General features: G+C 40.0%; 1 protein-coding gene and 1 long non-coding RNA gene across 5 annotated transcripts; both read left to right on the top strand.

The window, feature by feature from the left end:
* The first annotated feature begins 23,674 nt into the window (after nucleotides 1-23,674).
* On the top strand, nucleotides 23,675-29,647 carry LOC309701697. The gene is made up of 3 exons (XR_014275218.1): nucleotides 23,675-23,744; nucleotides 23,876-25,598; nucleotides 27,912-29,647. It is a non-coding gene; the product is annotated as an uncharacterized lncRNA (long non-coding RNA).
* Nucleotides 29,648-86,464: 56,817 nt separating this feature from the next.
* On the top strand, nucleotides 86,465-142,476 carry LOC309701682 (endophilin-A1-like). 4 transcript variants are annotated; one of them, XR_014275216.1, is made up of 10 exons: nucleotides 86,465-86,766; nucleotides 134,351-134,419; nucleotides 135,495-135,567; nucleotides 135,677-135,820; nucleotides 135,989-136,122; nucleotides 136,249-136,407; nucleotides 136,862-136,965; nucleotides 137,058-137,188; nucleotides 138,680-140,283; nucleotides 140,362-142,476. XR_014275216.1 is itself a non-coding variant. In XM_082525834.1 (9 exons), the coding sequence occupies exons 1-9, from the start codon at nucleotides 86,722-86,724 to the stop codon at nucleotides 138,874-138,876; spliced, it is 1,056 nt and encodes a 351-aa protein (XP_082381960.1). In that variant the 5' UTR covers nucleotides 86,465-86,721; the 3' UTR covers nucleotides 138,877-142,476. The 4 variants fall into 4 exon arrangements, 2 of the variants coding, with proteins under 2 accessions (XP_082381960.1, XP_082381961.1); XR_014275217.1 differs by having other exon boundaries at nucleotides 138,680-140,300; XM_082525834.1 differs by having other exon boundaries at nucleotides 138,680-142,476.
* Nucleotides 142,477-143,389: the final 913 nt, after the last annotated feature.

Below are 143,389 nucleotides of genomic sequence, written 5' to 3'. Positions count from 1 at the left end.
CAACATCAATTTAGAGTAAACTTGTTTTGTTTTGGATAAATAAATATTGAAATATCTTTTGAATTAGTTAAATGTCAGAATAAAGAGAGACAGAGCTGTCTATTTATTATCACTTTCATCAAATTTAGGAGTACATGTATACTAAGTTTATTGTTAATTAATAAGAAAACTCCAGACGATTCCATTCTGAGCTGAAGAAGCTTCTGATAGGTTAGTAGAGTCCATGTGAGTAAATTGGTGGCACAGCTGTGGATGCATATAAGGCAAAACACAGAGCCTGTTTATTTGACATGGGAAAATCAAGAGACGTCAACCAAAACACCAGGAAAAGAATTGTGGAGCTCCATAAGTGTGGCTCAATTGTGAATACAATTTGGTGCCATTTATAATTAAGAAATACAGATAGTTTCTTTCTTTACTCTTAAAGTTAACAAATATGTTTTTTTATATTCATCAACCTAAAAAAATAAACATTTAGTCTGATTTGATGTTACAATTAAAAAGTGTTTGTGTTTTTATCTGAATATATATCTGTATATTTGATGATGTTGGTGTTTGGCTTGATTGTCAGCACAAAGAGGGAAAGAGAGGAACAGAGAGGGAGATGGAGAATGAGGACAGAACAGAGATGGAACAAGAGCAGGTGAGACACATGTTAGTCAAATGGTCGTTTGCCAAAAGTATCACTGTATCATAGGTACTCATGTATCTCGTACCTAGTGTTTCTTTTTAGGTTTGTTATTTTTCAAATTCTATATTTATTAAGTTATGCTGGCTTGTTTGCACAACAAGGCTAAATAATTATATAAACTTTTCTCAAACTAAATAGTGGACTTTGGTAGAATTAAAAAATAAGTGTAGTGCAGGTCTATGATGATTTTTAGTGCTGCTATCATCTAGTTCTGATTCTGGTTCTGTCTTGGTTAAATCCCAAGTAGTCCTGATTTTGAACTGTTGTAGTCCTGTTTTAATTCCAGATCAGTTCTGGGTCTGGTTGATTTGGGCTTTAGTCCTCGTGTCTTGATACAGCCCTGATTTTGTTCTGCATTGCTGCTTAATTAAAAAAGTAGTTTAAGGTGTCCTGCATATGTGATATATATTTTTCCCTATATGAAGTCATTCTTTCAATCTTACAGTCATTTGAACCCCCCTCCCACATGCATACTACCCTTTAGGGCCAAGCCCCGGGTGTATCAAATGTCTCCCTCCGCCTCTGATTGAGCCTCATTCTCTTTGCTTTCTCACAAGAGGACGTCATCCCATTTTAAAGTGTGGGATCATGCAAAGTCCATCATTAGCTTGAGTGATACCGATCATTTAACCACATTCAGTAATACACTTGCCCATAGACTTACACAATGCTGGCTTGATACCAGTGAAGAGCAGTGTGTGCATTTGGATCTGAAATAAAAGGACATTAAAATGAATGCTACAACTGGTAACTGCATGCTATTTTTTTTTTTTTTTTGTGGTCATTAGCAGCGCATCTACATTTCACAACAGTTTTTGCTTCAGTTCGTACCAGTACACCTCACGCAGGTCACCATGTGAAGCATAGACAGTATTTTTTCATGTATTTGTGTGAGACATTGACTACTTGGGTAGATATATTTGTACTTTCTAAAGTTTTTTGTAATGCTAAATTGTTTCAAATTAAATAGTATTTAAAATGTGTCCAATATTATTATTAATAATAGTATTAATTTTAAGATTATGTGTCAAAAAACAAATAAGACATTAAATCAACTTGTTTTCTGATAAAACTAATTGGTGTGATATTTGATATTCATATATCATATATCATAGCATCATCAGTACACTGTAAATTTTAATTGCTCCAGCAAAAATAGGTAGGTGTAGGTGCATTTTAATGAAATGTTGTTTCCTATCTAACTTTTCCCCCCCTCTTCTTCTCCACACAAGCCTCAAACAACACTTTAAGCAGCGTGTCAGATAACTCTTCTTCCTCTGCCTTTGACTGCGTTATGTCAAGCACTGGGATTTCCATAATTATTGCTTTTCTCATCACCAAGATATTTGTTACCCTTTGTCTCTCCATCCTCATCCTCTATGTGGCTTACCAACGATGGCAGCGGGAGTCTTTGGCAACAACAAGTCACTCTGATATTTTTACCTATAATGTGACTGCCTCTGAACTAATATTTGTGTTGGGGGCTGCTGCTTTCTTATGTGGCATATACACTAATAGCCCAGTGTTGCTTCAGTTTGGGATGTATTCAGTTTCTACAGTCTTCCCAGGAGAGATATTCTTTAACATTGTGACATGCATGGAGCGCTATCTTGCTGTTGTTCACCCCATCACCTATATGGGGCTGAGACATTCGGGTGGGGTCAGGATCAGAAACATCTGCATTGGGTGTGTGTGGTTAATGTGCTTTACTTGGATTGGAGTAACAGCTCTATATTACCCTGATGTTCCCTATATTCTATACTTCTCTGTGATGGCGGCCACATTAATTATCATCTCTTTTTGTAGCCTCTCTGTTCTCTGTGTTCTGATTCGTCCAGGTCCAGGAGAAATGGGAGCAAACATGGAGAAGATTGATCATTCAAAACAGAAAGCTTTCTACACCATCACAGCAATAATGATAGTGCTGTTGGTGTCTTTTCTAGGAATGCTTGTTACAGTTGGTCTGACTAACTCAAATCTGTTACATAACACAGACAGGTGTGTCATTTTCTTGTCTTATAACTGGTACAATTTGCCCATGAGTCTGATTTTACCTCTATTATTTCTACACAGAGCAGGAAAACTATCCTGTAGCTGTTTCAGCAAGAATTAAAAATAAACAAAATAGGCAATCACAAAAACAATAATAGGTGGAATTTAAGCAGAAGTGTTTGATTTGTGAAAAGTGTGATTTTCCTGTGTCAGTTTGTGTTGCTCTTTCTAAATACTGTGTTAAGTAGCAGGATTCAATTTGAGTCAAACTTTGTGCACCAACCTAATTCATAGTGATGTGTCGGTCGCGAACGAAATGGCTCTTAGAGCCAGATCTTTGATGTGAACAACGCGAGCCGGCTCCTTATCGCGAGTCGTGGGGGTTTTTTTTCTTTCTCTCTCTCTCTCTCAACCTCTCTCTCACACTTTTTTTCCGCTTCACTCCGCATGCGAGCCTTGTGCTTTGCGCTGGGCAGAGGGGGGAGGGGCGGTAGTTACACTCGCAGTAGCACAGGAAAAGAGCGGGAGGGAGAGAGAGAGAAAGAGAGCCAGGGACAACAACGTCACATTAGAAAGGTATAGTAATCATCCACAACTATTTTCAGTTGCAGATGATAACGGATTCAGAAACCTTATTCATGCAGGTCTATATGACAGAGAATATGCATCTTCTTTTTCTTTTCATATTTTAATTAATATTTTATTGTGTTGTGGTTTGCAGTGTTTTGTGTTGTTTCATTTTAAATTTGTTTAAAAGGAAAAAGCTGAAAATTGAAATAGTTAAAAGTTTAACTGTGACTAGTTGGTTTTTGTATTATATGATTTATTTATTACATTTTATGTGGAGTGAATAAATAAAAGTATACTTACGATGTGTCTGTGAACATTCTCAGTTATCCAGGTCATCGTAGTCAAAGGAGCTTGCAAAGAAAAGCGTCTGGACTTCTTTAAGTTGTTTCACCTCTCATCCGAGAAGCTTCTTCAGTTCTAAGGTCAAATGTTCTAAGGATACTCCCACTAGGTTTAAATCTGGGACTCTCCACCATTTGACCTTAGAACTGAAGAAGCTTCTCGGATGAGAGGTGAAACGTCTTCAAGCAACTTAAAGAAGTCCAGACGCTTTTCTTTGCAAGCTCCTTTGACTATACTTACGATGGCCCCAAGAGACAAAGCATGTACCAACTCCAAAACATGTACAAACTCCGAAACACATAAAAATTCAGAAGCACGTAAAAACTCCAAAACACGTACAAAAGACAATAGAAGTGCTCCAGGATGCTAGGGGCAGTGTTGAGCTTTTGTTCATAGAGGCTACACAAGCCAGCAAGTACCAACGACCGGATTTGGTGTGTGGTAGTAACAGGTAAATGAAAATTTTTTTTAATTATTTGAATATATATGAGTGCTTGTGTATAAATACACAAACAATACACATATGCTTTCAATTGTGTAATTTAAGTGACCTAGGTAGCTCTGTTTTGGAAGTTCAGTAAACGCAAGAAATGTGTTTTGGAGTTTGTATGTGCTTTGTCTCTAGGGGCCACTGTACATATTTATATATAAACATCTATAAATAACACCACTTTTTTTTACATTAGTAATTACTTTTGTGCATAATTTATATTGTTGTTAATAATAAATTAATTAAAGCTACAAAACAACCCGAAGAGCCGGTTTGGAGCCGAAAGAGGCGGCTCTTTTTAGTGAGCCGAGCCGAAAGAGTCGGTTCTGTAAAAAGAGCCGGAAATCCCATCACTACTAATTCAATTAAAATATGGACCTCACTGAAATTAAATGAAATAATAGCAGGTATAGAAAAAAAAAATAACTGTAACGCCTGCAGTGTGAAATAATTGCATGAAACTGAAGTGTTCACTAAACCTTCTGACAAAAAAATAAATGTATTAAATTACATTAAGTTAAATTAAATATCAATTGCATATGACTTTTAATTTGTATGATTTTTGTTACATTTGGCATTTTTGTGCAGTTTATCACTCACGGCAGTACTGCCTGTGTCTGATGTATACAACAGGTTTTTCAGGAAAAAAGTCACAATGGTGATCTCAAAACTTGATGTATCACACATGATGCACTTGGCTTTAAGGTGAAGTTATACGTTAAATAAAGAATAGCACATCTGTTAAATTAAAGGACAAGTTTTTAACTTTCAGATTTAAATATAAATTCAGAGTTACTGTGTGCACAGAAAAACAATCAGAAAAACAATCAGAAAATCTCATAAAAATCATTACTGAATTAATCTCTTTTTGTGGTCAGTTTATGTTTATTTGAATAAAAACATTGTCTTTAAGCTTGTATGAAACCTTTCAGGTGCATTTGATCTATTATCTATTTTGCATGTCTTGTCATCACAGCCTATTCTGTATTATAATTGTGTTGCATTAAAACTTGAAAAGTAAACTTATAACATGTGTGCCTTTTCATGAACTTCTTCTGTCAAATGCATAAATGCAGACTTTTAATCCAACATCCATGCTGTATATATACTAAATCTGTATATATGATCATAAATGTGAGAAAGAAATGTCCAAAACGATAATATCGTGTCTTTAATATATATGTGTTTTGTATCCTATTGATGGTATAAGACGTACTGTATTCCTAGCAACAAAAATACCATCTCTATGGCAACTGTATGCAGCCCCTCAGTTGTTTTTAATGTCAGGTTTTTGATTAGCAGTAGCACTGCAGGTTGAAGTTGAAGTAGTGGCCATTTGATTCACAGTAACTTTCATTTGCTTAAACAAACGAAACCATCACACCTGGCTGGGAACGAACGTGGAGAAAATTTGTTTAATTCAGAGAACACTTGATTTTACACGTTCACAGTCAGCAAAGAGCACACATTATGGAAACGTAGTCAAATTCTCTAAATGCTTGGTTTAAGTCAATATGAACAAACACCAGGCTTTATTTAGAGGTCATTTAGAGGGGATTCTGTCAAACAGCAAGTCTGTTTATATAGTTAAGAACTGGCATTCCAGTAAAGATGACTGTTCATGCTCATTATGAAATGTACATTATGTAAACTGCCATGTTTTCATTCAAATTTTCCAGTCTTTGGTATTTAAATTATTAGGTGAATGTTGGAGTCAAGCTTATTTAACAACAGCATTAAAAATAGGAATTTTTTGCTTTTTCTAAAAGATGCATTCAAAAGAAAATGTATCCTACTTAAGTTTGTTTTAAGTAAAGTTCACATTTTAGCTACATTTGATGTTTTTAGTCTTTCAGATGAATCTCATGTGTTTAATCATCCTATAAATGAAGATGTATTTATAAGTATGTACTTCGGTTAAAAGGAAATCATCTTTTTTTCTTGGTCAAAGAAATAATGGAAATATAAATGTAATTAATATAGTGAATGAGAAATGCAGTTTGAGTAATGAAAAGGTTTGTTCTAATGTCAGGATTTTTTGTGAGTGGACATGATCCAGCTTTGACCTTGTCAGATTAATGTTTGTGTGTGGCTGCAGGAATCATGCCAACCCATCATACAAAATTCCAGGTCCACAAAGCACATGTAGACTGGTTGGGCAAACTCCCATGCACGCTCAAGTATCCTTGAGAGGATGAAGAGCTCGTCCAGTGTTTCACAACCAGGGCCAAAACCACATTGTTCCTCCTCTATCCAAGGTTTGACTAATGAACGGACTCTCCTTTCCAGCACCCTGGCATAGACTTCCTAGGGAGACTGAGGAGTGTGATTCCCCTATAGCTGGAATTCTTAAAAATTCTTAAAGATGGGAACCACCACCCCGGTCTCCTAATCCAGAGGGACTACCCCTGATCAACACTCAACATTGTAGAGGCGTGTCCACCAAGACAGCCCTAAAACATCCAGAGCCTTGAGGAACTCGGGGCAGACCTCATCCACCTCAGGGGCTCTGCCACCAAAGAGTTGTTTATCTGCCTCAGTGACTTCACCCCTAGTTACCGGGGTCCCGCCCTGGAGCCAGGCCCGGGGAGGGTGCCCGAGGGCGAGGGTCTGGTGGACGGGCCTTAGTCCATGTGACCTGGGTCCAATGGACTTTAAGGTTTTTAAAGTTTTTGTTACATTGCTCACAAAAATTTGTACTGTTATTAAGAAATGATCAGACAAAAGAGGGCTTTCAGAAAATGTAAAAGATCAAGAGCAGGGGTTCTTAACCTTTTTACCTCAGGTCCGACTTTTCCACTACAAAGTGGCCCGGGGCCCATTCAGATATTAACACTGCGTTGAATATATTGATGTTGCATTTGGTTTGATTTATATTTAATAGGTAAATCAAGTCTAGTTAATTTCAACGGCTAAAACCTTGTCAAATAAGCATGATGATGAAATGATACAATGTAACAATCCCAAACTCATTTATTTATTATGTGTACTTGAACCTGGACATAAAACAAAATGCCAAACAGGTTAACAATTCATGAAAAAAATCAAACTGCAAGTAGAAATTCAAAGGCTCAAGTCAGAGTTAATAACAAAAAAATAATTAATAATTCAATTTTACTACAGCAAAAGAAAAATAGAAATCGGATAAATAATGTGGTGTTAAAATAAATACATTGAAAATAATTTTCCAATTAAATGAATAAACTGTAATAAAATTTCAATAAAGCGCAAATTAACATACAGCAGAATATGAAAGTTGCAGCAGTAAACCTTTTTTCATTGGCAGAACCAAAAGTTACTCTTTATATTGGAGACAAATGAACAACAACAATCACAACATTCAAATTTTTTTGCAAGCTGCAACTCCCTTTTTATGTTCACCTCCCAATGAGACACTTGAGCAGGGGTGCCCAATCCCGGTCCTCGAGAGCTACCGTCCTGCAGCTTTTAGATGCATCCTTGTTCCCACACACCCGAATCAAATGAATGGCTTGTTATCAGGCCTTTGCCAAACACGATGGCATGCTGAAGAGGTAATCAAACCATTTGATTCAGCTGTGTTGGAGTAGGGATGCATCTAAAAGCTGCAGGATAGTAGCTCTCGAGGACTGGGATTGGGCAGCCCTGCACTTGAGCCTGTCTCTGAGACACAAACATTTCGAGTCTGGGTGGAATGGAGGAAAGGCTCACTCTCAGAGTAGCTTTCAGTGTTGCTCTGAGTCTGTTTTGGGCTTTGGTCTTGGTTGTGGCCACAATAGAAAATCCTGATTCACACGGATATGTGGTGAACGGGAGCAGGAGTTTCACAGTTCTTAGTGCCAGACATGGGTACTCCTTTGAGAAAGGAATCCAGAAGGAGCTCAGGTCCAGTTTCCCCCACTGCAACATTAAAGTGCTGTCAGTGGAAACTTCTAGTAGCTGGGATTCCAGATGTGAGGGCAAAGCAACATCATTTTCAGTAGGATGCACGGAAAATGTGTCCAAATTCCACATATGTCCTTCTCTGGGAAACTCAGGGTTTTTAAAAAAGCATTTTAAAAATCAGTTTATTAAATTGGAATTCACACAAGAATTTACAAATGCAGAATTTATTCTACAACTGAGAATGAGAATGGTTAGGCTGGTGTAGAAAATTGCTGCAACACCGCCCCCCTCAGCCTGTGTTTCGAAGTTTCTGGTAGTTAGAATGACTCGGTGTTGTTCATTCATTTAAACTAACATAATCATCCTGTTGCAACCAGGTTTCTGCAAGGAAGAGTAAGTTGATTTGTTGATCAATTATTAAGTCATGCACTAATAGGTGCAGATGTGGATACTGTATTGTTCTTTCTTTGTGATTTTTCATATTTAAGTTTTTGTTTTTTTTTAGTTTGTTTTTTCTCTCTGTAGAAGCGGACACAGTCTCTAAGGGGATGGGGTTTTGGGGGGATAGCAAGGAGAGAAAAGCTGCAGAGAGGCATGTAGGACTGCAACTCTGCTTCATGGTCCCAAAAATGTCGCTCCTCGTCCGATTGGGAAGGGGACCAGAGAAAAAGACAGTGTGGACAACACACTGGATAATGAACAATGTACACAATCAAAAACAACCTGCCAGTCCAGCAGCCAACAGATGCCGTCACATTTTACAGTGTGGGATCATGCAAAGTCCATCACTTGTTTGACTGATGCCCATCTTTATACCACATTCAGTAATACATTTGCACATCCTTACATACTGTTGGCTGGATGTCAGTGAAGAGCAACGTGTGTGTTTGGATTAAAACAATACTAAAAAGGAGAACAACAAATAGTAAGATGGGATTATTATTTTTATTATTTTTTTATTGCTATGTGCATTTTCAATGGTCATTAAAAGATGTCAGTGCCAGGTCTCTCTTGGAAATGAGATTTTTAATCTCAATGAGATTTTTACCTGGATAAATAAAGGATTAATAAATGTCAGGGACACCTCTATATTTCATGTGGGTTTTTGCTTCAGTTAGCACCAGTTACACCTCAGGCAGGTCACCATTTAAAGCATAGACAGTATTTTTGGTGTATTTATCTGAGACATTGTTTACTTTGGTAAATTTCTTTAATTAGATGTCCCGACTAACGGTTTTCCTTTTTTGTCTCCACACAAGCCCCAAACACCCCATTAAGCAACATGTCAGATAACTCGTCTTCCTCTGCCTTTGACTGCGTTACCTCAAGTATTGGGATTTCGATGAACACTTCTTTTCTCGTCACCAAGATATTTGTTGTACTTTTTCTCTCTGTACTCATTCTCTACGTGGCTTACCAACGATGGCAGCAGCAGTCCTTGGCAGCAACAACTCACTCTGACATTTTCACCTATCATATGACTGCTATTGAATTGATATATGTATTAGGGGTCATTGCTTACTTATGTGGCATATACACCAGTAACTCAGTATTACTTCAAATGGGGATCCATTCACTTTCTATTGTCTACCCTGCAGAGATATTCTTTAACACTGTGACATGTGTGGAGCGCTACCTGGCTGTTGTTCACCCCATCACCTATATGGGGCTGAGACAGTCGGTTGGGGTCAGGATCAGAAACATCTGCACTGGATGTGTGTGGTTGATGTGCTTTGGTTGTCTTGGAGCAGCAGTTTTGTGTTACCCTAATGTTCCCTATGTTCTATATTTCTGTCTGATGATGGCATCGTTAATTATCATGTCTTTTTGTAGCCTCTCTGTTCTCTGTGTTCTGATTCGTCCAGGTCCAGGAGAAATGGGAGCAAAAATATCGAAGGTTGATCATTCAAAACAGAAAGCTTTCTACACCATCACAGCAATAATGATAGTACTGTTGGTGTGTTTTCTAGGAATGCTTGTTATATTTGGTCTGTATAATTCAAATCTGTTACGTAACACAGAGAGATGTTTCCTTTTATTGTCTGTTGATTGGTTCACTCTGCCCATCAGTCTGATTTTACCTCTATTGTTTCTACACAGAGCAGGAAAAGTGCCTTGCAGCTTCAATAACGTCTAATAATGGTAAAAAGCAGGGAGCAGGGATAGCTCAGTAGGTAAAGTGGTTGCCCCATTAGAGAATGGCCGGCTGTTTGAATCCACCAAACGGCTACCCTGAGGTAACCTTGACCAAAGGAACCATTTCTACACACTGCTCCTGGATTGGTAGCTGTCCACTGAATGAATGGGTTAAATGCAGAGGACTACAAATATTCTCACGTGTGGAACTATAAGGGCTTTAAAATATATACATAAAAGAGTAATGACAAAGCTGGAGGTTCTTAGCTCTATGCTTTCCTTTTCATTTAAATTATCCCATTTCATTTCCACACATAAGATGAAAGATATATATAGACAAAAACTAGGTCAGAGGGTGACAGTTTGCCCTGGCAACAGACTTTAGAAAGGGGAAGTAAAGAAAGGGGAAGTTTAGTGCAGAGCTGCACAGGAAACCAGACACAAAAAAAGAGGAACTAAGTAAACTGTGTGTCGGTGTGACGTAGTGCAGAAATATATATATGGATTTAGCTGCAGAGAATTCAGACCTGAGCTTGTGTGTTCGTGTGGCGGGTCTCCATTTCCGGAAATGTAAAAATAAAGATTCTTTTTTGAGCTTGACCACTCTGAGTCCAGTCTTTCACTGTCGCCAAACAAATTCAAAAGAATGGAATTTAATACTGTGTATAATTAAAAATCAGTGTGCAAGTGTGAGTTTTAATATGTATCATTTTTGCTTCAGCCTGAATTTTTGTGCAATTTATTGCTTACAGTAGAACAGCACGTGAGATTTTTAGGGTAAAAAAAACAGTCACACTGATGATTTGGAAGTCTCAAAAACATCAAACATGAGACACTTGGTGTTACAGAGTGACGTTATGAACTAAATAAAAAATAAAATGTCTGGTTTATTAAAGAAAACATTTTTTGTTTTCAGATTTTAAGATAATCAGTGTTATTGTGGACACCAAATACAACCTTCAAATAACCTCATAAAAGTTCTATTATCACGTATCTCACAACTTGACTCAACAGATCACTACATCATGATTTCATTCATCTCTTTTTCTGTTCATTCTTTATTTTATTTGGATAAAACACTGTCTTCAAGTTGGTGTTAAACCTTTTAGTTGCATCTTATCTGAATTATTTTCGATCTCTTGTTATTACAGAAAAATCTTTATTATAATAATTTTGTGTGTTTTGTTACACATGGAAACATAGTCAAATCCTCCAATAGCTTGGTTTGATTCTATCTGCACACCAGTCTTTGTGTAGAGGTCAATCTGCCAAAGAGCAAACTATTTAAACAGCAAGTCTGTTTAGATAGTAAAGAGTAGAGAGTTTGTAACTCTAGTAAAATCACTCTGACAGTTGACTGTTCATATGAAATGTACATTATTTAAACATTTTCATAGAAAACAAAGTTGTTTGTTTGTTTCCTAAACACAATAATAGTCTTGATTATTTATTTATTTTAAAAAGGATTTCTGGTTGTTGTGGATTTAATGGAATATTGTTCCTCTTCTAATTTTTGTATGCACATAATTTGGGTTGGAGTTAAAGACTAAAATTTTATAAAATGCTGATTTGAAAAAGGAACCTACCTAAGTCTTGTGTGTCCTGTGTTGCAATCAGATCAAGATTCCTGTAACCAGAGAGACTTGCAAAAGCACTGTCCCCATATCAAAATACTGTTTACTTCATTTTAAGCATCATAATTCTAAGTATTTTTATTTGCTGTATTCATAGTTTTACAGAAATAAAACTAATTTCATCTGGTCCAGGTTCTCATCAAAAAGTTGAGTGAATTTTATTAAGTCTCTTATAGATAAAGTTCACCTATTGGCAAAATTTGATGATTTTAATTGTTTATTTGGCTTGACCTTGGAGCGTGTTTGTTAATGTCGGATGGGGGGATGGGAGTGAAGATGGCACAAAAGTGTCAGTGATTTCAGGTAATCTTACTTTTAAAATGTATGATTTAATGAAGAAATGGTATCAAGTATATTGTGATCAGCAAGCACAGAGGATTGGAGAGAAAAGGTAACAGAAAGTATAATTTTGAATTAAGAATGAATTATACTACTATTCACCTTATAGTACCATATCACCCCATTAGAGCACTTCGCTCTCGCTCTGCAGGCCTACTTGTTGTTCCTAGAGTATTTAAAAGTAGAATGGGAGGGAGAGCCTTCAGTTTTCAGGCCCCTCTTCTGTGGAACCAGCTCCCAGTTTGGATTCGGGGAGACAGACACTATCTCTACTTTTAAGATTAGGCTTAAAACTTTCCTCTTTGCTAAAGCATATAGTTAGGGCTGGACCAGGTGACCCTGAATCCTCCCTTAGTTATGCTGCAATAGACGTAGGCTGCCGGGGATTCCAATAATGCATTGAGTTTTTCCTTTCCAGTCACCTTTCTCACTCAGTATGTGTTAATAGACCTCTCTGCATTGAATCATATCTGTTATTAACCTCTGTCTCTCTTCTACAGCATGTCTTTATCCTGTCTTCCTTCTCCCACCCCAACCGGTCCTACCAGATGGCCGCCCCTCCCTGAGCCTGGTTCTGTTGGAGGTTTCTTCCTGTTAAAAGGGAGTTTTTCCTTCCCGCTGCCACCAAAGTGCTTGCTCGTAGGGGGTCATATGATTGTTGGGTTTTTCTCCGTATCTACTGTACAATATAAAGCATCTTGAGGCGACTTTTGTTGTGATTTGGCGCTATATAAATAAAATTGAATTGAATAAAAATGAAAAATGCCCAGTATGCCCGATGGCCAATCTAGCTAAGCTGACCTAACCCCACCTACTGGGCACCTGAAACACAAAACACAAAGCCAGTTTAGCAGCCAACAGCTGTCATCACATTTTACAGTGTGGGATCATGCAAAGTCTATCATTAGTTTGAGCGATGCCCATCATTATACCACATTTAGTAATACACTTGCACATAAACTTACACACTGCTGGCTGGTTACCAGTGAAGAGCAGCGTGTGAATGTGGATCTGAAGGAAAAGGACTTAAAATGAGAGCTACAATTGGTAAAGTGGACATCATTAGTATTATTAACTGTATATTTTTTTTTTTCAGTAACTAACATCACCTCTATGTTTCATGTCAGTTTTTTCTTCAGTTAGTACCAGTTATACCTCACACAGGTCACCATACAAAGTATAGAAAGATTTTTTTACTTATTTCTCAGAGACATTAGTTACATTGGTAAATATCTTTGCAGTTTCTAATATTTTTGGTAGTAGTGAGTTGTATCAAAATTTAAAATATTCAAAATATATCTATTAGTATTATTATTACTTTTAAGTTGTATTGTGTCTAAAAATAAATAAGAAATTAATGTTAAATTGCAAAGGTAATTTTTTTTAAAATATATTATATATTTGATATTCATAAGTCAAATATAATGAAGTAAAGTGTCGTTTCCTGACCAACCTTTTTCCCCCTTTTTCTCCACACAAGCGCCAAACAGCACATTAATCAGCATGTCAAATAACTCGTCTTCCTCTGCCTTCGACTGCTTGACATCAAGCACTGGGATTTCGGTCACCATTTATTTTCTCATCATCAAGATATCTGTCATCCTTTTTCTCTCCATCTTCATCCTCTGCGTGGCTTACCAACGATGGCAGCAGCAGTCATTCTTGTCAACAAGTCACTCTGACATTTTCACCTATAATCTGACTGCCATTGAACTGACAAATGTACTGGGGGTCATTGCTTACTTATGTGGCACATACACGAATAACTCAATGTTGCTTCTAATGGGCTCATATTCAGCTTGTTTTGTCTACCCTGCAGAGATATTCTTTAACATTGTGACATGTGTGGAGCGCTACCTGGCAGTTGTTCACCCCATCACCTATATGGGATTGAGACAGTCGGGTGGGGTCAGGATCAGAAACATCTGCATTGTGTGTGTGTGGTTGATGTGCTTTGGATTGCTTGGAGTAACAGCTCTATATTACCCTGATGTTCCCTATGTTCCATATTTCTGTCTGATGATGGCATCGTTAATTATCGTCTCTTTTTGTAGCCTCTCTGTTCTCTGTGTTCTGATTGGTTCAGGTCCAGGAGAAATGGGAGCAAAAAGATCGAAGGTTGATCATTCAAAACAGAAAGCTTTCTACACCATCACAGCAATAATGATAGTACTGGTGGTGTCTTTTCTGGGAATGCTTGTTACAGTTGGTCTGCATAACTCAAATCTGTTCCATAACACAGACAGATGTGTCATTTCATTGTCTGTTGATTGGTTCACTCTGCCCATCAGTCTAATTTTACCTCTATTGTTTCTACACAGAGCAGGAAAGCAGTCCTGCAGCTGTTTCACCAAAAAGTAAAAAAACAACAACAACTATTATTTAAAAACATGGACAATTCAAACAGAACTGAATTTGATTTGTAAAGTGTTTCTCTCAATTGTATGAACTTCAGCATTTTGTGCTGTTCTTCCTAAATGCTGTATTATGTACTGGGATTCAGTTTAAATCAAAAATCTGTTTTACATTGTGCACAAACATTTGTACCAACTGATTTCAATTAAAGTAGGGACATGGTGGAAAATTAAATGAAATAAAAGCAGATTTAGACAAAAAGATTTGGTTTTACAGAGTGAAGTTACAGTTTGTCTTGATTGCTTTGACTTACCTAATCTGGCATCCACTCAGTTTTCAACATCACTATCTCAGCAGAGCAGAAAACACCTCTTGACATATTTTCTCCACCCTTTTGCAAAAACGTTAACATGGATGTCATTCAAGCAGTTCAAACCCCACGGTTTTAGCTATGGTAACCAAACAGAAATGACCTATTTATAACTATTAGAAACTACCTAGATCAGTATGAAATCAGTGAAGCACCTGTTTGACACTCCTTCACACAAATCTTCACTTAGCAATCAGCCTTCAAAGATGCCACATTTTTGTTGTTCTTTACCAGCATGTATGGAGGAGGTCTAAGGCAGATGAGAGTGAGTGTCAAAAGTGGCAATTTCTTCGACTCTAATAAATTTTATTTTGGTTTACATCTATTTTCTCTCATATTTCCAATCTTTCAGTTTTCAGTCACAGTTTTTAAAAAGTCATGCAATCAATAATGTTTACATCAAAGCATTTCTGATTCTGGATCCATCTCATTGCAAGAAGACAAATATGACACCCTCCATATAGAAAGATAATATGAAATGGCACCATGAAGGGTGTGTAATAGGCTAAACTGACAAGCGGTTGTGCACTGATTCACACTGAGTACTGTGTTTGTATTTTGTTGAGCATTGTTAAATGATTGGAAGAGGTTACCGTAATTGTCGGGCTATAAGCCGCTACTTTTTCCACAAGCTTTGAACCCTGCGGCTTTTAGTCAGGTGCGGCTTTTCTATGGATCGTCCCTGATTTTTGTCATATCGTAAGACGATTTGTTTTGTTTGTTCCGCTGTTGTACGGCACTACATTGCCTGGCGGAAGGGCATGTGATCAGACACACAGTATCGGGGTTCAAGAGTGGTATGTTGGTCACATGTCCATCCGCCAGGCAACATAGTGCCGTACAAGTAGCGCGAAAAACAAACTTAAAAGTAGCGCTACGCCTTCAGCGGGAGTCGTGGATGACGAGCGGCAATAAACTTGCGAAAAGCAAGTTATGCCCAACTCCACCGGTGGAATCTGACAGCGTGGAAAAGTGTGAAAACATCATCCATCCACCTGAGCCTAAAAGGTAGTCTGAATCTATTTTTCTGGTGTGCTGTAGGTTATTGTTATGTACTACATTTGTTACTCGTTTATGAAGCACAGCACATGTTTCGTACTTGTAATTACCGCTACTTGTACATATACCTAAAAAGTTGTGCAAATATGTACCCATAACTTGTTTTTCAAAATATTAATAAAAGAGGTGTGTCTCCAAACAGCCATCTCTTTCCTGACAATTCGCTTTGTGCATATTCTCTTACATATGATAAGTCAACATTGAAACACCTGCGGCTTTTAGTCAGGTGCGGCTAATGTATGTACAAAACAGGATTTTCCCCTGATTTTAGCTTGTGCGGCTAATATTCAGGTGCGCTTTGTAGTCCGGGAAATACGGTATACACTTTTTTGAAAGTTGTTGTTTGAAGTCAAAATTGGCTGTTGTTTCACATTTTAAATGATTTTAAATGATGAGCCTTTTACAGAAAAATGTGTCACTCTGACCACGTTTGCCTTGTTTAGGCCAGTGTGTTGAAGTTTGTCATTTTCAGATTTCAATATAAAATCAGCGTAACTGTGTACACAAAACACAACAGGTTCAGTTATCACTTATCTCATAACTTGACTCAACAGATCACTACATCATTATTACTTTCATGTCGTGTGGAGTTGTAGATAGGACCCAAAATGCGGCAGCTCTGGTGCAGGTGAGTATTTATTGAACAAAAGTTGATACAAACAGAGACGGCAAGGGTGAGCATGAAACTAAGAAAACCTAAACTGAGAAACACTAACAGAAACTAACCAGAAACAGATACGCAGGGAGTTACGAGGAAATACACGGAAGACGGACGGAGAGATGCAGCAAGACCGAGGGGAACAACACAGACGAACCAGCAACTACTACGACAGAAGACACGACTAAAATACACTCAGAGAAACAAAGGGAGGTTACACACAGGTGGGGAACACAGCTGGGAGTATTTAACGTGACAAGACCAGGGAAGCAATCTGAAAACACTCATATAAGACGCAGACCTTCACAATAAAACAGGAAACACATACACGTAATGACACAACACACAAACTTAACACAGACTGGGGAACACAGAACATGAAACGTGAAAAAGGAGCGTACAAGAAACCCAAAATAAACAAAACCACAGAATAATAATAACTGAAACATAAACACGGAGTCGCAGACTCCAGACCATGACAATTTCATTCATTTCGTTTTCTTTTCATTCTTTATTTTATTTGGATAAAAACACTCTTTAAGTTGGCATGAAGCCTTTCAGGTGTATCTTATCTGAATTATGTTCCATCTCCTGTCTTTACAGACTATTCTTTATTATAATCATTTTGTTGCATTAAAAGTGGAAAAAAATGTCTCTTGTATACTGTTGATGGTGTGAAACATGCTGCATATCTACAGCAGGAAGAAAAATAATATCTCTATAGCAACTGTATGTAGTCCTTCAGTTGTTTATCGAAGCTTTTGATCGGCAGTAGCACCGTAAATTGAAGTTTGGTGACAATTGGATTGTTAGTAACGCTTCATTTGCCTACAAAAGCACAACCATCACACCTGGCTGGGAAAGCACATGAAGATGATTTGCTTAATTCAGAGAACACTTTTATTTTCATACGTCCAGAGCCGACAGAGAACACACATTATGGAAACATAGTCAAATTCTCCTATTGTTTGGTTTGATTCTGTCTGAACACCATTTATTGTTTTAGAGGTCAATCTGCCAAACAGCAACTCTGTTTAGATCAGTGGTTCTTAACCTGGGTTCGATCGAACCCTAGGGGTTCGGTGAGTCGGTCTCAGGGGTTCGGCAGAGCCTCCACCATGACATGCACGGCTCATTTTGTGCACCAATAAAAACATATCTATGTCTTGAATTTGAATTTATTTTTTTTTTCACTAAAGAGGGGTTCAGTGAATGCGCATCTGAAACTGGTGGGGTTCGGTACCTCCAACAAGGTTAAGAACCACTGGTTTAGATGGTGAAGACTGGAGAGTTTGTCACTTTAGTAAAATCAGTGGCGGTCCTAGCCTGTTTGGCGCCCCGGGCGAACACTCCCTCTGGCGCCCCCCAGCAACTTTGGAGCAACTGTAATCCACATTATTTCCTTAGTAATAAAGTATTCTGATTCTGATTGTTTCAGGCTGACGTGCCATTATCCAATCACACGTCTGCTTACCTCTATCTTTTACTCGTTTCTCCTCCTCTTCTTTTCTATTTTTTCTAAACTGAGGACCTGATGGCTTTGAACTTTTCTTGTCCATCTTCCATTGGTTTTAATTTTGCACTCCAGTATGAACACAAATCCCCCAACTCAAGGATCACCACAACATAACCTAATAGACCTACACCTTAGTTCTTAGATTCACTTTGTCTAAGGTGTATTTCTGGGATTTCACACAACCCAGGATTCAAATCATGAATACATAATGGGCTTGGATTTACAACATTATGAATGAGCCAGAGAATCCCCCCGCCCTCTCCTCCCTGTGCCGCAAGCAGCAGGCGCAAATGGAGGGCGCCCTTACTCCCAGCAAATGGGCGATAGAAAACCGACATTCCCACTATGTGTCGGGGCAGCATGAGTACGAGCAACTTTTTAAAAATTTTTTTTTCCGATGCCCGTGACGCCGCCCCCCACCATGATGCCGCCCCGGGCAACCGCCCGTGTCGCCCATATAAAAAACCGCTACTGAGTAAAATCATTATGAAATGTACATTATGTAAACGTTTTTCTTCATGTTTTCTTTCAAATTTGTGATTCTTTGTTATTTGAATTATGTCAGACAAAAAAAATGTAAGACAGGTACAACTTAAATTAAAATAGGAAAAACTGTAACACTATTAATGGCTATCAGCCATGTGTGTAATCAAACATTTGTTTCTTTGTTAGATTTAAAACATATAAATAAATAAAACCTTGAAGTAAAGAAAAATCATTGCAGAGCGGTCAGGGAATTTGGAGAAGGGGGAAAAGTCAAAAGGAAACACAGAGGAAGAGGAGTGTCATTACCGTATTTTCACGACCATAAGGCGCACTTAAAAGTCTTAGATTTTCTTCAAAAAGTGCGGCGCGCCCTATAGCGCAGTGCGCCCTATGTGTTGTAAGGAGGACGTAGTAGAGAACACCATGAGAACGTTAAAGGGTGAAGTGTGGGCGTTGATCGTATATACCGGGACAATCGCACATACCTGTATAAAAGAACAGGTATGTGCATTATGCAGGACATCGTTGTTTTAACAACCCTGAAAATGGCAAAGAGACACGCTTACGAAGCACAGTTTAAACTGAAGGCCATCAGCTACGCGGAGGAACATGGAAATCGAGCAGCGGCGAGAGAATTTAAGGTTAATGAATCGATGGTTCGCAAGTAGAGGAAGCTGGAAAACAAGCTCCGACAGGTCAAGAATACGCAGCTGAGTTTCCGCGGACATAAGGCGATCATCGAGCAAAGAACGAGCGGGAGAAGCGTTTCGACGGTCACCATTCGGCTAAAAGCAGTTTCACTTTCACTTTTTATGAAACGGTGCCATTTTTCCATCCGGACCAGGACTACGGTAGCGCAGCAACTTCCAGCGGATTATAAGGAAAAGCTGGCCATCTTCCGCTCCTACTGCAGCAAACACATCGGCTACAAACACATCCAGCGATGGATGACCGATGGAGACCACAGTTTCACCAAGAGTGGAAGGCAGCGCCGGGCGAGTTACGCCACAATTTGCCAATGGATTGTAGATGCTTGGGCTAACATGTCCGCTGGCACTGTTGTTCGAGCTTTCGCAAAAGCCGGCATCATTTCCGAGGAGCCGCACGGCACGGAAAGTGACTCTGACAGTGAAGAAAGTGAACCTGGCATGTTTGATGGAGATTTAGCGCAGCTGTTCAATTCAGACACAGAGGATGAGGACTTCGATGGGTTTGATTGATGATAAAAATGTGAGTACCAAACTTTGTTTTGCTCCTGCTTTATTTTTAAATACGCACACTTGTATGCTTGTGTGTTGTTGATGATGACGATTACCGGCAATAGAAATGTGAGTAAGGTACCGAATTCAGGTTTGCTTCCGCTTTATTTTTAAATACGCATACGGTACTTGTATGCGCCCTATGGTCCAGTGCGCCTTATGTGTGTGTTAAATACAGTAAGGGCACACATAACTGAGACTGCGCCTTTTAGCACAGTGCGCCTTATGGTCGTGAAAATACAGTAAGTTATAAAGTGTTCCCCATTAATTTATTTATTTATTTTAAAAGTCATTGTTGTCCAACTCTTTGTTTAGGAAGAAAGATGCAATTTTCCACATTTTTGTAAGTGTAAAGTCAACAACAGTCTTGATTAAAGAAAAAACAAAACAAAAGAGAGGATGTATGGTTGTTGTGGATTTCATGGATTACTGTTTCTCTTGTAATTGTTATTTGTACATAATTTGGGTTGGACCTAAAGACTCAAATTTTATAAAATGCTCATTGAAAAAGGAAGCTACCAAGTAGGTCCTGTGTTGCAATCAGATCCAGATTCCTATAACCAGTTGGATTTACAAAAACCTCTATGTCCATATTAAAATATGATTTACCATAATCCGGCGCACACTGTTGATGAACATGTCTGTTTTCATACATAAGGTGCATCGGATTATAAGGCGCATTAAGCTAAATAAAACAGCCCGATAAGTCAAACTTGTCACAGCCGTGTGGAGGTGAGGTAAGGACCCAAACGCAGGCTCTTATTTTGGTGAGAAAGAGCTTTATTCACGGGGAGGGTAGGATACAACAGGAGCGGAGATGGCATACGCAGAAACTAAGGAAACTAAACTGGGAAAGACTAACAAAACAGACCTGAAACCTGAAGACACAGAGGGAGAAACTCAGGAAGCCGAAACAGGGAGGAAACGCGGGGAGACAACAGAGACGGACCAACAGCAAGCGGGAGAAAACATAGGGTTTATATACTCACAGGGGCAATCAATGGGATACAGGAGGGCAAGACAGCTGGGAGAAATCAGAGCTGACGAGACAGGGGAAACGTAACCTGAACATACTGACAAAAGATACGGACCTTCAAAGTAAAACAGGAAATACAACAGGTATGCACAGACACGAACTTGACACAAGATATGGCAACAGGGAGGGAACACAAAGACGTGGGACCAGGGCAGGCATAGAGACACAGAACAAAAGAAATACAAAGAAACTAAACCTAAGAACGAGAAATTCCCAACAACAATGAACCTAAAATATTCAATACTGTTGAATTATCTCGCAGCTGCTCTATTCCCATGTTGCTGCATATTAATGACTAACCTTGTATTGTGGATGGATTATCTCAGTTGCTCTCCTGACTATGCTAACATAGCTAGCAATCACGTATCATTATATACCAGCTAGTCCAACTTCAGTAACCCTACAAACGTCACTGCTGTTTTCTGTCTTCATTCATGTTGGAAGTCATAGCAGAGCTGTACCTTTGAGTTTTTTCAGAAATCTCTCAGTCAGAACATGCTATATCGTGTTTAGGTGGAAACTAGTGAGCTAACTTACTGCTAACTTCTAACTCCGTTAAATGTAATAAATTCTGTTTTCATGGATGCCTGGATGTTGAAATTAATTGTTACACCTGGTAAAGCAGCTACGCTGATCATATTATTAAAGATGAAAGAATTTAGACAGTTTTAAACTTTCAGTGATGCCGCAGTGTTTGTTTGACTTTGGGACCTGAAGAAGACGGAGTTTAGGACCTAGATTACTGTGAGTCCGTGTCCACGTGGCTCCTGACTATGGTAGCCGTAATGATCCATCAAGCGGTGCGGCTTCGTAGCTTGCCAAAGTCGTACTAAAACATTTTTGACAGATTTTTGAGCGCCATGTACCACATAAAATCGGTTTGAGGTCAGTGAGCAAAACCAGAATTCATACATAAGGTGCACCGGATTATCCAGGGCATAATTGGCCGTTTTTGACTACTTTTGATTTTCCCTTTATATTTCACATTTAAAAGCGGTTTATCTGGCCTTGTTTGGTATCATTAATTTCCTCACAACCTAAAATAGCTGAAATTTGAGTTATTTTTTCACTTTGACATACAATATTAGCACAATTGATCTAAAGTCAGACAAAAAAATTTGAACTCCGAGTAGAAAAAAGTTATATTTTTTACTGTAAAACCATAAACATGTTTAACGAATCATTTTCATAACTTGAAATGTAAATAGAGATTTTACATTTCTAAAAATTATGCACAAGTTTTGCAAACAGCAAAGTTATATGGTACTATTTACCTAAAAATGCAGCCAAGGCATCAGGGGTTTTTATATAACCATTTAAATCTATTTACAGAACAATCAGGTGTTCTGCATCAAATAAGAAGTCACACAAATTATTTGTGCCAGTCCAAAAAATGTAGTTTGTGTTCAGTATAAGACAGAGGAGAACACCACAGGCCTAAACCCTGCAGGTCTGACAGCAGGAGGTGTAGTCCTGTTTTCCAGGTGGAGACAGCGTTTAGACTGCAATCTGCCTTTGGTGGCTTTTTTGGAGCAAATGTGACATTCACTTGTATAACTGACACACAAAACAAAACACTGACTACAAAACACACTAACTATAGCCTCCAAACATGCTAAACATTGCTAATGTCTCACATGTGATAACTCTCTCTCTCTCTTTCTTTCACTCACCCGCTTTCTGTCACGGGCGTCACTCCTAAAACTGCCCCTTAACCAAGTGCCACATGTTGCCATATCGTTTTTTTTTTGATTGGCTGACATGGTAAACTTTAACACCAATAGGGAAGGGGTGTTTTTTCTTTTTCTTTTTTCACTCGCAAGCGGAGAGTGTTTCCTAGCGCTGTCCATAGAAAACGCCGTTTTTTCCGTTCTTCCCGCTGTAAACACCACTTTTGTTCAGGAAAAAACATCACGTGTATTTTTTATCATAACTCTGGTTTTATGTGGCCCATCAACACAATTTAAAAATTCCGAAATCACTGGAGACTATGGGTTGCTGCATCTTGTTGCTGTGTCGTCCTAAACTGGTCCTGTGATTCTGACAGGCCGGCGCGTCTGTCGACCCCAGAGAGTTGAAGGATTTTAAGTGTGCCTTATAGTGTGGAAGATACAGTATTTCCTTTTAAGCGTAATATGTATTTTTATTTGCTGTATTAATATTTTTAGATTAAAAAAAAAGTAATTACACCTGGTCCAAGTTCTCATCCAAAAGTTATGTGAATTTTGGCCTTGAAGTTATTCAACCACAGCTATTTAAAAATATGATTTAGTTACCTTTTAAACTGTTACCTCTTAAAAGAAGTGTTAAAAAGAAAAAAAATGTATAATCTCTAAGTCTCTTATATACCGAAGAGGATTAGGGCCACTGGAAAAAAAATCTGAGAAAAAAGTAAGAATTCTGACTTTAATCTCAGAATTCTGACATTTTTTCTCAGAATTCAGGAAAAGAAAAAAAAAAAGACATGCCCACATTTTTTGTCCACCAGTGGCCCTAATCCTCTTCCGTACTTATAGGTAAAGCTCACCTCTTGGCTAAATTTTATGCTTTTAATCTTGAACTTGGACTGTGTGTGTGTGTGTATGGGGGGGGGGGGTGCAAGTTTAATTCTGAATTAAAAATGAATTATGTAGAAATGGATGTTCTTGTGAAAATGACTTGATGAGAAGTTTGATTGAAGATAAATGGCATAAAATGAATGAAATATCAATTAAAAGATATTCATATGTCACTGACTGTTCATATCTACTGGAACCTTTTATGTTAAGGATCACAAGAAAAAGTAATGATGTAATTTTTTTATATTAAATTTTCTTTCAAATCATCTTTGTTGAAAAGCTAGAAACTAAGATAAACTAATTAACTAGAAAGAGGATAATAAGGTGTGGCTGGACATCTGTGATTAGATGACAACATGAATGGATGGACAACATGGATGTCACAATGGGTGAGGCCAGCTTGTCATGTCTATCCCTATGCCTTAGTCTTTTTTTAATTAAGAAGGATTTGGACGTTCAGTCTTTTCCTGCTGCATTAAAACTTTTCCACTGTTTCCATGTGGTTTGTAATGTTGAGTAGCTTTGGATTTCCACATTCCTGGGGGAAGTTCCAAAGAATGCTGCGCTCCTAATGGATCATTTTCATCACCATGGAACACCAAGATAAGTGCATCTTCAGGCCTAGATGTGCCTGTCTCTTTACATGTTCTCTCCTCCCAAAGACAGAACAAAATCACCATTAGCTCAGAGTAGCTTAAGTATAGGGCTGGGTATCGTCACTGATTTCTAGAATCGATTCAATTCCGATTCACAAGGTCCCGAATCGATTCGATCCACGATTCGATTTAATTCGATTCTATTCAATTTGAATCTGGGAAATTTTGACAGAAATATTATAATTCAGATCAGTACATTTACATATTTTTGTATCTATAAAAAGGAAGCTGACACACGCAAGACTTTATCACAGGTGTAAGCGTCACAGCAGATGCCTTTGTGTCAAAGTAGCTGAGGATAAAACACAGAAAAACATGAAGGTGATTTTCCTGGCCTGGGATTTTATAAAAATATTCTGCAGTACATCAAAAACGAAAGAAAACCATTAATCAACACATGATTGTAATCTGAAGTTACAGCGGTTTTATTAGAGACACGGCTAAGCATTTTGCATAATTTTAAAAAGTTTAAATTTGTTCAGTATTGAACAGCAGAAATTAGGTTTTCTTTTCGGAAGTATATAAAACGAAAAAAAAAAACCGTCGGCCGACAGCGCTGTAAACAACGGTAGTCTTGTGCGTAACAAGTAAGCGAATAATGAAGAAAACTGATTTTTAGATGGGAAACTGTTCTTGAAGTACAGAGAGAGAGAGAGAGAGAGCTGTGCATCTTGGTCGATGCAAAATAGTAAAAGTCAGAGTGAATTCATGACGATGTTTATGTGAAGCATAGTTTGGATCTTCTTTTGCTGCTGGTTCGGTCAATATTGTTTGGAGAGACATCAAACTAACAGCTTTAGAATCAGCGCATAAAGGGCGTGAACACAAAGCGCGGACCCGCCGACAGATCAGAATTAGCAAGCTGTCGGCTTTTAGCCCCGACTGTGAGAAAGGCGACATCTAACTGATTCTGATCCGCGGGTCGCGCTGTGTGTTTAAGTCTTTGTGCAGAATCCGTGTTCCTACTCTCATTTACTGTCTTAGCTGTTTGGTGGTGGTTGAAATTTTGTGAGATTTCACCTGAGATTCTGGTATTTCGGGCAAAATAAATTTATATTAAAAAATCGATTCAGGATTTTAATGAATCGATTTTACGTTATCCAAGCCAGAATCGATTTTAATCGATAAATGGATTATAAAAACCCACCCCTACTTAAGTAGTAGTTGTAGCTGCTGTGAACTTGTGTAGCTGGTAGAAAAGGTCACTCAGGCCTGCTGTCTTTTCAGCAGATTAGGTGGGGAAGACACCCAAAGAGAGGTAGTTGCTGTAGAACTTGTGGAGTCCCCTCACCCACTGACACGCCTCATCCACCTGAACTCTGCATTGCCCACTGGGTAGTGAGTGATGTGTCGGTCGCGAACGAAACGACTCTTAGAGTCGACTCTTTGAAGTGAACGACGCGAGCCGGTGGGTTTTTTTTTCCTTTCTCTTACCCTCTCTCTCGCACTTTTTTCCGCTTCACTCCTCACGCAAGCCTTGTGCTTTGCGCTGGGAAGAGGGGGGAGGGACGGTAGTTACACTGGCAGTAGCACAGGAACAGAGCAGGAGGGAAAGAGAGCCAGGGACAACAACGTCACATTAGAAAGGTATAGTAATCACCCTCAACTATTTTCATTTGCGGATGATAAAGGATTCAGAAAGTTTATTCATGCAGGCCCATATGACAAAGAATGTGCATCTTTTTGTTTTCATATTTGAATTTATATTTAATTGTGTTGTGGTTTGCAGTGTTTTGTGTTGTTTCACTTTAAATTTGTTTAAAAGGAAAAAGCTGAACATTTAATTAGTTAAAAGTTTAAAATGTAAATAATTGGTTTTTGTATTATATGATTTATTTATTACATTTTATGTGGAGTGAATAAATAATAGTATATTTACGGTGGCCCCTAGAGACAAAGCACGTACAAACCCCAAAACACGTACAAACCCCAAAACACGTACAAACTCAGAAGCAAGTACAAACTCCAAAACACGTACAAAACACAACAGAAGTTCTCCAGAATGCTAGGGGTAGTGTTGAGCTTTTGTCACCTAGTGGCTACACAAGCCAGGAAGTACCAATGACCGGATTTGGTGTGTGGTAGTAACAGGTAAATGAACATTTTTTTTAAATTATTTGAATATATATGAGTGCTTGTCTATAAATACACAAACAATACACACATGCTTTCAATTGTGTAATTTAAGTGATCTAGGTAGCTCTGTTTTGGAAGTTCTGTTAACGCTAGAAATGTGTTTTGGAATTTGTACATGCTTCAGAGTTTGTACGTGTTTTGTCTCTAGGGGTCACCGTATATATTTACATATATATATAAATAAAACCTTTTTTTTTTTTTTACATTCCTTTTGTGCATAATTTTATATTGTTAATAATAAATTAATTAAAGCAACAAAACAACCTGAAGAGCCGGGTGGGAGCCAAAAGAGCCGGCTCTTTTTAGTGAGCCAAGCCGAAAGAGCCGGTTCTCTAAAAAGAGACGGAAATCCCATCACTACCACTGGGTAATACCCATAGGATCAGTGATTAGGACTTTTTAAACAGAGAGCCAATCCAGACTTCCTCTATCTGGTCTTTAAGTCCGTCGACATTAGCCATGTCTGGATCTAAACTCTGCTGCAGTTCTCAAATTCAAACGATCACTGCAGCATTACTGACAGTTGAAAAACTGTCTCTGTAATAAAATGATCAGTGTTGTTGCTCTACCAGGTGTAAAACATTTAACATCCAGGCATCCATGAAAACAGAATTCATAAAATTTAACAGAGTTAGAAGTTAGCAGGAAGTTAGCTCGCTAGTTTCCACCTAAACATGATATACCATGTTCTGACTGAGAGATTTCTGAAACAAATTAAGACGTACAGCTCTGTTATCACTTGAGACATAAATGATGACAGAAGAGTAAACAGCAGTGATGTTTGTAGGGTTACTGAAGTTGGACTAGCTGGAATATAATGATGTGCTACATGATCGCTAGCATACTTAGCATAATAAGATAAGATAAAATAAGATAACCTTTATTAGTCCCACACGTGGGAAATTTGTTTTGTCACAGCAGGAAGTGGAGAGTGCAAAAGTCATATAGCAAAAATTAGAATACAGTAAGAATAAATACAGTACACAACTGTACAGAACAGAATAAAATAAACTAAAATACTATATACAGTAGAATAAAATAGAATAAAATATGCAATAGGATAAAAATAGAATACAAATGCTGTATACAACTGAGTAAAAATACAACAATGCCAGAAAAGAGTATTGCACTTAGTGTTATTGCACATGTGTGGATGTGTGTGTTTGATCAGTTGGAGTCTTTGTTGTGGAGTCTGACAGCAGTGGGGAGGAAAGACCTGCGAAATCTCTCAGTCCCACACCGTGGGTGCTGCAGCCTGCCACTGAGGGAGCTGCTCAGTGCTGTTAGAGCTTCCTGCATGGGGTGGGAGATGTTGTCCAACAGGGATGGCAGCTTAGCCACCATTCTCCTGTCACTCACCACCTTCACTGGGTCCAGAGGGCATCCTAGAACAGAGCTGGCCCTTCTGATTAGCCAGAGGGGACAGGGCCTTCTCTATTGTGGCTCCAAAGTTATGGAATCATTTGCCCATGCATGTTAGAGAGGCCCCTTCACTGTCCACTTTTAAATCACGTCTTAAAACCCACTTTTATTCCTTGGCTTTTAACCTCAGTGAGACTTAGTTTTCTCTTTTAATTGAAGTAGTTATTTAATTAATGATTTCACTCTTCTTTTATTTGTTTTTTTTATATTTATATCTCATGTAATTTTATTTTACAGTTCCAGTGTACAGCACTTTGTGTCAGCTGTGGTTGTTTTAAAGTGCTTTATAAATAAAGTTGATGATGATGATGATGATGTTCAGTCTCTTCCTGTCCCCGGCAGAGATGCTGCCACCCCAGCAGACCACACCGTAAAAGATGGCTGAGGCCATCACAGAGTCATAGAAGGTCTTCAGGAGTGGGCCCTCCACTCCAAACAACCTGAGTCTCCGCAGCAGGTACAGCCTGCTCTGCCCTTTCCTGTAGAGGGCTTCTGAATTATGAGTCCAGTCCAGTTTGTTGTTCAGATGAACACCAAGGTACCTGTAGCTGTCCACAGCCTCAATGTCCATACCTTGGATGTTCAGTGGTTGCAGTGGAGGATGTTTGTGCCTGTGGAAGTCTACCACCAGCTCCTTGGTTTTACTGGCGTTGATCTGGAGGTAGGCGTTGATCTGTGGGAGAAGTCTGCAGTGTAGATGGTGAAGAGGAACGGAGCCAGAACCGTTCCCTGTGGGGCCCCCGTACTGCAGACAACCCTGTCTGACACACAGCCCTGAGTTCTCACATACTGTGGTCGGTCGGTGAGGAAGTCCAGAATCCATGTAGTGAGGTGAAGGTCCACTCCTGAGTTCTCAAGCTTGTCCTTCAGGACTGTGGGAAGAATGGTGTTGAAGGCACTGGAGAAATCAAAGAACATGATTCTCACAGTGCTCCCAGCGGTCTATGAATTGTAATTTTAAATGGTTTAAAAGCATACAGAATAGCATATGTATGCAATTATATTTCTCCTTTTTTTTTTTTTATCAAGAAGCAAAGACAAAAAGGACAAAAATAAGAAACACGGCAGGGTTCGGTCCCCACCAATGCCAAAACCAAATCTACGCCCTTGTAGGAATGCTTGTTACAGTTGAGCTAAGTTACTTGTATCTGCTACGTAACACAGACAGGTGTGTCATTTTCTTGTCTGGAAGCTGGTTTACTCTGCCCGACAGTGTGATTTTACCTCTACTGTTTCTACACAGAGCAGGAAAGCAGTCCTGCAGTTGTTTCAGAAAAACTTAAAAAAGAGAAAAAAACATCTGTCATATTTTTCAAAAGCATTCTTCTCCACAGAGTAAACAGAACTCAGTCTCAAAGTTTTTATAAAGATGATTCGCATAAAATAAAATCCTTTTAGCAGTATATGCTGTTCTTTTTAATAGCTATGTTGAGTTGTGGGATTCATTGATTCGTGGGATTTTTAAACAAACTCTAAAATTGTTGTTACATTATTCACAAAGATTAATACCAACCAGATGCTGACAAAAATATCTGGAAACAGCAGATATTGAAGTCCATGGAAAACTGTGATGTAAAAAATAATACAGTAGTAGTAACAAAGCTGGTGGTATTCACTTCTGTGTTTTTCTTTTTCATTTCGATGATCCCATCTAACGTCCACACATAAAAAAAAAATGCTTAATTTATTTTATTCACTTAAAATTACAAAATACAACCAGTATCATGTGATTTGTCAGAGACATGTCACTCCGATACACTGAACGAGTCAGCGCTTTAACTGTGCAAGGCTGAACCATTGTCAGAATTTTGTTTTTTAACTGGGTTCTTATTGAAATATCTAACTAATGGAAAAAGAGGGAATTAAATATCAGTTTGTGAAAATTTGTTTTAATTTGTCATTATTATTTTTGCCACATAGTTGCAGTTTATTGCTCTCAGTAGCACAGCATGTGCCTGAATATGAACAAGGTTTTCAGGAGTCAAAGGAGCTTGCAAAGAAAAGCGTCTGGACTTCTTTAAGTTACTTGAAGACGTTTCACCTCTCATCAGAGAAGCTTCTTCAGTTCTAAGGTCAAATGGTGGAGAGTCCCAGATTTAAACCTAGTGGGAGTGACCCCCCACAGAGGGACAAAAGGACCCCCTGATGATCCTCTAATCGCCTGAGCCAAGGTGTGAAACTGGGTGTGGGTCCCAATCAGCCAGAGTTTCGGGTGTGTTCATTGTGAAACCTGGCCCCACCTTGTCATGCGAATTCCTGAGGTCAGATGGCCCAGGATGTGAGTGGGCGTTAAGGCGTCTGGGAAGGGATCTCAAAACTGGATTATAGATGGCAGAGAGTTGGTGTCGTAAACCCCCGCCTCTGTTCAAAGATGGTCGCTCACAGTGGACATAGATGGCTTCTTTCACTCCTCTTTCAAACCATCTGTCCTCTCTGTCCAAAATGTGAACATTGGCATCCTCGAAAGAGTGTCCTTTATCCTTAAGATGCAGATGGACAGCTGAGTCTTGTCCTGTGGAGGTGGCTCTTCTGTGTTGTGCCATGCGCTTGTGAAGTGGCTGTTTGGTCTCTCCAATGTAGAGGTCTGGGCATTCCTCGCTGCACTGTACAGCATACACCACATTGTTAAGTCTGTGTTTTGGCGTTTTGTCTTTCGGGTGAACCAGTTTTTGTCTGAGCGTGTTGCTGGGTCTGAAATGCACCGGGATGTCATGCTTGGAGAAAACGCTCCTGAGTTTTTCTGATACACCGGCTACATAGGGGATGACAATGTTGTTGCGTCTGTCTTTCTTATCCTCCCTCGCTGGTGTCTGGTCTTCTTTTCTGTGCCTCTTTGCTGACTTTAAGAACGCCCATTTAGGATAGCCGCACGTTTTGAGTGCTTCCTTTACATGCGTGTGTTCCTTCTTTTTTCCTTCAGGGGGTCCTTTTGTCCCTCTGTGGGGGGTTACTCCCACTAGGTTACATCTGGGACTCTCCACCATTTGACCTTAGAACTGAAGAAACTTCTCGAATGAGAGGTGAAACGTCTTCAAGTAACTTAAAGAAGTCCAGACGCTTTTCTTTGCAAACTCCTTTGACTACGATGACCTGGATGACTGAGAACCTTCACAGACAAGATTTTCAGGAAAAAAAATCAGGCTGATGATGTGGAAGCATTGCAAAGTTAAGTGATCAATAAAGAAAGATAAACATATGAATTTTTAGCTTTCAGATTTCAAGATAAAACTATATTTATTCTAAATAAGAACTGGATTTAATGGATTTACCTTACTTACAAAAGATGCAACAATCAGTTAATATCATAAAAGTTCAGTTATCAATAATCTCATAGCTTGACTCAACAGATGAATGTATCATTATTTAATTCATCTCTTTTTTGTTTTCATTTCAGTCTTTATTCTATGTTTATTTGGTTATAAACACGTTCTGTGAAAAATATTCTGTCAAACCTTTCAGTTGTATTTTTTGTGAATTATTTTGAATCTCTTGTTTTTACACAACATTGTGGTTTATGATAATTATTTTCCATTGACCTCTTATGTTAATATGTGTATACACATATGTGGACCTTCAATCCACATACTGTATACATACTGAATCTGTATATATGTATTATAAATGTGAGAAATTAATAGTCTGTCCAAAATTATAATATTGCGTCTTTTATTTGAATGTGGCATCCATCCTGTTAAAGGTGTGAATTATACTGTCATTGTCATGCAAACTGCATTTAAGTGTCACGGTCTGCCAGCCAGACCGTGGGGAGATGGGGAAATAGGACCCAAACGCCGGACTCTACAGTGCAACAGTGTTTATTTACAAGGTGGTGAAGTAAACAAACAACAATAAATTCCCCGTGCGATCCCGACTCCCGTTCCGTGTCTTCTCCCTTATCCCGTGCTCCGTGCTCTGTCTCCGTTCTCCGTGTACTGTCTGTGTGCTGCCTCCTGGTTGCCGCAACGCCTCCTGGGGATACATAAAAGGTAGCCGTGAGTACAAAAACCCTAATGGCAGACCTGCACTAACTTTGCACATAGATTAAAGACTGATGGGAAGTCACTCAACGATCCAGTGTCAAGGAGCTCTCAGCCACACTGTTTTGAAGCTCCTCTGACGAGGCTTGATCGGCGCCAGGTGTGTGTGGATTCCTGGGTGGGACCGGTCAGCTGGCAGGGCCACACCCACCAGGCCTAAAAGAGCCTGCCACGACCGCACCCTCACACACATGCACACACCCATAAACACCTGACAGTACACCAACACGGAAAACAGGACAGCAGACACAACCATAATAACAATAACCACAATAATAATGATAATAACTACAATAGTAGTCCAGACTGCTCACGGACCCCGAATCCCTGGAACTGGGTCCGTGACATTAAGTTTGACACTTTTTCATCCAAATATACCAGTTTTCGTTTCCAAAACATGTAAGACATGTACAACTTAATGTAAAATAGGATACATTGTAACACTATTGGTAATGTCTAGCAGTAGCTGACCCGTTACTCTCACTGTTGTTTAAAAGAATACTTATTGAAAAACTTTTGGAGGATCAAACTAAGTCTTTTGTTTGTTTGCATATTCCAAAAACAGAGAGAGCAGTTAGAGAATCTGAAGTAGGGTTTTAAACCCGGTACTTTGATCCCCATGATAGAACAGAGAAAACCCGACTCAGGAGTGGTCAAAACATTTATAATTCTTTATTCAATCATCTTCCAGAAGAGAGAGCCCTGCACAGCCAAAAGCCTTTTGAACTCCTGACATGAATAATGTCAAAAATTTTCTTCCCTTTAGCATTTGGCATTTTCCCAACAATATAATGTGACATAATCTAAACATTTACTCATCCTAACCTTGGTCCAGTCTTTGTCTCAGTGTCAAGTCAGTCCACACTTTAGTCCCCTTTAGTAATTTTAGTTGTGCAGCTTCTTCAATCAGTGTTTGCCTTTAGTTTCTCTAGTGATGTTGTGGAATAGAGCTCTGGTACAAAAAGGTGGCTGAAAGTAATTTCCCCCACCCGGGCTGAGCCAGGTGCAGAATGGACATTGGCCTACCATGGAATATCACCTCTATGGTGGCGAACGAGTCTGAGTGACTAAGTTAGGGTGACAGTTACCAGTTACCTCAACAACACGAGCTCTCAAACCAGTCTAACGGGGAGAGGATATACTCTGTCCCAGGCTCTTGGTGAGAGGCGGTGGGCTGGGTTAAGTACCTTGGTATCTTATTCCCTTGGCTTGCTCCCTGAACATTGATTTTTTTCCTGGTGATGAAGAGAGTTGGTTCTGTTTAGATTTTTTTTTTATCTTTAACCCACTGGGGTCCAGGGTATAATTGTCCATTTTAATTATATGCTTTAAGGTTCACGTTTGAGAGTTATGCCAGGGAGTCAAGTTCTTCTGATTTGAGGCTTTCAACAGTATCAAAAGTTGTACACGGTGAAGAAGTAAAGATAATAACAACATAATTAACCTTTGTATGAGTTGGGTTCAGGTAGTTGCGCTGCAATGTGTTGGCACGAGGCATTAAGAAAGATAAGAGTGGATGAAATATATCCTTAACTTTCTTAACTCAACTTTCAGAAAGACATCTACTGTGATGAGATCTATTTAACACTGATCTCACAAAGGAAGGTTTTCAGGAAATACTGTTAAATGTTTCATTTGTAAGCCGTTTCATATATCAAATGTCATCATCAGTAAACTGTAAACCTCAACTAGATGAAACATTTATATAGTAACTCCATTAGATTTAGCTTTACGGGGGATGGTGTGATCTCAATCAGGTCCAGGTTCCTGTTCTGCAAACATTTTAAATGTATATTTGTTGCCGGCCGCTAATCAGCCAATAATGTGGTTGTGCATTTATGCATGTAGACATGGCCAAGATAACCTGTTGAAACTCCTGAGCATCAGGATGGAGATGAACACTGATTTAAGGGACTTTGAACATGCCCTGGTTGTTGGTGCCAAACAGGGAGGTCTGAGTTTTCTCAGAAACTGCTGATTTGCTGGGATTTTCCCACACAAACATCTCTAGGTTTTCCTGAGTCTGGTGTGAAAAAGAGAAAATATTGAGTCATTAAATAGTTGGAGCTGAGTTTATGATCAATTGCCCCTATGGTGGAAAAACTGGGCCCAGGTGTTTCCAGTCACTCATTATCCTAGCACACCTGCTGGGTACTTGGAACACAAATTAAACAATCATAAATAATCTGCCAGGCTAGCAGCAAGTAGAGTTAATCACATTGTTCAGTGTGGGATCATGCAAAGTCCATCATTTGTTTGATTGACGCCCATCATGTCACAACATTCAGTAATACACTTACACATAGACTTACACACTGTGGGCTGAACACCAGTGAAGAGCAGCGTGTGAATTTGGATCAAAAGAAAAAAGCGAATTAAAACGAGAGCCATAAATGGTACAGTGGAGACTATCATTATTATCATTGTTATTACTACTATTATTTTCATTGTATGATGTATTTATCTGAGATATTGCTTACTCTGGTAAACATCTTATAAATATCTGCAGTTCACAAAACTTTTGGTATTGTTGAATTGTTTTAAATTTAATGATATTTTTAATGCATTTAAAAATGTATTTGCTAGTTCATTTAGTATTATTTTTCAGTAATTTCACTACAACACTTTAGCCCACCAAAGAAAAAGATCATTTTAATACCCGCAGGAAAGAATTTTATTTGTTTATTATTTTATTTATTTCAAGACTTGTCAAAACATAATCAAGTAAGACATTAAATTAGTCATTATCTGATAACAGCAATCAAATTGTAAAATTACTATTCTTCATGCATCATATCTATTTATTTATCAAATTTCATAGCACCATCAGTATACTGTAAACTCTAATTGGTGCTGCAAAATTAAACATGAAGGTGGATTTTAATTATATGTTGTTAACTAACTAACTTTTTTCCCCATCTCATTTCTCCACACAAGACCCAAGTACCACATTAAGAAGCATGTCAGATAACTCGTCTTCCTCTGCCATTGACTGCTTTACCTCAAGCATTGGAATTTCAATCACCATTTCTTTTTACATCACTAAGATGTTGGTCATCCTTGTTCTCTCCACCTTCATCCTCTACGTGGCTTACCAACGATGGCAGCGGCAGTCCTTCTTGGCAGCAACAAGTCACTCTGACATTTTCACCTATCATGTGACTGTCTTTGAACTGATATATGTATTGGTGGTCAGTACTTACTTACTTGGGAAAGACACTAATAACTCAGTGTTGCTTCTAATGGGGATGTATTCACTTTCTTTTGCCTACCCTGCAGAGATATTCTTTAACACTGTGACATGTGTGGAGCGCTACCTGGCTGTTGTTCATCCCATCACCTATATGGGGCTGAGACAGTCGGGTGGGGTCAAGATCAGAAACATCTGCATTGGGTGTGTGTGGTTGATGTGCTTTGGTTGGCTTGGAGTAACAGCTCTATATTACCCTGATCTTCCTTATGTTCCATATTTATGTATGATTGTGGCCTCATTAATTATCATCTCTTTTTGTAGCCTCTCTGTTCTCTGTGTTCTGATTCGTCCAGGTCCAGGAGAAATGGGAGCAAACAGGGAGAAGATTGATCATTCAAAACAGAAAGCTTTCTACACCATCACAGCAATAATGATAGTGCTGTTGGTGTCTTCTCTGGGAATGCTTGTTGCATTTGGTCAGAATAATTCAAATCTGTTACGTAACACAGACAGGTGTATGCTGTTCTTGGCTGGAAGTTGGTTCACTTTGCCCATCAGTCTGATTTTACCTCTATTGTTTCTACACAGAGCAGGAAAACTGTCCTGCGGCTGTTTTACCAAAAAGTAAAAATAAAGCAAATAAACAAAAATAATAATAATAAAAAGATTAATGATAAGAAGATTAATAATGTTTGTACATGTGTTATATTGTTCACAAGTATTTGTACCAAACTATTTCAGTTAAAGTAGGGACACTATAGAAAACGAAATGAAATAAAAGCAGATAGTCAAAAACATTTGGAAACAGCAGGTACTGAAGTCGGTAGAAAAGAAACATAAAAAAGCACTAAAAACAAATCTGGTGCTACTTATCTCTGTGGATTTCTTTTCATTTAAAGTATCCCATCATTTGTCTACACATTTGATCAGAAATATATTCTTTACACTATTGATCTTTTTACATTGCATAAATATTGTAGTAAAACTTAAAAATAAAAATGTCATTTTGTCTCAGTAACACTTGACCTTGCAAGATTGAATGAGTCAGCACTTTAACTCTGTGATGCCTCGACAGTGAAATAATTGCTATAACGTGTTCTTTAAACCTTCTGAAAATTAAAACTTAATAAATTAAATTGACTTTCAGTTTGCATTTGTATTAAATTATATCATTGTTACATTTATTGCTCACAGTACCACTACATGTGTCTGATTTGACATACTGGTTTTTAGGTAAAAATAAGTCACACTGATGATCTGGGATGCCCAAAAACGTTTATTCCATTCACTGGATGGAACAAAGAAACAGTTCTTGTAAAAAGTGTTCGATCCCTTCCTTTAAGTCACTATCCCAACTTCTGTGTTTGGCTTTATTTACCATATTCTGACCATAAGGTGCAGCAGATTATAATGCACACTGTCGATGAACGGGTCTGTTTTCATACATAAGGCGCACCGGACTATAAGGCGCATTAAGCGAAACAACGAAAAAGTCAGATAAGTCAAACTTTACTCAACTCATTCTTCGTGCTTCCTCCACTTCCCTACCATTGATTCATTAATGTTGAATTCTAAGCTGCAAGAGAATTCAACATTCAACATGGGAATTCACATGTTGTTGCAGTATATTAATGACTAACCTCATATTGTGGATTGATTATCTCAGTTGTTCTCCTGACTGAAGTTTGGTCCATTTACAGCATCCTGCCATGTGAATGCATTTGTCCCTAACCATTGGGAACCCTCTTCATTTTTTGTTAGAAAAATTTTGTTACCAGAGCTGTACATTTTAATTTTTTCTGAAATCTCTCAGTCAGAACATACTATATCATGTTTAGGTGGAAACTAGCAAGCTAACTTCCTGCTAACTTCTAACTCTGTTAAGTTTCATAAATCCTGTTTTCATGGATGCCTGGATGTTAAACTTAATTGTTACACCTGGTAAAGCAGCAACACCAATCATTTTATTAAAGATGAAATAATTTAGACAGTTTTCACCTCTCAGTGATGCTGCAGTGTTCATTTGACTTTGGGACCTGAAATGGATGGTATTCTGGATCCAGATTACTCCGCAAGGTACCTAACTACAGTAGCCGTAATGCTCTGACAATCCATCAAGCGGCTTTCAAAGTTGCTGTACTAGCTTACCAACGTCGTACTGAAGTACATATTCATACATAAGGCCCACTGTTCATCTGAATGTAGCGTTTTCAGTGGTTGAAACATTTTGCCACTCATCCAATTGACTTCATCAGTCTCAGCTGATCAGCTGCCTCATACTTGCGTAATGAAGCTTATGCGTAAGTTCAATAAGAAAGAACTATGGTCTCAAATCTGTCTGCTCCCAGGTGCTGCCTGCTAAATCAGGGCTTCATCACTCCCATTTTCCAATGCTATCAAGCTGTGTGTCATCACTGGTTTAATCCAATCACCTTCTCCTGGTCTTCTCCAGGCCAATCAACATTCATGCCATCCACTTTAAATCTTATAATAGTAATGGATTGCTTTACAATTCCACTATTCATTCACTCTCACATTCACACACTGGTGGAGGCAAGCTACAGTTGTAGCCACAGCTGCCCTGGGGCAGACTGACAGAAGCGAGGCTGCCATATCACGCCATCGGCCCCTCTGGCCAACACAAGTAGGCGGTAAAGTGTAGGGTAAAGTGTCTTGCCCAAGGGCACAACGACCAGGACAGAGAGCAGGGGGATCAAACCGGCAACCTTCTGGTTACAGATGAGCCACGGTCACCCGGTTGCACAGCTGTCATTCTCCTTTGTGCATCGTGTTCATGTCTTTGCCACATTTGTGCTATGTTATGTTGCTATGTTATGTTACATAATCTACGATCTGGGCATCATCACTATCCTGGAAATGCTCGTGAAAGCAGAATTTGCTGGCCCTCCAAGGTTTGGAGGCCTATTTCCACCCACCACGACATCCCCTGCCAGTGGCGGACTCCCTCAGGTGTCGGTGCGTTAGTGGTTCTTTGTGTCTGGGGATGGGCGTCCAGGTACACACCGGCTCACTCCTTGGCGGCCGCTTATCAGGGCCTGGAGCCTGGGGCTCGCTCGGGCCACTTCGGAGGTGGGGTGCCCCCGGCCTCTCGGCCTGGGGCTCGGTCACTCAGGCACAGTTGGCTGCCGGCGGAGCTCACGGGCGCGTCACTGCAACTCCCCCTGGCTTCTGCTCCGCGGCTGCTGAGTGAGCCCTCATCTGGGACTCTCCTCAGCTCTTACTGGGACAGTGGCGCGGCTGCCCCTCTGTTGGTCTTCCTTGGTCTCTTGTGTTCTGGGGGCCTCTGGATGTCTGGAGTTTTGATCTCCTCCATACCTGCTTCATACCCTGGAGGACAGGGCTGTGGCTCCCCACACTCCCTAGCAGATCGTTACATGGAGAAACCTTTGGAATGCAAGCATGCTGATCTACACAGGTATGCACACAGGTGTACACACGGGTATTCACAGACGCGGACTACAGCTTTCTTGGCTGCTGCCTCAAAGCACATTGTGCGCTGTCTATCTTGCGTGCTGCACAATATCGTTTATTATTTAGTATCTATTGATATCTACTGCTAGCTAGTTTATTGTGATGGTGCCGTTTTTTTTTTTTATTATGTTGCTCTTTGTTGTTTGCTTTCTCTTCTGTATTTTTTTCTCCATACAGGTGACCCAGGTGTTTTTGTTTTTTGTTTGTTTTTTTTCTTTCTTCCCCCCCTTCTCACCGTCTCTTCTCCCCTTTGGTTTTCTTTCTCTCCCTCTCTTTCTTTCATTCTTTCTCCCTGTCCTATCCCCCAGTCATGTCTGTCCCTTTTGTAGCAACTGAAAATAAAATAAATTCATAATTATAATAAAGGTCAATCAAATGGACCAATATGGCAAGGCCATGATGATCCACTTGGTAAAATAAATCCGCTTGGCATCTTTCTTGGCCTTAAGACAACAATTCTGATGGCTAAAGATCCAAACGGGACACAAAAAAAAAAAAAAATCCTGTGTAGCATTGCACCCGGCTTCAACCATTCAACAATTCTCGCTTCAGCAATGTAATACTAGCTCTGGCCTTAGTGTTATGAAGTTATTTAACCCTGATGTCCCCCGCGGATGGAGGAAGGTGGTTGGGGTTGCGAAATCCCCCTTGAGGGGATGGGAGAGGGAGGAGGGAATAGGCGGGGGTCTCAAAATCCCCCCCAAAAGAATCGGAGAGGGAGGAGGGAATAGGCGGGAGTCACGAAATCCCCCCTCCCCGAGGGGACAGGAGAGGGAAGAGAGACATGGGCGGAGGGGGTCGAGAAACACCCCAGTGTAAGCACAGCGTGTCGTGCGACAAGATAAGAGCACACTGTCAACCCTTACAATAATCACATGGTTTCTGTAAAAATACATTCAATGGCTGCAGCTCTCCTGCTTCCAGCCGTACACATCAACACCACCAACAACAACACAAGCAGAGCAAAGGTTTTAAGCCAGCGAGGTGTGATTGTAGATGCGGTGCAGGTGAGTACCAGATCAATATTTTGCAGTATTGCACACCACTAGTTCCCTTTGCTGGGAAGACTGGGTCCAGGCTGTGACCACACCTGCTGGGCACCTGAAACACAAAACACACAATCAAAAACAACCTGCCAGTCCAGCTGCCCAATTTAGCTTGTGGGATCATGCAAAGTCCATCATTAGTTTGACTGACGCCCATCATTTAACCACAGTAATACACTTGCAAATAGACTTGCACTTTGCTGGCTGTATACCAATGAAGAGCAATGTGTGAATGTGGATCTAAAGAAAAAGTAAAGTAAAACGAGACATGAATAGTAAGGTGGAGATTATTTAGCTATGTATCACATAATAATATTTGGGGTACCTGTGTTGATGGCAATAAAATGTTTCAAATGTGACTCACTCCTTTAATTAACACAATTATATTTTGACTCATATAGGTCATGCAAATTATAGACTATTTAGTATTGAAATATTTAGAGATATTGATTGCTTTGTTATATATCTTAACGAGTCATCTTTGCAGTTTGTACAGCATTTTCTAATGCTGAATAGTTTCAAGACTAGATATTTATGACATATTTAAAACATTATTTGCAAAAAAAAAATATGGCAACACATGGCACTTGATTGGTTGGTCACATTCAGGTCGTGCGTGGAGGCTCAGTTCACCTTTCACGTCATCGCTTTCACAGGCCGTAGTCGCTGCAACCCCTGGCAATAGAGAAAGGCTGCTCTTCATGGCGATCGTGGCTCAAGAGCTGGGAGTTCGCCTTGTAATCGGAAGGTTACCGCTTCAAGCCCTGGCTTGGACAGTCTCGGTTGTTGTGTCCTTGGGCAAGACACTTCACCCGTTGCCTACTGGTGGTGGTCAGACGGCCCGGTGGCGCCAGTGTCCGGCAGCCTCGCCTCTGTCAGTGCGCCCCAGGGTGGCTGTGGCTACAATGTAGCTTGCCATCACCAGTGTGTGAATGTGTGCGTGAATGGGTGGATGACTGGATGTGTAAAGCGCTTTGGGGTCCTTAGGGACTAGTAAAGCGCTATACAAATACAGGCCAGTTACCATTTCATAGAGGTCTCGCGATCCAGAAGACGTTTTCCCAGAAGACCCTGAGACCCCTGGCCACTTCCGACAGGCTAGCAGGGTGACCGTTTATTTCCATGGCCGGGATTTCCAGTGAAACTTTGTTGTTGCAGCTGCTCTTTGCCTATATTAGGCGCTGATTTTCTATGTGCCTATGGACTCCTAGTCAATGTTGCTAACAGGCATGTTGTTTGCTATGTTGGTCACCGATCCCCTGGTATGGCCTAATTTAGTGTCTTCCAGGGATGCTTTTTAAGCGTTTGCTTTTGGAGTTCCCATCACTGACTGTCAGTTCTCTAACAGGGCAACAAAGCACGAATTTGAACATTATATCCCTACGGTTGGGCCCCCGGTGTTTGTGCAGGTGCGCCTCCTCGACCCCACAAAACTCTCTGTAGCTCGGGAGGAGTGCCTGGGTTTCTCCGCTGCACATGGTGCTCAAATTGGACGGTGGAGATTTTCACTGTTCATATAATGTATCGGAGAATGACCGTTACCCTATTCCCCACATCCACCCATCTTGCCAGGACCTCAAATTTTTCTAGAATTGACTTGATGCACTTGGTGCTCCAAGTTACAACAGACATTCAGCACGTGGCTGGTAAGTCCAACCATAGATCCATAGACACACACAGGCGCCCCTCGAACCCTTCCGTATCCCCAGGAGGGGTTTTGATAATGTGCACGTGGATCTGGTTGGCCCCCTGCTGCAGTCGCAAGGTTTCATGTACCTTTTCACTGTGGTGGATTAGAGTGGATTACGGTGGCTGGAGGTGGTGCCCCGACAGTGGCAGTGGTGGCCAGGGCATTTTCGTCGACATGGGTTTCGTGTTTCGGTCCCCCGGCTGAAGTTAACTCGGACAGGGCCCCGGGTTTGTTTCTGAGCTTTGGTCTGCCATGGCTGATGGCCTTGGGGTCAAATACTGTTAAATGTTCCCTTTGTAGGCCATTAGTCAGAACAAGCTCTAGAGTGTGATTAAAGTGGTCTGTGGGTTTTGAAAGAAGATAACTTAGTCCCATAATACAGGGAGTGCAGATTTATTAGGCAAGTTGTATTTTTGAGGAATAATTTTATTATTGAACAACAACATTATTGAACAACAACCATGTTCTCAATGAACCCAAAAAACTCATTAATATCAAAGCTGAATGTTTTTGGAAGTAATTTTTAGTTTTAGCTATTTTAGGGGGATATCTGTGTGTGCAGGTGACTATTACTGTGCATAATTATTAGGCAACTTAACAAAAAACAAATATATACCCATTTCAATTATTTATTTTTACCAGTGACACCAATATAACATCTCCACATTCACAAATATACATTTCTGACATTCAAAAACAAAACAAAAACAAATCAGCGACCAATATAGCCACCTTTCTTTGCAAGGACACTCAAAAGCCTGCCATCCATGGATTCTGTCAGTGTTTTGATCTGTTCACCATCAACATTGCGTGCAGCAGCAACCACAGCCTCCCAGACACTGTTCAGAGAGGTGTACTGTTTTCCCTCCTTGTAAATCTCACATTTGATGATGGACCACAGGTTCGCAATGGGGTTCAGATCAGGTGAACAAGGTGGCCATGTCATTAGTTTTTCTTCTTTTATACCCTTTCTTGCCAGCCACGCTGTGGAGTACTTGGACGCGTGTGATGGAGCATTGTCCTGCATGAAAATCATGTTTTTCTTTAAGGATGCAGACTTCTTCCTGTACCACTGCTTGAAGAAGGTGTCTTCCAGAAACTGGCAGTAGGACTGGGAGTTGAGCTTGACTCCATCCTCAACCCGAAAAGGCCCCACAAGCTCATCTTTGATGATACCAGCCCAAACCAGTACTCCACCTCCACCTTGCTGGCGTCTGAGTCGGACTGGAGCTCTCTGCCCTTTACCAATCCAGCCACAGGCCCATCCATCTGGCCCATCAAGACTCACTCTCATTTCATCAGTCCATAAAACCTTAGAAAAATCAGTCTTGAGATATTTCTTGGCCCAGTCTTGACGTTTCAGCTTGTGTGTCTTGTTCAGTGGTGGTCGTCTTTCAGCCTTTCTTACCTTGGCCATGTCTCTGAGTATTGCACACCTTGTGCTTTTGGGCACTCCAGTGATGTTGCAGCTCTGAAATATGGCCAAACTGGTGGCAAGTGGCATCTTGGCAGCTGCACGCTTGACTTTTCTCAGTTCATGGCCAGTTATTTGGCGCCTTGGTTTTTCCACACGCTTCTTGCGACCCTGTTGACTATTTTGAATGAAACGCTTGATTGTTCGATGATCATGCTTCAGAAGCTTTGCAATTTTGAGACTGCTGCATCCCTCTGCAAGATATCTCACTATTTTTGACTTTTCTGAGCATGTCAAGTCCTTCTTTTGACCCATTTTGCCAAAGGAAAGGACGTTGCCTAATAATTATGCACACCTGATATAGAGTGTTGATGTCATTAGACCACACCCCTTCTCATTACAGAGATGCACATCACCTAATATGCTTAATTGGTAGTAGGCTTTCAAGCCTATACAGCTTGGAGTAAGACAACATGCATGAAGAGGATGATGTGGACAAAATACTCATTTGCCTAATAATTCTGCACTCCCTGTAGATGCCATGTTGAGGCTGTTTTTAGTATCTACATGGATGTTTAAATCACCCACAATAATTGTTTTATCTGAGCTGATCACTAAATCAGATAAAAAGTCTGAGAAATCAGACAGAAACGCTGTGTAAGGCCCAGGTGGACAATAGATGATAACAAATAAGACTGGTTTCTGAGTTTTACAGCTGGGGTGGACAAGGCTTTCAAATGAATTAAAAGTGTGTCTTGGTCTGTGGTTGATTAATAGGGTGGTGTGGAAAATTGCTGCCACACCGCCCCCTCTGCCTGTGCTTTGAGGTGTCAGATAGTTAGAGTGACTCGGGGGTGTTGATTCATTTAATCTAACATAATCATCTGGCTTCAACCAGGTTTCTGTAAGGTAGAGTAAATCGATTTTTTGATCAGTTCATGTACAAACAGAGAGTTGGAAGAGAGAGACCTAATGTTTAATAATCAACATTTCACTGTTTTACTCTTAAGTGCTATTGAGGATAATTCTTTGTGAATTTTTTTTTTAAATATTTAAGCCTTTTTTTCTGATTTTTAGTTTGTTTTTAGTCTGTTTTGGAGTTGACACAGTCTCCAAGAGGATGGGGTTTTGGGGGGATAAGAGGAGGAGAGGAGCTGCAGAGAGGCGTGAAGACTATGACTCTGCTTCCTGGTCCCAAACATGCCACTCCTGGTCTGATTGGGAATGGGACCAGAGAAAACTACAGTTTGGACAACATACTGTATAATCAACAAAATACACAATCAAAAACAACCTGCCAGTCCAGCAGCCAAAAGTGATCATCACCTTGTTTAGTGTGGTATCATGCAAAGTGCGTCATTTGTTTGACTGATGCCCATCTTTATACCACATTGAATAATGGACTTGCACATCATACTGTTAGCTGGATATCAGCGAAGAGTAGCGTGTGTCTTTGGATTAAAACAAGGTTAAAAGGAGAAAAACAAACAGTAAGATGGGATTATTATTATTATTATTATTATTATTATTGGTGGAGAGAGATCATTAAAAGATGTTCAGTTAGCATCAGTCATACCTCACACAGGTCACCATACAAATATGGTAAAGATTAATATCTTAATGAATCATCTTTGCAGTTTAAAAAGTTTTTGGTGTTACTGAATTGTTTCAAATTTAATGATATTTTAAATTTATGGAAAAAAAAATCCAAGCAAATTCATTGTGTTTTCAGTACATTCACCACAATGCAAAATCCCGCCAAAGAAAAAAAATAATTTTTGTCCAATAGCTGAATGGAAGAATTTATGTATGCATTTATTTATTTATTTAAAGATTTAATGTGCTTAAAAATGTAACTTTTTTTCATTATTTTTATCTGAGAATAGCAATCAACCTATAAAATACCTTCTCTTCCACAATCTTATATATTTGATATTTGTGTATCAAATATCATAGCATCATCAGTTTACTGTAAACTCTAATTGGTGTTACAAATTAAAAATGGTGGATTTTAATTAATTTTATTCTGAATAACTTTTTTTTCCTCTCTTTTTTCTCCACACAAGCCTCAAACATCACATTAAGCAGCATGTCAGATAACTCGTCTTCTTCTGCCTTTGAGTGCTTTACCTCAAGCAATGGGATTTTGATCACCCTTTTTTTTTTCATCACCAAGACTTCTGTTATCCTTGTTCTTTCCATCTTCATTCTCTATGTGGCTTACCAACGATGGCAGCGGCAGTCCTTCTTGGCAGCAACAAGTCACTCTGACATTTTCACCTATCATGTGACTGCCATTGAACTGATATTTGTGTTGGGGGGTGCTGCTTTCTTATGTGGCACATACACTAATAACTCAGTGTTGATTATTATGGGGATGTATTCAGGTACTTTTGTTTATCCTGGTGAGATATTCTTTAACACTGTGACATGTATTGAGCACTACCTGGCTGTTGTTCACCCCATCACCTATATGGGGTTGAAACAGTCGGGTGGGGTCAGGATCAGAAACATCTGCATTGGGTGTGTGTGGCTGCTGTGCTTTGGTTGGCTTGGAGTAACAGCTCTGTATCAGCCTGATGTTCCCTATGTTCCATATTTCTGTATGATTGTGGCCTCATTAATGATCACCTCTTTTTGTAGCCTCTCTGTTCTCTGTGTTCTGATTCGTCCAGGTCCAGGAGAAATGGGAGCAAACAGGGAGAAGATTGATCATTCAAAACAAAAAGCTTTCTACACCATCACAGCAATAATGATAGTGCTGTTGGTGTGTTTTCTAGGAATGCTTGTTACAGTTGGTCAGAATAATTCAAATCTGTTAAATAACACAGACAGGTGTGTCCTGTTCTTGTGTGTTTACTGGTTCACTCTTCCCATCAGTCTGATTTTACCTCTATTGTTTCTACACAGAGCAGGGAAAGCCTTTCCGTGCAGCCTCTTCAACAAAAAGTAAAAATAAATATGACAATATAACAAGAACAATATATATAATAATAATGAAAAAGGTTAATAACAATTTAATTACTGTTAACTGTTAGATTGGTGAAAAATGTGCTTTTTCTGTGTTGATTGAATTAATATCCTTTTAGCAGTCTGTGGTTCTCTTCCTAAATGCTGTGTTATGTACTGGGATTCAATTTGAATCAGACTTTAAAATCAAACTTTGTATCTTTTGTTAGAAAAAAGCAGATACTGAAGTGGGTAGAAAAGAAACATAAAAAAGCACTAATGATAAATCTGCCGCTACTTATCTCTGTGGATTTCTTTTCATTGAAATTATCCTATCATATGTCTACACATAAGATCAAAGATATGTTTTTTACAAGACTGATCTTCTTACATCGCACATAACGTTAATGTAACTCCATTAAATAAAACCACATTCTGTGAAGTGGCCGAATAATTCAAATCTGTTACGTAAAACAGACAGGTGTGTCCTGTTCTTGTGTGTTTACTGGTTCACTCTGCCCATGAGTCTGATTTTACCTTTATTGTTTCTACACAGAGCAGGAAAAGTGTCCTGCAGCCTTTTCAACAAAAAGTACAAATAAATATGACAATATAACAAGAAAAAATATTATAAATGATAATAATGAAAAAGATTAATGACAATTAGAATAAGTATCATCTAAGTACTGTTAACTATTAGATTTGTGAAAAATGTGCTTTTCCTGTGCTGATTGCATTAAGTTCGATCCTTTTAGCAGTTTGTGGTTCTCTTCTTAAATGCTGTCTTATGTACTGAGATTCAGTTTAAATCAGACTTTGAAATCATTCTTTGTATCTGTTGTTTGGAAACAGCAGATACTGAAGTCGGTAGAAAAGAAACATAAAAAAGCACTATTGACAAAGCTGCTGATTCTTATCTCTGTGGATTTCTTTTCATTGAAATTATCCTATCATATGTCCACACATACGATCAAAGATATATTGTTTACATGACTGATCATAAAGTTAATGTACCTTTATCATTAAATAAAACCACATTCTGTGAGGTGTCAGAAACATGTCACTTTGATAGACTGAATGAGTCAGCTCTTTAACTGTGTAACGTTTGAGCCATAAAATAACTGCAATAAACTGAAGGGTTCATTGAACTTTTTGACAGTTAAAAAGAAAGAAATGTGATAAAAATATTTTCATTATTGCAAATTAAAATTAGATTTCCTGGATATATTTACTCAAGCTGCAACAATCAAATGTTCAGTTATTTCTTTTTTCACAATTTGATGCAACACATCAGTACATTTTTATTTCATTCATCTCATTTTGTGTTTTTCATTTCATTCTTTATGTTATGTTTTTTGATGTTTAGTTCCATAAAATATTGTTTTTAAATTTCTATGAAGCTTTTTGGTTACAATTTAGTTTAATTATTTTATTTGATGTCTTGTTTTTAAAGATTGTTCTGTATCATTACAAAGGTGTTGTGTTAAAACTGGTCCTTACTGTAAAAGTTCACTTTTAATGTACAGTGGCTTGCAAACGTATTCAGGCCCCTTGAACTTTTCCACATTTTGTCACATTACAGCCACAAACATGAATCAATTTTATTGGAATTCCACGTGAAAGACCAACACAAAGTGGTGCACACGTGAGAAGTGGAATGAAAATCATCAACAAAAACATTTTTTACAAATAAATAACTGAAAAGTGGGGTGTGCGTAATTATTCAGCCCCCTGAGTCAATACTTTGTAGAACCACCTTTTGCTGCAATTACAGCTGCCAGTCTTTTAGGGTATGTCTCTACCAGCTTTACACATCTACAGACTCAAATTCCTCAGTCAGATTAGATGGACAGCGTTTGTGAACAGCAGTTTTCAGATCTTGCCACAGATTCTCGATTGTATTTAGATCTGGACTTTGACTCGGCCATTCTAACACATGGATATGTTTTGTTTTAAACTGATTTCATTTCTTAACACAGGCTTGCAGGCCTGGAGCAAATATACTCGAGAGGAGAATCGCTGAGGTTTTCTGAGGAATAATATGACTAACCTTTTTCTTTTAATTTCCTGGACGTGGTGTAGCCTTTTCATTGTGTGTGACAAATAAAAATGTATCAAAGAGGGGATTTTAGGTTTAATTTGAAAGAAGGGTCCATGATCAGTGTATGACTTTTTGTGTGCTTGATAACTTAGCTATGGTAAAACTTACGCATAAATCATTGTGTTCATGTTTAAGCTTAACATAAACTGAATCCCGTTTAGAAGATAAAATGCCTGTGTTCAACAAAATTTCTATTTTTGTAAAAGAAAAGACCTTAAAAGTTGAAGAACTGCCATTTCTTCTTATGTTTCACCTACAGATGTTTAAGAAGTTAATGAAACTGAGTGGCATTTATGTTGTGGTTTTCTACAATTAGAGGACAGTGCTGTGTGGTTACTACAAGCAACATTCACACAGATCCACACATACATACAGCACTTTCAGACAATCACTCTTGAAGAGATTTTCCTTGAATTTTCATGACATTTTCCGTGAAATACTCCATGAACCGCGATCATGTCACACGTTCAAATATGAGAGCAGCAGCAGATACTTGGCCAGGCAAAACTTCAGCAAGCTGTTGGGTCTGTTGAGTCTAAATATAACCTTCTCACCTCCACAGGGCCGTGCAGAGACGTTTAAAGGGGCAGGTGCTCAATGTTAAAAAGGGGCACATTGAACCAGGCTGAATAACAACAACACATTTACCAAGATTCTAATATGGGATTGCATCATACTATATCAAGAAAGTTATGCCAGGGAGTCAAGTTGTTCTGATTTGAGGCTTTCTACATTATCAAAAGTTGTACACAGTGAAGAAGTAAAAATATTAACAAGATGATCAACCTTTGTGTGAGTTGGTTTCAGGTAGTTGCGCTGCAATGTGTTGACACGAGGCATTAAGGAAGATAAGAGTGGATGTAATATATCCTTAACTTTCTTAACTTAACTTTCAGAAAGACATCTACTGTGATGAGATCTATTTAACACTGATCTCACAAAGGAAGGTTTTCAGGAAATACTGTTAAATGTTTCATTTGTAAGCCGTTTCATATATCAAATGTCATCATCAGTAAACTGTAAACCTCAACTAGAGGAAACATTTATATAGTAACTCCATTAGATTTAGCTTTACGGGGGATGGTGTGATCTCAATCAGGTCCAGGTTCCTGTTCTGCAAACATTTTAAATGTATATATGCTGCCGACTGCTAATCAGCCAATAATGTGGTTGTGCATTTATGCATGTAGACATGGCCATGATTTTCTCAGAAACTGCAGATTTGATGGGATTTTCCTACAGTAACATCTCTAGGCTTTCCAGAGTCTGGTGTGAATAAGTGAAGATGTTGAATCACTGAATAGTTTGTGCTGAGTTTATGATCAATTGTCCCTATGGTGGAAAAATTGGGCCCAGGTGTTTCCAGTCATTAATAATCCTAGCACACCTGCTGGGTACTAGGAACACAAAATAAACAATCATAAATAACCTGCCAGTCTGGCAGCAAGTAGAGTTAATCACATTGTTCAGTGTGGGATCATGCAAAGTCCATCATTTGTTTGATTGACGCCAATCATATCACCACATTCAGTAATACACTTACATATAGACTTACACACTGCAGGCTGAATACCAGTGAAGAGCAGCGTGTGAATTTGGATCAAAAGGAAAAGCAAATTAAAACGAGAGACATAAATGGTACAGTGGAGACTATCATTATTATCATTATTATTGTTATTAGTGTTGGTATGTTAATTTTCACTGGTCACTAACAGAGGTTGGTCACACCTCTACATTTCATGTAAACTTTACTTCAGTTCACATCTCACACAGGTCACCATACAAAGTAAAGACAGTATTTTTTATGTATGTATCTGAGATATTGCTTACTCTGGTAAATAGCTTAATGAGTCATCTTTGCAGTTTATAACATTTTTGGCATTGTTGAATTGTTAAAATGTAATGATATTTTAAATATATTTAAAATGTATTTGCTAGTTCATTTAGTAGTTATTTTTTCAGTAATTTCACTACAACACTTTAGCCCACCAAAGAAAAAGCAAATTTTAGTAAATATAATGAAATAATTTTACTTATTTATTGTTTTATTTATTTTAAGACTTGACATGTCAAAACATAATCAATTAACACATTAAATTAGTTGTTATCTGATAACAGCAATCAAACTGTAAAATGACTATTCTTCATGCATCATATCTATTTGCTATTCATATATCAAATTTCATAGAAATTGGTGCTGCAAATGTAAACATGGGGGGGATTTTAATTAACTGTTAACTAACTAGCTTTTTTCCCATCTCATTTCTCCACACAAGCCCCAAACGCCACATTAAGAAGCATGTCAGATAACTCATCTTCCTCTGCTTTTGACTGCTTGACCTCAAGCAATGGAATTTCGATGATCATTTCTTTTTTCATCACCAAGATATTTGTTGTTCTTTTTCTCTCCATCTTCATCCTCTACGTGGCTTACCAACAATGGCAGCGACAGTCCTTCTTGGCAGCAACAAGTCACTCTGACATTTTTACCTATCATGTGACTGTCTTTGAACTGATATATGTATTGGCGATCAGTACTTACTTACTTGGGAGATACATTAATAACTCAGTGTTGCTTCTAATGGGGATGTATTCAGCTTCTTTTGTATACCCTGCAGAGATATTCTTTAACACTGTGACATGTGTGGAGCGCTACCTGGCTGTTGTTCACCCCATCACCTATAGGGGGCTGAGACAGTCGGGTGGGGTCAGGATCAGAAACATCTGCATTGGGTGTGTGTGGTTGATGTGCTTTGGTTGGCTTGGAGTAACAGCTCTATATTACCCTGATGTTCCCTATGTTCTATATTTCTGTATGATGGTGTCCTCATTAATCATCATCTCTTTTTGTAGCGTCTCTGTTCTCTGTGTTCTGATTCATCCAGGTCCAGGGGAAATGGGAGCAAACAGGGAGAAGATTGATCATTCAAAACAGAAAGCTTTCTACACCATCACAGCAATAATGATAGTACTGTTGGTGTCTTTTCTAGGAATGCTTGTTACAGTTGGTCAGAATAATTCAAATCTGTTACGTAAAACAGACAGATGTGTCCTGTTCTTGTCTGGAAACTGGTTTACTCTGCCCATCAGTCTGATCTTACCTGTATTGTTTCTCCACAGAGCAGCAAAAGTGTCCTGCAGCAGTTTTACCAAAAAGTAAAAATAAAGCAATTAAACAAAAACAAAAACAAAAAATAATAAAAAAGATTAATAATGTATGTACGTGTGTTATATTGTGCAACAAGTCTTTTTCCACACTATTTCCGTTAAAGTAGGGACAAAAGTATGGAAAATCAAAACGTTTCCAGCAGCACAGATCGTTATGTGCCTCAACTTTCAGTCTTTTACGCATGCTAATCTTCCATTTTTTCTTCTTTGTTTACGTTTAGGGATTAGAGATCTAATCTAGGTTATCATATTAAAATTTGGAAAGCGTCATCAGTAGTGGATCTTGAATTCATTGGTTGTTTCGGCCATTTATCGCTAGACACCCTCTTCCAAGGAGGCCCTGCCAGGGTTGATCAGGCCCCGAAGTGTGTCACTGGTTTATGTTTATTTGTTATTTCTCCTCTTCTTTCTGCTGTTTAGTTTTCTACAGTTTATTTTTCTATCTATTCAGTGCAACTGAGAAATAATACGTACCTCGTTAACATTTATGGAGCCTCACTTCTTCAAAGGCATAGAAAAGGTGATGGAGAGTAAGACAAAAGGGATAGGAGAGAGCAGAGAGGAGAGCCGGAAGGGGGGTGCCCAATCTGGCTTCACACACCTCCCCCCCGGATTGGGCTGTATGAGTTTTAAATTGTATCATTTTTGCTTTTTTGGGGGATGTATCAGCATGTGTCTGATTTGATACACAGGCTTTTAGGTAAAAATAATAAAAAATTACTGATGATCTGGGATGTCTCAAAAAGTTTGCTCCATTCACTGGATGAAAAAAAAACAAAGAAAAAGTTCTTGAATTTACTTATTTAAAATTTGAATTTATTTATTTAAAAGGGACAGTGCAGTTTAACAGTGCAAGACATGAAACTGATACAACGCACATAAGTTTATAGCTACTGCTAATTTTCAACAATTATCCCTTGTTGGGCTTACAAGCTAAATAGGTACATTTTACAATAAAACATACATTTTCATGAAACCAAATTACATCATAAATACAATTAATAGACAATAATTTAAAATAGTGTACAATCCCTTCCTTTAAGACACTACCCCAACTTCTGTTGGGTTTATTGACCATATTCTGACCATAAGGCGCACCAGATTATAATGCACACTGTCAATGAACAGGTCTGTTTTCATACATAAAACGCACTGGATTATAAGGCGCATTAAGCAAAGCAAAACAGTCAGAAAAGTCAAACTTTTCTCAACTGTTTTTAAATGAAATAAAATTAAATACAGATAAGAGGCAAACCCTGGTTATAGTGGGAATCGATTGATAAAATAGTGCAAGATACAGCGCTGATATAAACATCTATGATTGTTGGGAGCAGTTCTGATTGTACAGTCTGACAGCTGCAGGGAGGAAGGACCTGCGGAAACGCTCCTTCATGCATCTAGGATGCAGCAGTCTCTCACTGAAGGAGCTCTGCAGTTCAGCAACATTTACATGCATGGGGTGGGAGACTCTGTCTGTAAGAAACTCCATTCCGGGTTTCTCTGAGGCGTGGGCTTTCATCATCAGAGTTCATCCTTTAACCTATAACAATTAAAATATTCTCAAGTATGATCAACGGTTAATTACGGCACCGGCCGGAGTACCGGGAGCAGTTTGGAAGAACAAAAAGACGCGGAGACTGTTCTAAATTGTCATCCCAAACTAACTCAAAGTTTATTCTTTTGTGCAGCAGTTTTTATAGGCAGACAACAAGTTTCAGTTCAGACCCTGCCCACTGGGTGGGGTGGTGTCCTTCGACAGTTGGAATCCTTTGTTCTACAGATGCACTCTCAAGGCCTATGAATCTTATACAGAGGTCTCCTACATCCTGAGTTCTGACACAAACCAGATGGTCTTTACGTACACATCCTCTGCAAGGGAGTGATAAGTAAAAAGAGTGATTTGTTGGTGTTTTCCTTCCAACCTTAGCATCTACTTTCACACCATAAATCTTGAGTTGACAAGGCAAGAGAAAATAACGGTTAACATAAAGAGCCTTGTTAAGTCACAGAATCTTCAATCTAATATCATCATAAAAGAAGTACCCAGTACATGCTCCCATAATACTAAAATATCTAACACTGTCCATCAGAGATGTTATTTTAGCCAGTGTCCTTCTGTCTCCCACCACCTGCACTGGGTCCAGGGTGCATCCCAGAACAGAGCTGGCCTCATAGCTGGACTGGCCATCGGGCATTTGCCCGGTGGGCCGATAGTCATTTTTCGTTTTTATGGGCCGATGGGTTTTGGTTCTTTCTTTGGTTTTTTCCCGTAACGGTATAAACACTGGAAGGTGGTGGATTGGCCAGATGCTGGGAGATGTGTAAAAATAACTCAATTGTTTGGTGGTGGCTATTGCAGAGCTTCCACAGATTCAGTAACATTAGCAAGTGGTGGAGGCCAGCAGATGCAACAGGTTTACCTTTTAGGTGACATGAATGAGTTGAAGGGAATTTATGAACTGTTTCTGAGAGACAAATAACACCAGGATCCTTTTCTAAGTAGTTGACAGCTGGTAACTGTGCAGGGACGGGTCTAGCAAAGTTTTGCCAGGGGGGCAGGTAGGACATTAACAGGGAAAGGGGGGCACAAAGAAATACTTTCTTATTCTCATTTAAAATGTCTAGCTTTTAACAAATAATTATCTGAATCTTACAACAAACGTTTTCATCTGATGTAAAATGTATAGAAATCCATTATTGTGCATAGTAATTTTTTTAGGGTCCCATCATAATTTCTTCAGAAGTAGCTAAGTACTGTATATGATGCCAGTATTTTCCCACATTTTCTAGATTCTGTACCAGTACTGTGTGTAAAATGCCATCAAAAAGTCAATTAAGTTTTATTCTTTCTCACCTGTCTTTCTGTCTCCTTTCACTTATTAAAGGTTGCCATGTTAGAAAAAATATTTTGCCCTGCCATGCTGCTTATTGATGTGGCAAATGAATGGTTTATGAAAATATATCTAAATCTGTCATCAGTAATCAGTAATGATCATGTCTCACCTCTAGTCTTCTCTGTCTTAATTTCAGGTTTTCACCGTGTGTTGTAGATAGTTTAGGAGGTTAACTTGACCAAGCAGTCTACTTTCGGGCACTGTTTAGAATATCAGAATAGGGAGCATGATGTAGGTTTAAGTTTATTAGACTGATACATATGAACCAACAAGACAGTGCACATCACTGTGACAACAGCGTTTGTTTTCATTCAAAGGATTTATGGTTTTTCCTATAATACCTGGTGGGCCTCTAGTCAAAATGCCCGGGCCAATTTTTTGTCCCAGTTCAGCCCTGGCTGGCCTTCCTAATGAGTTACTTGCCTATAGATTAAATGGTAAATGGCCTGCATTTGTATAGCGCTTTTCTGGTCCATAGGACCCCAAAGCGCTTTACACTACATTCAGTCATTCACCCATTCACACTGGCGATAGCAAGCTACATTGTAGCCACAGCCCTGGGGCGCACTGACAGAGGCGAGGCTGCCAGACACAGGCGCCACCGGACCCTCTGACCACCACCAGTAGGCAAACACGGGGTTAGTATCTTGCCCAAGGATATTTGGCATGCAGCCAGGATGCAGCCTGGGATCGAACCACCGACCTTCTGATTAGTGGCTGACCTGCTCTGCCACCTGAGCTACAGCCACCCCTCAATTCTCATAGCATCACTTATCAAACAGAGAGCTAATCCAGACTTCCTCTATTTGGGTGCTGGTTCCACAGATGGACAGCGCAAAAGTGATAACATCTCCAACAACTAGTTTATTTTGCGTAGTTTCGTTCTTCATCATGTCTGTCTTGCTGAACTATGTAACTATGCAAGGACTTCACAGAAAAAAATCATGACCAGAGTTTATAATTAGTGTTCCCTTTGCTGGGAAGACTGGGTCCAGGTACTTTGAGGTTTCTACAGTCAGTGACCAAACCTGCTGGGCACCTGAAACACAAAACACACAATCAAAAGCAGCCTGGCAGGACAGCTGCCAAAAGAAGTAATCACATTTTAGCTCGTGAGATCATGTAAAGACCATCATTAGTTTGACTGATTCCCATCACTTAACCACAGTAATACACTTGCAAATAGACTTATACACTGCTGGCTGGATACCAGTGAAGAGCAGTGTGTGACTGTGGTCATGCAAGTTATAGACTATTTAGTATTGAAATATTTTGAGATATTGGTTGCTTTGTTATATATCTTAATGAGTCATTTTTGCAGTTTGTACAGTGTTTTGTAATGCTGCATCATTTCAAGATTAGATATTTATGACATATTCAAACATTATTTGAAAAAAAAAATTATTTGGCAACACATGGCATTTGATTGGGTGGTGACTTTTTTTACTCTGATTTTATGTCTTATGTTTGATTTTAGAACAAATCTGTTAATGAAAAATGTCAAAATGAAAAGGAAAACTACAACATATGAGGTTGTGCTGAAAAGAATTAATATAAAATGAATTAGAATTAAGAAATACAGAGTTAAAATCAAAAGTAGTAAAAAGGGGGTTATGATCAAAACAGGCTGTATATAGTAAAGTAAGTAAAGTTTATTTATATTGAGCTTTTCACAGACATAACAATCACAAAGCACTGAACAACAATTACATGACCGTGTTTTCTGTTCTTCCCTGTTTATTTCCTACATGTTTCCTTTCCTGTTTCATTATCTTCAGCCGCGTACTCACCTGTTTCCAATTTCGTCATAATTCAGTCTGTGTATTTAAGTTCCTCAGTTTTACCAGTTCACTGTCGTGTCATTGTCGTTGTTAGGTTGTCATATGTTCAGTTCCGTCAGTCAGCCAGTCAGCCATTTCCTGCTTCAGTTCTGTTCGCTCATTTCGTTCTGCTATAAACACCAGCCTTCACCGATCTGTGAGTCCAGCGTTTAGGTCCTCCTTCCCTCACCCACACTTCAACCCCTGACAAATGCACAGGGATATGTATAAAATGTACAGAGCTATGTATAAAATTTGCAAGGCTATGTACAAAATGTACAGTGAACAAACAAGCTGATGAGTAAGAAAACCAAAAGGATGTTAAACTGTGTTATGGAGTCAGACAGCTGCTGGTAGGAATGACTTGCTGTAGCGCTCCTTCCTAAAATGTGGGTGTAAAAGTCTACTGCTGAATGAGCTGCTCAGGGCTCGTACAGTCTCATGCAGAGTGGGAGGTGTTGTTCATGATGGATGTTAGCTTAGACAACATCCTCTCCTCCCCAACTTGCCCGATGGACTTCAGCGGACAGTCCAGGAAAGAGCTGGCCCTCTTGACCAGTTTGTTGAGTTTCTCAAGAGTCCCTCTCTGCCATTCCACCACTCCAGCAGACCACAGCATAATAAATAGAAGATGCCACCACAGTGTTGTAAAACATCCTTAGGAGTGTCTGGTGAACACCCAGTTATTTGTACTCCTCCACCGTTTCAATGTTTAAACCATGGATGTTCACCGGTGTGGCTTCTTGCTGAAGTTAATCACCAGCTCCTTCGTCTTGCTGGCATTAATGCGAAGATGGTTCTGTTCACACCAACTGACAAAGTCATCGATGACCCCTCTGTATTCCAGTTCATTTCCCTCTGAGACCCGACCCACAATGGCGGTGTGGTGTGAGAACTTCTGGAGATGGCAAGTGTCTGTGTCATAACTGAAGTCTGCAGTGTACAGGGTGAAGAGGAAAGGGGTGAGTACTGTTCCTTCTGGGGCCTCGTGCTACAGACTACCACCTCAGACACACAGTTCTGCAGCCTCACATACTGGGGTCTCCTGGTGAGGTAGTCAATAATCCACAAGGACATCTGATAGTCCACTCGTGCTCCCTGCATCTTCTCCCGTAGCAGCGAGGGTTGTATTGTGTTGAAGGCACTGGAGAAATAAAAAAACATGACTCTCACAGTGCACCTGGCGCTCTCCAGATGAGAGAAGGCCCAATGCAGCAGGTAGATGACAGCGTGATCCACCCCAATGTTCGGCTGGTAGGAAAACTGCAGCGGGTCTAGGTCTCTCCTGACTAGTGGGTGAAGGTGGTGAAGTATGATTCTCTCCATAGTCTTCATCAGGTGTGAAGTCGGGGCAATAGGTCTGAAGTGGTTCTGCTCCTTGGGGTGCATTGTCTTTGGGACTGGGACCACGCAGGAGGTCTTCCGCAGAATGGGGACTCTCTCCAGGCTGAGACTGAGGTTAAAGATGTATGTGATAACCTCACAGAGTTGATCTGCTCAGTCCCTCAAAATTCTGGAGCTGATTCCATCCGGACCCGTGGCCTTCCTGATTTTCATCTTCCTCAGCTGACTTCACACCTGGTCAGTTGTGATGGAGAGGCTGCTGTGTAGGGTGTGGGTGGGTGGCTCCTGATGACTGCCATGGGGGTAGGAGGCAGTAGAGTCGTTGAAGGAAAAAGGGGGCAGGTGTGGTGAATCTAATGTCCCCGTTGCTATGGGGGGTTGCAGAGAGGTGTGAAGAGCTCTGGTGGATGGGGCTTCTGAATCGAACCTGTTAAGAAACTGGCTCAGTCTATTAGGCCAAACCTGGTCGCCAGACTCTGGACCCCCTCTGCTCGTTGTGCTTCGCCAGGTGATTGTGTTCAGTCCTCTCCACACATCTCTGGTGTTGCTCTGCTGGAGCTGCTCCTCCAGCGTCCTCCTGTAGTTGTCCTGACTTCATGCCTTTCCCCTCCTTATCTCTCTCCTTAGCTCATTCTTGACTCTAGTCATTTCCTCTCTGTTTCCAGATCTGAAAGCCCTCCTTTTCTTCTCCAGCAGGGTCCTCAGATCTGGAGTCAGCGATAGCTTGTTGTTGGAGTAACACCGTACTCTCCTTGTCAGTACAGTACATTCACATCTTCTATTTTTAAAGTTTACGACAGCAGATCACTTCTCAACATCGGTAATAAGTTTGCACATGTAACCTTGGACACTGTTAAACCCGACCCATCCTTGCTGACTGAGATACTACGCAGTGCGGACAGCAACAATGGACAGGATGCACACCTGAGGCGAAGAACAAAGAAGCGCCGGGGTAAACATGCTCGTGTTTGGAACAGACTGAGGCAGCAGGCGCACTGCAGGCCAGAAGCATTTCTACTCTCTCCAGCAACTGCTCGCCACATCTGGAATACCTGAGCATTACGTTCCGCCTTTTATTTACCTTCCCTGCGAGTTCACCACGGTAATCGCCAAGGTAGTCTACATCCCACCCCTAAACTACATGATGTTGCTGAATAGCAACGGGGACATTAGGACTCTGGCTCAGCCCTCATTGTAGCAGGAGATTTGAATAAAGCAAAAAAAGTCATGGCAAACTTTATCAGCATGTCACATGTCCGACGAGCTGAACGAGTTCTACGCCCACTTTGAGGTTAGCCAGGCAGCTAATGCTAACAACCGCCTGACAACTGAGGATGGTGACATCATCAGAGAGCACGACATCTGGGCGGCGCTGAGTGAGCACAAGGAAAGCAGCAGGACCAGACGGCATCACCGGCCATCTGCTGCGTTGCTGTACTGACCAGCTAGCAGGTGTGTTCATGAACTTTCAACGAGTCCCTGGCTAAGTCTGTGGTCCCCACAAAAGATCCACCATCATCCCTGTGCCCAAGAACAACAAGCCCTCATGCCTGAATGACTACCGGCCAGTTGCACTGACTTTGGTGCTAATGAAGGTGTCCGAGAGGCTGTTGAAAAACATCATCTCCTCCTCCATCCCAAACACCAAAGATCCACTCCAGTTCACCTACTTACCCAACAGATCCACTGAGGATCTCTTGTCCATGTGGCTAAGAGTGCCCAGCACTCTTAGCCACATGGACAAGAAACAGAGTAACTATGTGAGACAGCTGTTTGCTTATTACAGTTCAGCGTTTAACACATTAGTGCCTAGTAGACTGTTCACAAAGCTGAGGGATCTAGGACTCAACAGCTGTATGTGTGCACGGGTATTGGACTGAACAGACTGTGTGGCCACCCATGGCTCCAATACCATTGTGAAGTTTGCTGACGACACAGTGGTGTTGGACGCCATCTCCAACAATGATGAGGTGGCCTACTTGGATGAAGTGAAGAATCTGACATTGTGCTGCCAGGATAACCACCTCCAGCTGAACATCGGCAAGACAAAGGAGCTGGTGGTGGACTTCAGAAGGAGTAAGCACAGGCACTACAAGCCCATTATCATAAATGGAACTCCAGTGGAGAGGGTGCAGTCCTTCAAGTACATGACGCTGGCTTGGCTTAGTTAACCCTTAGCTTTTGTTTTGTGGCGCTAGTTTGCATTAGTTAACCCTTAGCTTTTGCTCCTGACTTTTTTTTCTTCATGTATTAATTGGTTGCCCATTGGTCTGTTGAACAGCCCTGTCAGTTTTCTGTTTAAAGCATGCAATAAAAACTTTTATTTTACTCAGTTTTCTTGTGGGGGCTTGTGCATGTTACTCCCCTCCTGTCGCCTAGCAGATGGGGTCGTAACACAATCACAACCAGGGAAATTTTGTTGTTGCTGCTAGCTCGGTTGCTATATTAGGTGCTGATTTTCTTTGTGCCCATGGACTCCTAGTCGATGTTGCTAACTTCTTCAAAACTTTTTTCAATACCCTGTTTTACTCGGGCCACCGAGGTCCTGGTATGGGCTAATGTAGTGACTTCCGGTGATGCTTTTCAGCGTTTGCTTTTGGAGTTCCCATCACTGTCTGTCCCTTCTCTAATAGGTCAGTAAAGCATGAGTTTGAACATTATGTGCCTGCGGTCAGGCCCAAAGTGTTCATGCGGGTGCGCCTCCTCGACCCTGCAAAACTCTCCATCGCTTGGGAGGAGTGTGCCGCCATGGAGCGCCTTGGCGTTGTAAGGCACTCGAATAGTGCCTGGCCTTCTCCACTACACACAATGCTCAAATTGGATGGCATGTTTAAATGTCACTGAGAATGATCGTTACCCTATTCCTCACATCAACCTATCTTGCCAGGACCTCAATTTTTTCTAGAATTGACTTGGTGCACTTGGTGCTTCAAGTTAGCTGAAAGAGCATGTACATGTCTTAAATCTAAACTGAGGAGGAGTTTCCTGCAGCTGTTCCTAGATGAACTTATTGAGTCTGCCAGGGCCTATGTGAGTTGCTTAGGCATTGGCTACCAACTAATTATTCATTTACCCATTCTAGGTCAGGATTGGTTCTTCAGGTATAACAAATTTAACTTTGTTTAAAGTATTGTCATCTATACCTGGTAGATGGGATAAAAGGAGAGAATGGCTTGGGAGACATTTCCACTTACAGGAGAAACATTTGGTACACCAACTTGTACAGTAGAAATAAACTCATCTCCACTACAGATAGCAGAGTTTTACATACAAAAACAAATATGAATCAAATAGTCATGTACCTGTGACAAATCTTGTCCCTTCTTTCTGTGCAGCAACCAGAGGTGCAGGGGTTAATGGTTGTTTGCTGTTCTGAGTCCATGCTGATTCCATGCTTCCTGGAATGACTGAAGATGATGTTGAATGTGATGCAAAAAGCATCTGTGCAATGCAAACAAATGAATTTCTTCACCAGGGTTGAGCAGTCCTTGAATCTCCAGCTGGGTGAAGATTGTGTAGAAAGGTTCAAGGACGTTTTTATACACATCCCTCCACATGCGCTCAATGCTGATTTCCATCTATTTGCCAAAGGTGATTTGCTGCTGGTACACTCTACTGAAGACTACTTGCAGTCTTAATAGATAACCGTTGTATCTTGACCCCTTCTGGATTGGCTCGTCTCATTTTTCAATTTCAAATATTTCAAATAACATGTAAGTCAGAAAACACTGTAACACTATTAGTGATGTCTATAAAAAGATGTATGGATCTTGTACTTAGAGCTTTTTCCTGTGCTGCCATGATTAGTGCGCATCTGTGCTCTTTCAGTTCAGCTTTGTCCAGCCACTTGTAGGATTTCTGGGCACTTCCTCTAACTGCCAGTGGTGCTCCCATGATGGCTCCTCCTCGTGCTCCTCTTCTTTCTTGGATTTCTGCTGCCTGTGGTACTCCCTAAGCACACAGTCAGTTGTGGGTATCTTCCTGATGTACCAATGGATATTCGTTGTCTCACTCTAGACCATGGTTCTGACACTTACTATTCTCTGGCCTGCTTCCTTCCGCTTAGTGTACAGCCTCAAGGTGCTGGACTTGGGGTCCTCCATGCATAGTTCAGAAGCGACTGACATCAAGACAAATTGGTAAATGGTAAATAGCCTGTATTTATATAGCACTTTACTAGTCCCTAAGGATCCCAAAGCGCTTTACACAGTCAGTCATCCACCCATTAACACACACATTCACACACTGGTGATGGCAAGCTACATTGTAGCCACAGCCACCCTGGGGCGCACTGACAGACAAGGACGCTCCTGTCTCCTACTTTGGTCAGTTTATTATCTGATTACCAGCAGAGCGTAGGTGTTGATTGCCCGGATCTTGTTCTTCCCATTCAGCTGACTCCTCAGGACTTGCCTTACTCTCTGCAAGTGGGTGCAGCTTTGCTAGTGCCCTTTTTGTGGTTCTTATTTGCCTGTGGGATTCCCAGGTCCTTGTAACTGTCGTCTCTGTCTGCAATGTTGCCTTCTGGCAGTGTGATCTATTCCCTTAGTCAGTCTTGACAATGATGTCACTGAGGGTGATCAGGCCTATGCAGAGCAGCAGTGGGGACAGAGCATCTCCTTGGTAGGTAACTTGATGGTGACTTTTGCTACAGGCTTGAAGTTGGCCTCTAGTTTTGTTCACCACAACATTAGAGTGCAATCAGCTCCTACAGCCAGTAGGCATGAATCATATTAGGGCCTGGTGCTGAAAACTCTTCATACTAGAGACCTTTTCCTGGATGCCACTGTGATGGTTACTGGATCTTGTTCAGGGATGTCTGCTCTTAGACCCACTAGTCACGGTGCTGTTCTCATATTGTTCCCTGGCCAAGGCTGTGAATCTTAGCTTGGCAGTTTCCAAGGCCTCAGGTATGGACAGGATACCTCTTGGGCACCTTTTTCATCAAACCTTCTTGCAACTCCACTAGTTGGTTAACTTTCCTCCGTGCTACCTTGACCATGGCCTCGAGTCTCTGTTTTTGTAGCTAAGATTCTCAACATCTAGTAGACCTTCACAGGATACTTCACATAATCTCAGTAAGTGGCTGTGGAGAGACCAGATTTCAAGCCTTCAGTATGATCCTATCTTTCAGTCCGTTCCTGTTTCTTTCAGGTCAGTTCCTCTCGCACTCAACACTCCTTCTTCTTCCATAATACAATCTTGGGTAAGGGTGATGATGATATCTCCAACCTGACCTGCTTTGTTGTACCTCGTCAATCTCTAGGCATACGAGCATTTCCTTCTTAAAAATGCTGGAACACTAAGCTACTAGTTCCAAGATTCCATTCCACATCCTATTTGTGTAACCTCTTCTGCTGTGGTTATTTGTGTAGTAGCATACAACAGTGGCCTGCTCTCATCTCTTGTTCCAGTAGCCCACTTCTCATCATGGTTCCCTGGTTCCTCAAAACCTGATGTGGACCATGTTAACCCAGGCGACATGTTTGACACCATTCTTTTATTTGCTTTCAAAGCTCTCCATGGCCTAGCCCCATCTTATCTCTCTGAGCTGCTACAGCCTTATACACCCACCCGCTTTCTCAGGTCAGCTGATCAGCTGCTCCTGAATGTACCCAGGACTGGGCGTAAACTTAGAGGAGGCCACTTCTTTACCTGCTTTTAAGTCACTCTTGAAAACCCACCTCTTTACCCTGGCCTTTGACACCACGTGAAATGTTGGTTTTTATTTTTATTTTAGTTGTTCTTAGTTGGCTGTTAGGGCTGTTTTAATTTTATGCATTATGTGTTTTATTTATTTATTTATTTTTGCTGTTTTCTGTTATTCTATTGTTTTTAACTTATTTTTCTGTACAGCACTTTGTTCCTGTGCTGGGTATTTTCTCTACACCAACTAATACTAGTAAGAAACAAGTCGCCTTCACACTTAGTCAAATGAAGCTGAATTCACTCTTACTTGTAAATGCCTGTTTTTCTTCACTGTATTTTCCTTTTTTAGAAATCAAAGAGCAGTTTTGAGAATATCATAAGTCCTTTTTTGTAATAAATCTAATTATACTTTAGGTGCGATGTCTGAGATTAAACTGAGATTAAACAGAATTCATTTAAACAAGTTGACAGCAATCCATAACCCACAGAAAGTTTACATGTTGGGAAACCACATTAAACTTATTTTGTAAGTATTTTTAATCAATGTGTATTAATAAAAATGTAATGCTTGTAATGTAATGTTTAGAGGGGAAAACACAGTTCATCAACAGATAATTAAGTGACTGTTATACTAAAAGATGTTCATCCACAGCAAATTAAGAATATTTGACCCAAATGTGATTAAGACAATTCTAACATTTGTCACATATTCCAGTAGCTCTGATGGAAACTGCTCGGACACAAACAAGTGGCATCAGTCTGCAAGACACAAAGCTGGCCAGAGCAAGTCTTGCAGATGCGAAGACCACAACAGAGCAGGCCACTGGGGAGATGAAGGCTGCCGCTGAGGGGTGGCCATCACCCACTCCCCAATAATGGGGCAGGCTGCCACATTCAGGTGGTAGAACCTAGTAAAGGCCGAATTGGATGACCACGTTGCCTCTGCACAAATGGCAAAGAGAGGCGCCCCTCAACAAGACACATAAAGTGGCCACCCTGCGGATCAAGTGGGCCTGCACTCCAGAGTGGAGGGGAACCTCTGCCGTCAGCCGGAGCCTTGCAGGGCAGGGGTGGAACAGTAATCCTCTTGCCTGGGACAGGAGGTTCAAACCAGAAGCTCCTAGGATATCCTGTCCAGAAGTTGAAGGATTGCTGAAAACCAAGACATGTGGGCCCAGAGAGTGCCCACCAGGATCAGCATCAACTCCTTGGTCTGAACCCAGTGGAGGCTCAGTGTGAATGGATGCTTATGTATACTGCGGGAGTCCAAGAGTGAAACTCAAGACGTGAAAACAGGCCAGCCTCACTTTAGAGGCCAGCAAGCGTTAGCTCACAGAGCTACTTATTAGCCACCACCAGGTCTTGCTGGCCCTGTAAACCTGCATGAGCATGGGCCATACACCAGATGGGAACCGAGCACTGCAGGCTGGAGAACTCTATGTATTATACATAAGCTGTGGGTAGTGACCGGGCTGGCGGGAATGTCTTTAAAAAGTATCAAGATGTCATGACCAAGGGGGGTCAAAATATTACTCACAGACCCATTAATGGGTGAGAAGTCAGACTGACTGCTTCTGGGGAAAGGATGTCCAAAAGACTGAGAAGTATTTCTTCCACTTGTTGAATATTTTCCCAGTTGAGGCCAGACATATCTTCACTGTCTTTAATGTTGACAGAGATACAAACTATATTTTTTTTAACTAAAAATAGAAACCAAAGAAACATTTCACAAAGACTGAATAGAACAATCTGAGTATATCAGAGAATATAGACACAAAACTTTCATTTTGCGAATGTTGTTTTCTGTATTTGGATTTTACCTCTGAACTTAATTTCTCTTTTTGATTTGATTTTAAAATCCATCTTGTATTGTGTTGACTTTTTATGACTTTGGTGTGAAAAAACTTTTTTTCTTTTATTATCAGGAGCCCATACCAGCTGTCCCTGAATATGGAGTTTATCTGTGTATTACCAGGGGGGACAGTCTTATTTATCATCTACAAAAAATCTATTTAACAATTCCTCTGACTTTGAACTGAGGGAACACTTAAATGATAACTGATGCCAAATGATTTCTAGATTTTAAGACTCATTCTGCATCACTCTCCTCTATCATTTATAATGTGCCACGTTTTTCTACTGAGCCTTCTGCAGATGTGCTCATACAATCAATGCAATTGACTTATCTTGAAAACAACTATCTTCAACTGTCTACTGGCAGCAGTCAGACAGTGTCTCTTTTATGCTGAGCAGCAGGCAGCAGAACAGTGTGATGTGTGGCTCCCTCAAGTGGTCAGCTCTGGTTTGAGGCCCAGGTTTGTTAGGCCTGGAGTTTGACACCCCTGCTTTAGCAGTTTGCGCTGTTCTTCTTAAATGCTGTGTCATGTACCAGGGTTTGAATTGATTCAAACTCTGAATTCTGTTTTACATTATTTACAAAAATTGTTACCAACTGATTTCAGTTAAAGTAAGGACACTATGGAAAATGAATAAAAGCAGGTATAGACAAAAAGATTTGGAAACAGCAGGTACTGAAATCGGTGGAAAAGAACAATGAAAAAGCTGGTGCTACTTAGCTCTGTGGATTTCTTCTGATCCCATTTCATATCCACACATAAAATGCAAGATATATTTTTTACACTATTGATCTTTTTACATTACATAAATTCTAATTATTGTAACTGTATCATTAAATAAAAACATATCCTGTGATGTGTCAGAAACATGTCACTTTGATAGATTGAATAAGTCAGCTCTCTAACTCTGTGATACATGAACTGTGAAATAATTGCAATACACTGAAGTGGTCATTGAACTTTTTTTTTTTGCTTGTTTTCTCTTTTTTTTTCTTTCAACAGGTGATCCAGGTGATCCTTTAGTGTCTTCACTCCCTGTCCCTCTTCCCTCTCTTTTTTCTTTCTCCCTTTCCTATCCCCCAGTCATGTCTGTCCTGTATGTAATAACTTAAAATAAATAAATAATAATAACAAAGGTCAATCAAATGGACCAACAACGGCCAGCCACAGCCACCCTGGGGCGCACTGACAGAGGCGAGGCTGCCAGACAAACTCCCAGCTCTTGAGCCACGATCGCCCCGATGGGAGTAGAATGGGAGGGAGAGCCTTCAGTTTTCAGGCCAATCTTCTGTGAAACCAGCTTCTAGTTTGGATTCGGGAGACAGACTCTCTACTTTTAAGATTAGTCTTAAAACTTTCCTATTTGCTAAAGCAAATAGGGCTGGACCAGGTGACCCTGAATCCTCCCTTAGTTGTGCTGCAATAGATGTAGGCTGCTGGGGGATTCCCATGATGCATTGAGTTTTTCCTTTCCAGTCCCCTTTCTCACTCACTATGTGTTTATACACCTCTCTGCATTTCACCATTAGTTATTATTAATTTCTGGCTCTCTTCCACATCATGTCTTTGTCCCCACACCCCAGCTGGTTCTAGCAGATGGCCGCCCCTCCCTGAACCTGGTTCTGCTGGAAGTTTCTTCCCATCAAACAGAAAGTTTTCATATGGTCATATGATTGCTGAGGTTTTCTTTGTGCAATCTATCTTCAAAAAACCGTGTGGCAATCTGTGTGTTCTGTGGCAAACAGATTCCTGTAAGCAGCATGGATTGCAAAAGCTCCTTCCTCATAATAAAATACTGTTTACTTCTTCAAGAACTTAATAAGTGTAATTTGATCAAAAGTAACTGAATATAAAACGAAACACAACAATGGGAAGGACTGAAGAAATGCTGCCATGGTTAGATTTTTTTATCTGGAAGAATCAAAGTACAGACATCAAGACATTTAACAAATGAAAGCATCTGTGTATCACCACTTCTCATTTTGTAATTTCCTGACCTTTTTTTTTTTTATCTTTCAGTTTCACCTCTGATCTCTGATCTTTACCTCACTCACTGTAGTTCTTCTCACACAGTACTGTACATTGCATATTTTATACAGTAGACAAGGTTAAACAAGCCTGTTTTGATTGGGAGAAGATTTATTTTTAATAATGTTATATTAATAATCCACAACATCACTGCTGAATAAAGCTTAACCTTTATCATTTTTGTTATGTTACAGTTACAGATTTTTAAATAAATCACAACTCTGTAGTTTAGGACACATTTGCCTAACAAGTGAATGGTTGATTACAATGAGGAGACACAAATCCCTTTGGGTGTGTGTCAGGAAGTCAATCTAGTGAGAACTGGAAGCACTTTGACTCAATAAGCTGCCATCATCCATTCACAGGCACTTACAAATTCATAAAGGGCTTGTTGCATTTTCATATATGTTTGCATATTTGATGTAATAAATGCACCTATTTTCCACAGATACAGATATAAAATGAGGAAGAAGATACAAAGCATTATGAAAGCTATGCAACAGTTGGACAAGTAAAAGAGAAAATAAACATGTCTACTTTCATTTACAGTTCATAACCCAAACAGCAGCTCATTTAAAACTTCACTGAATCTAGCATTTAAACATTTGTGAGTATCCTGATTTTACTCAGCACAATGACGTCTTCAGTGGGATTATTGCTTTTGCTTCTCACTTATGCAGCCTCAGCAGGTATGTATGTTTACTAGCCAACAATTATGACACCTGCAACACTTCAAATATCTGAATGATGTAGGTTAATTCTAGTGTATTGCATTTCCAATATATTTAATTCATATTCATCGATTATAGATCTTTAAAATATGTGCCAAATGTGCACATGCAATATTTATTGAATAGAAAGCCTTTGACACAAATCCCTTTTTCAAAGTTAAAGTTAGTGTTTAAATGGATGTAGGTCTGTAACCGCAAATATAGTGGATATTTAATCAAAACATTTAGGGCTGTGGATCAACACTTTCATATTTCTCAAAATATTCCAACAGCTCCAGCTGTCAGCACTCCAGCAACAACAAGAAATACAAGTAAGGAAATGTCAATGATGAAAATCTATCTTTTCATTTTTATTGTATTTTGTGTTGTTAGACAAAAGAAAGCAATTAAATGTAACATCCACTTTTTTTTAAATGAATAGACTTAAAATAACATTCTGATAACATCCATCCATGTTTTGCCACTTATCTGTACCAAAGTCACAGGGGCAGCAGTCCAATCAGGGTTCATCAGGGATAGCCTGTAGTCCACCTGCAGAGAGCTCTGATGTAAAACAATATGTGGTCCAGCTGGTCTGTGATAAACTTATGCTGTTGTTGGTCTGTCAGCCAGCCATGGAGAAGAACGAAGTTCTAACATGCAAAGAACTGAAGTGAAACTAAGTTTTTAAAAACAACGAAGTGCTCAGCCAATGTCTTTCATTCTCATGCTGAACTTTTTGATCTTTGATTTTTTTTCATTGTTCTCCTGTTGCTGTGGATTCTGGTTCCCTATTCCCATCCTATCAGCAGACATATATTTGGGATTTTGGAGTGCACAGGAACCCATCTGCGGTGGATGAAAAGCTCTCTCTGCTTGCTGTTCTAACAAGAACATGCAGGCAGAGACATATCTCACGCTCCCTCGCCACAGCCTTCAGGTCTTTCAGGGGAGCATTAAGGCTTTCCCAAGCTGGCCAAGCGAAGTAATTTCTCCAGTTATCCCACACCTAGGCACCCAGAAGACATACTTGTCAGATGCCTGAATTACCTTAAATGGCTGGTATTTGATGCTTTTGCTTCTATTCTGAGCACATCACAAATTACTGAGCTCCACAGCCTTTAAAGCTTAATTATAGATAGATCCAATCCAGAAATCCTTAATCTTTTCATGGCTAAAAATCCTGCCCATCCATTCTTTCCATTCAGAGGTTATGATCAGAATTCAGTAAACATAATGTGATTTGATATGCTTGGGGTTTATGCCACTACCTGAAACAAAATGGCAAAAATTTATAAAAATGCAATCAGGAAATGCTAAGGCAGTGCTTCAAAACCAACATAAAATATAAGAAAATAACATCAAACTGAATTTACCCTTACTTTAATATTTAATGTTTTCATTTTCTGCAATAAATAATACAATTTTAAAAAGCAGCAAATACATCTAACCAAATTGTTATTTCGGATTAGTAGAAGTTCAACAACAGAGAAGATTGTAAAAAGTGTTTGAGTATTAACATTTGTCACAATTTCCCAACAGCCCCAGTGGACACTGATTGGACACCAACAAGTAAGAAACGAGTCAGAGTCAAATGAAAATGAAATTACTCTTACTTGTAAATGTTCAATTTTAATTTATGAACTTACAGTTGTTGTAATTTTATTTTTAGAAAATCAAAGAAGAGCTTTGAGAAGATAAAAAAAATATTTCGTTTTGTGTGATAAATAATTATGCTTTAAGTGTAGTGCCAGCTGAGATTAAAAAGAATTCATTTCTAAAGATAGCAATCCAAAACCCACAGAAAGTTTAAGTAAATATGTCATGAAACCACATTAAAACTTATTTCATGAGTAATTTTATTTAACGTACTCCTGCTTTAATGTTTAGAGGGGAGAAAATGATAAATGAAATGAAAATGAAAAATAATAATTGCATCTAGTCCAGCCAAATCAGATAATTAGGTGAATGTTACACTAAATGTTGTTCAACAACAGCAAATGAAGAATATTTGACCCAAATGTGATTAAGACCATCCTAACCTTTGTCACAATATTCCAACAGCTCTGATGGAAACTACTCGGACACAAACAAGTGCACGTGAGAAAAAATGTCAAATGTGTCAAATTAATTTACTTGAAAATGATTTTGTTCTTTATCTTTAGACAAAAATCAATTAACAGTTTTTAAAGTTTGGGATTTCTTTACTTTTAAAAAATGACTATTATATAATGTTGTATATATTGTATAATGTTGTCTTGAAATGAAATATCCATTTCACAAAAGGGCACATAGACCTGCATTATACAAAGTTTGCTGTGAAACTCGGTTTAAAATATGCTCAGTATACATTGAATTGAACATTTAAACAGAAACTGACCGGAAAGTTTGTGTTTAATTTGATCTGACACAATGAAATATAATGTTTGACATTGTACTTCTGTTACAAAAAAACAAAAACAGAAATAATATACAAATTTATTTGTAATAAGATTACTAAAGTCAGCATTTTGGGCATGTTTTTTTTTTTTATCTGAGTGCATTAATGTCATTAAGTAACCTAAGTAAGACCTAAGTAAAAAGTTGGGGGGGGGTTTTTGTTTGTTTTTTGAACCCGTTCTTGTGTATATTTTAGGTCCTCAACCTGGCATACAGCTTAATGGTGGCATCATCGCTGCCATTGCAATTGGCATTTCTGCTGTTATTGCAACAGTCGTAATAGCCTTTTATGTAATAGCCCGGAAGTGTGGTAAGTTTATTTTTTGCATTTGGGAGTTTGTTTGTTTTTTATTATAGCTCATCTTGTGTACATATCAACTACGTTGTTATTTATGGAAGCCCATTTCGGCCACTAAAAAAAGACAGGATCCATAACTCGAAATTTCAAGTTATTTTCTCAAAATTTCGACTTACTTTTCTCAAAATTTCAGGTTAATAAGTCAAAACTTCGAGAAAATAACTTGAAATTTCAAGTTATGGATCCTTTTTTTTTTCTTTTTTTTAGTGGCAGGAACGGGCTTCCATACTTATTAAACAAACCAAAAAGAAAAAAAAGAAAAGGGAAAAGAGGGAATATACATCAAAGAGACACTTAATTTTTTTATGATTATTATAAGCAGGTAAATTATTTTTTTTAAATTGTCAACTTGTGCTACTTTTATTGCAGTGCGTTCAAAAGAAAATGTATCATTATCTCTGAGTTTGTTTTAAACTAATATTCATCTTTTGGCTTAATTTGATGTTTTTACTCTTTCTGCTATATCTTTCATGTTTACTGTGCTATAAATGATTGTGTTTAAGCTTTCTATTTATCCAAAATAACAAGTGCATATGCTCGCACAGTCACTCGTAAATTCTGTTTGAGGTCACTAACACTGACTGTGTTTGTGTGTGTTTTTATAGGTGCAACAAACAGCGAAATCACAACATTTTGCGACATACTTTGCTCTTGTTTGCGCTGTTGTCTGGCGTGCTTTGAGTTTGTGGTTGTCATAATGGAAGATACTGAGTAAAAGAGTTTGCTCTTTGCTCTTTTAGATATTGAAGATTTTTCCATCATACTGTTTTTATTGAATCTTTCTTTTACATCTGTTGTGCTACACATGTTTATTCTTGCATGTTCTAATCCAACATCATTTCTATTTCTGTCAAAGAAAAGACCTCAAAAGTTGAAGAACTGCCATTTCTTCTTATGTTTCACCTACAGATGTTTAAGAAGTTAATGAAACTAAGTGGCATTTATGTTGTGGTTTTCTACAATTAGTGGACACTGCTGTGTGGTTACTACAAGCAACATTCACACAGATCCACACATGCATACAGCACTTTTGAACAATCACTCTTGAAGAGAGTTTCCTTGAATTTTCATGACATTTTCCGTGAAATACTCCATGAACCGCAATCATGTCACACATTCAAATATGAGAGCAGCAGCAGATACTTGGCCAAGCAAAACCTCAGCAAGCTTTCGGGTCTGTTGAGTCTAAATATATCCTTGTCACCCTCATGTGTTTCTATTTCTGTCCTTATTTTTTTCCATGTCTTGTATTGAAATATTCCTCCACTGTAATCAGTTATTATATTTTTGATGTTGCATTTTACATTAATGCTGCATTTTGATTGCAAAACTACATTCATATTCAAAACAACTTTACTTTTGGCTCCCTTTGTTGGCTAGAGCTGAACAACTAAACAGCAGGTGGTGCAGTTGTACATTTTATATTTATTATTATTATTATTCATTTATATTCACTGTTGACTGTAACTATGCTCAAACTGTTAATGCTATCTTATTTTAATAAACAACACTGTAATATGCAAAACTGGGGTGGCACTTGGGATGGCAATGGATCATTTTAGGGTGGCACTTGCCACCCCATGCCACCCTTCTAGATCCGCCCCTGGTTTAGTTTCTGTTTTCCTTCCTAACCACTCTCATCTAATCAAACTCCTGTATCCTTCAAAAGATATTTTGGTAAGAGTATACTCTTTTTGTATCTGCATTAACAGCAGACATTTTTTTTTTGGGGGGGGGGGGGGGGGGACCTCTTGTGCTCCTCACATCTCCGCACACCAGTTCCTGTCTTCATTCATCCACTTTTTCCTTCCTCAGCTAAAAATACACACTCGTAAAACTAGATAAATACAAATAAACCTACAATAAAACACCAAAGAAGCTTTAGGTGAGTTACATATATCTCACTCATTATTTTCATACGCATTAATAATCATGAGTTTAGAAAAGCAAAAAGAATTTATGGTTTTTGTGGATCCCGTGGATTCCTGTTCACCTTCTAACTCTTATTTGCATTAGTTAGTTAGTTAATTATTAGTTGGAGGAGCAAAATTGTTATGAAATTCTCAATTTTCAAGTCAGTTCTTTGAAGAGGGCAAAGCTTTGTGTTGCAATCAAAACTGACAAACAGTGTGACTTACAAAAGAGCTTCCCACATGCGTTTTTCGAAGATGCTTCAACTCTCATCCAAGAAGTTCATTAGTGAGCCCTGAAAGTGCTTTTACACAATAACCTGCATTCATCCATTCATACACACACTCACAGACTAATGAAGGACTTCCTGTACTGCACTTTCATTTATGTTTGCACATATAATTTGATAAATGGATTTATTTTCCATTCTGCTATTAAAAAAATTAGGAAAAAGAGGTTGCTAAAAAAAAAAATCCACACCATTGAATTCTGTTTCCACAGACACACTATAAAGGAGGAAGAAAGTATGGAGCATTGTGAAAGAGAGACACTAGTTTTCACAACCAAAGGAGAACATAGGCACACACAGCACTAAATCTAGTCATTAACCATTTGTCAGCTCCCTGATTTCACTCAGCACAATGAAGACTTCAGTGGTTTTACTCATTTTCTTTCTTACTTACGCAGCCTCACCAGGTATGTTCACTGGGAAACTGTTTTAATAACAGCAACGTTTAAAATAAGTCAGTCAATCAGAGATGTTACAAAGGGGTCAAATTCATATTCGGCCAATAAAGATCTTTTAAAAGATGTGCCACACACACATCTCAAGTGGATGTAGGATGGAACAGCAAATAGTAAATATTTAATCAAAGTATTTACAATTGTAAGTCGGTACTTTCATATTTCTCTCAATATTCCAACAGCTCCAGCTGTCAGTGTGCGAACGCCGATAAGAAACACTGATAAGAAAGGACAAAGATGTGTATTTTCATTTGTTAGACTTTTTTATTGTTAAACAAAAGCAAGTTAGTGAATTTAACATTTTTTAATAATTAACTAATGATTAATCCCATTCTTTTTTACTTGGCTATAAACTGTACCAACAGTAGGGTTCGCCATTTCATTAAGACAGGAGTAAAAAAACATGTCAAGTCAAATGAAGCTGATATTACTGTTGAGTTAATTATCTGTTCTCACTTGTTGTATATTTTAAGACAATCAAAGGACAGTTTTGAGAATAAAACTAATCGTTCTTTTGTGTATTAAAATATGAAAAATAATTCATTTACATGAGTTGTAAATGTTTGATACAGAGATCCAAAACACACAGAAACTTTAAGTAAATATTTGGAAAAACACATTTAACTCAGTGTAATCTAACCTCCATAGTTGTCATTGTTCTTGGCACATCTCGTTTAGATCACGACAGTTCTCTACTCTGTGGTCTGCCTCTTAAATTATTTGTATTACGTGTTAATTACTTTGTTATTTGCAGTGTTGGGTAAGTTACTTTAAAATAGTAACTTAGTTACATTACTAGTTACTTCTCTCAAAAGTAACTCCATTACTTCAAGTTACTCGTTACTTTCAAAGTACCTAGTTACTAGGGAAAGTAACTTTGGTTTTACTCAGAATTCTCTTGTTAATGTGTTGCTTCCATAACTTTGCCAGTCTTCTAGCTTGCTTACTTGCCACAAGTGCACTGTGCCACCTACCAATAGAAAGGAAAAGATAATGTGCATATTTCCACAAGAGAAATCCCACGCCTGGACCGTCATTGACTGCTGCCATGATTCTAGCCTACGTCACAGCGTCATGTGCGCCTTTTACATCCAACACAAAAACTGCAGTCGTGGTGCTTTCGATTGTACTCAGAACTCTGAAATTCTGCCTTCTGAATAGGAAGATGTAGGCAACACCAGACTGCAGATGAGCTGCATACAGGGCTGGACTGGGACAAAAAAATCGTCCCGGGCATTTTGACTAGAGACCAGCCCACCATTATAGGAAAAATCATAAAGCCTTTGAATGAAAATAAACACTGTTGTGACAGTGATGTACACTGTTTTGATGGTATATATGCATCAATCTATCAATCGTTCGTTGTAAGATTCAGATAATTATTTTTTAAAAGCGAGACATTTTAAATGAGAATAAGAAAGAAAAGTATTTCTTTGTGCCCCCCTCTCCCTGTTAATGCCCTACATGCCCCCCTGGCAACACTTTGCTAGACCCGCCCCTGCACAGTTACCAGCTGTCAGCTACCTAAAAAAGGATCCTGGGGTTATTTGTCTCTCAGAAACAGTTCATAACTTCCCTTCAACTCATTCATGTCACCTAAAAGGTAAACCTGTTTCTCCATCACCTGTTCAGCTCTGATTCAGTAAGGACATCTCCTGGTTTCATCCTCATGTTTCCCTCTCACCAGATAACCAAACCATATCATGACCAGCAGGTTTACAGCTGTGGCTCCAGCAAACATCAGCTGATACTAGAAATTAATATTAAATAAATTCTAACAACAGCTGATCAAGCTTTAACGTGCTGCTGTTGTTTAGCGCGACATCCGCTGGTTTCCTCTTTCGGTGCAAAGTGGGCGATAAACAAACAAGAGAGCCGATCAGCTGATCACTGATCAGTTTTCATGATTGAAGTAGAAATGGGAGAGGGAGGGTGAGAGGATGAGAGAAGAAGAGGCAGCTGTGCAGCAAAAACACAGAATAACTCCAGCTTTGTGCCTTTTTCATTGTAGCTGAATTACGGGACAAACTGTTCCTTTTCACCTCAATAAGAAACGCGTAATATTTTCTCTGAATACCAGGCGGGACGGTTGGCAACTCTAATAACTTATAAACAAAATAAAGTTCAACATCAGTAACATCATAGCACCTACCCAGCTGTATAGAAACTCCGTCAAGCTAGCTAGCACGCAGTATGGAAAAAGTCAGAATAACGAAAATAAACTCCACCTAAACTTGGTTCATATCTGACCCAGATAGACTGCAGGTCATAACTTCTTACCTGAAGTTCAGTTCACACTTGGACCGGTGGCCGCCTCGGGTCTCTTTTCCTCCCTTTCCCTCATCCACCTGCTGGCCTCCACCACTTGCTAATGTTACTGAATCTGTGGAAGCTCCGTGATAGCCACCACACGAAGTAACGAGTAACGACCCTATCTAAATCCCAGTAACGACTAACGCGTTCCTGATTTTGGCATAATAACTAGTTACCGTGCTCGTTACCACAATAATAACGTAGTTACTGTAACGCGTTACTTAATAACGCGTTAGTCCCAACACTGGTTATTTGTATAATTAAAGGAAAAAAACAGAAGGAAAAATGGAATGGTCAAAAAAAATTACAGTATTATATGTACCATGATTTCAAATGCACAATATAATACATTTTCACTTTTTATAAGTGTTGCTAATTTGACAAAGTGCATCAAAATAGCTACTAAATTATTTTATGATTTAAGAAGGTAAATTATGATAGGTATTTGTCAAATCTGCTAACCTGTAACACACTGAATTTGTTACTTTTATTCATCTCCAGGTGTAGCTGCATCATCTCTCAGCTTTTTCTTGACTAATATTTACATTTTGGGTACATTTCATGTTTTTAGTCTTTCAGACTAATCTTATCTTTAATCATGCTTGTAAAAGATGATTTTTAAGCTCTTTAACATTTTATACAATGTTACTACATACCTATAAATTATCCATGCATGACTTTTTACACAGTGCGTGTGGGTGTGCGTGTGTGCGCATGTGCACGTGCGTGCACGTTTTAGGGGGTGGGGGGATAAAAGTCCAGCTGACTCTTTTTCCTACCTGGTGATAACACTGTCATAAAACCATGTCAATAATTAATGTGGCCTTTTGTGTGTTTTCCTTACACACACACACAAACACACACACACATCTGGTGTTACTAGACAGAAAGTGTGTGTGCGTATTGGTGAGAGGGAGCAGAGCTGTTCAGACTTCGCCCTACCTGCAGGAAACTGTCGCTCAGTCACTACATTGCCAACACTGCAACCAGCCGAGGAGCTTCGCACCAGCCCCTGAGTACAAACTGGGGAAACTGTGAGGAAGGTTCACAGCTGGTGTGGGTGGGAGGCACACAACAGCCTAATAGTCTTCACTAATCCCAGCTCTGTTCAATACAACATTTCCTTACAAGAGCAACAAGACAGGAGTGACTGTGGTGAGTGTGCTGGTTTACCTGAGGCTGAGAATGGTTTTTGTATTGCTTTCTGTGTTTTGGCCAGTGTTCACTTTGACAGACACACACCCACTGAGTCTTTCCAGTTTCCAAGGATCACCACACTGGGAGTAATGCTGCTGGGACAGTTACTGCCTCTCCTGTGGGATTAACCCTCTTCTGTTTAAAGGTCGATCTTTGTCTTGTCTGGTTAGTTTCACCCTGCAATCTTAAACTTTTTACTTATATCACATTAATAGTAATGGGTGGAATATTCAGTTCCAATTTGCTGTTAGCCAATGCATTTTCTTGCTGATGCTCCATCCAGGGACATGACACTGGCATTGTGATGCTAACCACTGGTTTTGGCCCATCTCACCAATCTGGCCAGATATTTTGAGTTCTCTGCTCGATGGTAATGACAGAACAGCCGGGGTGTTTCTTTGGTACTGTTCTCCTTCTGACCACGGTTAACTCTTTTAGTTTTATCACTCTCTTCTGCATTACATCAGTTTTAAAGCAACCTTTTTTAACCTTTATCTAATCCCATATTTCAAATGAATAGATTCACTTGTGACCACTTTGTCCTATATTTTGACTACTAATCAATCCATCACAATGATAGTTTGACGTCTGAGTATTGGAATGCAAGATGGCCTGAATGAGTCAAGCTACAGGAGAGAAAAGTGAAAAACCCCAACACTGCTGCTTCAAGCTGCTGACGCTCCACACACTGAATGTGAGTTTGAGCAAAAACACGCCTCAAAGGAAGTATCAGCCACCTTTAAACCGAGCTTTAAAGAACCCGTGTGAGTCATTCTTACAGGAGCGAGATCAGAGAGCTTCAGAGGTTCTCTGCAGTCTGCACTCGGAGAAAACTCAAACTATTCTGTCTGGATCATCAGCAGCCAGTGTGTGTCATTTGCAGAGACTCAGAAAAACACACCAACCACAGTTTCAGACCCATTGATGAAGCTGCACAACAACACAAGAAGGAACTTCAGGAAATTTCGGAGATATTAAAGAAGAAGTTGAAGGTTTGTGAAGAAGTCCAAGTGAAGTTTGATCAAACAGCAGAACACATTAAGGTCCAGGCCCGACACACAGAGAGGCAGATTAAGGAGCAGTTTACGGTGCTTCACCAGTTTCTAGCAGAGGAAGAGGAGCCCAGGCTGGCTGAACTGAGGGAGGAAGAGGAGCAGAAGAGTGGGATGATGATGGAGAAGATGGAGGCTCTGAGCAGAGAGATAGCAACTCTTTCAGACACAGTCAGAGCCACAGAGGAGGAGCTGAGAGCTGAAGACGTCTCATTTCTGCACAACTACAAGAATGCATTGGAAAGAGTACAATACTGCCCCCTGCTGGATGATCCACAGCTGCCCTCAGGAGCTCTGATAGACCAGGCCAAACACCTGGGCAATCTGACCTTCAACATCTGGAACAATATGAAGGACATGCACTGAAAAAAAAGTTCTTTCAATTTACTTGATTTTATTGTGTACATCGGTCCCACATAATATGAATAAGTATGACTGACTTAATTTTCCACTTTCCCTCAAGTAATTAATGCTTGTCACATCAAAGTATTTTGATTACATCAGATTACTTTAAAAAAAATCATGTTTGATGTACTAATATTAATCTATTATCATAATATCAATGTATTGCATAATGTCAATATATTTTAATATTTAACACCAACTTATTTTTATTTGCCAGTGGTACGCAATGATATTATGTAATGTAAACACATTGCAATTATGTTCTTGCAAGACAAATTATGGCTTTAAATCCTACTTAATTTTTTCAATTGAAATATTAACTGATCATTATTGACAAAAAAGGCAAAGACTGAGTGCTACTGAACAATACACCTTTATTAAACTGTAACAGCAGTGAAAGCAGCAATTCTGCCATGAACAAGTCCAAAATCGCATCCATATAAACTTGTTAACACATTTTTAAAGATAGCCCGCAGAACTAACTAAAAGAAAAAGTTAGTTTGAGAATATATTTGCAAATGTTTCACAAAAAACTGACCTTAGCAGCAAATAAAAGAAAGTGCTTATAGATGATCCTGTCATCTCTTACATATAACATTTGTATTAATTACACAATTGAAAATGTAAACTAAATTAAGACTACCTGAAAAAAAGCAACACGCTTTTATGAATAAACAGATTTACACAAATATAACTTGTGTGTTATTTGACAACAGTTTCAGCTTCTGTACAAGTATTTACCTGTACAAGATTTCAACTAAGTTGAGCCTTAAATGACATTGTTACATAACTAATACCAAACACCTACATGAATTTTAATATTCATTTTAAACATGTAAGCAGGACATTAAGGTTGATTTAGAACATATTGCTAAAAATCGTCAGTAAAAATTTCTTACAACACGATACCAAAAGGAAAAATCATCCTGCATTGCAGTCACATGAGGGGAAAGCAATAAAAACATAAGCAGTATAACGTTACTGAACACAAAATGAAAAACTGCAAAGAATTGCAGAAGTGCAGTCTTTGACTTCTCAATGAAACAGATGGTTTTTTTAAAGCAAGAACTTTAGAGAGTTTAGCTCCATCCAGTTCCATGAAAACCTTCTGGAAAACATCAAAGTTGTAGCGAAGGTCCGCAGGGTAGGCAAGGTTTAATGCATACATGAGTCCAAATAGCATTATCACAGCAAATGCTACATTATCCAAATTCTTCGCCACCCTGATGCCTGCAAGGACAACTCTTGTTCATCTGCTGAAGCTTGCTCTTTAAGAAGATAAATTCAAACAGTGGTGTCTTCAACAGTCTCACTGATGGCATGTTCTTCCATGCCCTGTAAAAAAGAAGCCATGTTAGTCATTTCATGCCAAGTAAGTAATATGACACACTGTGGAAAGTCCGAAAAAAAAGAAAAAAAAAAAAGACAAGTACATACCACATACTCCTGGATAAGCATGCCAGGGTCTTCACCCATGTAGATACACACTCAGCATCAACATCTTCACACTGAAATGAAATGTATGTAATTAGCATCTTCATTCAGCCCTTGTCCTTCATTTAAGTTTTACTAGTGTACTTTACATGAATGTTTTTAAAGTAAAGGCACACAAATTAATAATAGGTTTACTGGCAATTAATAATAAGTTGACAAAGTGAAGGTTAAAAAAACAAGCAGATGTAAAAATACAAAATGAGAGAATTTATCACAGGAAAACATTTGAAATCTTCCACAATTGTAAAGTTTCATCCAAAGAGGATCATGTTAAGTGAATGTTGAGGCTTTATCACTTACATTATCCATTTATGCCACAATTCTTTTCAGTATTAGTCCAAGCTCTCCTCTTCTGTTGACCAACTTCACCAGGTTGTCCAAGTGGAGAGCCAGCTGAGCCAGGAACTTTGTCTGAGGGGGGATGGTGGCAATTCTCTTAAACTCAGCGTTGATCTGAAAAAAATGAGCACAGAGGAATGAGCTTCAAAGGTTTAATACCTGGAAGAAGGCCGCAATCACTCATGCTGAAGAAATGGGCTGTCAAATAACAACTGTGCCTTAACCATTTTAGGCTAATACCACAAGAACACCGTGTATGAGGCAAACCTTACCTCATGGAAATCAATTAGAGCAGGCCATCTTGCCATGAAAGCCTCCACCATTGGTGCATCACGAACAACTTCATGTCTTCTGTATGAAAAAGTCTTTTCCATCTTGAGTTTCACCAACTCTGTTACTCTTTTTTTATGTCCATGTGGTGGGCTTTGACATGTCAATAGCTTTAAGAGTCCCTTTGTCTGCTACTTCTGAAACTGAGGTGAGGTTAAGAAACTCATTCCCAAGCAAGGAATCCATAAACTGAAGTCTGAAACTGCCCTGAAGACAACACTGTCTCTTGACTTCAACGATGAGATCCTCAGTTGATTCAGGCGCTCCATTAGAGAGTGAGCCTTCGACAGGTTCCGTCAGCCAAAACAGTCTTTAGGACCATAGGACTCCCCATAGGACTCTGTAGGAAAAAAAGAATTACATATCAGACATTCAGAAAGAATCCTTTCAGTTTAGTTTTCATAAAGCTATCCATACCCAATACTCAAAGTTATAAAGATCAGACATAAAAAAAGAAGAATTTATTTAATGAAATACATGTTACTGAAGCTATTACACTTATATGAACACCTTTTATTTCTATATGCCTTTTTAAAGTCACAATGTGGACTGATCCAATCTCATAGTCAACCAATGGATAAGTATCAAGGAGTTCACAGAGTGTATATTCTTGTGGATACTGGGCTGAGCTCAAAAGCTCTGTGGTGCTCTCTGTACCAGCCACCAAGCTCTCTGACAATGTAGAATATGCTGTGGTACAATGCAGATATGGTTTTTCAGTATTCTGGCAATCCACCTGCTGGCCTTTGGGCCAGTACCATTCCATTTCTATACGTTATGCCCTTTAATGTCACACACTGTGCAAGGTTGACCTCTAGAATGTCAGGGAATATGTACCTAATAATAATAAGCTATCTCCTCTTTAAGCAAATCCACTAGAAAGGCAGATACAGCTGAGACCTCTAATTCAGACTTGCCAAGAGATGGGGAGTTTAGATGGTAAGCTATCATCATCTGATGTTTTGACTACTGTAATCGTAAAGGTAAAAATTCCACCATCACAAAAAACATTAATTTTAATTGAAAAAAGATATTCCAGTCCAGAAGAGCATCAATGGTTTCTTTAAAGTACCAATCTTTCTCTCATTTATACATAATGTTTTGAGAAGCAGCTCACATATGTTCTACACAAAGTAGAAAAAAAGTGGGGGAAAGGGTCCTAATTTTTGTTAGGACAATGTTGGAAAATTCACAATACATCACTTAATAAGACATACTCTGTTGAACAAACTTATCTCCTTGTAGATATCTGCTGTATTATTTGGGCTTAACCAATAGAAGAGTCAAGTAAGTGACACTTCACCTAAAACAATGACTAAATGGAAAAATGATTTGGCATTTATGGGCACAGGTTCTTAAACCCACGTCTAAGGTGGCAGGATCCTTATTATAACTTGAGTGTGTGTCCTCAGCAAGAATTAAGGTATAGCACTGTGGGGCTCCCAGCTTCTTAAACTCTGACGGTTACAGCCAGACTAATTACCCAATGTAGCCATAACTAGCACGAGTAACACAAACACTATTGCGCTCTCTCAGTGACGTTTTAACTTGCTAAGCCATCAAAAACGTCAGTGCTCTCTGTCACATGCATAAATTCCATATCTGACCGACAACAGCTGCTTTCTCCCGACTATGTGCAATTTGTTAATATTTTTCAGCTCTAGCCACAAAGCTAATACCAACTTTAGCTAGCACTGTAAAAACAACATGTAGATGCATTACAGACTACTATTTATATAGCATGCACTACAACAATTCTGTGAAAACGTACCCAACTAAAACAAATGTATTTAAATTACTTACCTTCTCAGTATGCCTGACTCAGTGCCAAAGGTTGCGTGTGGCTGAACAGTCTTCCAGAATCTGGCGGTCAATTGCGCTCTCCTTAAATTATGTTGTTGTCTTATTGGATAAGACTCTAGGTCTTATTATCCAATCATATTTAGTTGTTGTCTTTGAATATATTGCATCATTTCCGGTTGTGGTCAAACATGATTACAATGGTTTTAGTATTCTAATTTAGTAACTTTAAATCAATGCAAGAAAAATGAGTAGTCTCAGTATTGTTTATAATCAAGTAAATAGTACTTTATTTAATCATGTAAATAAGAGAAACATGAAAGGCTTGTGTAGCATTAACTAAATTCATTTGTGCAAATTCAAAAGCCTCCCAATTCCCATTTTTTCAGTGTGGTCTCCTACACTCCTCTCATTCTGGATCCCAAACACTGCTCATCCAAACCTCATCATGTCTGAAAATCTGACCAGTGTGATAGGAGGAGAAAGACAACAGCTTCCTGATAATCCAGAGAGGTTTAATGATTCCTGCTCTGTCGTGGGCTCTGAGGGCTTTAACTCAGGGAATCACAGCTGGGATGTCGAGGTTGGAGACAGTATACGGTGGGGACTGGGTGTGTTTGCAGAGTCTGTGCAGAGGAAGGGAATCATACTGTCTGGATTATCGAGAATAAGGTTCTATGAAAGTAAATACTATGCACGCTCACCATCAGCTCCTCTCACTGCTCCAGAGGATCAGAGTGAACAGAGGACAGCTGTCGTTCTCTGATCCTGATACTAACACACACATACACACCTTCACACACACTTTCACTCACAATATGTTTCCATATATTAACACTTAACAATAAAGCCAATGTGCTGTTGTTGAAAGTACAGTGTTAGTGGAGCAGATGACTTGAGGATGATTATATTTCTAATGTTGTTTCCTGTCAGTGAATTGAAGCTGTGAAGCTGAAGCAATGATTCATGTTTAACTCCATATATGAAATGTTTCTGATATTTGATTAAAGACTTTCTTCATGACAGAAATTAGATTTCAGTACATTAATAAAACTAAATAAGATCAGAGTTGAAAGGTTGAATTATTATGTATGTGCTTCATTGTCAGTATCTTCGGGGGGATTCAAAGTTATGAGATAAACTAGTGTAGAGGCATGTAGAGAAAAATATCCGAGCTTTATTTTGTTTCAAATCGGAGGAACGGCTAAGACGGCTTCACATGGAAACGTCAGCAGGAAGTTTATAATGACAGAGCTTGTTTCATCAGCTCATTTTTCCTTCATTTACAACAGAAGAAGAACTAAAATTGTGTGTGGATTCAGAGCGCTCGCTGTCAGAACAAATAAAGGAGGGGAACGGCTTTAAAGCAGCAAAGCGCTGTTTTTAGAACCGTATTTGTTATATGCATCTTATGTCCCACAGAAGTCAAGATTTGAAGATGAAATTGTTTTATAGCTGTAAATTCAGTGTGCACAGTGAAAAGCAGAGGGGAAAAACTATGATTACAAGAAAACACATATGCAGGAAGTAGCCACTTCATTAGGTACACGTGTTAAACCCGCAATAGAGCAAATATCTATTCAGATAATCACATGACAGCAACTCGGTGCATTTGGGGATGTAAAGATTGATCAAGATGACCTGCTGAAGTTCAAACTGAGTATCAGAATGGAGACAAAAGGTGATGTAAGTGACTTTGAACATGTCATGGTTGTTGGTGCCATGCAAACCAAAATCTTTAAGGAATAAAGTGGCTGGTGAGTGTATGTAGACATATATTTAGTATAGAACATTTTAATTACACACATTTTATTCTTACATATAAACAAATGCTCAGATTCTCTCACTGCTGTTTATATAGGTTTGCTGCTGTTTTTATTAAAAACTGGAGACTAAATTTGAGATAATTAAAGAATGGTCAGTCGAGGGGATTCACTTTAATGTGATCCTGTTCGGTTAGTTTCACACTGCACATTAAAAGGTGTTAAAATAGTATCCATTAATGTAACATTTGTTTTGTATAATTTTAAGTGAACCTGTTGGGGTTTTTTTTTTTTGGTTTTGTTTTTATTTTTTTTATTTACCATTGCTGGTGGAACAACACTTTCTTCAAGTGAATCACTTTTCAAGAAGAACTTAGACATCAGTGTAACATTTTGGAAAAACTGAATCTTTTGAGCTTTAAATGAATTTATTAACTGATGGGCTGGCTGTGATGTATATGCCACGGCCACCACTAGAGGGCACCATGAGTGTCTCATTTAGACAAACTGTGCGGTCACCACAGGCAGGTACATACCGGAATTTTGAAAGCACACCTCAAACAAACCAACACTGTGATCATTTTAGTCTGGTGTATTATATTTTTTATTTTTCTCTTTTATATCTGAAAGTATTTTATATATTTTATGGTTTAATGTAACTCTCTGACGGACTGTGGCTTTATATTAGCTGTATGTGTGCTAAATTTTGGAAGTTACATCTTACATGTTTACATGGATGTGTTAATGCTGCGTTGTTCAACCTGCTTCCCTCAGGGAAGTGCTACAGGTGCATCAGCACAAAGACTGACAAACTCAGGAACAGTTTCTTCCCAAAAGCCATAACCACCCTGAACTCACACAAGCACCAATAACACGGTTCCACCCCCATTCCAAAGACTTCCCTCTATATACCACCACCACTGTGAAATAACCCAAACTGTAAATACACAACATTATTTATCCATCACATATTTATTTCCTCTTTTTTTTCTAGATTTGTATATCTGTACACAAACACACACACATAGAGGTGCGAGCCCCTTCTTCTCCAACATGCTCTGTATCTCATCGTACATCTGCATAGTGACAATAAATGCCTTCTATTCTAATGTGCACTGTCGCTTCAGAAATTAAAAAGAAAAGATGTGTGAGACATCACCGTTTTTTTCACACGAAAAGTTTTCATATTGCTGTCCTTAATCTGCGTTTATCTGCTAAAAGCTCATTTAACACAAGCTTTCAGCTTTCAAATCATTTTTCCCTCCTGTTTTGATGAAATCTGATATTTCCCAGTAGTGTTTGAACGCGCCATTGGACCCCCTAAAGCGCTGTCCTTGGTGCTGAAACGCAAACACCCCAAACTCTCCTCCTCCTCTTCTCTATTCTCATCCAGATGTAGTTTCGTATCCTGCCAGCGCACTGAGGTCGCGCGAGCATCGTGACATCATTATTATTCGTCTCCAACAAGCAGCACGAGCCCGCGCGGGTGTCTCGTGCTCAGGGGGGCGTCGCGGGGATCGCTCGTAGGTGGCGAGGGCCGACGTGCTGACGTCACTCAAATAACGTGAGGCTCCCCTCCCCGCCGAAGATCGTTTTCGTATGAAAGATGGAGGCTCCGAGGACAGAAATCAAAACAATGAACGCGAAATTAACTTGTGCAGGGATTCCAGAAACTTCATCAAATATCTGCAAAAGCTCTTTTTGATCACAGCAACATTTTCTGAGTTCTTACAACTGCTTCTTTTTGGTTTTCCCCTGAGTTCAGTAAGTCTCCATGGTGTTTTGTTTTGTTTTGTTTTGTTGCTCAGATATTAGTGTTGTTTGTCAGGAGAGATAATTAAAACTTCAGAGCAAATATTACTTCTGTGGTTTTGTTTCCTGTCTGATATTTGAGTTCTGGTCACTGTTTGATGGTATTTCTTCTTTCTTGTATTGCTAGGTCTTTATGTCTTCCCCATGTGTTCTGTGTTTCTTTGTTTCTGGCTGCAGTCAAACACTCATTTCTTCTTAGAAAGGTTCCTAACCCATTAAACTGTCCCCAAAGCACCTCTGTGGCAGTATATTCTCTAAATACTCAGGAGACAAACTCCCTTTGTTACCTCCTTTGGTAGAAGACACACTGGACCTTAAATCGTCAGTGCTAATGCTCAAATATAGTAGAGAGGCTGCATTAATTACCCACCATGCCCACAGCCAAGTCAGGTTAATTTAAAAGAAATTGATAGGGCTGTCAGACAGTGTAAACATTTGGGTGAACTGGCCCTTTAAATAATCCAGAGGAGAAAAAACAAAACAAAACAGAGTAAAACACCTCAGATCATCTTAAAATCTGCTGCCTGTGGGGCTCAGAAAAAATGTTTATTAGTTGCTGAATAAGATAGATAGATAGATAGATAGATAGATAGATAGATAGATAGATAGATAGATAGATAGATAGATAGATAGATAGATGGGATAGGGAAATAATTTCTTTAAGGATTAATAAAATATTCCGATTTTGACGATTTTAATTATTCCTGATGTTCTTGTGGGAGATCTTGAGAAGCATCCCCATATCTTCTTGGAGGTTTGGTGTGCCCAGAAAAAGCTCTAAAAGTTGAAGGTTTCACATAAATACCACAAAATTTAAGTGACTAGAGAGGTCACAATATTTAAGATCCACACAATATTAATAATAACCACTACTGTGAATGCTAAAAAAAAACCCCAAAACAAAACAAAAAACTGTTAAAATAAAAAAACATCAAGTCAGTCGATGTGTAAGAAATAATTTCTTATTCAAACTGTGACTGTGAGTGACAGCTCACCTGTCTTAGGTGTAGAGAAACAGATATACTGACTTACAGTGATCCTCTCTGAATAATGCAGTAGTAACTGTAGCTGCAGCTGCTGCGCCACAGTGTGAACTTATGTAAATGTCTCACTTTGGAGAGGCACCTCTGGGTCCTGTGAAGCTGCGGGGATTTAATGAACATAAAACTCCAGCTTCCGTTAGTCTGCTTCACTGCTAAACCTCTTCATGATGTCACACTGACACATCTGTGCACATCTGCCAAATCAAACACATGAGCTGTATGCTGGGCTCTGGCTGAACTTTATGTTGAGACTAAACAAGCTTGTTTTCCCATTGAAGTCCAGCTTTTAGTTTTGGTCTCATCAAGCATGTGATTGAATAGAGAAAGTTTTCCATGAGCCATAAACTGAGAGCTGGACATCCTGGTTTATAAGCACATCACATCACTGGTGGACAAAAGGGCAAAAGAATAAGATCATAAATATGAAATGAGTTTTTAGTGCCAGCATGAAGAGGCTGGTGTGATCCATTTTCTCATTAGAGGATCTTTGCCCTTCCTCTTCCTCCTCTCCTCCTCTCTCTCTCTCTCTGACTGAAAATAGATCCAGCTGGGTTTGGTTTGGCGATCAGCGGCTCGCGTTTCCACCACATTTTCCTCCACAATAAGCGGACAGTACCGACTTTAAAGCGAACCGGAGGATTTACCGCCGTCTCTTCGGGCTCCACCTCGCTCCCGTCCCAGGCTCCGTGCTGTCCGTGCAGCTTTCACATAAATATTTCACACACCGTTTCTCTGTGGTTGCTGCCTCCGCCGCTGAAGTGATGTCTGTCGCGGGGTTGAAGAAGCAGTTCCATAAAGCCACCCAGGTAAGAAGAAGCGAGAGACCCGCTTCCTGTTTCCCTTTCCCTTCCTGTTTCCCTTCATTTCTCTGCGGAAAAAAACAAACAAACCTGTGGACGCACATAAATCCACTCATATCAACAAAAACACTTTTAGTCTTTAATGAAATCACGTTTATTCCGTTAAAAGCAGCGAGTTATAAAAATCTACATTTTACCTCATTCAGATGTTTTTAAATTTGTTTTTGTGTAAAGAACTGTCTGATTATTTTCCTCAGACAAAAACGAGATTTGTGTGTAAACTATTCAGATTTCTCGCGATGTTTTGTGTGAATTAAAAGCGGGGTATGCCCCCCTCAAACACACACACACACACACTGAGAGGTTTGCATGTAATGTTATGTAACACTGTGTGAGCTGAAAGTGTGTGTGTGCAGCTGATTGGCTGTTGATCCACGCAACAGGGAATTCCCTCCTTCCTCCTTCACATCCCTCCATCTTCTTCTTCTTCCGCCATCTCTCCATCCTCTTCATCTTCCTTCATCCTTTTTAAAAAATCTACATACCTCTAAAATACAAACTTCCTTCATCATCCTCTTCCTTCTCCTTCATCCTTCCATTCTTCCTCCACACTTTCTTCGCCTCTTCGTGTTATTGTTATTCATCCCTCCTCTATAACGCTGCTTCATCTTTCTCCTTCTTGTCCTCCTTCTATCATCTTTTCCATCTTTCACCCATCCCTCCTTTTCTCTCTGTGCCTCTTGCATCACCTCCTTCTCCTGATCTCTCCTCTGTTTCCTTCCATCCTCTGCTTCTTTCTTATCCATCCCTCCATCCACATTCTGTTTTCCTTCCTATCCCTCCATCTTTTTCTTCTTGCTCCAATCCCTCTATCACTCCATCTTTCCCATCCTGTCTCCTTCTCCACACGCTTCTTTTTCTTTTTATCCATCCATTACCAACCCAACATCTTTTAGCTTTAGACACCTGAACATCCCCTCTGCTTCTTTTTCTTCTTTCTCTTTTTACTTTTAAATCTGTTTTTCAGTCCTCCCTTCATCTTTTCCTCCACTCTTCCTCATCCTCCTGTTCTTTGAGACGTTCCTCCACCTCTTCTCACTTCTCCCCCTCCTTGTGCTATTTTTCTGTCTTTTAACATCCCCTCATCCACCCTCTGATCATCATTTTAATCCATGTTTCCTTTATTCTTTCTTCCTCCTACACTCATCCTCTGCTCCTAGATTTCTTCACCATCGATCCTTCTGTTTAATCTTTTTTTCTTTTTTTCTGATCATCATGCCTCCATTTTTCATTTTCCACTTCACATCCACCTCCTACCGCCCTCCATCATCTGTCCATCATTACAGCGTAATCATAACTCGGGCTCAGATTTCAGTTTCATTAATGATTAGGATTTATTTTTAACACTTGCTGACATGTTTTTGTTTGGAGGCTTTTGGGGGAACCGCTTTAACCTTTCAGCCTGTTTTCTGGTGGTTGAATCTGAATGTGAGATGAATACAAAGAGTGAAGCACAAACAGACAGACAGACAGAACCTGTATGACCCGGCGTCTGTCCGTCCGGCCTCCTCCCCACAGGGTTCCTCGCTCATCATGTCGGCTGTGGAGTGATGTCGGTCGTGCTGGCAGCTCTGTGAGGCTGCAGATGGAAAAGTGGCAGGACTTTGAGCTGAATGGTCATGTGTGTGAAAAATAGTAAGGGACAGGAGGAGGGGGGACTCGGGTTCCTTATATTGAAGTTTGTTAGGGCTGCAATTATTCATCAAGTAATTTGATTAAATAAATTCTTGACCCAAATTCTTTGCTTCAGTGCTTAGTTTAACGCATGGCTCTGTTGCACCCTGATGTAATAAACTATGTAAACTAGAGTGTTTCACCTACATTTGAGACTAAAAACAGACCTGCAATAGATATGTATTTAGGAGTAGCGTATGATTAAAAAGTTGAACAACATCAAGGCCACAGTGCCCCAAATTTCAGGCCGAGTGAAGGAAAACATCCAAAACATCAGCGGTGTTCCTGCACTCACCTTTTACATTTTCAGTCCTTCATTAAATCACCTGATCAACAAACTCCAACATGAAGAAAAGCAAACTTTTTACTCCTCCATCCACCACCGTTTGTTTTATGCTGAGAAAAATCAGCAGTAAGCCTCCAGAAGTTGTATTAAAATATACAAAACTGTTAACTTAGTCACACTGGTTTAATTAGACAGCTTCCTGAAGGCTGACAGCAGCTGTCCTGTTTTACATGGAAGCGAACAGAGCTGAGTCTAAGAAGGGCATAGGGTGTATTGCAAAGCTTTCGTAACATTTTTCAGATTGAAAGTGAAACAATATCAAATTGGACACTGTCTGTTGGACACTGAATTATTATTAATTATTAACATCTACACCATTTTTTCAGCAGCACAAAAAAGTTGCCTCCCATTAAAAGGGAGTTTTACCTTCCCACTTTCGCCAAAGTGCTTGCTAATATGATTGTTGTTGTTTTTTCTGTATGTATTATTGTAGGGTCTACCTTACAATATAAGTCGCCTTAAGGTGACTGTTGTTGTGATTTGCCGCTAAATAAAACTGAAATAAAATTCAATTAATGTCAGAAAACCTTAAAAATAGACAGTAAAGGTAAATATTTATGCCTTAGTTCAGATTGTTTATTTATCTTATTATATTTGATTTGACCTTTGACTGTACTTGAGATTTTTTTTATATATTTTTCCATTTAAGAAAATGTTTTCTTTAAAAAAAAAAAAATTTAATATGGTGCGTTTATACAGTCAAAGGGTTTAGTTATTTTGTTTTTTGAGATGTTGGTTGCAGTTAAACGTTTAAAAATTGCAATTTCTAAAATGGAAACCAATAAGCAGTTCATTTTGAAAGACTAGTTTTTTCTCTCTTGAATATTTACTATTGCTCATTAATAAGACAAAAAATAGTTTTCATCTGATTACTTGATTAATTGGTGGAATAATCAATAGATTACTCGATTGCTAAAATAAACGATAGCTGCAGCCCTAGAGCCCAAGCAACAAGCCTCCACTTGAGGCTGTGTCTATGTTTAGAGCCTGGTTACAAAAACCGTGTTAGCCCCTGTGGATGGTTTCACTTTCATAATAACTGTGCTTCCATAGCTCCTACATTTGGAAACTGAAGAACAGGGCGGGGCTCTTAATTGACAGCTAGCTCACCTGAACTAATTAAATCGTGGAAGTGGACCTCTCCACTACATCTGTGGTGCCATTTTAATGGAATTACATAACAAATTTCCTCCACTGTGTGGTTCACACCATCAGTTCTAGTATTTTATTAATCTGTAGTTATTATTAGTGTTCATTTATTGGTGGGGCTTGCTCATAAGCTCACCAAGCTTGCTGATAACTACACCACGCTTTAAGGTTGGGGCCCAATCTTCTTCCCTTCACCTCCAACTAGTCACCGCTGTTCCTCCCTGCACCTGGTTCAGCTGGAGGGTTCTTCCTGTTAAAAGGGAGTTTTTCTTCCCTACTGTCACCACATCATTTGGTCAAAGGGGCCGATGTGATTGTTTGGGTTTTTCTCTGTTTTCTCGGTATTATTGTAGAATCCTTGCAATAAAGTGTTTGACCCTGTGAAAGTAAAGCAAATTATAAGGTTGTGTTGCGGGATAAAGATCTTGGGGAGCAAAGATGGTCAGATTGATTTGCCATTAGCTCTCAAGTAACTGTGGGGGTTTGTTTCAGCTTGTTATTAAGAATGCATTCATTTCCTGTTCTCAGAATTGTTAGATTAATTATTTTAGTTCAAGATTCCAGATTCAATGTGCCTTGATACCATTCATGTCAACACCTGTCCATTTAAACAATCCCTGCAGACCTGGGCTCGTACTGTTTCCTCTTTGACATTAATGAATCTGTGTAGAGTGTCTTCATTGATCCAGAGTTAGAGAAAACAGAAGGAAGTGTGGTTTGTTTTTTAATCTGGTTTGACTTTAAATTACAGTTTAATTAACAAGTACACTTAACCCTTCTCCACAGCCCTCCTCAGGGACAGTGGTTGGTTATTGATTATTGGCGATCTCGCAGCAGGATGACGGCAGGAGCAGGTCAACAAACCCGAGTATCCAGTTGTACCTTCAGTTGTACGGGTCGATTGAGGCTCAGGAGGTGAAGCTGGAAGGTCGGAGTTATAATAACCCAGCTCCTCTAGTCAAAGTGTCATCGGGAAACAAGCTGAACAACAAATTGCTTAGCGTGTGCTTGTCACTGGAGCGCTTCCCCTTTTCATTGAATGCTTGTGGTTTGTATCTTTCAGAGGCCAGTCTTTAACCTCCACTGACAGTGTTGCACACTACAAAAATGGACTTTGTGAAAAATGTTGCAGAATTTCTATGCATAGTACCAATTAGTATTTTTTTTATATGTGATTGGGGAAAGACCACAGTTGCACAGTGCATTTCTAGTCTTACTCAAAGTGGTCAAACAACTTCTAACTTGTCTATAAATTAAAAGGACTTCCTCTCTTACTGCTGCTTTTACCGCTCTTACTAATGCAGCTGATGCCCCTGCTGCTCCTATACTTATTAAAACAGCTCTTATTCAGATTATTTTGCAAGAAATATTAACAGCTAAGTGTCTGCAGAGAGTCACTGTAAGACACTTTTACTGCTGTAGCTGGTAGTGGTGCTATAAACACTTGGATAGTCACGCGCTGTTAAGGTTCATAAATTGGAGACATCACAGACGATTACCAGAGAGGAAAGAAGAGGAAATAAAATTGTGACACACAAATTACTCTTATCTTTGCTCTTCTTTGGTAAATTAATGTGTGTCTGTGCTTGTCTGGGCCTCCCACTGTTCTTAAAGAGAGTCGAAATCAATGAAAATGTTATTAATATGACATTTTCATGCAGTAATCTGACCCCGAGGGCTTCACTAATGTCATTAAAAAGTGTAAAAAATAAAATAGGAGGAAGAGAGAGAGGAACAAAAACAGCCGATCGATGTTGTCCATGTTTGCTTTCCGTCTCGTCTGTCATCGGGACAAATTCCTACACATTCGTTGCGTTTGCGGGTGCTGATAAAGAGAGAAGATGATGTTTATTGATCCCTGAGGGGGAAACTGGGTCACTGCAGCAGAGCAGAGCAAAAAGCAAAAATAAAAAGTACAGCAACAGAGACGGAGGGCGTCCTGCATGTTCAGACAGCTCCAGAGGACAGCGTTAACTCTGAAACTGGTGCACCAAAGGCAGTCTCTGTTTCTTTGTAGCACAGTCTATCCAAAAGAGACGACCAGCTGGCTTGGCTGGTTCTGGATTGGTACTCGTGTCATACTCATTTATCGAAGGCTGTTTTTCACCTTTCAGATATCTAAGCAGGCTGTAAAGATGTGTGCAAAGTAAAAAGTGATCTTCTTATACATGATTCTCTGATCATCCACCATATATCCCTCATCATATATGAGGGTATAAATACACTGTATGGACAAAACCTTTCTACCCATTACACTTACAGTAGCTCTTATGGCATCCCATCAAGCTTTCCACAATATTTTGGAGTGTGCCCACTTATCCAGAAGAGCATTTGTAAGGTCAGACACTGATGTTGGATACGAGCGCCTGGATCTCAATCTCCCAAAGCATTCATTGTTCGTTCTAGTTCATCCAAAACTGAAAGGGCTGGTTCTGGCATAGTTCTTTTCTACTCTACTTGAGCATTCAACATACTTTATTCTTCAATTCACATACACATTCATACAAGCACTTTTTTCTATGTCAAAGTGCTTACTATCTAACATTCACAGTCCAATGAACACAGCAGAAGTGAGTCTGGGTTCAGTATCTTGCCCAAGGATGCTCTGGCCAGCAGAATGGTGCAGCCAGCAAACCATCAACCTTCCAATTACTAAATGAGCTGCTCTACCTCCTGAGCCACAGCCCCCCCGAGGTGTTCAATGGGGTCAGGACTCTGTGAGGGCCATTTAAGTTCTTCCACGTCAAACTCATCCAACCATGCTTTTATGGACCTTGCTGTGTCACTTGGTCACAGTCACTCTGAAACAGAAAAGGGGTTTTCCCCAAACTGTTCCCACAAAGTTGGAAGCTTAGAATTGGCCATCTTATCTTGGTACGCTAAAGAATTAAGATTTCCTTTGACTGGAACTAAACCTTAAGGCACGTTCTGCTGGCATTCGCCAAACACATTCATCAGACTCGTCAGATGATTGCTCTATAAAGAAACATGACTCCTCATTTCCACTGCTGCAGAGAACAGCAGTGGCATGCTTTCCACAACTCCATCCAGGGCTTGGCATTGTATGTGGCGATGTCAGGCTTCCAGCCATAGAAACCAGCACAGTGAAGCTCCCAGAGCACAGCTTCTGTGCTGATTTTAATGCCAAAGAAAGTTTGGAAGTCCAGAGTCACTGACTCAGCAGAGTGTTGTTGACTTTTATACATAATGCTCCTCAGCACTCAGCAACTGTGCTCTATAACTTTACATGACCTGCCACTTTGTGAATGAGCTGCTGTGGCTCCTAAACACTTCTGTTTTGCAGTTCAGTTGTCCCTCGTTTATCACTGGAGTTACGTTCTATAACCCGCGATGGGTAAAATCCGCGAAGTAGCCAACTTTATTTTTTACAATTATTATAGATGTTTCAAGGCTGTAAAACCCCTCACTACACACTTTATACACTTTTCTCCGACAGGCACGAACATTTTCACACTTTTCACTCTTGTTTAAACACTCTCAAAGTTCAAACCTTCGTAGAAAAATAAGTCCAGAGATAGAATGAACCCAAAGGCACCGGCGGTTGTCTTTGATGGTGCAAAATGTTTCATCGACATTGTTGTGTCTTTTTGAGAAAACTTACAAACATACAGTACAGCACTTCAAAGTCACACTGATAGTGATCAAAGATTTTGTAATTTAGCTTGTCAAATTTGTAAATTTGACAAGCTAAATGCATTCTGTCCTGTACAGGAGACAAGGCACGAGATGGATTAACAGTGGTCTACAACCAATTAGGATGCAGAACACAGTGGGCTATAAACACACACACACACACACACACACACACACACACACACACACACACACACACACACACACACAAACTTCCAAAAATGCGAAACAGCAAGGCTGCGAAATGTGAATTGTATTATAGCGAAGGACCACTGTAACACCATTTAGAGTTGAGCGTGGTATATCTAAGGGAAGAAATTTCACAGACTGACTGGTTGCAACTGTGGCATCCTGTTACAGTACCAGAGTTGAATTCGGTGAGCGCTTAAGAACAACCTGTTCTTTCATAAATGTTGAAAGGCATCTGGCATTTGTGGCAGTGGGACTGGAAAATACCTAAATTCAAGATTAAGAGACTGTGTAAGCTAGTACTTTAATATTAGTGTAGTGTACAGATGTTACAACTCAGAGATAGTAACTGCTAAATAAGAACAATGCTGATGAAACTCTGGATGGAGAACAATTCTATGAACCTAAAACATTTTAAAGGAGGCAAACAATTAAAAATGGAAGCAGAGGATTAAAGGGAAACTTAAAAGATAAATCTGGTGTTGCTACATAGAAAAAGAGCAGAAGCATCAGTATGTGTTGAGTTTAGCCCCCAGTAATTTCAGATTGGACTCTCTGTTCTATTCAACATGGAAATCTTTTAAAATGACTTGTAAATATACAGTTTTATTTCTGGAATAAAGCTGAGTATTATCCTTGTTCGGGACTATTTCAGTGGCAGATTATTGACATTTGGTGCCGTAGTGACTATTTTCAGAAGCAGGCTGAGTCAAAATAAACTAAAATCATGAATGAACTTGTCATGTTGTGTTGCTGTGTATGGTGGATCACAAGCTAAGTGTATGAATGAGGTATTGTCTCAGTTATAAATCCAGGTTCTACAGGTGTTTCTTTAAAAACACCTTTGACTTGTCACATATGAATTTCCCATTTGATTGGAGGTGGTGACGGATCTTTGAGGTGAGATGTCGACGGCTAGCAGGCAGGTAGCGAGGCCTGAAATAGATCTGTGAATCACCAGTAGGCGTTATTGGAAAGTGAGGGGGCAGCAGGCAGCACGAGACGTCAGAGACCCGTAACTCTGGAAACCAGAAAAGAGGGACTGTCTGTCTGCCTGTATCTATGAGTTTCTCTCTGTGTGTAAACTGAAATATAAACCCGATTTGTCATCTCTCTGGTGCTGATTAACCATCGACACTCTGACTGCTGTGATGTCGTTCACGGCCATGGTTTATTCATGGCTGTACCAGGCAGAGTGCAAACACACAAGCACAAAGCAGAGAGAACCGAGTCTGAGCGACAGGGTAGATGCTGAGCTGCAGAGGTGAGAGATAATAACCCGTGATTACATGCAGCAGCGCGGCAATACAGTGTGCTGCTTTACTAAGTAATAGCAGGTTGGAAAAATCTAATTCAATAGGAGAAATAACACATTGAGGAAAGTCTGAACTCAGAAAATTAAAAGACATAGCACATTATTATGAAATTAGGACTTATGTGTTTGTTTATTTTCAGCTTCTGTCTCATTTCAGGAATGTCAAGTTAATGTTGTGTAAGAAAAATAAAGGACAAAATTCATCCACTGGCCACTAGAGGCACACCCAGAAATATTAGTTATTCGCCATAGACACAGATATCTAAAAAAAAAAAATACTAATAAAATGCCAGAATTTAACTCACTGAAACTGATTAGCATAATTAACTGCAGGGTTGATATAGTGGTGAAAATCCTTCGAAAAAAAACCACGTCCTCCATTCATTTGTTATTAACCATGATCTAGTTCACAGCCATGGTTTATGTCAGACAGAGAGCAAAACTAGCTTAAGAGAGTAAAACTGTATGAGGTTGTAAACACATTTATTTCTGCTCTAACAGGAGTCAACTGGTATTGACTCACTTTTGGAGCCATTGTCAAGAAGCTGTTAGAAGAAACTGCAGGTTTTGGTACTCCAGCGTTGGTGTTGTGGATCTTGTTGCCTCACAACAAGTAGGTCAAGGGTTCAAATCCAGGATGGAGTTTTTAGGTTCTCCCTGTGCCTGCATGGATTCTTGTCTGATACTCCAGCTTCCAACCACAGTCCATGCACGTGAGGCTAGCTTGTGATTTTAAATCTGTGTATAGCAGATTACAATGGATGGGATAGGCTCCAGGCAAAAATTAGATTAAAAGGTTAACATATAAATTTTAGCTATAATTGAGGTGAGATTGTAGAGCAAAATGAATTAGGCAGAGCTCAACAGATGAGTCATATGTTGCGACAGCTTTAACAACAATCTGTTCACCTCATTTGACCAGGCTCGTCTTATCTGTGACAGAAACCTTGCAAGCAGAAAAATTTTCAAATGGAGAGCATAAAAAAAAACCTTCGTGTTTTCCACTTCTTGCTCATGGGGTGTGTGAGCCAATCACACGCGAGAATTGGGAACATTAAAACTTGATTTGAACTTTTTGCCTGCTGAGACGTGAATCTGGGACACATCCCAGCATGTGTGTGTGTGTGTGTGTGCTTTAACAGATGGGAAAAGAACAATCAGAGCTGAGCTAAGCAAGCAGTGGCAGTGTGAAGCCAACTGCCAAGTCGCAGTGCCACCAACCAAGATGGCCGCCAAGCAGGAAATGGGACACCTCGGTCTAAACGGTTGAATAAAACATGAGAGAGGGAGAGAAGACAGAGATCGATATCCAACTGTACAAACGTCAAAGAAAGAGGAAGAACAATAAACAAAAGATCAAAGAGGAAGTAGATCATAAACAGGCCTTTCATTTAATAATTTCATACGTTTTAAATCTTCATCCCTGATTTTTAACTTATCCTTCACTGAATTTGCCTTCATTCATTTAGTATTCCCAATTGTTTGAAATGTGGCATTTTAAAGTAATATTTTGTTGTTTTATTTAACAGGTGTCTCCAGTTATTTCTACTTTTCAGATTTTGATGGTTATAGCCATTATAAGCCACTCAGTGATGCACAAATTCCCATTTTAGTTGTAATTTTGCATGTTTTAGATACAAGCATACTTAATTGTTATTCAAATTTACCCATTACAGTACACATAAGATTGAGATTTCATTGCATTAGCTCCAATTGTAGAAAAATTTTGCACTTATCTTCATTTGTTTATCTTTGCTAGTTACAATGATTCGCAAAACAAGTGGCCTCCTGATAGCCAAACTACAATCTTATCAAAGGGAGAGCCCAGCCACTCTTCAGAGGAAACTCATTTCTGCCTCTTGCATCTGCACTCTCATCCTTTCAGTGATTAGCCAGAGCTCGTGACCATAAGTGATGGAACATAGATCAACCTGTGAATCGACAGCTTTATTTCCCTTTAATCTTGCCGAGATGTCATTTCTGGAAGACTTTTTAATGGGAAGGGACACGGGGATTGATAGTTGATGATTAATGAAAATTACAACAGGTAAACCTTCGATATGAAACATGACCACAGAATGTTATAGGCTTTGTTGACTTTAATTTGGCAGGAATTTATATAAATGAAAATACGAAGGTAATCAAAGGTAATGAAAGGCTCCCTCACTCTTTTGTGGCAGTAGACTCATTTGCAATGAATCCACCTGCTTCTTCAAAGGTAATCTTTTCATCTCCCCTTTTTGTTTTCTGCCATGTTTCTTTGGTTTAGCCACTGTTTCTTTCCTTGAGCTCTTCAGTTGAAACATGTTCCGCATAGGCTTGATAATAAACTACTATCATATTACATCCTTATTAGCAGCAGTATTGCTACATACAGGTAATTCAGAATGCAGTCGTCCTTACGCATACATGGAAATTTGACCTTCAGTTTGACCTTCAGTTCAGTACTACCTTTAAATCCATTTAGTATTTCATAATAGATTCTCTGCCTCATCTTCACTGATCTCACCTGGACCCACAACACCAATGTCCTGGTAAAGAAGGTCCAGCAGCAGCGCTTCCTTCATGTCCTGAGGAAGAATAACCTGGACTGGAAGCTGCTGCTGGCCTTCTACCACTCCACAGTGGAGAGCATGCTCTCCTACTGCCTTGTGTTTGGTACGCAGGGGCCACAGCTGAGAAAAGGAAGGCTGTGCAGAGGGTAATAAACACTGTCCAAAGAATCACTGGCTGCCCTATACCAACCCTGGAGGCCATCACCAGATCCTCCTGTCTCAGGAAAACCAGCACCATCACAGGTGACCCCTGCCCTCTGCCCACTGCATATTTGACTCACTGCCCTCCGGACAGTGCCTCAGGTCAGTCAGGTCCCACACCTCCAGACTCACAAACAGCTTCTTCCTCTGGGCCATTTGGACTGTAAACAAACACTATCCCCCCACACCCCACTCCTGCCCACCCACAGTCACTCAGACCACTACCACACAGACTCTATACTTGGACCAAGTCCTTTGCACTACATTTAGGCACTTTGTAACTTGTCCTTTTAATGTGTGTCTTCCTCTTATTTTGTATATATTCCTCTTTTTTGTTATTCATTCCTGTTGTCTAACTATTTATGTGAAGTTATTCTTTTATATGCTATTGTATTCTAAAGCTCTGTGGTTTGGTCCCTCAGTACATTTCTGACTTCTTCAGTTTCTATAACCTGATTAGATTTTGCAGGTCATCAGGTGCAGGTCTGTGAACTGTTTTATTAGAGTTGGATCTAAGTGTGTTCAAAGTGCTTTCAATTACTGTGGTCCTGTTCTTGGGAACAAGCTGCCCACTGACAGACTCAGAACATTTTTTATTCTCACAGTTGCACACTTAATAACAGTGTGTGTGCACATGTGCTTTTCATTGATTTGTGGATTTTTTTTTTTTTTTTTACTGTTATAAGCTATGTGGGGGTAGAGCAGGTCCCCTACTTATCGGAAGGTTAGTGGTTTGATTCCTGGCTCCTCCAGTCTGCATGTCAAGTATCCTTGGAAATACTAACGCCAAGTTGCTCTCCGAGTATGAATGTGTGTATGAGTATGAATGTGTGTATGAGTATGAATGTGTGTATGTAGTTAGGAAGCACTAACTAGAAAGAAAGTGCTTGTGTGATAAGGTGAATGTGGCATGTTGTATAGACCTCTTTGAGTACTCCAAGAGAGTAGAAAAGCACTATACAAGAATCAGTCAATTTACATGTTGTAGACCCACATCAGTTGTTTTTATCTTTCATGTTCAGCACACTGAGTTTACATGAAATTAAATGGGCTACATAAATAAAATTCTGTTTTCTGATCATTTTAAGTGGCTAACATTAACATGTGATCATGGGTCAGGTTAATGTCGATGATAGCTGTGTAAAATGAAAATGTTGAATGTGTTCAGCTGCTAGTGAGGTGAGGGGCTGTGCACCTGCCAGTTGTGCATCAGCTGAATGAGGTGAATACGGCACTCCTAGTATCAATACTGCTGAGTATCCAACTAAGTGTTACGGTTTAGAGTCATTATGTCTATATGCTGCCCTCAGTGTTGTTTTCCAAATTTTCATATCAAAAGATATCAGGTGTAGTAAATTTTATCAGTCCTGCCCATCTGTAACAGTAATAGACAGTGTTAAATGAACAAGATAACACAGTTTAATGTGCCTACAAAGTGTCAAGTTTGTCTGTCTGGTTGTACCAGAGAAAGTATCTCAGCAGTTGGAAACAGTGGCTGCCTTCCTTAGCAACCGTATTTGATCAGCACCAGAAGCAAAGCATTTCCTCAAAGAGCCTAAAAATAGTCATCTTTCATAGTTTGCTCTACCTAAGGAAGTATTGAAATATTTCTTGTGTGTGTGCCTGCGTGTACCTTGCAGTTATGTTACTATATTATTATTGTTAGTAGTAGTAATACTAAAGATTGAGTAAGTTCTGCGTTTTCCTTGTTCTACATAAATCTAAATGCAATATTTGAGAGATTTGAACTGTTAATGTGGCAAAGTAAGTCTTTTGTGAGATTGTTATGAATGAAACACTCAATGAGCTAATTCAGAAATAATGGTCCTGAGATTATGTTTGCAGGCTATTACACTTATATTCACTATATTCTGAACCCACAGCCCTGCTCTGCATCAAGAGTAAAGGAAATGAATGGGTGCTTCAAGTTTCTTTGAGGATTTTCGGTTTCCTTAAAGGCTGAGGTTCAGAATGATCTCTGATCGTCCCGGTTATGTTGATAAAAGTTCACAATGAGGTATTTATTTTCTGTGGAAACATAGTGAATTCATCTTGTATTTCACTGCGTGGTAGTTCTCTTTCCACATTTTTCTTTCAGCTTGCAGTCTCTGTTTGTGTTGACCCTAGACTTGTATTTGACGATGAATGATAGAAGAAGAGAAAGACACAGGAAGCACCCTGAAGATAATTAGAGAGAAAGAGGTGAAGAGGATTGATGGAGCAGATTGAAGAAGCTGCTATTAAGTGGGAGCAGATGGGAGCACAGTTTGTCTCTCTTAAATTCAAATTATGGTGACAGGACACTCAAAAAAATGAGGAAATAGAAAATAATGTGTCAATAATCAGATTTAATAAGACATAAAGATGTGAATTTGAACAAAGATTGAGGATAAAAAGGATGTTAATCAGTCTGTCTCTGCTTCTCTGTTGCTTCCTGATCAAACATGCTTCTCTCTCCCTTCGAGGGACGTGTTGTCCTGGCAACCACACACGTGTGAAGTGAAGGCAGGCTTGATGCAAACACACATACACACACAGGCCAGGCTGAGCTCTGGTTGGCTCGCTCAATAATTGATTGTCCCTGAGGGCTTCACACGTGAGCAGAGGACCCGCGTGTCTCCGTGTCCTTTCCTTTTGTTTTCAAGTCACTTCATCAATTTGACCTTTGACCTCCTCACTGCGTGCTGATGATGTGGCTGCAGCCATCAGCCACTGTAAGGGAATTCAGCCTAAAATCAATGAAAGCTGGACGAAGACAGAAGCTCTGCTGCCCGAGGCAAAGCTCCAGCTGGGGGCAGAATGAATCCCATTGGCTGAGATGAACCTTAGGCTGTGTGGGTGTAATCAATATGCTGTATATTACAGTGTGGAAAACAGACGAGTGCTGTCATTTTGACCTCCATGATTTTAAATTGCTCATTTGTATTTAATTTTTTAAAATTACTCATCAGATTTGACAAAAAAAAACAATTTAAGATCCAGATTAAGAGTCTTACAGATTAAACATCTGTTTAACAGATGATGACAAAAACTTCTAAACTGAAACGTGAAAATCTTCCAGAATCCACAAAAAATCAGCACGTCCTTGTTTTTGTATCCGTTTTTGTATCTAATCGTGAGGTTTTCTTTGTTTATTATTTTTATTGTTACCAGCTGACAGCAATCACACCACTTTTTCTCACCAACACATTTACTTGATCTGATGCCTGCAATTTAACCATCAGGTCAAGTATAGGTTAAATGAATTAAAAATAACAGTTCATTTGAAATACCATCACTCTGATTTATCTATTTCATAGTTGTTGTTTTTTTCCACCTAGCATACATTTTAAGAATAGCATTGACCATTTAATTACAGATTGGGAAAGTAAGACATATTTTTAAAAAGCACAAATAGGACAAAAACTAACACATCTGAATAATCTAATTACTAGAAGTAGAACTAACATGTTGCTTTAGCTACACTAAAATAAGGAAATAAAAGAGCAGGCTGAACAGGTCACAGTCCACATTTTAAATATGCACCTCACAGTTATCTACAACAGCTTAAGGAACGCACTTTTAACTCTTTCTTCAGAAACTGGTGAGATCATTGCTGGCCTGCTATCCGGTTGTTCAGTCTGACGTCACTAGCCGTGTCTGGGTCTAAACTCCGCTGCAGGTCCATATATCAAACGATCACTATGGCATTACTGAGAGTTGAAAAACTATCTAAAGTCTTTCATCTTTAATAAAATGATCAGCGTTCTGCTCTACCAGGTGTAACAATTGAGTTTCCAGGCATCCATGAAAACAGAATTTATGACATTTAACGGAGTTAGAAGTTAGCAGGGAGTTAGCTCGCTAGCTTCTATCTAAATACAATATAGCATGTCCTGACTGCGGGGTTTTGGAAACAAATTAAAACGTACAGCTCTGTTATCACTTCCAGCATAAATGAAGACAGAAAACTAAACAGCAGTGACGTTTGTAGGGTTACTTTAGTTTGGCTAGCTGGTATATAATGATGTGCTACGTGATTGCTAGCGACACAGCTATGTTAGCATAATATAAACAAGCTAACTTTTTTTCCACTCGATAAAAGTTAACGTGAGTGTTCTCGGTGGTCAGGAACAAATGTAATCGCATGGCAGGATGCTGTAAAAGGACCAAACTTCAGCCAGGAGAACAACTGAGATAATCCATCCATAATACAAGGTTAGTCATTCATATACTGCTGCATGGGCTGGGCTGCCGTTACATCCTAAGGTTTTAAAAACTGAGCTTAAATAAATGATTAGTGGTAATAAAAGCCGAGGGAGGTCAACAGTGATCACTGACTGTTTTAGGAGCTTTTTGAGATCAAATAGAAGAAAATACATAACATTAAACATGTTAACAACACAAAAGCCATATTAAACGCAGACTACTTTAGACCCGGAAGTAGGATTCGTCACGTCATCACTGAACAACCGGATAGAGATTGAAAATGTGACGTCACTCAGGGGTAAAACCGCAAAGAATTCTGGGAACTCGTGGCAAGAGGTACTAGCGCACGCAGGTTTTCAATTGAAATCAGTCACACAGCGATAAAAAGAAACACAAAAAATGGCAAGAAGCTGTTGTATTATTAACTGCAATAGCCGGTCGCATGACAGCCACGGAAAGCCGACGGGTAAAGAGATCGGTTGTTATCGGATTACGTCGTTGAAGAGAAATTGTTCGAGCCATGTTTCCGAAGCAACAAAGAGGCAACGGGTGGCCTGGATTGCAGCCATTCAAAGACAAAATATAACGTCCCAGAACACTCCAGCTCACAGGTTAGTCTGCTCCAAGCATTTCCACAAAGGTCAGTCTGCTGTTGTAGTTAATGCGTCATTTTTCATAACATAATTGGTGATATAGGTTACAAGCAAGTCTGGCGCTGAACAGAAATTGTCACGCTATGCTCCTTTATTTATTGTGCATAAATAGTAAATTGTCCTGACACAATATTGCGTTTCGCTTCTGTTATTACCATGGTACATTGACAAAAACATATACTTTTATTCACAGGATAAAACAGTTTTTTTGTATCACTAATTGTCCAGTGCGATTACAGCATACAATATTATTGTCACTGCTACATTTCTGTAATGCGTACCAGAAATTATTTCCACTACTAATTAATTACCGTTGAGCTCAAAGGTCCTATTAATAAACGGTTAAAGAATGTGTATTTATGACGACAATTTGTGAGGTAAACTTATGATACGTACAATAGTCTTTCGTTCTACACGGTGCATTTCAAGGTCCTGCACCCATCTGTCGGTAAACTGTACCTGGGCTTGTTGCAGTGACCGGAAGTTACTAAACTTCACGAGTGTATGCACTCACTCCAAGAAACGTATGATTATAAATATGAGCGTGGTGAAAGTTGGGCAGCACGCTAACGTATTTTGTCCCTCTGTGTGCTCGTAAGGGTCTGACCCTTTCACTGGTTTGATTTTTTTCCTCGTATCTTTTCTTTGACTTTTCATCAAGTCTGTCTTTGTACGGACCGGCATTGTTCTCCTTCGTTTTGTACATACCTTTTTTGGGGGAAAAGAAAAAGCAAGAATTTATTGGAACCGAAGAATGAACGTTTTGCGGTGCTGCAAATGCTTGCATTTGATGCGGTACTTGGATTGTTTTGCCACGAGTTCACCGCATGCAATGCGCGAAAGTCACGTGGTCTGTCAATCTCTATATATGTATCAATATAAATGCTGTATATGTAGTATATTTATTAATTTAAACATATGTAGCCAGTTGGCTAAGGTAGATAGCCGATAACAGTTGCAGAGTAACTTAAAATGGACCAACTTGGTTTGGGGCATCTTATTTTGAAAATCTAATCACTTTACAGAATCTTAAAACATCCAAAGATGAACTGGAGGGTTTTATTTTGAAAAAGTATCACTATAAAGTCCATTATCTACAATAGGAGTGGGCAATCTGGCCTTGAAATTATATCACAATATTTCTAGGAAACACTGATATTGATGTGGAAGAAAACAATGAACAATGCTCGCAGCTGCGACTGAGCTGAATTTATTAGTGCAAATAAAATGGACAGTTTCCATTCTCCTCTTTCAGTGAGCCACTGCTATTAACGACAAGGGATGGGTATCCAGTGCCATGATGGCAACCAGACCGGAAAGCAGCGCACATTTCGGTGCTTTATTTCTGTGCTTTTTTTTTTTCCTGAGATGTCATACACTTTGGATTCCAGCCAATCATTTTACCTTTGCAAGCGTAGTAGGCGGGCCCAGGTACGTACGTTCTTTTAGAGCAGAGCTACAGATTAAAAATGCCCAAGGTGAAGCGGTCAAAGTCTGGCTGTACTTCACAGCAAAAGATGCAAACTCAGCAGCCTGCAACAAGTGCTTTAAGGTGATACTGTGCAAAGGAGGTAACTCCTCGAATCTGATGAAACACCTGGCGACGCATAGCGTTTTTTTTAAAAGCCGAGAAATGCGCCGTATTTGATAGCTTGCTGTGAGACCTCACACTGAGCACATCTACTCCGGGTGTGGTGCCTGTTATCGGACCAGGAGTTTGCAACATCCCCCAAGAACCCGAAGAGTAGAGTCCTGGCCCCTAGTCCTGCCAGTGTAGCAGAAATGATGAGGATGATGATGGCAGCAGCAGCCGTTCTTCTCTGCGTGAGTAGCTTAATGTTGTTCGTGTGTAATTTACGTTGAGTAGGCTAACCACGTTATTACATTAATGCATGTAAGGTGAACTAGCAAACACAGTCGTAGTTACATGCGGCTGTCTTCTTGTTTGATGGCAGATACTCCCATCACCCTGGCCAAAAAGGCTAAAAAGACCAAAGAAAAAGTGGAAAACAGTTAAACATGAGAAGTTTTTGGACAAAGTTAGTGTTTTTTTTTCACAAAATTGTGAATCAATTGAAACAAGGCGCCGGCTGCAGCGCCATTACAGTGCAATAGTAGTGACACAGCATAAGTCTAACCTAAGCATAAAAGTCACCTCACTGGTGCTTTTCTCTGGAAATGTTAAAGTATAAAATTACTGAGTAATATTTTAACAATAGCTGAAGTAACTTAACCTTTGAACTGATGAGGTGCTGCACAAAAGTGTTACAGTGTTGTTTTATGTATTTCCAGCTGCTTATAGTTCCATTATGTATCAATTCAATTCAATTTTATTTATACACGCCAAATCGCAACAACGATCATCTCAAGGCACTTTATATTGTAATGTAGACTGTACAACACACAGAGAAAAACCCAAGCAAGCACTTTGGCGACAGTGGGAAGGAAAAACTCCCTTTTAACAGGAAAAAACCTTCGGCAGAACCAGACTCAGGGAGGGGCGGCAGATCATAGTTTCCATCCACCCTTTGTGCTCCAGCGATGCTCATTTGAGCCATTTGTTTTTGTTTGGGTGACACATTACCAGCTGCTAGCATCACCTCCTCACGTGCCCTAGTCACCTCATCATTGTTGGAGGTTAGCTATGTGCTGTATGATATGCAGACTCCTCTTCATCAGGACCATGAAAAGGGGTGGATTTGTGAATTAACTTTTTAAAGTAATGGCCACCGATATTATGTTTTTATAAACAATCAAACGCCCCTTTGCAACCAGAGAAGTTGCTTCCTGCTGACTGTTAGGAAGAATGCAGGTTTGATGCTAAAGTCGTGTCCACCTTTTTTATACAGTCTTTTTTTGTGCCCAGTGGGTTACAGGGGAATACTGGCATTGTGGTATGGCCACCACATTGTACAAGTAGCAATTACTTAGCTATGATGAAGCAAAAAACTTGTGTTTCTATTTTAAGCACTGAGGTGAAGTCTGGTAATTAGGGCCAGGATTAGCCTAATAACTGAGAGTAGGAGGACCATTAGAGCCTGCTCAATTGCTCATTTAAACATAATACAAATGGAGTGTGAATGTATTTTCTTAAAAACTGTCATTTAATGTAAAATATAATGTAAAAATCATTGATTTGTTATAAATTATAGCCTTAAACTGTCCGTTTAATCTAATGTGCAAACACTACCAGTCTCACCAAGCATGACTGAAGATGGTTCAGTCCCATAATCCAGTGTTAAATTTCCACTGAGTAGCATCAGTTACATGACTGACTAAGTGGATGGGTGGATTTTGTTCAAGCTGCCGTGTTTACTCAAATTAAAAGCCTTTAAATTCATGTCATAGATATTTATTTTTTGTGCTGCATTTTGAAATGTTTACCAACTTTTGTTCAAGGTCAGCCTTCTGCCACCAAACTAATTAAAAAAAAAACAAAAAACAAGAAGTTAGGTGTGCATGTTGATTTTTTTTATTTTTTTATTTTTCTCCCGGTGCTCTGACCCAAGGTTCCCTCTTTCAAAATAAACGCCCTGCTTGCCAGCCCCGCTGACATGATGACACACTAGCAATTCTGACAGGGACGGCGCGCTCGGCTCTAAATATATCAGAGTGATCGAAGCGTGCATCTGTGCTTCTGTGTGTGCGTTTGTGTGCAGCTGCAAAAACAACTGGTCGCAGTGATTGCAGACTATTCATCCTCTCAAGCAGGAAAATCGATGCTCAGCAGAAGAGTTACAACCTTGCCAGTTTATTTTTTTCCCACTTATATAAGGCTGCTTCAGCTTTTAACCTCTTCAGAGAGCAGCACTAACATTAACAATCATTTAGAGGGGTTGGAAATTTTCCTGAGTAACACATTTCAGGAAACTGCTGCTAAAAAGTTCAGTCCCCGGTAATCAATAACCACAGTCCTGTGATTGTGGTTATTGCACAATACTCCACTGCTCTGCTCGTTACAGTCCAGTGTGATAAATAATAAATACATGAGGCCAGTTGTCCTTTTGGAAGCTGTGACACAGTTGCTGATTTTCCAGAACGGATTTATCAGATCTTTCTGCTTTAGTGCTTGAAAACTGCACTTGTGCTTACAGCAAAAGGTCCAGGTTCACGTTTCTGCAAAGTCTTTCTGCTATAAAAATGAGAGAAAGGGCAGAGATGGGAAGGGAAGCCTTCAGAGTCCTTGTAACAAACCATTTGCACCCCCCTGTTGTACAGGCACGACATCATTCCTGGCGTCATTATATTTTATATAAAACTGGAATAATTCACTGACTTCACTGCGGTTTTTCACGCATTGCAAACCCTCTGCTGGGCCTAACCCTTCAGGCCACATGTTTGACACCTTAAAAAAGGTAAAAATTCTGACGTGTTTCTGTAGATTAATCATTTTGAACTGAGTGCACTCGATCTCTGTGGGTCTCGCAGTTGCTTCTAGCTGTGTCCAGCTGACAGGTTAGTTGGCTTTGAAGAGGTACAGATGTACAGGTGAAGTTAGCTCTCTGTCTTCATTCTTGTCTTTGCCGGCTTGTGTGTTTTACTTCTGTGGTTTTTGCTTTTGGCCTACAAATGCTCATTTTTGTAGCATACCCCACCCATCTCTCTCCTGCTGTATAAAGCTGGTTTGCTGAGGGGGACAGGTCCACTTATCAAAGAAAATGCTGCACTTCACTAAACCTTTTGCCCAGGTGCTTCGCCGCCATATTGCTGTGACAGTTCGACACGTTTCTTTATCACTGTGTTTGAGTTTTAGCACTGTGACATAGATAACACTGCCATCATCAGAAAAAGGTTAAAGTTACTGCCAACTGTCATTATCATCCATCATCTTATAAAAAGTTTGATTGGTCAAACTCAAAATTGGACAAAGACCATTTTATATACATCAAAGGTTTGAAGACACCGTTTTGCAGTTAAGTGCAGTGGATGAACCGATTATATCCGATCGCACATTCTTTTTCCTTTGGATGCTTCTTGTTCATCCCTATTGTTTGCTGTCACATTACAAAGTCATACTCCGCGTCCTCCTGAGCGCTCATGCATACTAATGTGTCACCATCAATCTCTGCTTTACTTCCCTCTCTTTCTTTTGAAAGCTTTCTCTCTCTCATATTTCCAACTCCCAAAAACCCAGTTCAGAGTAATGCTCTGTTGCAGTATGGGTCCTTTTGCTTGGCTTTGTTATTGCCCCATCAATCCTGAGCAGCTCTCTGAAGAGCAACAACAGGGCAGCCCTGCAGGGCTCGAGCACAAAAAGCCCTCTCATATTCTGAATAAAGTCGAGTCAGAGCCGTGTACTGGACGGCTGGCTGGTCAAATGCAGGCTGAGCCGTGCAGATATTTCCTGAAATATAATTTCTGGTAAACACAAAACGTCAGAGGGGAAATACATGGAAATGGATAGAATGGCAGAGAATCAACAACAGTGATATATACATACATATAAATATATTAGGGGTGCAACAATACTCGTATCGATATTGAACTGTTCGATACAGTGCTTTCGGTTCGGTACGCATATGTATCAAACAATGCAAAATTTTTAATTTATTATATCAACTTTTCTTCTGACGATGCTGTCTGTCTTGAGAGCTCAGTGGATCTGCGTTCGACTACTCCGCACTGTCGAGCGCAGATCCACTGAGCACAGCACAAGCTAGCAAGACAGAAGCTAAGCTCGTTGCAACATGGCAAATTGAAACTCCCCCACCCTCATTCAGATCTGGCCTTTGGAATATATGTATATGTATGTATATATCACCACTCCACTCCAGCGTCTCCTTTCATGCCATTTTCAACTTAAATATAAATTAGTGCATATAGAAATAACAGCCTTCTTTTCGCTATAGCGTTCCTGACTTCAGTGTATTTCCCAAAAAATTAAATAATTTCTTTAATTCCAAGGATTTAAAATTTTGAATAAACCAGCCATTTTATACACGTTTCATTTTTTTAATCAGACGATAAACTGAAAGCAGTTTCACGGTCAGGTGAGGCTCGCTCCTTTGTTGTTTAATGACAAATGAAGCAGACATAACATCCAAAGTTGGTTCACTGTTGAATTTTTGTGTTTAACAGCTTTTCACTGTAATTTTAATGTCATTTTTAAATATGAGGCCCAAAGAGGCATCAGTGGAAGAGAAGCAGGACGTCATCGGGCTGAAAAAACATCTTATTAAATTCAACAAAAAACAACTCAAGTGCATGATGACGAAATTGTTTCCATGGTTTTATCTGTTCCAACATTATGGAGGGCATTTTGTCTTAGTCATCCTTTTAATTTAAAAGGGATGGGGCTTGGAACTACTGCCGAGCTCCTCGCCATATCTGTAAGGCTGAGTCCAGGCACGCCTCAGAGGAAGCTCGTTTCTGCTGCTGGTTTCCACACTCTCATTCTTTCTGTCACTGCCCACAGTTTGTTGACACAGGTGAGGGTCAGAAAGTAGATCGACCTGTAAATGGACAGCTTCCCTTTCACACTCAACCATCTCTTTGCCACAGGATCAATACAGAATCCGCAGCACTGCCACTGTTACATCAATCCATCTGTCAATCTCCGTTTCCACTCTGTCCTCATAATTTAGGAGTAATTATTTTGGAAAATATGACAGTTTTTGAACAATTACATAACGTTTAGGATTTGCCGTGTGGTGCAAGCTGCTTCGCAAGCCATCCCTTTCCCTTACTCCCAACTGATCTGTTGCCACTGATGAAGGCTTTCTCAATCGGAGGTCCCCAGAAATTTGCACAGAATTTGGTTGGTGGCTTATTGAAAGTTTCATGGAAGGTTTTACTGTGTGCGTCTACCTGTCTGACCTAAATATTTGTACAACAGTGGCATTAAAGTAGCTGTAGATTTGGAAGAAAATATAAAATTGTGTAAAAGAAGTACTTTAGGATCATAAAATACTTTGCTTTGAAACACCACAGATGACCAAAACCTGCTGTATTTATTTAGCCCAGGGCTGTGTTGCTTATTGGAAGACATCTGTTAGTGTGATTGGTGTGAAAGGATTTAGTATTCATTGTACAGCCTGTGAATCGTGACTCGTGCATGCTGACAGGATGAAGAAGCCGCTGTCTGGTGTTAGTATAAATGAATGTGGTATTGGGTTCAGTAGGTCTAAGATACTTGTCTTTCCTTGAAGTTTATCTCTGGTTGTTCTTTCAAATTCGATTTCTTTTAATAAGTCTGGCGGATCTTTGATGTCTCTTTGTCCGCCTGAATGTCTCAGTTCTCGCTGTTTCATCTGGTTTCTCACCTTTTTTCTTTCGCACTTTCCACCACAACTGAGGCTGTGGGTGTAATGTGACATCATTTTTATGAGCTCTATAGTAGCTATGAATGATCCCTTGTTTTAATATTTCTATATGACTAAAGTCATAACGTTAGAGTGAATGTAGGGGAAATATATTTTTAACCGCATTCATTTTATGTGCTCTTCAGCTGTCAAGCAGCCTTTGTAATCACTGGAAAAGTCTAAAATAAAAACACTGAATAAAATGCTTGTTTGCAGTTGTTTCATATGTTTACAACCAGATTGCAGAACAATTCTTCTTTCCTAGTGGTTCATGTCCGCTTAATAGAGGGTCCACTGTTTTGCATGCCTTCCTCCACTTCTTCCTATCCAGAGCATCTTACAGTGTCACAGTCATATCATCTTTGATTTGGTCCATCCAGCACTTTTTGTGGTCTTCCTCATGGCCTTTTGCCACCTGGGTCTAATCGTCGGGCTGTGTCCGAGACAGAGTTCTCATCACAACGGCCAACATGGCTGTACCATCAGACACGCGACTCTTGTATCTTGTCAGTGATCTGCGCCACTCTTCATCATTTCCTGAGAAATCGGTCGAGAGGTAACAGAGTGATGATCGAAGATGTCAAGCTGAGGTGGCCCCGAGACCCAGGCGCCACCTCAACATCTTCATCTCCATGGTGTGGACTTTATCCAAACATTTTATTTTATGCACTTTATGAAACAGTTTTCTGGAATCCATTTTTTGTGCTTTATATACCCACCATCCACCCCAACCTCCTCCTAGAAGTTGATATCTGCATTTCATTATTTAACAGTTAATAAAAGGTTGCTTCTACTGTAAATATAATCAAGTCCCGACTGCAGGCTTTATATAAAAAAATGAATACAGCCACCATCACATCAAACGTTGGCTAACACGTCAGAGCTTCGGCATTTGTATTTTGGCTGGTCGATTGTGTTTGTTTTTGGAGCCAGTAGTGACCATACATGTATGCAGTGCTGCATTATCAGCTGCATTTATAAAGTGCACACGAGCAACACACACAGGAAAAAAGCAAATAAACAAAACGAGGACAGATTAATGGTGCCACTTTTATAGCCTACTCGACAAATTCAAACATAAACAACCTATCTGGAACCACAGTATGCATAATAACCATAAACACTCGGTACACTCAGAATAATTTATTTTGGAAATTAAAGGTGAGATCATTCTTTTAAAATAAAATGCCTCATGAGCTGATGATGACCTTTTTGTAGTCCCAAAGAGACCTATTGTAGCCTATAAGGAGTAGCTGATGACCCAAGAGCACAGACCCATGGTCTCTAAAATCAGTGTCCTTATTTGTAACACCTCTACTATTAGCTAAAAAATTTACATGGGCTTGATTGTTACTACGATAGCTTTTTAAAAAAAACAATAACAAAAAAACAAATGTATAAATCATATTTGGTTTATAGTGATATGTAAGTAGAACTCAGCTTAGGGGTCACCGACCCCCGGAGCTCATCCATAATGCCGATGCCACACCTGCTACCTGGGCTCATAATTCAGACGCCCTCTACAGAAAAGGGCAGAGCAGGCTGTACCTGCTGCGGAGACTCAGGTCTTTTGGAGTGAAAGGCCCACTCCTGAAACCTTCTATGACTCTGTGGTGGCCTCAGCCATTGTTTACAGTGTGGTCTACTGGGGTGGCAGCATCTCTGCTGGGGACAGGAAGAAACTAAACAGGCTGATCCGGAGGGCCAGCATTGTTCTAGGATGCCATTTGGACCCAGTGGAGGTGGTGAGTGAGAGGAGAATGGTGGCTAAGCTGTCGTCCCTGTTGGACAACATCTCCCACCCCATGCAGGAGACTCTGACAGCACTGAGCAGCTATTTCAGTGGCTGTGGCACCCATGATGTGGGACGGAGAGATTTCGCAGGTCTTTCCTCCCCACTGCTGTCAGACTCCACAACAAAGACTTCAACTGACCAAACACACACAAATCCACACATGTGTAGCAGCAATAACACTAAGCAATAACACTAAGTGCAATACTCTTTTCTGACATTGTTGTATTATACTCAGTTGTATATAGCATTTGTATTTTATTTTATTCTATTCTATTGTGTACAATTTTGTACAGTATCTTATTCTTATCCTATTCCAGTGTTTTTTCTCATTTTTGCTATGTAACTTTGCACTGTCCGCTTTCTGCTGTGACAAAACAAATTTCTCATGTGTGAGACTAATATTGGTTATCTTATCTTATCTTACTTGATGCTCTGCAGCAGATCAATAAAACAGGCTGTAACTCAAACCAAGGCATATTATTACTCTGATAACGCCATTCAAAATGGTTCACAAAGCACCAACAGCACAAACACAGAGGTCCACGTACATTAGAGTAAATGAAGCCACCCAACAGCACTCGGACACGTCAACTAGAGCAGCAGAGTCCCTAATGTTAATTTTAAGCAGGAGCTCACATCACTTAGACTCACTTCACAAATTACAGCTATATTTGGTTTTAAAAACTCAAAACCTAAAAGCAAAACACAATCCTCCTGGAACTGCAGCTTTTAATACTTGAGCGTTGGCTTCACCTTTCAGCCCTGACTGCTGCTGCTCTCTTTATGGCTGCAAATATCTCACAATAGCGGCCCTACTGATTAAAAAAAAAAAGGGCTTCCAAACTCTTAAATGAAGTGTTGCATTTAGAATCAGAATCAGAAAGGGTTTTATTGCCAAATGTTGAGCAGGTTTACAACATTAGGAAATTGCTGCGGTGCTTCAGTGCAAACATACTGTCATAAAAATATAAAAATAAGAATAAGAATTAAAAGTGCTAAGTGGATAGATATATACATGATATATACATGAGTGCAGGTGGTGATCAGTGCCAAACATGGAATGATGCAGTGAACACAGCGTAGGGTCATGTGTTAGTGGTGGGAACAGTCATACGGTTATTGTTCATGTGTCCGACAGCAGAGGGGAAGAAACTGTTCTTATGGCGAGAGGTTCTGGTGCGAATGGACCGGAGCCTCCTGCCTGAGGGGAGCAGGTCAAACAGACTGTGTCCAGGGTGAGAAGGGTCAGCTGAGATCCGAGCTGCACGCCGCAGTGTCCTGGAGGTGTACAGGTCCTGCAGAGATGGGAGTCTGCAGCCAATCACCTTCTCAGCAGAGCGCACAACACGCTGCAGTCTCTGTTTGTCCCTTATATGAAGAGCTTGCAGTAACTTAACAGGGCAAACAGCATGTTTTCTTCTGTGTTAATAAATTAGGTTGTGTTTGACATCATCAAATCTTTATTAATGAAAGGATTGAGTTTATGAGGTGATTTGTGGCCCTGCTGCATTTCCTTGCTCTTCTCCTTTTCCCTCTACCACTGCTGTTAATAATGCATGAGTGTTGGTTGGTGAGGTGCTTGTGTTGTCTGTGAGCTGCTGCAGTGCAGCTGGTCAAGGGCTTTCTGCTGGAATCTGAATGTCGCCTCTTGAGAATTAAATATGTGTCTGCAGAGCAGTGCAACCTGCAAGAATTATAATGCAACACGTGAGGCAATGATCCTCTGCTCCTGCTTTGTTTTTCTTTGCCCCTTCATGTCCTCCAGTCTTCAATTTTTTCATCTCCCTATTCTTTCTATCTCTTCTAATTCACCATGAGGCCCCTGATCCGATCTTTTCCTGTCCTGTCTAGATTACAATCTCTTTAGAATCATTTAGAGAGGTTCTGAGGAAGAGTTTAGATTCAGATAACGGGAATAAACAGTCCTCCAAAGACCTTGCAGGGTGTGTGATCTCCGTCTTTCCGAGGGTTTTCCTGCCCTTGGGTTGAATTTTTTTTAGGGGGTATTCATCCAAAACACACACTTCTTCAAAGCTTTGTGGTTTTCAAAGCGGAGTGATTCATGCTTCTGGTGTTTTTTCCAACATCCTTTTCATGCATTCTATGTGTGTCTCATTCTGCCTTCCTGTTTGGGGTCTGTAGAGAGGGTGGGGTCAGTAGTACAGAATAATAAAAAATAAAAATCAGCCATAATGTTCATTTTCTTGAAGTCGAAGGCCTATCAGAAGAGATAAAATACAGCTATAAAGGAAATATGATTCTTAAAAAGTGTTATTCCTCTGAGAGGAACCAAATAAATTAATAAGCTTCATATCCTGAGAACTGCAGTGTCTTAGTTAATATTATCAGGTTAAAGAACTTATTTAAAATCAGTTTAAAACACCTGGATGAAAAATATGATCTTTCCTGCAAAATATAAATATTAATTTCACCCCATGAATACTGTTTTTCACACATAAAGCTACTTTTGGCTCATTCACTAGGGGTAGCCACCAGGGGTTGCCTTTCATGACACAACTATAGTGGGATTTTCGTCTCCTCCTGGACACGTGTAAGAAGCTAAATTGATCCAAAAAAAGTGCTAAAGTCAATATTTTTAATGAACAGGAGCTCAGAGGCCAAAAATAAAAGTTTTTGAAGAGCAAACCCATAGATAATTATGACACTGTGTTTTAGCTTCTTTCAGCACTTTTCTTTAGTTTTACAGCCAAAATATTTGTTGAAATTTACTGTAAATGTTATTATTTATTGATTAAGATGATAAATTATGGTCATTTACTTCCACTCAGACTCACTTGTCAGTTTTCAAATCCTCGTTCAAAGCATAAAGCCAAAATACTCCATTTATTAATGAACGGCTGGCAGTGGATGTCTTTTTATTGTATTCCTGATGCTCAGGGACGTGTTAAATTTGTGTGCAGTGATTGGTGGTTTGCTGGACTATTTCTTCTTGGTTTGTCCCAAATGTAACATATTCATCAAGAAGGACAATGTTGTTCTGCTCCCAAGAAGCCAAAAATGTAATTTTTCAAAGGCTTAACGTTTGGTTTAAAGAGACAACTGGCTCTGGTGGGTTTACTTTAGCATCAAAGTTTTAGTTTAGGCTGGCAATATATGTAATTAAGCTAAAGAAATAAAGAAACATAATGTTTACATTGTAACGTGTTACATCTGCAGCTCTCCAAACTGCACAAAAGGAACTGCCTGCGATTTCCACCTGCTCAGCAGAAACTTACAGACTTTTTTGGATTTAAAAAAAACTATTAAATACAGCACATAACCCATAACTGACAATGGCTTTTACTGTCCTAGAATTAATATTTTTCATTGGATAACTGAGAAATCCCATGCTGATGAAACTGTTATATAGATTTCTTACACAGAAGGGTAAATCACATCTTTTCTTGGTTTGTTTTCCGAGATTGTGTAATTTCTCTTTATTTCTCTAGCCTTCTTACTTCTCTGACCTCTTCCCTTCTCACTCATTGCCCCTCTGTCTCTGTAGATGTACTTTTATCCCCTCACACTGATTTTCAGCCCTGCGTGTCATAAAATATCAAAAAGCTATCACTCCCCTCTCTCAGTCTTTCATCCTGATTTACTGCAGGTCTAGTAACTACACCTCCCTCTCCCTCAGTGTGGTAATTGAAAGCCTGCTGCGCCTCACATTTTCTCTCTGAGGAGTAAATTGCGAGGAGACGACTCATAATTCCTCAGCTAAATAAAGCTGCAAGGAGCAGTTGGTGTTTAGGTTTCTCATTGTGAAGCTGATGGCGAAAGCTTGCGTAATTTTCCTGAACATTCACCAGCTTTCTACATCAGATGATATAACCATGGCTGCTGCTGGTAAAATAAATGGACCGTGTGTAGGAACCTGGCTCCGAGACAAAAGGCTCTCGGCACTTTGTGTAATAAAATCACCTCTGCCTGGCAGCAGTGCACAGAACAGGAGATTATACCGTAACACCTAATGAATCATATAAAAGCAGCACTGGACATTGTTTTAAGTGAAACTGTAGCTGACTAATGATCATGTTTGTCCAAACTGGATTCAACATGACACCAGGAGGTAATTAAAGTGACACCTGAGCTGTTTCACCATCGTGAATATTGAATATGAGGGATTTCCAAAGTTTTTTTAAGTTTCCTTAAAAATTCCCCAAAATATACAAACTTTCCAATCTCAGACCTACAAATAAGTTAACATAACTCTTTATTGTCATTGCACAGTCATACTTAGCACAATAGTACAACCAAATTGGAAAACTGTCCCACGTTGACACTAAACGCAACACAATAAACTTTAACGTGGATAAAAAGTGCAAAAAAGGTATGAATAATAAATTAAAGAATCAATATTCAGTGCGCATTATTGCCCCCCCAAAAATCCAAGGGGGTAATTAATCAGGTCAGCTGTTAGCCTTGATTAGTGTTGCAAATGCTGTCCTTGAGTCCTAACCCTAATCCTGCTTTTTACAGTTACAAAACAAGTCAAATTTCTGTAATGTTTTATTTTAATACTATATTAGTATTTGTTATAATCAATTAAAAGGGTAAATCTTAACATTGAGATTAAACTGTTTACATCTCACAAAACTAAAATCTTTTCATGTAAACAGACTACTTCATAGTTTAGTTTCTTGGCTTTTGGCATGGTTTGTAACTGAACAAATAAAACCAGAAAGCATTTTAATAACCAGTGACTGAGTACTGTATTTTTCGGAGGCGCATAAGGCGCATTAAGCTTAACAAAACAGTCAGATAAGCCAAACTTTACTCAACTAATTCAAGTTAAGTCATCTTTGAGTCCAGTCAAGTCATCTTTATTTATATAGCACATCTAAAAGAGGAATATAATGAAAAGAATTCTTCTTGCTTCCTCAACTTCCGCAGTGTTCATTTGACTTTGGGACCTGAAGCGGAGTTTGGACCCAGATTACTCTGCGAGGCTCCTGACTACAGTAGCCGTAATGCTCTGACAATCCATCAAGTGGTGCGGCATGAGCGCCGTGTACCACATAAAATCGGTTCGAGGTCAGTAAGCACAACCAGAATTCATACATAAGGTGCACCGGATTATAAGGCACACTGTCGATTTTTGAGAAAATTAAAGGAGTTTAAGTGCGCCTTATAGCCCGAAAAATACGGTAATGGTTAATGTAGATTTATTAGCTATTTTTGGCTTTGTTTCAGATTCCTGTCTGTCCTAGAAACCAATGATTCATCTGAAACTGGATAGGTTTGAATTGATATTTCTGCGTGCTGAAGGGGTCTTTCTCATCAGATGTCCTTTCATAAGCCTCCTGAAACTGCAGTGGCTCCACACTCATTTGAATCTGTACATTTGTGTCGCAGCATCAGCTTCCTGCCAGATTCACACTTAAATTGTAAACGTACTGAATGAAAGGGCCAACTGCAGCTGATGAATCAAACAAAGATGAACCTCGTATGCAGATGGCTGAGGATGGCGTGCTTACTCTGAAGCATTATTACTTCATTTAAATGAAACGCCCTACAGTGAAATACTCCTGACCCCCCCGATGAAAAAAACATTAACTTGTGAGTGCAGAGCTCCTTCACAGTGGCAGTAAATGAAGCAGCTTTAATGGTTTAAAGTGGTGCTTTGTCCTTGTGTACTTGAATGTATCACACTAATAATTATGGTAAATTATTTTTCCATAATAATTATGGACTACAAGTAGGGCTGGGTGATATGGCCTAAAATTCATATCGCGATATAATTTGAAGCACGTGCGGTAACGATATATATCACAATATATTCTTTTCTTCTGTATAACGTATTTTCCACACTATAAGGCACACTTAAAATCCTTTAATTTTCTCAAAAATCGAGATTGTGCCTTATGTATGAATTCTGGTTGTGCTTACTGACCTCGAACCGATTTTTGGCGTGCAGAAATCTGTTAAAAAATATGTTTTAGTACAACTTTGGTAAGCCGCACTGCGTGATGGATTGTCAGAGCATTACGGCTGCCGTAGTGAGGAGCTTTGTGGAGTAATCTGGGTCCAAAACTCCGTCCACTCTAGGTCCCAAAGTCAAACGAACACTGAGAGTTAAAAATGGTCTAAATTCTTTCATCTTTAATAAAATCATCAGCGTTGCTGCTTTAGCAGGTGTAACAATTAAGTTTTACATCCATGCATCCATGAAAACAGAAGTTATTAAATTTAACGGAGTTAGAAGTTAACAGGAAGTTAGCTCGCTAGTTTCCACCTAAACATGACATACCATGTTCTGACTGAGAGATTTTTGAAACTAATTAAGACGTACAGCTCTGCTACCAGTTCCAACATAAATGAAGACAGAAAACTAAACAGCAGTGGCGTTTGCAGGGTTACTGAAGTTGGACTACCTGGTATATAATGATGATGATGCTAGCGACACAGATATGTTAGCATAACATTAGCACAGTGAAGCTGGAGGATGAACGCCGACTTTTTTTCCACTCGATAAAAGTTAACGTGAGGGATTCTGGTGGTCAGGGACAAATGCAATCGCATAGCAGGATACTATACACGGGCCAAACTTCAGTCAGGAGAACAACTGAGATTATTCATCCACAATACGAGGTTAGTTATTAATATACTGCAACAACATGGGAATAGAACAGCTGCGAGAGAATTCAACATTAATGAATCAATGTTACGGAAGTGGAGGAAGCACAGTTTTTGGCTTTCCCCATATTTCAAAAGTGCATCTCTTTGCTATGACTGTTGCCCGCCATAATTTGCAGATGATAATTGTTGTAGCCGCTGCGATGCTTTCGACCAATACAGGCGCAGCTTGATGACATCATCAACATGCGCTATCGCGATAGAGCGGTATAGTCAAAATCTCTATCGTTGGCCAAATTTATATAGTTTCTGTCGTATATCGTTTATATAAAATTAAAAAAAACATCAAGATGGCGCTGGAGTGACGGCAGCCTTTCCAAGTAGCTCTGCAACACCGCACCTTTTTTGTTAACTTTAACTTTTTAGACTAGGCTTTTCAAACTTTTTTTTCACCTTCCTCTACTTATACCTCTTAGATATAGCAATACAAGATGGATAATGCACTTTTTAAAACTTCTGGAACCAGTTCCTTCATCTATTCGAGAGCGGAGCTGCTGGCACTAAAAACAAAGGGACAGACCGGCATGCGACACAACATCCCGGCCGAGCTAAAGAGGAGCTACAGAGGCTGCAAAGCTGGAGCGAGGAGAGCGGATCACCGGAGGCGATTCACTGTCAATCCCGACAGTGATCATGGGCAACGTGAACTCGTTACAGAATAAGATTGATGAACTGTGCGCTCTGAACAACCACAGACTATACCGTGAGTGCAGCTTGTTTATCTTCACGGAGACGTGGCTAACCGAGCTAACGCCGCAGGCTAACGTAGACCTATGCGGTTTCACATCCGTGAGAGCCGATAGGGACACGCAGGCCAGCGGAAAAAGCAGAGGTGGGGGACTCATTGTCTACGTTAACAACAGATACTGTAACCCTGGACACGTCTCCATTAAAGTTTCGGTATGCCGTCCGGACCTGGAGCTGCTAGCTGTTAGCTTGCGGCCATATTATCTACCTCGGGAGTTCAGTCATGTGATCTGTGTGTGTGTTTACATCCCTCCGAGGGCCGACGCAACAGCTGCCTGTGAGAAAATACACACAGTCACAGCAAGACTTCAGACACAAAACCCCGAGGCTTTCATTATTATATCTGGAGACTTTAACCATGCCACACTGGACTCTACTCTGGCTGCTTTTCACCAGTTTGTGAATTGTCCCACAAGGAGCAACAGGACAATTGACCTACTGTATGCTAATGTGAGAGATGCATACAGAGCCACCCCCCTCCCCCCACTAGGGAAGTCAGACCACAACCTGGTTTACCTACAGCCACAATACACACCCCTCGTCCAAAGGCAGCCGGTCACAACGCGCTCCATCCGGAGATGGACCCCAGAAAAGGAGGATGCTCTGAGGGACTGTTATGACACCACAGACTGGGATGTGCTCCTGAGCCCACATGGTGAGGACATAGAGGGGGCGACACACTGTCTTACAGACTACCTCAACTTTTGTGTGGACACGGTCGCCCCTGCTAAGACGGTACGGTGTTATCCTAATAACAAACCGTGGGTAACACAGGAAGTCAAAGCTGTCCTCAACATGAAGAAGAAGGCTTTCAGGAGCAAAGTGAAGGAGGAGATGAAGGCAGCACAGCGGGAGGTGAAACGCTGCCTGAGGGAAGCAAAGGACACCTACAGGAGGAAGGTGGAGCAGAAGTTGGAGAGGAACAATATGAGGGAGGTCTGGAATGGTGTGAAAACCATCACAGGCCACAACACCAAGAAAAGCACAGTGGGGGGGACTGTGGAGAAGGCAAACGAACTTAACAACTTCTTCAACAGGTTTGACCAGCCCACAACCCCCCCACCCTCACCTTCACTACAGAGTCCAATCCCCACTCTCCTACCTCCCTCGCTTCCCCCCCTTCCTGACACCATGACACCCCCCTCCTCCAATCCCTCTCTCAGCAGCAAGACATCTCCCCCCCTCCCCTCCTCCCAAACATCTCCCAGTGTCACAGTGGATCAGGTCAGGAGACAACTGAGGAAGCTTCGCCCCAGAAAGGCAGCAGGCCCAGACAAGGTGTGTCCTAGGATGCTAAAGGCGTGTGCTGCTGAACTTGGGGAGCCGCTACAACGAGTCTTCAACCTCAGTCTGCGACTGGGGAGAGTGCCCGCACTATGGAAGACATCCTGCATCGTCCCGGTCCCCAAAAAGAACCGGCCCAATGAGCTGAATGACTTCCGACCGGTGGCACTGACATCACATCTTATGAAGACTCTAGAGCGGCTCTTCCTCAACCTCCTCCGACCACAGGTACAACATGCCCAGGACCCACTACAGTTTGCATACAAGGCGGGTGTCGGAGTGGAGGATGCCATCCTGTACCTCCTACACAGAGCCCACTCACACCTGGATGGGGGAAAAGGCACGGTCAGGATACTGTTTCTTGACTTTTCCAGTGCCTTTAATACCATCCGGCCCTGTATGCTTCAGGAAAAACTGAACAGGATGGAGGTGGACCCCTGCCTGGTGGCTTGGATCTCCGACTACCTCACCGACAGACCACAGTACGTCAGGCTGAAGGACATCACGTCTGACACAGTGGTCAGCAGCACAGGAGCACCAGAGGGAACTGTGCTGTCCCCTCTTCTCTTCACCCTGTACACCTCTGACTTCTGCTACAACTCTGAATTATGCCACATTCAGAAGTTTGCAGACGACACAGCCATCATGGGGTGTATCTGGGATGATCAGGAAGAGGAGTACAGAAGTCTGGTGAGGAACTTTGTCGCATGGAGTCACACAAACCACCTGCAACTCAACACCTCAAAGACTAAGGAACTGGTTGTGGACTTCGGGAGGTCTAGAGCAGGTCCACTGCCGGTTCAGATAGAGGGGGAGGAGGTGGAGGTGGTCAACAAGTACAAGTACCTCGGGCTGTGGGTGGACAATAAACTGGACTGGTCATGCAACACAGAGCACCTGTATAAAAAAGCCCAAAGCCGACTGTACTTCCTCAGGAGGCTGAGGTCTTTTAACATCTGCAGGAAGCTCCTGAGGATGTTTTACCAGTCGGTGGTTGCTGGAGTACTTTTCTATGCTGTGGTGTGCTGGGGGAGCAGCACAGCAAAGAAGGACTCATCCAGGCTGGAGAAACTGATCAGGAGGGCTAGCTCTGTGGTCGGCATGAAGCTGGACACTCTGGTGACAGTGGCAGAGAAAAGGACATTAAAGAAACTGATGGACATTATGGACAATGCCAGGCATCCTCTGCACACGGCCATTAACAACCAGAAGAGTCTGTTCAGTGACAGGTTGCTTCTCCCAAAGACAAGAACTAACAGACTTAAAAACTCCTTTGTCCCACACGCCATCAGACTGTTTAACTCCTCTCTGGAGGGGAGAGGGAGGGGAAACAGGAGGACAAAGGAGGGGGGAACAACTAAGCTGTAGTGCCTCTTCACCTCACTGTGCAATACCTTTTGTGCAATACTTTTGTAAATAGTCAACGGTGCAATAGACTCAATACTTGAAATGTGCAATTCACTTGTATTTTTATTTTTATTCCTATTTATCCCCTTCGTATATTTTATTTATATTGTCTCTGTATTTATATATATATATATTATATATATGTGTGTGTGTATATATATATGTGTGTGTGTATATATATATGTGTGTGTGTGTGTGTGTGTATATATATATATATATATATATTAGGGGTGCAACGATATTCGTATCGATATTGAACCGTTCGATACAGTGCTTTCGGTTCGGTACGCATATGTATCGAACAATACAATTTTTTTCAATTTTTTTCAATTTTTTTTTTGTGTCCCGTTTGGATCTATAGCCATCAGAATTGTTGTCTTGAGGCCAAGAAAGATGCCAAGAGGATTTATTTTAAGTGGATCATCATATTGGTCCATTTGATTGACCTTTATTATAATTATGAATTTATTTTATTTTCAGTTGCAAACGGGACAGACATGACTGTGGGATAGGACAGGGGGAAAGAATGAAAGAAAGAGGGGGAGAGAAAGAAAGAAAACCAAAGGGGAGAAAAAAAAAGAACAATACAAAATTTGTAATTTATTTTATCAACTTTCCTTCTGACGATGCTGTCTGTGTTGAGCGCTCAGTGAATCTGCATTTGACTACTCCGCCTAGGCTCGAGAGTGCAGCCTAGGCGGAGTAGTCGAACGCAGATTCACTGAGCGCTCAACACAGACAGCATCGTCAGAAGGAAGAGCGCAGGGCAAGCTAGCGAGACAGAAGTGGACCTCCCCACCCTCATTCAGATCTGGCGTTTGGAATTATTTTGGTTTTCATGTGACGTATGACCCTGAAGGTAAGCGAGTCATGGACTAAAGTAAAACAGTATGTTGGATGTGCCATGCAATGCTCAATTACATGGGTGGGAGCTAGTGTGTTAGCGCAGTTAGCTCGTTAACGTGTTGGCCGTCTAGCCCCTCTGTATAGGGTAGCTCGTTAACGGAGATTTGCCGTGTTGTGGCGTTAAGGTTATTTCAACGAGATTAACCTGAAAGCACTAGTGGGAACACAACGAATATGACTGCACATTTACGCCGACATCATCCTAGTGCAAAGACAAAAACAACAAGCATGCTACAAACTTTAGCCGAGTCATTTAGACAGCTGTTAGCACAGGATTCTCCTTATGGAGACCTGATATGTTTAATATGCTGCTGAGAATATAGCCCAGAAGAAGCAGATAGTATAGCTTTTATTTTGGAAAGAGACATTTCTCTGTAATAAACTCTCTTTTCCAAAGATGAGTGATTCCTCAATCAGATACAGGGCTCGCAATATCGCTAGCCCGACGTCCCGGGGCTATCTCTGCCCTGCCTGTCGGGCTATTGTAGGAAGGAAAAATATATGTCAATGCTTTTGCATTCTTTCAGAAATGTAGCTGGGTAATTATGTCATTGGCATCGGTGAGCCACTGTGAATATGTGACATATTGAAATCGTGTTTGAATTTGCGCTTTTTGCTTTCACTTTGCAATCGCGCGAACTGTGTATAGAGAGCGACAGCACTGATCTGTGAGTGATGATAATTTGTGCACCAATTCCTCTGACATCGTCTTATTAATTGTTAGCTTACTACGCAAACATGACAAGTGAAATCTCCCGCAGCTTAAACATGTGAGAGGTTGATCGCGCAGAGAATCGCTGAGCTTATGTGAGTGCGGCAGGATATATATTTCACTACGATGACCTGGATGACTGAGAACCTTCACAGACAGATATATATTTTAGTTCTGCTGAGCCAAATAAGACAGGTCAGGGTGAAGAAGTGACAGCCAAAGAAAAGCTTACCACAAAACGGAGAAGTTATGACAAATCAGACTATAAGGCAAAAAGAAAGTGCAGCTTTATGGTTTCATGGACAAAAGAATTTCTGTGGCTGCAATATGACGAGCTAAAAAACAACACGCACAAGGGTTAGGGTTAAATTTAAAAACTGTACTTTTGTGTTAAAATATATATTTATAATTTTAATAAATGACAAATTAAAAAGGCATGAACATTTTTTTTTGTATCGAAAAAATATCGAACCGTGACACCAAAGTATCGAACCGAACCGAACCGTGAATTTTGTGTATCGTTGCACCCCTAATAATATATATATATATATATATATATATATATATATATATATATATATATATATATATATATATATATATATATATATATATGCCACATGCATGGAGGGTTTCACCCCAAGTCCAGCACCCTGAGGCTGTACGCTAAGCGGAAGGAAGGGGGCCGGGGACTGGTGAGTGTCAGCACCACAGTCCAGGTTGAGACAACGAACATCCAAGAATACATTGGGAAGATGGCCCCAACTGACCGAGTGCTCAGTGAATACCTCAGGCAGCAGAAACCCAAGAAAGAGGAGGGAGACGAGGAACCATCATGGAAGCACAGGCCCCTGCACGGTATGTACCACCGGCAGATAGAGGAGGTGGCTGATATCCAGAAATCCTACCAGTGGCTGGACAAAGCTGGACTGAAAGACAGCACAGAGGCACTAATCGTGGCAGCACAAGAACAAGCTCTGAGTACAAGATCCATAGAGGCTGGGGTCTATCACACCAGGCAAGACCCCAGGTGCAGGCTGTGTAAAGATGCCCCAGAGACAATCCAGCACATAACAGCAGGGTGCAAGATGCTAGCAGGCAAGGCATACATGGAACGCCATAACCAAGTGGCCGGCATAGTGTACAGGAACATCTGTGCCGAGTATAACCTGGAAGTCCCGAGGTCAAAATGGGAGATGCCCCCAAGGGTGGTGGAGAATGACCGAGCTAAGATCCTGTGGGACTTCCAGATACAGACGGACAAAATGGTGGTGGCTAACCAACCGGACATAGTGGTGGTAGACAAACAGAAGAAGACGGCCGTAGTGATCGATGTAGCAGTTCCGAATGACAGCAATATCAGGAAGAAGGAACACGAGAAGCTGGAGAAATACCAAGGGCTCAGAGAAGAGCTCGAGAGGATGTGGAGGGTGAAGGTAACGGTGGTCCCCGTGGTAATCGGAGCACTAGGTGCGGTGACTCCCAAGCTAGGCGAGTGGCTCCAGCAGATCCCGGGAACAACATCGGAGATCTCTGTCCAGAAGAGCGCAGTCCTGGGAACAGCTAAGATACTGCGCAGGACCCTCAAGCTCCCAGGCCTCTGGTAGAGGACCCGAGCTTGAAGGATAAACCGCCCGCAGGGGCGTGCTGGGTGTTTTTATATATATATATATATATATATATATATATATATATATATATATATATATATATATATATATATATATATATATATATGTAATATTCTGTAACTCTGTAACTTCTGTCGGTGCTGTGCTTTTTTGGAAATCGAATTTCCCACAGGAACCCACCCGAGGGATTAATAAAGTTCTATCTAATCTAATCTAATCTAATATCGTCCACCCCTAACTACAAGTTCAGCTGTTCTTTCCTAAATGCAGTAAAATGAAAACTAGTGATACAGCGTGCTGGGTTGAGGGTCATTAAAAATGCTTAATTATCTTTTATTACCAAATAAAAAATTTCAAAGGCCAGAATCACCAGAAATTTCAAAATATTGATGGAGATATAAATGTTTGTTTTTCTATAAATCAACCTTATTACATTTTGGCATAACAGCCTGCCATCAATCCAGCCTTTTATCCATCTACAGTTCAAGATGGCGTTTGAGTGTTTTGGCAGCCGTTCAGACTGATAGATGAGCTGACTCCGGCTGCCAACCTTTACTCTCCCTGATTGCCCAATTCCCTTCCAAACAAGATTTATGTCAGCTGGAGGAAAAGCTATCTTCTCTCTCTGCTGGCAAGGTGCCACAACCTTTGACCTTTGACCTCTTCGCTGTCGTTCCTGTTATGGCAGTCTTGTAATTAGGTTTATTTTTTTGTGGCATCAGTTGGAGTGAGTCAGCAAAAAAAAGAGAGGGGTGAGGGGGAAATCAAGGACAGAGAGAGGATGGAAAGGAGAGAAAATGATAATGAGCAACTGTGGAGGTGGAGAGATGTAGAACAGATGGGGTTTGTTAATGCCTCAGTGGTCTAAAAGGTGGTTAGCTTTTACTGTCTGTGTTTCTGTTTGTGTGTGGGAGGTTGTGGGTGTGAAATGACTTTCTCTAGAAGCACCCACTGGGTCCATTTTTGAGTTTTTATGTGTTTAAAGCCAAAAAAGTAACTTTTTCTGTGATTTGTCGAGTAAAAAAAATCCAAATCCACTAATCCTCCAAGGGTAAATAAGGGATAGACACAACTACCAGGATGGCACCTTTTCTAACTTTTTTGGAGTCTAAATTTTGAAGCCTTAACATTAGCAAATGGTTGCTGCCACTTTGACTTTCTTGAAGTCAAAAGTGGACATATTCACATGAGAAGGTAGAGTCCTAAGTTGTCAGCTACTGCTAGCAAACATGGTTAGCAAGCTGTATCCGTACAGTAATTAGAATATCACTCACCAAAACTACAGCTGGAGGATTTGTTGGATGGTATTTTAGTACAAGTACAAATAATATCATGGAAAATAGTCATAAAGGCACCAACAACATAAACAAGAGGTCCTTTAAAAAAGAAAAATCACCTAGTGGGGAAAGTGTATCCATAAGGACTAAACCATTATTTACTTGGAAGGAGCTTGGAAGGAAAAGGACTCTCCGCCATTGTTCTTAGAACTGGAGAAGATTCTCGGATGAGAGGTTCAGTCCAGTTGCTTTTCTTTCCAAGCTCCTTAGATTACCAAGACCTGGATGACTGAAAACCTCCCCAACCTTGCACCATTAACATGTTTATTTTTTATTTGAAGTTGGCCTTGAACCTCTATGGCAGCAGTGTCCAACTCCAGGCCTCAAGTGTCAGTGTCAGCGGCAGTTTATGACACTTTCTGCAATGGCTTATTTTTCAGCTCTGAAGCCTTGGAGGCTAAGCAGTAACCTCCTGGGCTGAAAACTGAGAAGCAGTTTCAGTTCAGCAGTTTAGCTCCTGCTTCTTTAAGACAACTTTCCTATGATGCCTGCTCCTTGTAAAGTTCATTGGAGGAAGCAAGCTACCCTAGTGGTGACCCCTTGTAAATAAGGGAGCGGCATTATTAAACCTTGTTAAACGAAACCTAGCTCAGTAGACTTGTCTACCAATTAGACGATCAGTGGTTCAATCCCCAGTCTCTTTAGGTAAAGCCCCCAGAATTCCCCTGTATGCATTCATCAGAGTGCAAGTCTGTATGTGTGAAATACAGAAAGTGCGTAAATGTTAAAATAAAGAGGGTGTAGCCTGTAATTAAAAGCATTATAAGTACTCAGAAAGCAATACATGAGTAACAGTGCAGTCAGTTTACCATAAACACTCATGTTTATGCAACAGGAAATAAGAAAAAGCAGTATCGGTCCTCTTGAAGGCATGTGTTTTTGTTTTTCAAAATCTGACGCCTAAAGCATAGAGCTGCTCATGTGTTCATGATCGTCGGTAGTGCGTATGCTTTTTGTGACCTGACAAAGACTGAATGGCACAGAAATATTGTTCGTGTTAATCAGATTGTATTTCTGCTGTAATCTGTCATGTTTACACTGTGCTCGAGGTTAAATGTGTTGTCATCACTTTATCAGGGTTTTGTTTAGTATCTGGTATCTCCGTGAAGGCAGCTTTGACTCAAAAACAGACTAATGTCATGTTTTTAAAATTAGATGTGACAGCCTGGAATCGGTGAAGGAGTGATAATTTGATTAGCGCCTGTTGCTCCGGTGTTCCCGGTAGAGTAAATCAGCTCATCAGTTATATGTAATTGTGGTGTTAAGCAAATCTCTCTTCTATCTGTGCTGTGATTCACTCTTTGCATTATCAAGTACAAAAATAAACTGTATCTAAACAAAATCATGCTGTTATTGAGATGTACACGGTGCTGTTTTCCACAGTTGGTTGAGGTATTTTACAGTAAAACACTGTGTGTTTGTGAAAGTCGCCACTCCTCAACAACTGCAGCTGCACACTGTTATTACCATGCTGTAATGAAGGAGTGTAGGAAGGTGCTTTAAATGTGTGCTGTCAAATCAACGAAACACTCCCCCAAAAAATTATTTTTCTAGTGCCAGTAGCACTTGTAGGTGTAGGTTGTTTTCTGTGTTTAAAAACAGCCTAATCGTCTGGTGATGAAGTTTAATTGGTGTGTTTACTGCTGTGGAATTTATAGTGAGATGCCTTGTAAATTGCAGAGGCATCCACACACAAAGGTATAATTCTTTTATAATAGATTGTGACAAAAGCCATATTTGTTTATGTTTTTTTCCTTTTATATGCTTGGCCTTTCTGGGTTAAACAAAAATGTAGGGATTTGGTTTTCGCTTCATACAAGTCTAACAAAGGGTCGGTCAGATCTGTGTTCAGTATACCAAAGGGGTCGGTAACAGCAGCGGTCCCCAACCCCTGTGCCATGGACCGGAGTCGTTTGGTACCGGGCTGCGAGAGTTGAGGCTTGGGTGTGAAATCTTTTGGTTTTCAGGGTTTTTATCAATTTTTGCATTATTTTTTTAATTGTTTTTATCGTTAACTTGGTTTCCCTGGATCTTTTCAATCAATCAATCAAAGCTTTATTCGTCACATGCAGGTTGCCCTGCAGTGAAATGGGAATCCCCCCGACCTTACACATATAGCACAAACATTACATGTGTGTTATGAATAAATCATCTTTTTTTTTGGTACTGGTACTGGTTTTATTTTGTTGTATTTATCCACGACACCTTAAAGGCCGGTCCCTGAAAATATTGTCGGACATAAACCGGTCCGTGGCACAAAAAAAGGTTGGGCTGCTGGGTAACAGGAAAAGCTAGCATTGCGTGCATGGATGGCGAAAGCTAACAGTGTCAACAGGTTGGAGATCTAAGAACCCTAATCCCTAGAATCATGTGATCTTGGACTTTTGAAGGATGTTCACTGAAGTTAGGCCCTGAGCTGGCAACACTGTTGCCTCACAGCAAGATGGTTCGAGGCTGTAAGCTAGCTGGGGTGTTTGCATGTTTCCCCTGTGCCTGTGTGGGTTCCCTCCTCCAGTTTCCTCGCACAGTCCATACACCTGAATGTTGGGTTATCTAGTGATTCTTTATTGGCTAAAGGTTAGGTAGAATGGTGACCTGTCCACCTAGTAGCAACTGAGATTGACCTAGAGCTCCTGCGACACTGGAGTGGATAAGCTGTGGTGAATTGATGGAAGTTTCTCAGAGTGTTGAAGACTTTGAGTTTTCACATTTTGCAAAGCCAACCAATGGGACAGCCAGTCATCGAGCTGTAGGTTTAAAGCGCTGAAGTTTAGCCTCATGTTACCTTATTAGCCTCTTCCTCAGGCTGAGGGATACAGCTTATTAAATTAACACTGGTGTCAGATCAGTAACCAGTATCAGCAGATGCCTAAAGCCCTGTATTGAAATAGGAAAAAGGTTAAAAACATTATGGAGGTACAGTGAGACCTCGAGAGCTCCAGAAATGTGAATTTTCCCTCAAACCAAACTTACATCTTTTGCTAACATGGTGTGAAACTCTGTGAAGAAAACCTGACTTTGCACCTTTCTAGATGATGTACAGCTTGCAGTGTTTCCACTCTAAAAGATGGAAAAATAAACATCAGCGAGGTGTAAACGTGGGTCGTCACATACAGCATGGAAGGACAGTAAGAGGGAAATATTACAAGAAAGCAACACTGCTGAGAGAGAAGCAGTTACGTAACAGCGTGTCAGCGCGCCGCTCCGCAGCCGCCTTGCAGACGACAGGAGGGCTGCCAATGTGTGTGTTTGGTTCTCAGAAATATGAAAGGATGCAGTCAGCTCCCTGTCTCCATGGTAACTGCATCTTCCTCCTCATCTGTCTGTACTGCTCACTTTCTTTCCCCGCTATTGTTTTTCATTATTTTTACATTTTCATCATTTCTATTTTTTCATTATTATGTCGCCTCGCTCTCTCTGCCTGTCTGAGAGACCCACTCAGCCTTGTGTCATAACAAGCACACACAGGTGCTCAGGTGCACAAGCCGTTACATAAACAAGCACATATTTATCTTTATGCTTGCATGGCTTGTTGCTTTGATGAAGATGTGTGACATCTGCTGTACCAGACACATATTTAGCTGCTCATTCCATGAATTGCATGTTTTCATAATTTGCCTCCATGTGTGCAGAAATGGAGAAACAAGTCTTACCAGAAAAGTCCACTTTAATTTTTACCTTTGGTATGACTACATATGTTACTGTTGCTGCTAAAGTGGAGTTACTTTTGACTACTGCATATCCAGTTCATTGGCTCCTATCCAAGTGATCATTTTTAGAGGTTATGAAATTCAATCAGTCAATCAAATGTTTATTTCGAACATATAAGCAACAGGTCTTAGTAACCATAAAACCAAACCAAAAACAAAAAATAAATAAACATAAATCACTGAAAGCATATTTACACGAACAAAAAAACAAATGTTGATGATTTCCTGTTGGAAAAGGAGTCAGAAGAACCAAATGTTTATTCATTCTTGCCTCCCGATCTTCACTGTGGGTTGCAGTGGGTAGGGATATCTGGGTTCTGTCACATCTATGTGTTGGTGTTTGGGCTCTAATTTGGGTGGTTGATGGGTGTAGGAGTTTCCTCACTGAGTGAACCACTATACTGCCTGTTTGTATTTGTTGTTGGGTTTTTGTTTTTTTTCTTCTCTGGCCTTGCTCGAGTGTTTTGTTTCTGGATGTCTTTTGCCTTTTTAGGTAGAAGAGATGGTAGTCGGGGTTGCTCGTGCCATAATGCTAAACAACATTCACACAGGATTCATGTTAGCTGAATTTGGTAGCTAGAGCAATGGGGTATGTTGCTTAGTTTTCTTAATTAGTCTTATTTGTATTACATAAACAATGAAATTACATTATTCTGTTTTGTAAAAAAAAAAACAAAAATCCAAATTGCAGACTGTTAATGTTTACAATATGTATATTTAATTAGTTTTTACTTTATTTGATGGAACTTTATTTTTTGTCATTCTAACATCATACTTTAAACATGCAGCACATTTGAATCGGTTGAATCGTGTATGAAACTTAAGAGAAATGTTTGGCAACTGTTTCGGATGATCATTTCACGGTTTCTTATAGTACTGCAATAGTGGCAACAGCAGTTCAGATATTCATTTTCACCCGTCACGCATGAGCATACATAAGTGCAGCTGTCTGCTGTTGTTGCCATATGTTGTTTTTATGCATTTGTTTACTGGTATCTACTGCATAGATAAGTGGAAAGGTGCACATGGGTTCACTAAGCTGTGGGTGTCTGATATGAGTCACGATTGTGGAAAATCCCTCTCTCCTCCTTCCCTGCAACCTGAGGCGATTAGCAAGCAAGCAGTGTCACTCTGCAGCAAGTCCCTCTCCTACAGTGACAAGCAGAGCAGAACAAAGATCTATATATAAGCAAGGCAATATCTATAACTCACTGAGCGTCAGTGTGATTGCAGTCAGATGGAGGTCACAGCATTTGTGATGAGTCTGCTGTATTTGCTGTGCAGACTTCATTCGCTCCACTATGTCTTTGTTATTACAGACAGGGCTGTAGTTGTGTAACGTTAAGTCCTGCTTTTTTTGTTCAGTCTGAACTCTACAAGAGGAGATTTTTAGAGGAAATAATCACATTTTGGTTAAGTGAAGAAAAACTGGTACTGCTTGTTTTGAAAGAGATGAATTACTTGAGGTTACTTTGTGTCGTTTGTTGGTGGTCTGTGGACTCTTTGTGGTTAATTATGCTTGTCTTTAGGATCATTTCAGTAATTAAGTGTGTCTTTGTGTTTGTTTTGTCTCTTAAGTGTTTAATTTCCTTACTTCACAGGGGTGTCTGATATATGGATATTTCCCTTTCCTTGTTACTCATTTCTTTTTTCTTCTGTGTCTCTTCAGGGTTGTTCTGCTTGTGGTGGGGATTATTTTGGTAATTTCAGTCGTCTTTGTGGCCATTTACTGGTGGCTTTTGATCCTTTTTGATTGTTTTGAGTGGTTTGCGTTGTCTTTGAATGGTTGGTTTCTGGTTGTTTGTATCTCTTGTCTCTGATTATTTTGCTTGTCTTTAGGGCCGTTCTGGTAACTTTGTGTTTCTATGAGGCTGTTTCCCCCCCCCCCCCCCCCCTATTTTTTTTAAGTTTGTGTCTCTTTGTGGCTGTTTTCCTTCTCGTTTGGTTTATTTCTGTAATTTTGTGTCTTTGTGGTCACTTTGTGGCTGCTTTGGGTCTCTGTAAGCTTTTGTCTTTTTGTGGCCTGTTGTTCTTTTTTGTCTCTTTATGATTGTTTCCTCATCATTTTGGTGTCATTTAGATTACTAAGGGTGTTTTTCTCGCTCATTTTTTGGGTCTCTTTGTAGTTAATTTTTGGGTGTTTGTGGGTCTTTTGTGTATCTTTAAGGTCATTCTGTGGGTGTTTATTGTTATGTTAGATTGGAGCTATTTGGTAATTTGGGGTCTCTTTGGTGAGTTTGTGGTGATTTGGGTTCTTTGTTATTATTTTACACTGTTTAACTGAGCTCTGGTTCTCATTTTGAAGATCACATACTGAAGTGACTTCATAGAGAAGCCAGGAGGCTTTTTGGTGTTCAAACTCCCAGAACTGTGATGGTGGGATTGTAAATGAATCCATTATCATCCATCACATTCGTGAAGAGTACCATTCATAATTGAGCAATCTTTTTTTTTCTTTTTTTTTTTTTTGCCTGTCCCATTTGGTTCTTTAGCCGTCAGAATTGTTGTCTGAAGACCAACAAGGATACCCAGTGGATTTACTTTGCCAAATGGATCATCGTGGCATTGCCGTATTGGTCCATTTGATCGATCTTAGTTTTTATTGTTTATTATATTTTATTTTCAGATGTTACAGACGGGACAGACATGAGTGAGGGATAGGAAAGGGAGAAAGAAAGAGGAAGGAAAAGAAAAACAGAAGGGGAGAGGGACAGTGAGAAAGGGTGGGAGAAAAAAAATCTCCTGGATCACCTGTTGAGAGAAGAAGAATAGAAAACAAGCAAAAAAAAACCCAAAGCAACATACTAAACACAACACCATCGCATTAATCTAGCTAAGTGTAAACAGCAGTAAATACTAAATATTCAATGTTGTTGTGCAGCACGCAGGACAGACAGCGCACAATGTGCTTTGAAGTAGCAGCCAAGAAAGGTGTAATTTAAGTCTACAAACAGTGAACACCCGTGTGCACACCTGTGTGGATCAGCGCGCTTGTATTCAAATGGTTTCCACATGTAATGGTCTGCAAGAGGATGTAGCGAGCCATAGCCCCGTCCCCCAGGGCATAATTGAGCAATCTTCTGTTGTCCTAACCCGTATTTTAACATTTTAAATGTCCACATTTTGATAATATCCACACCAAGACTGCAGTAACAAAAGAAAAAAATCAAGCAAAAAAGTGATTTATTCTCAGAACAAGTGATTACAAGTTTTAACCTTTTATTATTTTATTGAATAATGTAATATAGTCAGCTGAATATTCCCAGCTGGAGTTCCTTTGGTATCTGACAGGGCTCTTACAAAGAAATGAATTCAGCTGCAATAATAGCGAGAAAGCTGCAGGTTTCAAAACAATTGTAAAAACATCTGAATTGCTTTCTTGTGGTGCGCTGCAGCTGACTTACAGGAAATATCCATGTCTGTCTAAAAAGAAGACCGCGGGAAAGAAAAATCACATTATTATGTTTTCTTGATACATTCATCAGTTAATAAGCCTTAATAAAATACATTTTAGCGCTGGAGGTTCAGTGTTACGGTTCATTGAGACATCTAATGAGGGTGAACATAATACCAGGTGAACGCAGATTCAGATTGTCTGCTGTCTATGAACTCAGTGGTGCCACTGGCTTGAACGTGTTTCTGAGAAAAATATTGAAGCATTGCAGTGAAAGCAGAAAGCCGGCTCATCAGTCGAGAGATGCTTGGCCATCTGAAAGAGGTTTTATTTAGAATGAAGAGACTCTCTGAGAATTTAAACTGCTCAATTTCTGCCTGCACAGGCCAAGGACACAGATGAAAATAAACTGTTATTGACTCACTCTGAAACACTGTATTCTAATGGTATTAAAGTAGAAGACAAAAAAATCGAGGAATCAAAGGTTGAGTGAAAGCTGTTGTCACTGCACCGACTTTCCTTCTCGTCTCTTTTTTCCTGCATAAATTATTTTGTACAACACTTTTTTTTCTGCCTTTGCTCTTATCACACAGCCAGACTTTCTAACTTTCTTCATTACCACTTTAAACGCAATTTGGTGTTTCTTCCTCTGAGGGTGGGTTTGAGTAATCAAAGCTACTCAAATATGAAAGTATTAACCATATTTCTTCCCCTTTCTGTCTCTTTCCTCTGATTTCTTATTACAGAAAGTCAGCGAGAAGGTTGGAGGGGCGGAAGGAACCAAGCTAGATGATGACTTTAAAGAAATGGAGAAGGTAATTACCTGTTTGTCTGTGATCTGATACCAGATTTAATCTTAGCTTAGTGTTAAGCGTAGAAGCAGAGAGAAACTGGATCTCTCTTACCTCTGCTGGTAGAGGTTAGCTAATTTAAAAGTTATACTTGTTATAATCACTAAAACAACCTGGAAGCTTCAATGACAATTTTCTGAGAGAAGGTTTGGTGCCAGAATACTTCTTGGATCTAATCCACAAAGTAAGTGGGCACAGCAGAGATAGACTAGCATACTTTTGTTTGTTTTGTTTTTTGTTTTTTTTAATTAAACAAGACATACGTAAAGGTAAAGTTTGGTGCTCTAACTACAGCCTAACTGGCTGCTATGTGTTGCTTCACTTTGACCACATATGACTAACTTGTAAACCTGTATTACACCAGCAGATTTTTTAATGTATATCTAAATATATCTAGAAAATATTGCAAAGCTGTATTCAATGTAGTATATAGAGCAACTTTATTACTTGATTAATAACTGATGAGCTGTTGGCCTTCATCGTGGTCATTAACAGAAACAGAGCGTTCACCTTCAAAGTAAAAGTGCACTTTTTAAAATGCATTGGTTTCGACATTAAGCTTCCAATTTGAAGGTGAACATTCTAAGTTTCTAGTTTGTAGGGTTGTTTGTAGGGTTGGCGAATACACATTTTTCCCCTAGTAATATTTGGTAGAGGGGATGGCAGACCTATCTATAGGCCTATGTCACTGAGGGTGAAGTTGCACCTTTCCAGGTTATGGCTATATAAGGTACCACCCAAGTTTTCTATTGCCAGAGATAATCACTCTGTATGAGTGTTGGTCCCATGTTGTTGTTTTGATTTATTTTTTCTGCTTTATGAAATATCCTTCCAAACATGTTATATGTTTCATAATTACTTTAATGAAGGCCACAAGCCTAAATACACAGGAAGAAAAATAGTTATACTGCATACTGAAAACGTTGCTGGAGTTGCTCTATGCAGTTTGGAAGTAGTTGAAGTTGTTCCTGGACTTTCTACTCTGTTTATACGAGTGAGTATCAGTTGACATGCTGATAATCTGGTGTTTCCCCTGCAGAAGGTGGACGTCACCAGCAGAGCAGTGTTGGACATCATGACCAAAACTACAGAGTACCTTCAGCCTAACCCAGGTATTAAATATACAAAGGTTGCAGAATGCTAAAAAAAATTGCAAAACTATTATATTGTAATTCAAATTGTGACTCCTGATGTTACTGATGTTATTTCTGCTTTTTAAAGCATCAAGAGCCAAGCTGAGTATGATCAACACCATGTCAAAGATCCGTGGGCAGGAAAAAGGACCTGGTTATCCGCAGGCTGAGACCGTCCTAGGAGACGCCATGTTGAAGTTTGGACGGGAGTTAGGAGAGGAGTCCAGCTTTGGTAAATGTATACCTGTTAAATGACGTAAGATGTATCAGAAAGTTAACCATTTTTAATTATTTTTTCCAATTCAAGATTAGATAATAGAGGAAAATAGGTCATAAGCAGGTAGCAACCTTGGCAGCTCAGAAAAATTGGCTTTTTGCTAATTTCTCACTTTACTTCCAGGCTTGGCCCTCATGGATGCTGGTGAGGCGATGAAGGAACTCGGGGAGGTGAAAGATGCTCTGGACATGGAGGTTAAACAGAACTTTATTGATCCACTGCAGAATCTTCATGATAAAGACCTCAAAGAGATACAGGTCGGTAAACAAGTAACATTAGATATTGTGGGAAATTGAATTTATAATGGTGACATGTTGTTGAATTCTTCTTCAACATGAATCTTAAATTGTTTATATCACATGTTCCTTTCTCATCTATTCCAGCATCATTTGAAGAAGATGGAAGGCCGACGTCTGGACTTCGACTACAAGAAGAAGCGTCAGGGGAAAGTCCAGGATGACGAAATCAAACAGGCACTGGAGAAGTTTGATGAGAGCAAAGAGATCGCAGAGCAGAGCATGTTTAACCTACTGGAGAGCGACGTAAGGATAATGTAATATACGTATTCCAATTCCACCATAACTTATTATTATCAGAGTTGAAGGTAAATATGTTCCTTAGCTCTACAGAGAAAAGTGTTAAATAATCTCAGATCATTAATACCAAAACAGAGTTTTGAAGACCAATCAGAAGAAGAAAATCTAATCATATTGTGCCCTCAGCAAATTAAAAGAAGATTTTATATTACAGCCACAAAAACATGTTCAATGTTTGTTTGTTTTTTAAAAAAAGGGGGGAACATATGAAATCAAATATTAAGGTCTATTCTTGTTACTGACATGTTCCAAGTAAAAAATTTTATGCTATATACAAACATGGAAAAGACAAGCAATCTTGTGCCTTGCTGTGCCAAACCAGTGCCAGCCCAGCGTGGGTATGGAGGATGGGTTTGGAAGAATAAAAACAACAAAAAACACGTTTATGTGTGTGTTGCAGATAGAGCAGGTGAGCCAGCTCTCAGCATTGGTCCAAGCTCAGTTTGAATACCACAGTCGTGCCTCTGAAATCCTCCAACAGCTCTCCAGGAAGATGGAGGACAGGTATCGATCCAGCCTCCTACTCAGGATAGAAATAAAGCTATAAAAATAGACTGTGTGGTTAGATAGAACTTAACTGTGTGGCTTCCTTCCAGGATAAAAGAAGTGTCCAGTAAACCGAGGAAGGAGTACACTCCAAAACCCAGAATGACACTGGAGCTGCTGCCACCCAGTGAAAGCCACAATGGAGGGATACACTCTGCCAAATCCCCAGGAAGATCACCAGGTAGAGAGAGGATGTCAATCTTCGATGTGCAGTTAGATGACTACCAGTATCCAGCTCAGTGGTATCTGTCAAATAATGTCCAGTAGAGATGAGGTATCTGCAGTAGTGTCTTGGTAAGTCAGGATCTGGGATGCCTCATGTAGTCTGAGCAAAAAGACGAGCACATCTACCAGATAGAAGAAGCCGTGGGAGTTCAGATGAGATTTAGAAGAACGGTTTGGCCTACTAACTGCAGGGTTGGCAGTTCAATTCCTAGCCCTTCCTGTCCATGTTGCCAAGTGCAAGGCACTGAACCTTAACATACGATGCATCCTGTAAAAGCGATAGATACTACAGACTCTACATAAAAGCCTTGAGGAGTGAAATCAGTCCAGCAGTGCATTAACCCTATTTTAAGCAATCAGCAGGGAATAACTCCACCGGTTAAAATAAGTCTGGTTGTATTTAAGCGTATAAGAAAATTGCCCCAGTTCTCAATTGCTTGATGTTTTTAATCTTAGTCGCTATTTCAAAGTCATCTTTAAGAGAGTTTTGTGTTTATTTTTTAATATATATTCCTGATCTGGGTCAAAATTGTCAAAAATTATTTCTGAAAGGCCTATAAACAGACTTATTGGCCACATACCCACTGGTTTGTGAAGTCCTGTTGTGAAGCCTTGTAAATTCATAACTGTGAGGCAAATCGGACTGATTGGCATTGCAAACTTGTGATTGATAAGTCGTTATCTATCTGTCTATCTGTATGTCTAATTTTCAGTCAGACTCCATGTTCAACACCTCAATTGGAAAAACACAGGAACGACATCAGAAATGCTTATCTCAAGGTTTCACAATGAGTCTTCACCATCAAAAAAAGGCCATCACAGTGGCTCATTGCTCTATCTGCCTGCCAGCCCCCCCCCCCCCCTCCCCCCCCCCAAAAAAAAAAAGATTAATTAATTAAAGCATGTCAGAAAGGAGACACAAACCAAGCCTCGGGGGTCGCAAGCTAGTGTACTCCCAGTGCTCGGCATCTGGTGCAAAGATGAGTTCCAAATTAGCATGCGCATCCATCCACTGTGGCATCCCCTTGGGAAATTATTTAGCAGCTGAAAGTTTCTTTCTACCTTCCAGAGTAGTATTAGAGTCTGTTAAACTTGTTTCATATTCGAGACAATTTACTTGTATGGACTTGCATGATTTTATTTTAAGTTTAATTATGAAATATACAAAGTTATTTAAAAGATTCCTGACTTTCTCTGGATTTTAGTTGTGCAGGATTTCAAAGTTAGTTAAAATGGTTTTCAGTTAACAGGTGAGCCTTGTCAAACCATTATGTTGATATCCAGCAAATTAGCCCCGTTCAATGCACAGCAAGAAATTCTTAAGTAAAACAAAATAGGCCCCGTATGTAACAGTGTCATTAAGCTAAACCAAAACAAACCAGATAACCAAAAATGCCGCATAGAGAGTGAAACTGACTCACTATGTTTTGCTTCTGTCCATTCACAGCCCCTATGGACCAGCCATGTTGTCGAGCGCTCTACGACTTTGAACCAGAGAATGAAGGTGAGCTGGGCTTCAAAGAGGGGGATGTCATCACCCTGACCAATCAGATCGATGACAACTGGTACGAGGGTATGATCAACGGCCAGTCGGGCTTCTTCCCCATCAATTATGTGGATATTCTGGTGCCGCTCCCTCATTAGGTCCTGTTACCAACCTTCCGCTTCCCCTCGACCAATCCAGACACCCAGAAAACAGCCTGTATTTGCATAAACAACAAACCACGCCCTCCTTCTACTTCTTCTTCTTCTTCTTCTGTGCTTCTGTGCGATTCTGCTTTCACAAAATGGACTGAAACGAGAGAGAAGCCCGAGATGGGATACATAAGATGCGGCAGTAGAACAGCGATTAGAGTAGAAGAAGAAAGGGAGAGGAGGATTATAGCGTGAGAGCTGCATAAGCAAGGGACTGAAAGAGATGAAAAGACAAAGAGATGATGTTCTTTTATAGCGCAGTGCTTGGCCGGGCAGCACAGAATACTGTGAGGTTATGGAGACTTGCGAATAAGGCACGGTGTATATGTACGTGCATGTATGTGTCTGTATGTGCGTTTTGACCTGTTCTTACTGTATTTATGATCAAGCCAGCACAAATTCCTGCTTGTCGGTTTAGCTGCCTGACAGCTTTTTTGTGAGACTGTCTTCTTTCTTCTTTTCTTGCTGTATTTCTCTAAAAGTAACTGTTCTTTCTACCTTAACTTGCCTTCTTGTGCTCTTTTTCATACCTAAATTTTTCAGAAACTGTCACAGTTTTACCAGCTGTCTATCTTTGTTACTTTCTCTTGTCTTGTTATTTTCTTTCATTGGGTAGCACTACCTTTTAGAAAGGCTCCATAGTCCAGATTGTAGACCATCAAAATAACAACCCAGAGCCACAGATCCATAGAGTTTACGATTTAGGTATATTTCAACCTCTTTCTAGCTCTTTTTGTAACACCCTCTGCCTTTGCTGACACTGCATAGCATTTCAATTCAGTGGCTGAATGCATGATCCAGCCAAAAAAAGATTGACTGTGTTGAAGTAAGCTTGGTCTTGCTAGAATGGAAAAGAGAACATTTATCCACTTGTTTTTAAACCCATTTATCTTGTAAAATGGAACTTTTAGGTGGGTTTTGAGGCTTGAGGATCAAGAAACTCATTCAACACATCACTAAGCAGAAGTTCAAGTGATGAAAAGGAGAAGTTTGGGTTACTCTTTTTACCAAGCAGCACTGATTTGCCATCACAGCCACAGATGAATGTTATTGAACAGAGCCTTGTTTGTTTTTGTTTTTTATTTGATACACATTTGAACATTCCAGTATGCATAGTGAGAAAGAAGTTTGTTTGTTTTTTCCTTTCTATATACTGTGGTTTCCTTGTACTCTGTGGAGTAGGAGCTTGCTGATTTGTCTAAATATGTGGCTTTTGCATGCATGACTGTGTGTGGCTAGATGGCTTTAAAAAACAGCAATTTTAGATTTCTTCAGATTTTCAATAACTCATGCTCAGAAACATAATTAAGTTTGGGAGGTGATACTCCCTTGCCAAAAGGCACGTCAGTAGGACATGTAGTAGCTGATGAACAGTTACAACTAGTGCTCCCAGCGTTAATCTCATTAAAATGACATTAATGCCATTTTAACGAGATTAACGCTGGGAGCACTAGTTACAACAATTAATATCTACCCAACAATCTGTCTGAGAAGTATCAGTAAAGTCTACTGTGAATGACCATGGCAGACCCGATGACATGAACGTGCTTTGCATCCTTTATTTACACACAAACACATAGAGATTTAGCTCTCCTGCTGCCAGCTCAACAATATCACAACAACTAACCATCACAGGACCCGTCAGCGGGGCATGATTGCAGATGCTGTGCAGGTGCATCTGCCTTCCTTGCATGGCACCGCAGGCCCCACCCCGCCACATACCCCCATCGCCCGACTGAGGCCGGGCAGACATCCGGCCGAACCTACTCCACCACCACGAGTGGGAGAGGGGATCAGCCCGGATCGTCGGTGCCCCTGGCCCCTGGCCAAGGGGTGTCAGTTCAGGTGGCCGCCCACGAACCCAGCGGCGCCGGCGAAGCTGGTCCGGAGGTCAGCCGCGTGGCAGGTGGACGCGGCGCGGCTGGCACGGTCGTGAGCCCCAGCTAACAGGCGGCTGGGCAGATGTTCGGTGTACACCGGCCACTGGTTGGGGTGAGGCCGGTCTGGCGTGCACGTCCAATTGAGCATGCTCCCCTGGCACAGGGACCTCCATCTCCTCGCGCGGCCCCTCCGTCACCACCCCCGCTTCCGGCTGGCGGGGACCCTCGCATGCCTCCTCCACCACCAGCGATGGTGTAGCAAGTTCCTCCCACGCTGACCTCCAGCTCGGGCTGGGCAGGTGGGTGAGCTAGTGGTGGGCTCAGCAGTTGCTCCTTGTCCCTCCTCCGGAGAGCAGGAATGGGAGCTGGCCCCTGCCGGGCACAAGCTACTCCCACCCGAGGAGTGGGGAAGGGTGCGGTGACAGGCTGCGGACCGGCCACCCCAGAGGTGTCGGGGAGCACCTGTGGGGGTGGCGGCGGTGTCGGGCAGCTCTTTCTGCTGCCGGCGACACACCGCCGCCTGCTCCCTCTGCATGGCTGCCAGCTCAGCCACCATTTGCACCATCTCCTCTCTCTGCTTGCCCAGTCCTGAGTCTGCCGAGCCTCCCGTCCTGGGTTTCGGCACCACTGTGAATGACCACAGCAGACCAGGTAACATGAACATGCTTTGCACCCTTTATTTACACACAAACACACAGAGCTGCAGCTCTCCCGCTGCCAGCTCAAAATTACCACAGCAACCAACCATCGCATGATCCAGCGCTATGCTTAAGTCGGCGGGTGTATCCGCCTTCCGTGCACGGCACCGCAGGCAACGCCACATCTACGCTTTAATCTTTAGAGTGCTGTTAGGGGCCCGACTATTTTACATGATCATAGTTCCCACTAAACAAAGTATCTGAAATTCCGTGGTGAATATTTCAGAATCTTTCCAACTTTATTGTTATTTGGCAATGAAAAACTTCTAGTATTTTGGTCTCAAACACTAAAACTCTCTAACACTAGTTGCTAAGCTTTATGTTGAAACAGTAAAGCAAGATCAAAACATTTTGCTGTCATGAAACCTGTTGTAATGCTAATACTAAATTCCAGATTCACATTGTTTATGTCAAAATCCCGATAGCTTACCAGGGAGAATATACTATATTTTTGCCTGGTCATGATACCAGTTGCCTGTTATAGCTGTGTTTAATGGCAACTAACTGGGCCGACAAAGGTCAGTGCAGCTCAGATGTGCCATATTCACAATGGAAGTCATTCGCTAAACCATCTGCATTGAATAATATCTATAATGTAAAGTTGCACACAATGGAATTGATTCATAGCAATGTGGCAACCAGAGGCCATAAGAAGTCCGTGACATTCAGTGACTTCAAGCGACTATGGCCAAAGTAACCACTGGCAAAGGGAAAAGGATGGGATCCAAGATAAACTTTTCTCATCTTCCAGGTGAGCAACTGAAGTATATAACAATGAAGAGTGAAGTCTATTGAGTTTGGAAAGAAAAGCTTCTGGACTTTCATCTAAGAAGCTTCTTCAACTCTAAGAACTGAAGGAGCTTCTTGGATGAGAGGTGAAACATCATCAACAAACTTAAAGAAGTCCAGACGCTTTTCTTTACAAGCTCCTTAGACTGCAGTGACCTGGATGACTGAGAGCCAACAGACAATGAATAGTGAAGAATATCTGTATTGTCATATGACCTGATAGTGAATAACAATAGAAGGTAACCTAGGCAACCAGTGGCTGGAACACTCACCAGCAACCAGCTGTCAGCTTCAAAGTAATGCGTGATGACCAAAATTGCTGTTTGATGACCAAACTTTTTTTTAGGTTGCACTCAAGTTTTAGAATTTTGTCTGCCTTCTTGTTCATAGAATGATACATTTTGTTATATCAGAATGTTGTTAATGCCCTTAAACATCTCACTAAATTCAAGATTTACTCATTTATTTATTTTAACCCTACGATCGTGACATCTTTTTTGCTTCTGAACCTGTTGTCATAATCTCAGGCATAATTATACCATTCTTTAGCCAAATGCTTCAGATATCTCATTCTAGTTTTCTCTTAAACAGTTGCTGGAATAGTTAAATGTTAGTAAGAACTCTGTGTTGGTGGTAGCTCCCTGCTGCAAACGCGATGTGTAGCATCTAGCAGGATGGCTACAATGCCAAAATGCTTCTCATTATTCTCAGTTTCTGGACAGATCTGCAGTATTGTTAAAAGCAGTGTAAAGGAGTCTACTTTGACAACGACCATATGAAAAAGGTTGATATTATTTACTGTTAAAGGTTCTCTGATAAAGCAACTTTTAAAGATCTGGACTCACAATTAGAGAGATGACTCAGTTTAAATAACTGAAACATTCCAGTAATATTAAGAGCTCTCTTCGAAATAGAGGACAGAACTACAAACCTATAATTACATGTGTTACTTGTTGAAATAGGCATCTAAGTATAGTTCTGGGTTTATGTCAAATCAACTGATAAAGGAAAACGACAACACCTTGGTCATCTCTGCTTTGAATTCTAGTTGTAATTTACCAGTCACACATTTTTTAAAACGGACTGTTTGATACT

Source organism: Aulonocara stuartgranti, assembly GCF_965226115.1.
Source record: "Aulonocara stuartgranti genome assembly, chromosome: 3".
Lineage (NCBI taxonomy): Eukaryota > Metazoa > Chordata > Actinopteri > Cichliformes > Cichlidae > Aulonocara > Aulonocara stuartgranti.
This window is presented reverse-complemented; position numbering and strand designations above follow the sequence as displayed.

Coding starts and splice junctions, on each gene's coding strand:
- LOC309701682 (XM_082525834.1), top strand. CDS start 86,722: ATGTCTGTCGCGGGGTTGAAGAAGCAGTTCCATAAAGCCACCCAG. Junction 135,821..135,988: donor AGGAGAGGAGTCCAGCTTTG/GTAAATGTATAC, acceptor CTTTACTTCCAG/GCTTGGCCCTCATGGATGCT. Junction 136,966..137,057: donor TCCAGGAAGATGGAGGACAG/GTATCGATCCAG, acceptor GCTTCCTTCCAG/GATAAAAGAAGTGTCCAGTA.